The 144,179-nt window shown below is 39.6% G+C and overlaps 3 protein-coding genes and 1 pseudogene across 3 annotated transcripts; 3 read left to right on the top strand and 1 right to left on the bottom strand.

Annotated features, from left to right (window-relative positions):
- Window positions 1-28,496: 28,496 nt before the first annotated feature.
- Window positions 28,497-37,297, bottom strand: NMBR (neuromedin B receptor). Its single transcript, XM_075553896.1, has 3 exons — window positions 36,879-37,297; window positions 32,899-33,247; window positions 28,497-28,895 (listed from the first exon to the last, which is right to left on the bottom strand). The coding sequence occupies exons 1-3, from the start codon at window positions 37,295-37,297 to the stop codon at window positions 28,497-28,499; spliced, it is 1,167 nt and encodes a 388-aa protein (XP_075410011.1).
- A 49,936-nt stretch (window positions 37,298-87,233) lies between these two features.
- On the top strand, window positions 87,234-89,243 carry GJE1 (gap junction protein epsilon 1). The gene is made up of 3 exons (XM_075553895.1): window positions 87,234-87,272; window positions 87,970-88,152; window positions 88,848-89,243. The coding sequence occupies exons 1-3, from the start codon at window positions 87,234-87,236 to the stop codon at window positions 89,241-89,243; spliced, it is 618 nt and encodes a 205-aa protein (XP_075410010.1).
- A 1,624-nt stretch (window positions 89,244-90,867) lies between these two features.
- Window positions 90,868-138,200, top strand: VTA1 (vesicle trafficking 1). Its single transcript, XM_075554459.1, has 8 exons — window positions 90,868-91,015; window positions 104,396-104,490; window positions 108,924-109,051; window positions 111,536-111,611; window positions 117,407-117,515; window positions 121,223-121,399; window positions 128,134-128,214; window positions 137,111-138,200. Exons 1-8 carry the CDS (start codon window positions 90,904-90,906, stop codon window positions 137,254-137,256), a joined length of 924 nt encoding a protein of 307 aa, XP_075410574.1. The 5' UTR covers window positions 90,868-90,903; the 3' UTR covers window positions 137,257-138,200.
- On the top strand, window positions 122,068-123,179 carry LOC142453073 (glutamate-rich protein 2-like; annotated as a pseudogene).
- Window positions 138,201-144,179: the final 5,979 nt, after the last annotated feature.

The raw sequence follows: 144,179 nt of genomic DNA, 5'->3' as shown, positions 1-144,179 counted from the left end.
CCTAATTGCATCTGGCCAGTTAATGTTACATGACTATGCCTATTTCTCTGTAAAGGTAAAAGCTGTGAGTGTGTGTGTGTGTGTGTGTGTGTGCATGTCTGTGTTTTGTACTCTATAGACTTCAAGATCTCTACCTGACATTTTAGTCTCAGTCAGAGTGGCCTTGATGTTTTTGTGGACCAAGTAATTCATTATTCCAGTAAATTTTATATACAGGCAATTATTCAAATAAAGAACTAGTATCTAGTACAAATCTATACATCCTATTGAATAGTGCATGCTTAATGTATCTCTATCTCTTAGATATATCTCTCTATTTGGACACTCAACAAAATAGGGCCACATCATTTTTATTCTCATTGTTTCAGGAAATAACCTCCAAATTGTTTACCTGACAATTTTGCTCCTGTGAAAATCGTTCCACCTATTGCTTTCAGATTAGTCACTGGAAAAAAACAATTCAAATTTAGTTGCCCGCTGGCTCAAACTCAACCTACACTATGAAATCCAATCTTACCAGGTCTTTCAAACTTTCACAGACTGGCACCAATGTCTCTCCCTAATCCTTGCTCCCATAAATCCATTTGTCAAGTGTAAGCACCAATGAATAGAGGGTCATCATAATTCCCAAGACTTCTCAATCATACACTCCTCCTTCTACAGGATTCTACCACTTCTTATCCCACTTATCAAAATCATAACTATACCCCAAGTCCCTCCTTAAAAACTAAGCTCTTAAGGTATCTTCTCACATCTCTGCATCACGGATTTTCAATCCCTGAACTTCCATATATGTGATGGTTTTGGATTCATTTTCACAAAGTATTGTAGTTATCTGTGCTTATCTTTATTTCCACTCACAAGTAGATGAATTCCTGGGACAAGAGAATTTTTCACTCACACTTTTATTTCCGAATTCAATAAACACTTATGGATGACCTACTAAATTTTAAATCCCGTGACAGGAACGGAGGATAGAGCTATGGTCAGATAATCTCTGGCCACATAGAACTCACATTCCAGTAAAAACACAATATACCAAGGCCCAAGTGTCGACCAATGGAGATCCCCTCATAGAGGGGTTTAGGAGAGGAGATGGGTTAATTAGGGTGTGAGGTAGTATCGATGAAGAACACAGCTTTCCCCCGGATCCTGGATGCTTCCTCCCCCCAACTACCATGATCCGAATTCTACCTTGCAGGGCTGGATAGGACAGAGGCTGTACACTGGTGCATATGAGGGTTTGAGGTACAGGGAATCCAGGGTAGATGATACCTTCAGGACCAAGGGTGTGAGGGACGATGCTGGGAGAGTGGAGGGTGAGTGGGTTGGAAAGGGGGAACTGATTACAAGGATCCACATGTGACCTCTTCCCTGGGAGAGGGACAGCAGAGAAGGGGGGAAGGGAGACTCCGGATAGGGCAAGATATGACAAAATAACGATGTATAAATTACCAAGGGCATATGAGGGAGAGGGGAATGGGGAGAGAGGGGGAAAAAAAAGAGGACCTGATGCAAGGGGCTTAAGTGGAGAGCAAATGCCTTGAGAATGATTGGGGCAGGGAATGTATGGATGTGCTTTATACAATTGATGTATGTATATGTATGGATTGTGGTAAGAGTTGTATGAGTCCCTAATAAAATGTAAAAGAAGAAAAGAGAAAAAAATGATTAGGGCAAAGACTGTACAGATGTGCTTTATACAATTGATGTATGTATATGTATGAACTGTGAAAAGAATTGTATGAGCCCCAATAAATTGTTAAAATAAAATAAAATAAAAACAATATACAAGAAAATAAATCAGTAAACAAGCAAGCTAGATATTGGAACAGATTCTTTAAAGGAAATGCATATAGCATGTAAATGGGTATCAAAAAAAGGAAAAGAACACAAATGGTCTGCACTCAAATATTAATCCAAAATTTGGCCTTTGGACCTGTGCTAGTTACATAATCTGGTGTCAATTTGAGAAGATTCTGAGTGAAGGGGTGGAATCTGGCATGTCGATCAAGACATATCCAATGTGGCCACTGTGTGGGCATGGCTTTCTCCTAAGAATTCTGGGAACTCTGGTATTTTCTCTTTGGAGGTAGGAGACACTCTTTCTCTGCTGAATACCTGACAGGCCCTCTACCGACAAGCCACATGGCATTAGATGCTGATAGACCCTGTGCCCTGGGAACTGGAGGAGTCACGTGGAGATGCTTATAATGCCACTGGATCCACAAGACTTTGCACACACTGGCCTGTGATCTTTCTGCATTCGGCATCATTGCATGTGCTTCATGAGTCTGAAGGGGACTTTATGGATTGGTATGGGACATATGGGCTAATATCAGACTATTGGATTTGATATGGACTGGGCTGGGATGTTTTCTCAATATTCAATTACTCTTGTATATAAACCTCTTTCTTATACACATATTTGAGTGCCTCTGGATTTGTTTCTCAAGTCAACCCAGACTAACACAGGATGGAACCAGTAACATTACACACAAAAAAAAACCTGACGATCTGCTTCCATGAAAATTACAGCCAAGAAAGTTCTGTGAAGTGTCCTGAGGCTATCCTGAGAAGGAATCACCTTGATAGGAGTAGAATCAAGGGAAACTACACTAAAATAATGACATTTAAATGGAGACCTGAAAATAAGATGGAGATCGAGTATAAAGCATTGAGGATGGGCATTCCAGGTGAGGAAGATGCAAGATAAAAGTCCCACATGTTAGAAAAAGTTTGGAGAACTTTTGTAACGTTCAGGTATAAGATGAAGTTGGAGGGTTTGTAAGATCATACTAGATCTGAAAGCTACAATAAAGATCATGAATAACTTGGAAGAAATTATAATGCAGTGACATCTCTTCGGGATATCATCTGTTCATTCATTCAACATTTATCAAATGTCCCCTTTGTGTAAGAAATAATACTAGTTACTGAAACGTATACTAGTTGAATAATGCATATTCCCTTCCTCCAAAGACAGACAGACTTTGAAGTGCAGCCCACAGCGTATTATTCAAGCTTAGATGGTTTCTTTTTTTAATCATATAAAAAGGAGCGACAACTTCACAAATCCTGCCCTGCACATTGTTCAGCCTACTTCCAAATGGAAGAAGAATACTTACATTACTTGTAGCTTCAAACTGCCTTCGTGGACAGAAGATAGTCACAAGTAAGTGATTTCTTTTCAGTGCCACAGCAATTTTGTTTGTTTGTTTACCAGCATAGAACTACAGAAAATTTGGGATAAGATTATAAATAGCCAAAGTCATAGAAAGTCAAATTGATGGCTAAAGTGACACATTATGTCTTCTTCATTCATCAAGGAATTGTGTCCGGTTTTGTGTTACAGTGAAGCCAGCTAATGTGTGTAGAGCATGACAAGTGACATGATATTGCATGCGAGTTGAAGTGATCATCACACTTGACGTAGAAGTGATCACTTGGCTGTAATGTTCTATCATTGTTGTCTTTGGCATCAGTCCCTGAAAGGAGATAGCGAGAGAGGCAGAGGTAGGGTGGTATGAAGTTTATAGGTTACTACTAACTCTTCTATTTGAATGATGGTTTTGTTGTTTGTCATTGTTTGTTTTGTTTTATTAATGATTAAAATATTGATATCTCTGACCACCACCCAAAGGCAAAGGTGAACAAAGCTTGAGTTAAACTAGTTGGGCTTTTACTTTTTGCAGTGAGGGAGAAGAACACACATTGTGAACACCTGTGGGGCATCTCAGCAAGGGAATGTGGCATAGGAAATTGTAGAGGACTCAGATTTAGCAGATAATTTTGAGGGTGAATTTTTTAATCATTTTATTGAGGGATCATACAACTCTTACCACAATCCATAAATACATCAATTGTGTAAAGCACATTTGTGCATTTTTACCCTCATCATTCTCAAAACATTTGCTCTCCACATAAGCCCCTGGCATCAGCTCCTCATTTTCTCCCTCCCTCCCTGGTCCCCCCTTCCTCATGAACCGTTGACAACTTATAAATTATTATTTTGTCATATCATACACTGTCCCGTGTCTCCCTTCACCCACTTTTCTGTTGTCTGTCCCCCAAGGAGGAGGTCACATGTAGATCCCTGTAATCTGTTCCCCCTCTCTACCTCACCCTCCTTCCACCCTCCCAGTATCACCACTCACCACTGGTCCTGATGGGATCATCCACCCTAGATTCACTGTGTTTCCAGTTCCTATCTGTACCACTGTACATCCTCTGGTCTATCCAGATTTCTAAGGTAGATTTTGGATCATGATAGTAGGGGGGGCGGGCAGGGAGCATTTAGGAACTAGAGGAAAGTTGTGTGTTTCATCATTGCTACACTGCACCCTGACTGGCTCATCTCCTCTCTGCAACCCTTCGGTAAGGGGATGTCCAGATGGGCTTTGGGTCCCCAATCCACAATCACACTCATTCATAATGATATAATTTTTTTGTTCTTTGATGCCTGACACCTCATCCCTTCGGCATGTCATGGTCACACAGGTTGATGTGCTTCTTCCATGTGGACTTTGTTGCTTCCGAGCTAGATGACCACTTGTTTACCTTCAAGCCTTTAAGACTCCAGACACTATATCTTTAGATAGCTGGGCACCATTTGCTTTCTTTACCACATTTGCTTATGCACACATTTGTCAAGGAATGGGTCTTAGCCCTTTATTGGAAACTATAAGAATGTATATATGATTCTATAATTTAGTATCATAATAAATCTTATCTGAAAATAGAAATTAGACAGGAGCTAAGACATAGTCTTAAAAAATAGCAATTGTTTGTATCAAACAGAATAGGGAACTTTTTGGTAAGTTTTATGGCCTAGAAAACGTGGATGCTTTGTCTGTTTTCAGATATGATTAGCTTGTGGTATAGTAAATTTTCTTCCACATTTCTACTTACATAACCACTGCTGAGTCCTTAGACATAAGTATATAAATTAAGCTTTAGATTGGATCATTGATCATTGCTTCACAAGACACTTAAGAAGAGCTTATCAGACTCTGGGTCAGAGGCTCCATTTGTGAACTAATTTTGTTCTTAGGTACCATCGAGTTGGTTTCGAATCACAGTGACCATATATACAACTAAAGGAAACTCTGTCGGGCCCTGAGCTGTGCTCACCATTGCCATTGTTAGCTCCTTGTTGAACAGTGTTGCAGACACTGTCCAATTCATTTCCGTGAAGGTCTTAGTCTTATGACTGACTCTGCCAAGTAAAAAAACAATGTCTTTTGCCAGGGGCTGCTCTCTCTCGACACCAAATCCAAAGTATATGAGCAGGTTCTCATCCTCACTCCGAAGGAGCATTAACTGTACTTCCTCTGAGACAGATGCGATTGCTCTTTTGTCAGGCTGTGGTATGTTCAGTATTCTTTGCCAGCACCATAATTCAAATACATCAGTTTTCCCACAATCATCCTTATTCATTGTACAATTTTCATATGCAGAAGACACAAGTAAGCATACTATGACTTGGGCCAGATGCATCTTACTCCTCAGAGTGACATCTTGCCACCTTAACACTGTCAGTAGATCTTGTGCAGCATATTTGCACAAAGAAATACCCCATTTGATTTCTTTTTTAAAAAACATTTTATTAGGGGCTCATACAACTCTTATCACAATCCATACATATACATACATCAATTGTATAAATCACATCTGTACATTCTTTGCCCTCATCATTTTCAAAATATTTGCTCTCCACTTAAGCCCTCTGCATCAGATCCTCTTTTTTTCCCCTCCTTCCCCGCTCCCCGCTCCCTCATGAGCCCTTGATAATTTATAAATTATTATTTTGTCATATCTTGCCCTATCCGGTGTCTCCCTTCACCCCCTTCTCTGTTGTCCGTCCCCCAGGGAGGAGGTCACATGTAGATTCTTGTAATCAGTTCCCCCTTTCCAAACCACTCACCCTCCACTCTCCCAGCATCGCCCCTCACACCCCTGGTCCTGAAGGTATCATCCACCCTGGATTCCCTGTGCCTCCAGCTCCTATCTGCACCAGTGTACAACCTCTGCTCTGTCCAGACTTGCAAGGTAGAATTCGGATCATGGTAGTTTGGGGGGAGGAAGCATCCAGGATCTGGGGGAAAGCTGTATTCTTCATCAGTGCTACATCACACCCTGACTGACTCATCTTCTCCCCTAGACCCCTCTTTGAGGAGATCTCCAGTGGCTGACAACCCATTTGATTTCTTAACTCTTTCTTAACTGTTTCTTCATAAGCCTTGACAGTGGATTTGGGTGAAGACATAGATATGTAATAACTCTGGTGGTGTTTACATGAGACTTTTTGAGATCATGCCTCCAGACAGTATGGATTAAATTGTGTCTTCTAAAAATATATGCTGAACTCATAGACTCTGGTACCCATAATGTGACCATTTTTTAGAAATAGCACCTATAAATTTTTCTCAGTTAAAATACTGTAAGGTCATACAGGAGAGCGGTGGGGCTTGACCCTTTATTAAACCAAACGAAATCCACTCAAAATGAGTTCATATCAACTCACAGTGACCCTGCGGTACAGAGCAGAATGGCTCCATACAAGAGTTAGGTATAAGAATAGGATTATAACATACAATTATACCCAAAATGACAATTCCTGGTTATCCTGAGGTGGCATACATCACATTTATCCCAGTGCTGACAATGTCTGATCTGGGTAATTTTCTTCCTTCCTTTTTCTTTTAGTCTTAAGCCTAAGAGGATAAAATTTAAAATGAAGAATGAGAGATGTTTATCTTGACCTAAAATTTCCATCGGCTCTCTGGATGGAAAAATAAATCTAGTACTCAGGTGGGAAAAGATAAGAATTACAATTCTATCCTTTCTCAGTGCGTTTAGTGTAAGAGACCATAGTTTTTATACCTATTACAGGGGATTAAAAATATGTTTTGAGGTCAATAATCACACAAAGGTATGCATTTTTTTCAAAAAGTATAACTGTAGGTAATAAACAAATATTTATAATAGCCAATTGCAAAAACTGACCAAAATATTTGGCCCTGTTATTCTGATTAGCCAACTATGTCCAGCCATAAATAGTTAATTGGGATATTTTTGACATGTGTTTTTATAAATTATAAATATTACTTACAAAATTTATTTACCAGTAGTTTCCACAATTTATAGTCCTTTTCACCCATCTGTGAGTTTTTCATACTGTCGTGGCTTTTATGTTAATGTGATGCTAGAAACTATACCTCTGATGTTTCAAATACTATCACGGTTTTAGACGAGGAAGAAACTTCAGGATGGTAAACTCTGTAAATTGGAAAGCACTCACAATACAACTGGAGAAATGGATAAAGCAATACTTAAGGAGTCATCATAATTATGGTAGACCATATATCAAGATGATAAGAAACAGCAACAAACACCCACGAATCATTAGATTCTGAAATGTACACAGTATGGATTTAGGACAATGGGAAGTCATCCAAAAATGAAGCAGAACACATAAATATAACTGCTGTTAGTATTGGTAAGCTTAAATGATCTAGTAGTGGTCATTTTGAACTTGATAACTATATAGCTTACCATAACAGCAATGACAAGTTGAAAAGGAATGACATCACACTATTATAAAAAATAACATTCGAAAAACAACGGGACCGACAGTTCTGGGGGGACTTGGGGTGGGGGGGTAGGGGGGGTAAGGAAGTGGTGTTAACAAACCCAGGGACAAGGGAAAAATATGGGACCCCAAATGGTAGAGAAGGGGGAGTGGCAGACCTGGTGGGAAATGATCAAGCGTAAGGTTGCTTAGAGAAGAGGTATACTCTAGCCCAGGTGGCGATGAAGCATGGTAGTAGGGCAGGAGGAAAGTCAAGGGAGATGGAGGAAAGAGCTAGGAGTCAAAGGGCATTCATGGAGGTCTAGACAAAGACATGTACATGCAAATATATATAGGAGGATGGGGAAATAGATCTATGTGTCTATATTTATAGGTCAAGTATTAAGGTGGCGGAAGGACCTTGGGCCTCTACTCCAACACTCCCTCTATGCATGAATACCTTCTTTTATTAAATTGGAACTCTATGATTCTCACTCTCCCGACACAACGGCTGGAGCCAAAGTGTGTGAACAAGTAAATGTGGTGAAGAAAGCTGATGGTGCCCGGCTATCAAAAGAGATAGTGACTGGGGTCTTAAAGGCTTGAAGATAAACAAGCGGCCATCTAGCTCAGAAGCAACAAAGTCCACATGGAAGAACACACCAGCCTGTGTGATCGAGTGGTCCCAAAGGGATCAGTTACCAGGCATCAAAGAACAAAAAATCATATCATTGACTGCTCACCTCCATGATAGGATCGCTGAAGACAAATGGGTACATAAGCAAATGTGGTGAAGAAAGCTGATGGTGCCCGGCTATCAAAAGAGATAGTATCTGGGGTCTTAAAGGCTTGAAGGTGAACAAGCGGCCATCTAGCTCAGAAGCAAATAAGTCCACATGGAAGAAGCACACCGGCCAGTGCGATCACGAGGTGCCCAAGGGACCAGGTATAAGGCATCATGCAAAAAAAAAAAAAGATATAAGTGTGTGTATGTATGTGTATATATGTGTATCTGTATATATGTATGTATACATATGTATATATATATATCATATTAAATGAAGGGGGAAGTGCAGAGTGGAGACCCAAGGCCCAAGTGTCGACCAATGGAGATCCCCTCATAGAGGGGTTTAGGAGAGGAGATGGGTTAATTAGGGTGTGAGGTAGTATCGATGAAGAACACAGCTTTCCCCCAGATCCTGGATGCTTCCTCCCCCCAACTACCATGATCCGAATTCTACCTTGCAGGGCTGGATAGGACAGAGGCTGTACATTGGTGCATATGAGGGTTGGAGGCACAGGGAATCCAGGGTGGATGATACCTTCAGGACCAAGGGTGTGAGGGATGATGCTGGGAGAGTGGAGGGTGAGTGGGTTGGAAAGGGGGAACTGATTACAAGGATCCACATGTGACCTCTTCCCTGGGAGAGGAACAGCAGAGAAGGGGGGAAGGGAGACTCCGGATAGGGCAAGATATGACAAAACAACGATGTATAAATTACCAAGGGCACATGAGGGAGGGGGGAATGGGGAGGGAGGGGGAAAAAAAAGAGGACCTGATGCAAGGGGCTTAAGTGGAGAGCAAATGCCTTGAGAATGATTGGGGCAGGGAATGTATGAATGTGCTTTATACAATTGATGTATATATATGTATGGATTGTGGTAAGAGTTGTATGAGTCCGTAATAAAATGTAAAAGAAGAAAAGAGAAAAAAATGATTAGGGCAAAGACTGTACAGATGTGCTTTATACAATTGATGTATGTATATGTATGAACTGTGAAAAGAATTGTATGAGCCCCAATAAATTGTTAAAATAAATTAAAAAATAATAATAATAACATTTGAAGAACTGTCTTGAAATACCCCTGTAAGGAAGACAAGGTAATACTTTCACTATTTCAACATGCACACCAACCACTAATGATGTGGAAACAATAATCCTACCAACTTATTCAGCCTTAAATTGATCAACGATGCAGTCAAAATACACTTGATAATTACTGGTGAATAGAATGGGAAAGTTAGTAACAAGAGGAAAGATCAGTAGTGGGCACATGCATTCTTGGAAATAGAAATGAAACTGAAGACTTCCTGATAGAATTTTATAAGATCAATGACACAGTCACTTAAAATGTTTTTGTGAACAAAACATGTAGACATCACCAAATGGAATCCAATAGACTACCTGTATAGAAAGAAACGGTGGAGAAGCTCAGTATCAGCAGAAAAGAAAAGGCTAGGATCAATCTGTGGGCTAGGCTATCAATTACTCATATGCAAGTTAAGCTGAAGAAAATTAAAACACGTCCAGGAAGGCAAAATACAAACTTGAGTCTATCCCATCTGAATCTAGAGATCACCTGAAGAACAGAGCTGACTCTTTGCACACTAATGACAAAAGACCAGAAGAGTTGTCAGATAATATCGACATTATGCATGAAGAAAACAGAGGTTCGTTACAAGGTCAAGAAGGAAAAAGAAGTACTAAAGTGGATGATATTAGACACTTGTTCTTGAACATAGAGTTGCTGTTGTTGCTGTTAAGTGCCATCAAGTTGGCTCCAACCCACAGAGACTCTACATATACACAGAACACTGCTCAGGCCGGCATCATCCTCACAAATGTGCCTCTGCCTGGGTCCATCGATGCAGCCACTGCGTCCGTCCATCCCAGTGAGGGCCTTCTTCTTTTTCACACTCCCGCTACTACACCAAAATGATGTCCTTCTCCAGGGACTGGCATCTCCTGACAGGCTGTCAACGTATAGGAGATGAAACCTTGCCACCCTTGCCTCTAAGAGCATTCTGACCCACAATTCAAATGCACCATTTTTTTTGGTCTTCCTTATTTGATGTCCAAATTTCACATGCACGTGAGGCAATGGAAAGTACCATGGATTGGGTCAGGCCCACCTTAGTTTGTAAAGCAACATCCTGGCTTTTCAATACGCTAAAGAGGTCTTGTGTAGCAGACCGACCTCACACAAAGGTCTTTTCATCACTTGACTGCTGCTTCCATGAGCGTTGATTGTGGATCCGAGAAAGGAAAACTTCTTGACAACTTCAAACGTTTCTCCATTCATATGTTATCTATTGGTCCGATTCTGAGGATTTTGGTCTTCTTTACATTGAACTATAATCCATACTGAAGGTTACAACCCTTGATCTTCATTAGCAAGTGCTTCAAGTCCTCCTCACTTTAAGCAATCAAGTATGTAAAAATCTGCATACTTCAGGTTTTTAATAAGTCTTGCTCCAATCTTGATGCTTTATTCTTCTTCATACAATCCAGCTTCTTTGATGATTTGTTCGGCATACAGATTGAACAAGTACAATGACAACATACATCCCTGATACACACTTTTCCTGATTTTGAACTCCGCTTTTGCCCTTCTTCTGTTCTCCGTGATCCATGTACAACTTCCACATGAGCATAACGAGGGGTTCTGCAATTCCCATACTTCTCAAGGTGATCCAGTTCATCATGGCCCGTGCATTACTTTGCATAATCGATGACACACAAGTAAACATCTTTCTGGTGTTCTCTGCGTTGAGGCACGATCCATCTGACATCAGCAATGATATTCCTTGTTATAAGTCCTCTTCTGAATCAGGCCTGAACTTTCGGCAGGTTCCGTCAGTGCACTGCTACTGGATGATCGTAAGCAAGATTTTACTTCTGTGCAGTCACAATGATATCGTTCTATCGTTTGAACATCCTGCTGGGTCACCTTGCTTTGGTGAATAGGCACAAATATGGATATCTTCCAATCAGTTAGCCAAAATCCCTGCCATACAAGTACATGCTTCTAGCACTTTTTCAGCGTTTTGAAACTTCTCAGCGGCTATTCTGGCAATTCTTTGAGCCTTGTTTTCTGGCTTACGCATTCAGTGCAGTCTGACCTTCCTTCAGCATCATTGGTTCTTGCGCATAGGCTACCTCCTGGAAAGGCAGTCTGCCTGCTAGTGCTTTTGGTACAAAACATAGAGAAGCTCCCTCTAGTAGGATATTATCTGCCCCTTTCACCCAGGCGATCATTGCTCTGCCCTCTAGCCTATTACTTCCCCATCCCAAACTCCCCTCTGCAAGGTCAGCAGTTCGAAAGCACCAGCCTAGTCACGGGAGAAAGATAAGGCTTTCTACTCTCACACATCGTTGCAGTCTCTGAAACCCACAGCAGCATTTCCACTCATCCTTTAGGGTGCCTATGAGCCAAAATGGGCTCGTCGTAGTGAGTTTGCAGTGTTTTATGGTATTGTTTGAGGAGGTGCCACACCACCCTCTGCAGTGGCTGTACTCGGTTACAGTGCCACCAGCAGTGTGTGAGTATTCCAAACTCTCTGCATGCTTTCCAGGGATTTTTGCTTTCTGTTTTGTTTATTTGTTTGTCTTTAACTTTGCTGTCAAAGCTGGGGTTTTATGGTATCCCATCACTGTTTTGATTTACATCTATTCAATGGCTAGTCATCATGAGCATTTCAAGTTTGTTGACCACCTGAATGTCTTCTTTAGTGGCCTGTCCATGTCCTCTGCCTGTATTTTAATTGCAATATTTGTCTTTTCAGGTTGACGTGGTGGTGTTTGCTAAAAATTATAGAGATTAGTTCCTTGTCTGATATATAATTGCCTATTTCCCCCCATGGTTTCTTTTCACTCTTTTGATACAGCCTTTTGATGCACATAGCATTTCATTGTAGGGAGTCCTGGTTATTCACTGTGTGATCTGCTCTGTGTGTGTGTGTATGTGTGTGTGTGTTTGTTGTTACTGTTGCTGTTTGATTGTTAGTGCCATGTAAGGGTCCCTAAATTTGTTCCTATTTTTTCATTGCTACCCTTTATAGTTTTAGGGTTTACATTTAGGCCTTTAATCCATCTTGAGTGAATTTTTGTATACAGCATGAGATATGGATCCTGTTTAATTCTTCTGCAAGTGAAAATCCAATTTTGCCAGCACCGTTTGTTGCAGACACTATCACATCTTTAGCTAACATATTTCTGCCTTTAGTCAAAGATCCATTGTCTGGAGGTGGAAGAATCTATTTCTGGTTCTCTATTCTTTTGTATCTATCACTGTACCAGTACCAGGCTATTCAGACACATAACTGTGTAAGTGATTTTGAGGTCAGGAAGTGAGAAGCCTCCTATTTGTTCCTCTTCAGTAGTGCTTTGCTTATCCTGGGTCTCTTTACTTTCTCTCTCTCTCTCTCTCTCTCTCTCTCTCTCTCTCTCTCTCTCTCTCTCTCTCTCTCTCTTTCGGCATTCAAACCACTATTTAGATCTGAGGAATAAGGAATCTGGAGGAGCTATTTTTTAAAGAAACAGTTTCTTTAAACATCTTAATAAATGAAGTTATCAACAATATCCTGCTAAGACCTCCTTCTACTTTTTTCATTTCCTCCCACATATTTCCCTTTTCCCTCTTCTTCTCCCAGTCCCTGGCTTCCTCATAATCAATCATCAGTCTCATCTATCAGTGTATAAGCCAAATTTCTTCTTTGTTTTTCCTTATAACAGTGGTGATATTAAATATTTATCTTTATAAGATTGACTGTGTTTGCTAAGCATAATGTTCTCTAGTTTTCTCCATGCCTTGCAATGTTTAAGAGAGTTATCATTGGTTTTTTTTATTGACAAATAAAATTTCATATTATAAATGTATCAGAGCTTGTTTATCCATCCATCTGTTGTTGGCTCTTTGGGTTGTTTCCATGTTTTTGCTATTGTGGAAATTGCTGCAATAAACATAGTTGTAAACGTGTCTGTTCATGCTATATTCTTAATGTCTTTGCGCCTCATCTATGTAGTAGAGAAATTGCTGGATCCTAAAGCACTTATATTTGTATTTGCCATACTGGTTTCCATAGTGTCTGTACAATTCTGCAGCCTCATCAACAATGTAAAATTGTACTTCTATATCCTTTCCAGCACTTATTATTTTCTGTGTTAATTAATTTAACCAAAGGTGTTGGTGCAAGGTGATACTTCATTGCTGTTTTAACTTGTATTTCTCTGATGGCTAATGTCTCGAGCATTTCTTCATGTGGCTGTGGGCTGCTTGTATGTCTTCTTTGGTAAACTGCCTTTTCTTGTCCTGTGCCCATTTCTTTGGATTGGGCTATTTGTATTTTTTCTTGTTGAGAGGTTGTCATTTTCTATAGATTTCAGAGATTAACCCTTTATCTGATGTACTCTTAATGAATATTTCCCCAATCAGTGGACTCCTGTTGACTTTTTTGATGAAGTTTTTTATGTACATAAATGTCAGATGTTTAGTAAGTCCCAGTCCTTTATTTTGTCTTCCATAGTGTAGAGATTGTCCATTATGTTCAGTAGAGTGTTTGTACCTTGTTTTAAGGTCCTTAAATTTGCTCCCATTTTTCATTGATGATCTTATAAGCTTGAGCTTTATAGTTAGGTCTTTGAGCCATCTTGAATTTCTTCTTGTACAAGTTGTAAGATATAGGTCTTGTTTCATTCCTTTGCAGGTGAACATCCAGTTTTTCCAAGATCATTTGTTGAAAAGGCTATTTCTTGCCCACTTAATATGTTTTAGAATTTATCAAAAATTAGGTGTCTTGATTGTATTTCTGGATTTTCTGTTCTAATCCATTGGTCTTCATTTCTATGATTGTACCATTGCCAGGCTGCTTTGATTGCCTTGACTATAGATTTTTAAAGTCTAGGAATAAAAGGCCTCCTACTGCATTTTAATTTATCCTAGGTTTCTTTCCTTCCCATATAAAGTTGATGATTCATTTTTTTTCCTTTTTTGAAAAATCGTGACCTTTCAGAAGCAGAACTGGATGAGTTTGAACTGTGAACCTCTCAGTTAGTAGTCAAGCACTTTTACACTACCAATGGAACTCCACATTTCAAGTCCTGTTTATAATCCTGGAGTCATAGTAAAGATTGCGATATGCAGTGTCATGCTTTATTACACAAGGAAATAAAGAAACAAAATAAGAAATGTAAAAAAGTAAGTCAGGACAAGGTTTTGTTATAGAATTATTTGAATTGAACATGATAGATTGCTCGATTGTGGATGGCCTCGAGTAAGAACGACTTAGCTATGTAAAATATTTGAAAGAGAGTTCTTTTCTCCTTGAAATTCAATGGCACATTGAAATAAATGGAAACATGTTTGTGAAGGGAGAGGAAGAGGGGCAGGAGGCTGAAGTTCAGTGAAATGACTGCAAATAAATGTGAAAAGGTGGTCAGAAGCCAAATTACGTAGATCAAGTGAGTAGTTTTGTTGATATTTATTTTGTTTTATTTCATTGTCTGTGTGTTAGAAAGTAAGTTTGTGACAAGATCTGGTCTAGGTTAATAATGATTTCTTTTGCAGTTTAGAGTTTCAGTTTATTTGGAATTAGATTAAAAACAGAAGGACTAATGAAGATTTTATTTCCGTAACCAGGCAAAGGAAAACAGTAGCTTGGAGTGTGTGGTAACAGTGGGAATAGAGAGCGATGGAAATATCGAGATAAACTTTGTAGAAGAAGGGACAACAGGACTTGCTGATGGAGTGGGTGTGAGGATGCAGAGATACAGGAATTAAGGATGACAGAACTGATCATATATCCTTTTAATAAAGAATGGAAAGCATGACATTTACCAAAGATAAAGAAAATGTGGATTGGGTTTGGCACTATGAGTATACTGCATCTATATGAACGCTCTGAGGCATTGAAGTATTCAGAGCCAATGTCTACGTAGTGGGACATTCTCGTGTGAACCATTGCTGCTGCCCAAGAGGTGATGCTGTGTGCTGCTCTCCAATGTGCTGCTCAGCACTGCGTCTCTGAGCTTCTAAGACAAATCAACCTGTGAGCCTGAACTTGAACACGAGTACTAAAATAACTTACAACCCCATCCACATTTTTCCTCGTTGATTTTCTCACTCATTAGTGGAAAATGTTCAACCTTGCCTTAATCCTCACCTACTCAGCTCTTCAGCTTAGAACATAAAAGTACATTGCAGTTTCTCTTTAGAACTAGAAAAGAGTGTTTGAACCTAAACATACTCACTCTACAAACAAAGGAGCGATATTTTCCACCCAACCTCCTTTCCTTTATACAACACTTTAACCAACGCTACATTGTAGACTATCACGTGGATTAGATTCAGAGCAACCCTATTAGACAGAATCAAATTGCCCACAGTTTTCCAAGGCTATAAATTTTACCAGAACAGACTGTCATACCTCTGTCCCATGGAGTCACTGCTATGGTTCAACCAATGACTTTTAAGACAGCAGCCAAGTACTTCACCACAGTGCCTCCAGAGCTCCCGAACCAAACGCAAACCCATGTCCAGTGCAGTGGGCTAATTTCACTGGAGTTTCTTTTCAAAATCAGCACTGCAAATAAAACAGCAACTACTGTTCTGTAGACTTTGCTTACATACAGTGAGGCATATAATGGGATCATTAATGGACTACAATGACAAAGGATAATTTTTTAATTTGTCTAGAACCTATTGGCTAATAAATCAACCCCAAAATTGAACTCACTAACCATAGTATATGCCAACTCATAGTGACCCTATAGGACAGGATATAAGTGTCACTGTGAGTTTCTGAAATGCTAACTCAGTAAGGGAGTAAAAAAGCTCTGTCTCAGAGCAGCTGGTGGTTTCAAACTGCTGACCTTGCAGTTAACAGCCTAATGCATAACCACTGAGCCTCCAGGGCTCCTTGAAAGTGACATCTATTTCGCAGCACTATATTTGAAATACGTAAAAACAGTCATACTCATATGTAACAACTTGATAGTGGTCCCTTGTTTTAAAAATCAACAAAAGAAACTCATTTATAATAGTCTTTAATAAAGTTTACTCTTTGAATTATGCTACCTTTAAAATGAGGGAGGAAAGGACAATTGCTGTCTGAAAAGGATAATTTTCATGAGAAGTTATAGCAAAGGAGGAAATTCCTTGGCCAAACCTGTCATCGCTACTGTCTCCTATCTTCCCTATTTACCAGTGCACACAAGGGCTTCACAAGACTTTCACCAAGCATTATTTGCAATTTTTCTTTCTATGTATAAGAACTCAAGACATAATTCTCACTTGTTTAAGTAAAGATGTGATTTTTTTAGTTTTGTTCTTTAATTGTAATTCTAGAGTTGGCAGAAATATTAAGAAAGGTTTTGTTTTGTATTCCTTTTCTTGTCAGGTACCATAAGTCAGTTCTGAATCTTAGCAATCCTATGTCCGACACGTCATTCTCACAGTCATTGCTATGTGTGAACCCACTGCTGCAACCTCTACTATTCGGAGAACTGGTCTCCCCTGATAGCATGGCCCAACGTGCATAAGATGGAGTCTCCCCATCCTAATTTCTAAGGAAAACTATGGCCATATTTCTCCTGAGACATATTTGTTTGTTCTTCTAGTAGCCAATGGTGTTTTCAATATACTTTGCCAGTACCATAATTCAAATGCATGGGTTTTTCTTCAGTCTTTCTTATTCAGTGCCCACTTTCATATGCACATGAGACAATTGAAAATTCCATGACTTGGGTCAGGTGTACCTTCATCTTCAAAGTGACATCTTTGTTTTTCACCACTTTTAATAGGTCTTTTTCAGCAGATTCACCCAGTGTTTGATCTCTTGACTCTTCCTTCCAAGAGTATTGATTATGGATCAAAGTAAAATGAAATATTTGACTTCAATTATTTTGATATTATCTATTGGGTCAGTTGCGAGAATTTTTGTTTTCTTTACATTGGTTTTCAGTCTATACTGAAGGCTGCAGTCCTTGATTTTTATCAGCCAGAGTTTGAGGTCCTCAGCCTCAGCAAGCAATGTTGTGTCATCTGCACATCACAGGTTGTTAACAAGTCTTCCACCAATCTTGATGCTGCAATCTTCTTCATATGGTCAGGCTTCTCGGATTATTTGTTCAGCAGACAGATTGAACATCAATCAGCAAAGGATATAACACTGACACACATGCTTCCAGATGGTAAGCTATGCAGTATTGATTTCATATATTTTGAGAAAATTGACTCAAAATTTAAGAAAAATTTAAGAAACCTATACTAATGAAATACCTATTTGTCGTTAAGTTAGCAACTAGGATCTTGTACAGCCATTTAAACTGTATCAACACTAAATACCAGGATCAGATGAAAGATTCACATACTTATGTAGTTATTTCATCCATACACCAAATAATAAGCAACAAACGTTTGCGCAAATGCTTTCAAACCAGATATTTGACAGCCTGTCAAAATGCCACTGACTTTACATCTCTAGAAGAGTACAGTGCTATTCACCAGAAAGTATGTGCAAATGGGATTGAAAATATTGTTAAAGACCAAGTAAGTGCAACACTTTTACTTAAAAATTTCAGACTCATCTCTCACTGATCGCAATTTCCTTAAGAAAAATTTAAATTTAACCATTTCTTTTTTTCCTTGTTTATCTCAGATATCCCCAAAATAAAATTCCACACATTCATGTGAATATAACAAGAAAGCTAAAGCTATTTATAAAATTAATGAATTATGAAAATTAGTCATACATGCTGGAAAGGAGTTAAATAATCATAGTCAATGACCTCTGAATACTGTACCAATCAGCAGTCACTCACTAGTCTGAAACAATATTCAAAATAAATCCAAGAACATTTATTCAACAATGTTACAGTGTATGAGATTAAGAAGGAAAAAAAATAACAATGAAAAATCAGCATCACATTGGCATTTACCCTACTTTTGTTTGAATTAAATCATTATCTCTTTGAATTAAATGGGATAAGTGATACTAGCAAGTGGAATTATTAAATCCCCAATTCTGCATCTGCACAATCTGCAAGTTTTCAAATGATAATTCATGTGTTTAAGGTAATCTGGTATCAAATCCCTTCTACATAACACTACTTCTCTTCAAATGATTAATAGGCTGTATCTTAATTAAGAATGAAAGAGAACATTTGTAGCAGGTAGGTTTTAAAATTTGGACAACTGTACTATGGGTTGCGTATTAAACAAAAACAACAAAGAAAAGAATAGCTGCTTCTTAGAGCAACTTCATTGAGAAATATTTCTAAAAAAATAAAATAAGCAATTGAGAAATTTAAATGACAGAATTTGATTGATACAATCACAAGAGTAGTCTAAATAATTCTAGACTAGGAGGAAAATGACCAAATTAAAATACGCACAATTTTGAAATTTTCAAAGTCTTCATTGTTTTTCCAATAAAAGAAAAAAAATCTTGAATCAAAAACAAGTCAGAGTTTTAAAAATATGGGAGTTGTATTCTTGAGGTTAGTGAGGTTGAATTGTTATTGCTGAGATGAGATAAACTATTCCTTAAAAGTATTTAGCAGGATTCTAGTTTTCATTAAAACTTATATAATTATCCTAACAAGAAATTATATCCACAGAGATATTTACATTTTGAACTATTTGAGGAAATGTTACTTAAAGGAAAGGATATAATTTAAACAAAACTTTTCCTACTTAATCACAAAATTAATCATGACAGCAAGAGGACAGAGGCAACCTAAATGCCTATCACTGAAGGAATTGATAAGCAAATTCTGGCATGTACACACAATGGTATAGTACTCAAAGTTAAAGGATAAAGATGAATCCTGGATGAGGGAAATTAATCCATCAAAAAGAGAGATAACTATTGTATGAAAGACCAGTATTATTAAAAGTGAAGAAAAGGTATTCACACGAAATTACTGAAACACAAAATGACAAATATTGCATGGGACCACTCTTGTAAAAAAAAAAGTGAAGAAAAGCTTTCACATTAAAAGAAACAGTGCTTGGTTACCGGGCGGGGCAGGGGGAGAGGGAGAGGCAGTTATTCACTAGAGGGTAGTCACATGCAAACTTGGGAGAAAAAAAAAAAGAAGAAAAATTCCTGCTGCCATCCAGCCAGTTCTGATGCCTAGGGACTTCCTAGGACAGGGAAGCCTGCCTGTAGGTTCCTGACTCTCATCCTTTGGAGCAAACGGTGGTTTTAAATTGCTGACCTTGAGTTCAGCAACTCAATGAATAAGCCACAAAGCCACCAGGGCTGCTCAGAGAATAGGAAGGGAAATATGCAATGAGATGTCTGTCAAAAGAAAAAAGATGTTTCCAATGTAAGACATTGGGTGGAATGCAAGAGTTATAGGCAACAGAGGTAAATGCTGTTGATACACAATCCTGCCACAGTGGGACTCTATGACTAGATGCATATAAAGCAGGCAGACTACGAGTATGTAGGAGGGAGCGATAGAGCATATCTGCAAATGCATATGTTTGACAGGGATCTTTGCACATGTGTATTTACTTTGCTGCAAACATCGGCATGTACGTGGTGTAGTACACAGGAGGGCTACATTTTGAAAACTTCTGAGATATAACCAAAGACCTTAAGGAAATGAGTCATTGGCTTGGCAGCCCAGGGCCATAATCAGTTGGCATAACCCAAACAAAGGCTCTGGTTTACATTCTGCTTGGACACGTCGTGACAAGTGTCTTAGCTTGTGAGAAGCCATCTAAGGTGCAGCTATTGGCCTCTCCCTGCCCAAAGGAAGGAATGATGAAAACTGAAGATGGGTGGAAACAATTAGTCCAATATCCTATGAACCGCTGGATCAACACTCTCCACATCCGTCGTATCATAAGAACAACATATTACCCTGTCACCACTACCAAGTGCTTTGAGTAGGAAAATAATGTGAAAGAAAATCCCAAATCATAAAATTGAACAGGTTACTGGTCCAACAGAGACTTGTGGAACCCCCAAGACTATGACTCTTAATCATTTTTAAGATGTGGAAGTCAATCCAACTGGCTGTTTTCAGCCCAAAAATAGGTCTAGGAGGGGAACAATAATACTAGTGAGGCATGTCCTCCTTAGAAAAATTAAACACTATGGAAGTACAAAGGCAGCATTCACTCAAGGACAAATTCCAGAAGGGTTAGGAAGAAGGAAAACAGGAAACTCAGGGAAGAAGTGGGAAACAGATTAAATGAAATGTGTATGAATTGCCAAATGTAAAACTGATTATCTGCTTGGTAAACCTTCACCCAATTGACAAAAAATTTAAAACAAAATTATAACTGGAAAAAAACAAAAGGAAAAAGAGAAAACAGCCTAGTCTGATTGCTCTGCCTGCCATCAGGCTGACCTTGGAGGTGGCTTAGAATACAGTCTTCAGCAGCCTGGGTGTTATCACCCAGGACTTCAAATAACAAAGGCTTCCTCCTGGATGGCACCCTGAACCAAATGACTGAGAAGAAAAGAAAAAAACCATATATATATATATATATATATATATATATATATATATATATATATATATATTTGCAGAAAATGCCAAAACTTGATGCCAGAACTTTGTGATTTTTGTCTTCAAATGTGCAACGTTCCCACTCTGATTTTATTAAGCAACATTTTATTAATTAAAAAGGAGTCAATGTAGTATTATAAAATTCAAGTTAATATAAAAACTCTAAAGATGTTCAAACATTTGTCTTTGTTTTCTCTCTCTTGATGCCATCTTCTCATAATAAATTCCCTGAAATAAATGTATCTTCCTGTCCTGAGCAGTGAGCTATGCCAAATTGTTTCATTCGAATAGTGTTACATTTCATTAATATGCTTCTTGGCAAACTGCCTGGAAGGGAGAAACAAGTTGAAATTTTTAAATACTTTGGACAGTTTATTATGGCTTAGACTGAACTACGAAAAAAAGCAGGCAAATTAAGCAAACCTGAGATGTAGCATGTACTCATGTATCCCATTACCATTGTTTCCAACTCACGGCAGCCCCATGTGTTACAGGGTAGAATTATTCCATAAGATTCCTTGGTGATCCTTACAGTAGTCCTCATGGCAGCAGATTTCAGGTCTCTCTTCCATAACACTTCCGGGTGAATTTGAACCACCAGACATTAGGTCAAGTGTTCAGCACAAACCAATTATACCCCTCCTAGGTACTCTACAGACACCCACAGGTACACTCCCATGGTCCTCATTAATTCCAAACAACTTATTTGACTAAAAATGTACACAACATTAGCACCGATTTTGGAAATTTGCTATTAAGACCAAGGTATGTTTTTATATAAGTTAGAAGTGCACACAAACTTCCATTCGCAATTGAATGTTTTTGTCTATAAAATACTCAACGGCTATTTTGTCATCTTCTTCCCACTTTGTCATGGAGAAACTTGACCCATTGACAAGCTTAAGATGATGAGTATAAATCTAATGGGAACAACAGAGTCATCTGAGCATGATGTGTAGGGTGTTATTTGCCCTCCTATTTCTTTACTCCCATGTTGCTGCTGTTGCTGGGGCGGGTAGAGCGGATACTGACTCGTAATGACCCCGTAAGCGAGTGTATAATGGTTTCATAAGGTTACTGAGAGGGTCATCTTTATGGGCGAAGATCATAAGGTCATTTCTCCCAAAGAATCTCTGATGGATTCAAATGACCAGCCTTTCAGTTAACAGCTGAGTGCTTAACCATTGTGCCAGCAGGGCTTCTTGGTTCATACCGACTTAGTCATTAAGTATAGAAATCAACTTAACGGTATCTAACAGCACATAAATGTGTGTGGGGCTATATGTATTCATGAATGTGCGATATAGATATATAACAAAAAGTTGCCTCGAGCCAATTCTGACTCAGTGAAACATCACGTAGATCAGAGTAAATCTGTGTTACAAAGAGTTTTCAATAATGGACTTTTCAGAAGGAAATCACTAGGCTTTTCTTGCGATAGGACTCTGGGTATAGTCAACCACGGAAGCATTTGATCAACAATGGTCTATATATAAAACACTCGGTGACTCCACCTCTTTACATAGGCAAAAACATACAAGCATGTTAAAAATGGTCGAAGATGGGTCATAGGGCCAAATCTCATGCTTTTTGACTGGAAGAATACAAGAGTACCATGGATTGGGAAAAAAAATAGATTTCTAACGTTCACCTGAAAGTAGAATTCTTAAGCGTAGATTCATGTGTCAAGTTAAATATCCCTAATATATGTAAATATCAATTTGCACATTCCACTACCTGATTGTCAGATCTGGTTATCTACAATGCCAACGTAATACAAATAATTACAGGTTTCACATTTGAAAGTTCTTTTAAATTCCATTAAATATTTGTAAAATATTTTTGACAGACAGAAGATAGCTAGATGTACGTGGTATATATGCATAAAGCTATATATATATATATAGATACACAATATGTGTGTACGTGTGTGTGTGTGCACTCAGAGAGTCTATTCTAACTCATAGGGACCCTACACAGGGTGTCTGCAGGTATAAATCAGGAGAGGAGACGAAAGCCTCATTTTTCTACTCCTATGCAGTTGGTGGATTGGAACCACTGACCTTTCACCAGGGCTCCATTTTAGATGCCTACGTGGACTTAATGTATGTTATTCCTCTACTCTATGAATAATGGATAATTCTTATCTGTTTATTGCCCAAGAGGAGGGTTTATTCTGAGATAGGAGACCATGGCTAATTTTTCCGGTATATCACCTCAAGCACAAATTACCCGCCACAGGTTAAAGTCTGACGAGCTCTTTAAAAAAATGCCCCGCTTGAAACTTGGGTGAGACATGACATATGGGAAGAAATAAAACACTTGGAACAAATGGCAAAATAATTAACAAAATGGAATGGTGTAAAACACAGTGACCACAACATGTAAATGTTTTCTCCAATGATCCTGAAAGATGCAGCTATGACCACCCTTTTCCCACATTCTTTTGTCTGTTTCCAAAACACACTGTTCTCTAACATCACTGACCGCATCTACTGACATCTAGTGCTTTTTCTAAATGTCTAGGCACAAGCCATGCACAAATATGCATTTATTTGAAGTTGAAATTCATATGCTTGTTCTAAGAGAAGGCTGAGATTTGAAACATTTCTCAGAAATGTAATGGTAACATTTCCTGAGTGAGTAATGAAATCTGTAGTAAAATAATAGTAAATGGAACAATTATGGCTTGTTCAAAATCCATGAAATATTTTATGACTCCATGCCATCAGAGTTCCTAAGAATCTGTTGGGCTCATTTAATACCCGTTCTAACAAATTGTCAAATAAAATCAATATTTTCATATCTAAAAATTGTTGATTGTTAATTTTTCTGTTCCCATATTTTACTAACATGCACAAAATGCTGGAGGATTTTGGGGGCATAAAGCATCAATTCTCTGGTGCCCTGGTGGTGGTGTGGTTACGCATTGGGGCTGCGATGCTCATGGTCGGCAGTTGAAAAACCACCAGCAGCTTTGCAGGATGAAGACTGGATTCTAGTCTCATAAACACTTACAGTCTCAGAAGCCCACAAGGTGTCGCGATGAGTCAGCATTGACTCAATGGCAGTGAATGCATAAAGGCATACCTATAAGTAGCCCAGAAATGTAAATTTAAGTCATTATCTTTATTCTAGGAACCAGAAGGAATAACTCAGAAAACTCCTGGGTATTTTTTTGGTTTTAATTTGTTTTGTTGTTTGATCCTCAAGTCCTTTCTACATTCGGGGAGAAAAATGTTTACAATCTTATTTCTATCTTCCAGTGAATTTTCTCTGTCCCTCGTCTCTTGCAATATTGACTAGAGATTAAGTACATAAATTTAAGGTGAGGGGTGCAGGGGAGAAAAGGAGAAGCTGATACCAAGGGCTCAAGTAGAAAGAAATTGTTTTGAAAATGATGATGGCAACAAATGTATAAATGTGCTTGACACAATGGATGGATGGGTTGTAGTGATCTGTAGGAGGCCCCAATAAAATATTTTAAAAATAAATTAAATAAATAAATAAACTTCTGACTTTCCCATTGAGAATACTCCAAAGAGTGGGAATATCATCACATCTGGCTCCGAGCTCAGGCCCCCCTGTTGCCAGCCCTGACTCCAGACCCTGTGGGATAATGAAATAAAAGATCAGGGCTTGAAAATATATATATTTTTAAGGTCAACAACAAAGTCCTCCATCATGAACTCAACTGCTTACGAACCTCCAATTTGCTCATCCATAGAATGGAAACCAGAACACCTGCCTCAGCAGCTGTTAGCTGGCGCTTATGTAAAGAAGATGGAGCAGAATCCCCTCAGAGCTGTAAGCAGAGTTTTCCTGTGAAACTTTTGATAAGGCAAAATGGCTTAAAGCAAAGATGCAATTAACATTAATTCATATTGTAACCTTTTCTGTTTGTTGATCCAAAAATGGCCTACCAAATCATGCCAGAAAATTCACAAATCCTAAAGTAGCATGTACATGCAGAGTTCACAGATGCCGTTTGACGTAGTGGCGCCCGGGTGCTGACATACTGGGTGTTCCACAAGGCTGCGAAAGAATTTGACCAAGCGCTCTTGTTGCTCTGCCTTGGTGTGTGCTGCCTCTTGATGAGACTGTGGCAAGGTAAGTGCTGAACACTATGTCGCTTATGTCCTCTTTCTTATCGGGAAAATCCTTTCAGATATCTTTCCATTAGCAAAAATAGGTACTGGATGAAAGTAGATGTTTCATAAAAAGCAAAATGGCACAAATCAAACTTTCAAAAAGTGAGGGAAAACCTCTATGGGAAAACTTACACCCAAACTCACTGCCATCAGTGGATTCGACCCAGAGAGACCGCATTGGGCAGGGTCGAACTTCCCCTTTGGATTTCCAAGAGTAACTCGTTATAAGAGTCAACAGTCTCATCTTTCTCCCGTGGAGAAGGCTGATGGGTTCGAACTGGGGACCTTGCAGTTCGCCAGCTCAAAGCATATCCAACTACATCACCATGGCTCCTTTGGATAATGGATGTAATTTATTTTTATCTTATTTTGTGAGAAAATTTACTTTAAAGTATGATTATATTGAAATTTTATTTTACTGAACACTGCGTAGTTACTTGCATTACTTATTTTTACCCTCACTGTGCTGATACTCCATTTTACAGATTCTCTGGGCCAGGTTTCCCAGAATCCCACTTTTTTGTATATATTTTAGGCTATTCCTGTATTGAAGAGATATTTCATGTAAGAAAATAATCCTATAACCACATTAAAAATAATAATTTGCTTGCAAAGTATGGTGGCAACAAATGTACAAGTGTGCTTGACACAATGGATAGATGGATTGTTGTAAGAGCTGTATGGTAAACGGAGCTCTTTTAAATTAGAAAAAAAGAAAATGGTGATGGCAACATATGTACAAATATGCTTGATACAATTGATGTATGGAATGTTATAAGAATTGTAAGAGCCCCCAATAAAATGATAAGTAAATAAATAAAATAACAAGAAAAATAATACTTTGGTAAATTTTCTCTTTTCTATGGCAGATATTATCACATTAGGTGGAATGTTTCCCTGAAATATTTTCTTGCTTTAAGAAACTGCTAGCCAGAACTATGTAAATCAGGAAAGTGATTATCTTCAGGATCCATGGAGTTCTGTGTTTCTCTTTAAACTGATTTTGTAGTTAGAAGTTTTGTATTTATGGCAAACATGCATCATTCTTCTGTCACTTCTGTAAGGTGATTTTAAAAATGGATTTGGGATTATTTGTTTTGACTTTGTTCTTTGAAAGTAAGAATAATTAAAATTTTCAAATTCCTAGAAATTAATATAAATAGCAATCAAAATAAATTATCTTAATCCAGAACATAGAGGTTAAACATATTTGAATCCAATACAAGCCAGAACTCAATATCTAATTTTAGTCTGACATGAGCCCAATTTCACATATGTGTGTTTGAAGTTTGAAGTTCATATATACATGTGTGTAAGGCATGAAGATTTGTTTGACTTGGAAGGTGTATGATAAAAGCAAGTATTGAATAATTTCTTCCAAATATTATATCTAGTATGACCATATTCCATAGTATGTATACTAATACAGTAACTCAGGTGTCTATTCCAAACAAAGGGATCATTTGAAAGCATAGTGCAATAGCTCAGAGCTGGCAGAGTAAATGAATTATGACGATTAGTAGAAAACAACAACCAAACTCAATAAATAACCCTTGGGAACTTGTAAATCTAACTAGAAGTATTAAGAAGTTACAGGTTTCAACATTAAGAGAACTGCTGACTTTCAATATTAACATAAAAGTGTTCAAAAGAAAATAAAAATAATATAACAGAAGGCACATTCTAATGATCAGTCTTACCAATACATATGCAGCTATTGTTAAAAATTATCTTTTCAAGTAATAAACCTGTAATTTCTGGCACCATTAGTGTTCAAATTCATTTCATAACACAGAACATTTTTCTACAGCATGTGCAAATGAAATTTTTCTATATGTTAAATGAATAAATGTTTTCATTCTTGAAAAACTAATTAGATATCATATGATCTCATTCATTCACTGCCATTAAGTGATCTCCTGCTCACAGTTACATTGTCGGACTAGAAAGAGCTGTCCTGGGGGTTTCAGAAAAATGTAACTCTTCACAGGAGCAGAAAGCCTCATCTTTGACCACGGAGCAGCTGGTGGTTTTAAACTGCTGACCTTATGATTAGCAGCCCAACACACAACCACTAAGCCATAACAATGTTAGTTGTCTCAATTTTAAATTAGCAGGAATATATATTTTAGATACGTACATATGATTTTAATTTTATATGTACATATATAGTCTTATAATCATATACTTATAGTAAGCTTTTACACATAGGTAGATCGATAGATATTTCTACTATACCATCTCTTGTTCTTTAAGGGTTATATTAAGCATTAAAGGAGAAAATATATTTAAAACTTTTTAATTATGCCTAAAACATGGGAAAAACTTTATAGATGTTAATTATTATCATTATCAACTATCATAGGAAAATTTGGTGATATTTATTTTTCTCTACTATAAATTAATGAAAGTTTCATATCTTAAGTAGTATAGGTTAGGTGTGTTTAAGAAAGATCTCACTCACCCAATTTTCAATTTACTTCTCACCAACTTTGAAAAAAAAGTATGAGATACATTGATTTCAATATTAGATTTATTAACGCATGCCTAAATGTGAATAGCTTTTAGAATTTAATCAAGACCATGTTTGTAGTTGAGCGAGGAAATCCAAGACACTGATTCAGAGAACACTGTGATATCATGCAGATTAAAATTTCCTAAAGGATATACCACACACTGTCAGGTGGCTATTACAAAAGAGGGTGAGTAAATGGCTTCAACAGAATTACACAAGTGTTACACAAATATCTTATTCATGCAGAATCATCCAAAGAGTCAGAAACTTAATAGAGAGTAAAAAGATATCCAAGGTATTCTATAGGAGACCCAAGACATCTATTTTGCATTCAGATAATCTTCTTTTTAACTATCCAATATACAAATATTACATATTTTAATCACATATTTAAAATTTACAGATATTAACTGTTTTTACCAATTATGATTAATAATACAAAGGAACTCAATATATTAATAGTTTTTAATTATGGTCTATTTTTGAAATAACTATCATTTTATTAAAATGACCAAAACGTACATATGAATTAGCAATCAGTGACATTAATCATGAAAGTACGATTTGTATTTCAAATAAAAAGAGTCTGAGTGACCCTCACTGAACAGCTAAGCCAATATTAGAATTTATTTCATGCCTCAAGATAAAACAAATTGAAGATAATTGCACCACAATTGACTCTAGTAATGGCCTAAATCCTGAAACAATATTGATTTATACATCTTTCACATGGCTTTTTTGAATCGTGTTTTATTTTAATGTGAGCAATAATGAAATGTAAAGACCTACTCAGAGAATACATGCTTTTTTCTGAGTAATCATGAAGTCAGTCTAATAAAGTGGCTAAGCAATAGTAAGAAGGGGGAAATTGTCTCGTACTGCTCTGCTCGATACGCGTAGAAAAAAATGGGTGAGTTCTTTCCTAGTCATGAGATAAATGGCCCCAATCAAAGTGCTATTTCCTGCTTCAGACTGTGTCCATTTAGCAAAACAGAATTGGTCCCCACGTTCTTAGCATTGCTTTTCAGCGATGTCATCCGCACTGCTGAACTGAGTACGTAGCTGGCTGATCTCTCTGGATAGGACGTGTTACCACAGCAGAGCTGGCTGTTGAAATGCCGCCTGAAGCTTTCACTAAGCAGGTAAAGAGCAAATGGATTTACGCACGAATTGCAAAAGCTCAGAACCCGGGCTACCAAGGTGACGATCATGTGACCGAGAGATGGGTCGATCTCCTTGTAGTTGAAGGAACGATACAGGTAGAGGACGTGGTTTGGTAACCAACAAAAGACGAAGCAGCCCACAAAGACCAGCACGATTTTAGCCAGGCGTCTCCGGGTCTCCATCTGATGAAATAAAGAAATGTTTGAATTGGTTATGAGGCAAACAGCCATTCACATCCAACACTCATGGAAGGACTAACACTTTTCAGATCATGCAGAGTCATCAAAAACCAAAAGTATACAGACTATGTAGTTTCTTCATCAAAGGGGTCATTTAACAGTTCAAAAAACCTATTTGGGCAGCAATACTATTTCCTTTTTAAAATATTTGCCATCTCATATAAGATTTGATGACATGAACAAGGTTACTATCAAGTCCAAGTTCCGAACCAAGTTCCGTCCAAGCAGGTGTAACATACATAGCAGATTTGTTCTATAGATTATCATGACTGTGTTCTTCATGAAAACAGATAATCAGGACTTTCTTCCCTATGACCTCTGGATAAGTTGAAAAGATCAGACTTTGGTTAACAGTCAAGCACAAATCATTTGTGCCCCTTACATATCATCATTAATATATTATTAATATAAATACATTAATCAATTCATTAAAGCCATGATCTTAAAAAAATGACTCCTACCTACAGGTGGGCTTTGGGTCTCCACTCCCCCTCATTTACAATGATATGAATTTTTGTTCTTTGATGCCTGATACCTGATTCCTTTGACACCTCGTGGTCACAAAGGTTGGTGTGCTTCTTCCATGTGGGCTTTGTTGCTTCTGAGTAGTTTATCTTCAAGCCTTTAGAACCCCAGACACTATATCTTTTGATAGCTGGGCACCATCAGCTTTCTTCACATTTGCTTATGCACACATTTGTCTTCAGCAATCGTGTCAAGAAGTTGTGTATCATAGAATGCCAATTTAATAGAACAAAGTGTTCTTGCATTGAGGAAGTACTTGAGTGGAGGTGCAATGTCCATCTGCTGCCTTAATACTAAGCCTATAAATATATGCACATAGATCTATTCCCCATCATCCTATATAAATATATTCACATATGTACATGCCTGTACTTAGACCTCTATAAATGCCCTTTGCCTCCTAGTTCTTTCCTCTATTTCCTTTTACTTTCCTCCTGTCCCACTATCATGCTCAGCCTTCATTTGGGTTTCAGTAATTTCTCTCGGTTACATTGCCCTTGATCAATCCCTACCAGACCTCTCACACCCTCCTTGCCACTAATTTTGGGTCACATGTTGTTTCCTTGTCCCTGGGTTGGTCAATACCACCTCCTTTCCTCCACCTTCCCCTCTCCCGGTCCCATTCAAGAAGGGTTACAGAAGGGTTGCAGAGAAGAGATGAGCCAGTCAGCGTGTAATGTAGCAACAATGAAACATACAACTTTCCTCCAATTCTTAAATGCTTCCTCCATCAGAGGATGTACACTAGTACAGATGAGAACCAGAAACACAGGGAATCCAGGACAGATGATCCCTTCAGGACCAGTGGTGAGGGTGGAGATACCAGGAGGGTGGAGGGAAGGTGAGGTAGAAAGGGGGAACCGATTATAAGGATGGACAACAGAAAAGTGGGTGAAGGAAGACATCAGACAGTGTAAGAAATGACAAAATAATAATAATTTATAAAGTATCAAGAGTTCATGAGGGAGGGGGAGCAAAGAGGGAGAGGGGAAAATGAGGAGCTGATACAAGGACTTAAGTGGAGAGCAAATATTTTGAGAATGATGAGGGCAACGAATGTACAAATGTGCTTGACACAATTGATGTATGTTTGGATTATGATGAGTTGCATGAACCCCCATTAAAATGATTTTTAACCCCCCAGCTATCATGATCCAAACTCTACCTTGCAAGTCTGGATAGAGCAGAGGATGTACACCAGTGCAGATAGGAGCTGGAGGCACAGGGAATCCAAGGTGGATGATACCTTCAGGACCAGAGGTGTGAGGGGCGGTACTGGGAGGGTAGAGGGTGAGTGGGTTGGAAAGAGGGAGCCGATTACAAGGATCTACATGTGTCCTCCTCCCTGGGGGATGGACAACAGAAAAGGGGGTGAAGGGAGACGTCGGACAGGGAAAGATATGATAAAATAATAATTTATAAATTATCAAGGGCTCAGGAGGGAGGGGGAGCAGGGAGGGAGGGGAAAAAAGGAGGCCCTGATGCAAAGGGCTTAAGTGGAGAGCAAATGCCTTGAAAATGATTAGGACAAAGAATGTACAGATGTGCTTTACACAATTGATGTATGTATGGATTGTGATGAGTTATATGAGTCCCTAATAAAATGTTTAAATAAATAAATAAATAAAATGATTTTTTAAATGACTCTTCTTAGTTTTTTAACTGTTACTTTTAAAAGAAAATCTTTCTGTGTTCACTATAACCACAGATAATATCTATTTTCATTATTCCAATTGCAAACATAGATTTTATTTTTAATCAGAGTTTTATCTAGGAAAAAGAAGATCTATTGAAATTAAGTATGACCTTTAGAAGTCTGATTCCACAAAAACAACGAACCTTGCGATTTATGCTCCTGACTCATATAAAGCAAAAGGATCTTCTGTAACATTCAATCATGTAAATACTATGGTATATGATCACTTTTAATAGTAAAAACACTTTTGTTTTTCCATAAAATTTGCATACTGTTTTCACTGATTATAAAGAGGTCTTCGGGAATGTTACATAAATTGAACATTATTTTTTTCATCTAAAAGTCACTTACTAACAGAAGAGTGTAATATTTAGCTCTTATGCATCTAAAACATTTCAAGACTTAAATAAGGCAATATAAACATGAAAATGCAATTTGTCAAAGGACCGTGATAGCAGGACTGGCGGTGATTTCTGAGCTTTAACGTCCCACAGTCAAATCGAATGGACCTGGAAGACTGCAAAGGACTCAGGTTAGAACCGATTTGACACAGAAGAGTAGTGGAGAGTGGAGGCTGGGAAAGGTAAACCAAGGTACAAGTGAAGAGGGTTTAGTTCCACAGACAGAACATGGGACCCCAAATGTATCCCTGCAGCATGCTTAGCAACTAGAATATTAAGGCACTCACACATAAACTGTCTCCTACTAAGCTGTGTCCTCTCTGGCAGGTGGAACCTGAAAAGTCAAGAAGCCAAACTCATGGCCATCGAGTCAATTCCTACACATTGCAACCATATAGGACAGGATAGAGCTGTCTGTCATGTGAGTCCCAGAGACTAACTTTACAGGAGTAGAAAGCCACATCTTTCTTCCAGGGAGCAGCTGATAGATTTGAACTGCTGACCTTTTGGTTCTAAACCCAACCCAGAACTCATTACCCAACCAGGGCTCGCTCCTAGGTGGGGCCTAGTAAGTATTGCATTGCAATCTGTACAGGCGTGCTACTGGCACTAGAATAGAGTGGAGTGGGGGGTGGGGCGGGGGGGAGAATGTGGTGCGGGGGTGAAGCCCAACTTAAAAAGCAAATCAAAATCAAAAATACCCAAAGTAGAATACATACTTTGTCACAGGTCTCCAAGTGGAAGAACTGAATGCCAAGTATAAAGCAGAGTGGCTACACAGAAGGTTGCCGTGTGTTGGAAGCAATTCAACAGCAATAGGTGTGTTTGGATTTGCATTTTGGTTTTTAGCGAGTATATGCTCTGATGGTTGCCTCCCATGATGTCACATATTTAGATAATAAATTATCAATTTACCTAACAATTAGTTTAATGGTTTGCTGTTTTCATTAAGCCTCTAAGCATATGTGGATAGCTAACATAGATGGACTTCAAAATTCTGATTTATTGTATTCCTTGTAGACATAGTTGCACTTCCATAGTTAAACTTCCATAGTTAAACTTCCAATGATGTCAATTTCTAATGGAGGAATTCAAGGATGTGTCAAAGGGTCAGGCTGGACCCAAATGTTTACATGAAATACAGTACTGCCACACACCAGCGATTTTCCAACATAGCCTCTACTTAAGGTCAGGGCAGGCCACAAGGAAATCCCCGATGCTACTCTGATCCTCTGCTATACTAAGAGCTAGTGAAGTAGAACAAAAAGTAGCAATAATTAAACTGGACCAGTGTATTACACACACACATACCTACCAAGCTTACCTGTTTTTTAGTATGTTCATTGTATTCTCCAGGAAGATTATGCACACTTTTAATTAAGGTTTTTGCAATATGATAATAATAAACACTAATGATAACAAGTGGTATAAGGAAATAGACCAAGAAGATGAGCACTGAATGAATCTTTGGGTGTAACTCATCCGTCTGAGGGTAAGGTATGCAGGCTGTGAAGCTTCCATTTTCTAGGTTGTCTATACGAGTCACTTCAGAAAACACCGCTTCGGGAACTGCCATCATCACGGAGACGACCCAGATAGCCACGACTTTCATGTAGGTCCACCTCACTGCCCCTGAGGTCTGTATATCCATGGGGTTCACGATGGCTCTGTACCTGGGAACAAACGTTTCCGATTACTCTGTGAGACAGAAAGGAAAGTCTTCCCTGCGCTCTTCTATATCGAGCGCTCCTGTAACAGAAACGCCACAAGCTGGTATCTCCAACAAAAAGAAACTTATTTTCTCACAGTTTAGGAGACCAGAAGTGTTTCCCAAAAGGGGCGCTAGAATGATCCAGTGGGGTTGGAGGGGGGCGAGCTGCAAAAGCAGCTACCTACTACCTATGCAGGGTTATGGGCTATAGATAAAATTTCATGGCCAGGGGACATCACATAATTTTATTTTATGAAAAGGGGGCATTAAGTCAAATAAGTCTCTAGAAAGCTTCTCTCTTCTTTCCTCAGCTTTTAGCTTCTAGTGCTTGGTGGTCATGGTGGTCTACAATCATAAAAACTAATTCGGCCATCTCCGTTTTATTGCCGTTTTCTTAATCTGCTCTCTGATAGCTCAAAAAGATGGACGTAAGATATGCTCGACATGAGCACTGCCTCGTTGTTGTAACAAAGACAGCCCTGTTCCCAAGTGAAATCATAACCACAGGTAGAGTGGGATTTACAACACATATTGGGGAGGGGAGGGGACATAATCGAATCTATAACACGAATTAAGAGAGAGGTGGAGTCAACAAGCAACTAGTTACCATTTAGTTGATTCTGACTCAAAATTACCTCCGGTGCATCAGACTAGAACTGAGCTCCATAAAGTACCCAATGGCTGATTATTCTGAAGTAAAACACCAGGCCTTTCTGCCAAAGCACTTCTGGGTTGACTTAAATCTTCAGCCTTTTGGTAGTTAGCACTTGAGTGCAATCGCCTTTTCAAATATTCCATTATCTTCTGACTCGCTTGTATTAATAATGGAAGACCTAAGAGCCCCTGCTTCATTCTGTCTACAAGTCATTATAGCTATAAGCACAGTGAGCAAGAAGGGAAAAGAACGTGTTTAAATTGATACAGATGCAACAGAAAACATAGAAATATCTTAACATGGCTATTTAATTTAAATAAGCAAAAAGGATGAACTTTTAAAATAGTAACAAGAATCTCTAAAGATAAAAGCAAACCAAAAACTAAAGTGTTACTGTCACCATTCCAGATCAGGTACTGTCTGGAATGTCTCCAGTCACGTTCATTGAAATCGACTTTCACAGTCAACAGTGTAAGTCGGAGTACACACATGTGCTTCTCCTAAGGATATATTACTTGAAAGTCATTAAAGAGTTTGAAGAACTAGAAATTAATAGTCACATGGCATCTTTTTATAATATGAAACAAAGTGATGTAGGCCTCGAGGTAAATTTATAATGATTTTATTTCTTTGCTCACTCTTAGGTGCTTTGTTTGAATTGTTTTTATCATTTTATTAGGGGCTCATACAACTCTTATCACAATCCATACATACATCAATTTTGTCAAGCATATTTGTACGTATGTTGCCATCATCATTCTCAAAACACCTGCTTTCTACTTGAACCCTTGGTATCAGCTCATCATTTTTCCCCTCCCTCTCCACTCCTCCCTCCTCCCTGAAACAGTGATAATTACTATGAAAGACCATTTGTAATTTTCTATTCTGGGGAAAGTAGTGGTCTGCTTAATGGTGTAAGGGGAAGTCTTAGAACTGTATTCAAATCCTAGCTCCAGTATTTACTACCAGTGAAATCATGAAAAGTATGCTTACTCTTAAGCCTTGGGGTTTTCATTCAAAGAGGTAATAATAATAATAATCTGAGAAAAACAGTATTCTCACACAAAAATCAGCACAATGATAAATGCAATACATCTTGTAAACATTCAAAACTAACAAGAAATCGTAACATTTAGTAAGATAAAATAAAAAGAGATCAAGTATTTGATTACTAGCCTCTGGAATTAAAAACAGGAATGAATTATTTGAATATTCGAATCATGTAATTTAGTCACCAATGACTCAGATTTGTCAACTTAAATTTCCAAAACACACTGATAGACAAGTGTGGCCAGGCAGACCAGGAGAAAAAGCCAACCCACCTTTCTCTATTATTATTAAGTATCTGTGCTATTTCACATACTACACATATAAATTGAGAAACTTGGTCACCATATGAAAATCCACATTTTCTCTGACCTTGGTGAGAACAATTTTGCCAGTGTTTTTCCATCACAATATGTGGAGAAAATTTGTGTGAAACAAACTCAAGCCCAAGGTCTCGCTACTGACACTTTTTTTTTAAAAAAAGGAACATATAATGACTGTAATCTTAACTATTGTGGTGATAGCTATTCATTTAGCTTAATTCTAATTATTAAGCAAAAGGGTCTTAACTCTATTTTTTAAAATAGGCTCCCTACAAAAGACAGCTAAACGAAAAAGTTACATTTTAGTTCAGAGATTCAAAGAAAAAATAAGTGATAGAAACAGTGCCATCCAAATCAAATGAGGTTCATAATAGAAGAGGTGCCCAGTTTTACAGGGATGTGGGAGTCTACAGCAGAGACTTCACCTTGACAGTGTTCGGTTACAAAAGTTACTAGCTCTCAACTCCCCTTTGAGTATCCCTTTTGCCAATGCAAATCAATTCTTCAATGTCAAAATAATGTAAGGGTATTATTGCAAATGACAGGAAAGTCAGACTCATTTTTCATTAATAACCTAGGACATAAATTAAAGAGGAAGAGAGTAATTGGCACTTTAATCACCCTAGTTACATCATTTCTCTGTTTTATGTTAAGTTAAGCCCCACGCAATGGTGCCCAATTTGACATTGTGAACCCATCTGTACTCTAGAGCTTCTCTCCTTTTTAAATGCCCTAAAGCATGATTGTAACTTAGAGTAGTGGCAGAGAATCAAAAGGCTTGGATTCTTCTCCGAGTTCTACCAGTGAGACCTACATACCCTAAGCCTCTATCTCCTTGCCTGAAGATGACACACTTAAACTAACTGACCTGCAAATCAGATTTACTCTCAAGGATCTAGATATTTTTATAGCATCGTTTTTAAGATATTTAAATTCGGTGGCTACCTGTTTATAAAATAGAGTATCATTTCGAAGCACATATTAAGAATGCGTAGTTACTTGTCTGAAGATAATGTATTTTGATAAATGCCTTTTTTCAAAAATAATCTTATATCATTAATAATTATGGCATACCATTAATATAATATTGTCATATTATATTAATATGATCAACAATATCATTATTCTGGTAAAAGCCTTTCCCTAATATTAAAACAGACATTTTACCTATTCGATTATCATCCCACTAAGTACACTTGTAAGGTTTTAGGCACATATAAAGTGGGGGAAGGAGTTCTACATGAAATCTGCACACTATACAGTTTTCCTCCAACTTTTGTGTGCAACAAGGTAAAGGTGTTAATAAAGATCCCCAAAATGGGGCTTGGAAGGGCCCACTAGATTATGCAAATTATAAAGCTACCTTCAAACCAATCTTTTTTGTTTTTGAGAATGCTTTTCTACCATCAATTTGACTAGCTTCACATTCCAGTCTGTTTTAATTCAGTTTACTCTGACTCCTGTGTTCTTCCTCTCTCCGCCCTCCCAGTCTCTCACCTCCCTTTCCTCCTCCTCTCTGGTCCAGGTACACCCTCTCCCCGCCCTTCACCACCCTGCTGCGTGCTTACCTGTCGGCGCTGAGGGCGGTGAGAGTGAACACGGACACGCCCACGGAGGTGAGCTGGATGACTGGGATCAGTTTACAGCCCACCTTCCCAAAAATCCATTCATCAAAAAAGTAGCGCGAGGCGTCCACCGGGACGCAGGTGAGCAGCAGCAGCACGTCCCCGGCGGCCAGGTTGGAGATGAAGATGTTGGGGACGCTCCGGATGGCGCTGTTGGTAATGAAGATCTTCACCAACACGATGTTGCCCAGCAAGCCCACCAGGATGATGAACAGGTACAGGGAAGGGATAACACAACGGATCACCAACTCTGCGGTGGTCCCGTCTGGGACGGTCAAGAGGTCCCTTTCGAACCCGCCCAGAACCGGACCACTGAGATTGCTGCCCTCGAGCAGCGAGAGGTTGGCAGATGTGCGAGGCATGGTCTCCATTCCAGGGGAGTCCCCTGCAGTTTTCAGGAGCCCAGGTGCCCTGGAAGTGCACAGCGCAGGACTTGGACTTAATGGATTTCTCTCGGATGCTGGTAAGTTTACTGCCCTGGGGACCAGGGGCCCAAGAGGACCTAACCTGAGGAGCCGTCAGTCTGAGCGCTCAGGTGCTTCGGGTCTGCCAGGGGCGCGTTGGTGCCCGCTGGCGACGAGTTTACAAGAGGAAAGGGAGAAAGTCAGAGCGGCTGCGTCTTTGTTCCGTCAGCGATGTTTGCGCTGGTTCTCACCGGAAAACAGTCTTTTGGTGAGCACTGACCTTGCCCTGCACAGACTTCACGGAGCCGGAGCCGTCCTGGAGCTGTCCAGCGCGCCGCGGCTGAACGCGGGCCACTCGCTTGGGGCTGCTGGGTTTGGGCCGCTTTCCCCTTATTTCTGCCTTCTCTGGTGCGTTGTGTGGAACTGGAGGTGGGATGGAGCTTCCTTATATTCCTCTGCCCTTACCCGCCTCCAAGCGGGAGGAGCCGGAGGCAAGAAGTTTGTGAACCTCCGGGGGCTTGGGGGGCTGAGCTGGCAAGTCCTCGATGTAGAAACACTCAATATAGGAAACAGTACAAGTGACACAAAATGAAATAAATGAATGCCCTTCCCTACACACACACACACACAGAGTTTCCTATGATCCACTTTCCTCACTCTGAATATGGAAACTCTACAAGTGGGATATTATTTCTAACACACATTACAGAAATATAACCTAAAAGAAAAAGATATATAACCTGCAAAAAAGTGCACAGTAGTTGAGGGTGTAATTAACTCTACCCGCCACCCAAACCAATAATTTTGCCATGATCGCTGAAAGTAACTAACCTACCTTTTTATCAGGTAAGCTTGCCTGCAAAACCTCAAAAAGGGCTCATGTCAGTAGATGTTCAGTTTGCAGTCTTGTGTTCAGCTTCATCGATTCATTCAATATTACATTTTAGAGATCCACCCATGTTTCTGCGTATCTTTATGTAGTATTCCATTACATAAATATTCTGCTGCCGATCTATCAATTCTGTCAATTCCATTTCAACTAGTGTGAATAATGCTTCCACGAACATTCTTCTCCAAGTCTGCTGCTGTACAGTTGGCTGAATACCTAAATGTGAATTCGAAAGGTCACAAGGATTTACTATGTTCAGATTTTTTGCAAAAACTGATGTTATACAGAGTGAATTACCAACTTGTTAAAATTACTTTTGGAAACTTACTTGACAGGATTTAGTGAAGCTGACAATAGGTATACTTATGAGTGAGTAATGCTACCCCTAGAGGCCATGGCCAATAAATATTTCACATTTAATGGATATTCTTAAGAGCAAAGTAACTTCCCAGGTAAGCACCATCTGAGTCAAATATAAACTGCTCAGAAATGGTGGTTTGATTCTGCGGTTAACCACATAATACTCTGCATTTGGAAAAATAATTTAGCAAGTTCTTGGTTGCCAAAAGATGAAATTGATTGATCCAAACCCAAAGCAAACTCACTGCTATCAGCTTTGTTGAGCAATGTAGAACTGCCATGTTAAGCTTCTGCAGCAATAAATCTTTACGGGAGCAGAAAGCCTTATCGTTCTCCCTCAGAAGGGCTTTTGGGTTCAAACAGCGGACCTTGGGTGAGCAGTCCAGCATAACCCACTATGCCACCAAGTTTGCTTTATTAGTTCATGACAATACAGAATGAGCTGGCCATAACTGATAAAATAGTTACCAGAAAAAACCCATTTGCAAAATTTAAGCTTTTGTCCCAAAAATCTTTAATCAAGATTAGCATTACATTCTCTTAGTGGAGTGGAGTTAGACAAACTAAGCATTTAAGTTGGAATAAATGTTTTTCAATTTGAGATTTTATAACTCGTACTGTTAATGTAGTGTTAATCAATCGCACTATTTCAAATGAACTGTTATTACATGAGGGTTGGCTCTATAGGGGCTCATATGCACATATTTAATCAAGGGAGAGAATAAAACCAATTAATATTATGATGATAAGTTGAGAAATGACTCCAGGAGATTTGTCTTTAAAGATATTAAGTGTTTCTCTTTTAATATCTAACTCATTATGTAAAGCAAGAGAACTATTAAAGCAAACATCTAAATTATGGAGTAGCTCAAAGTTTAAATTTACAACAATCTCATTTTAATATGTTTTATATGAAAATATAATGAAGCTTAATTTAGTCTATGAATTTTTATATTCTCTTCCAATTAAAAGATGAAAGTGCTTGATCCAAACTAAAATCAAACTCACTGTCATGATCTTGAAGGGCAAAGTAGGACTGCCCCTTTGGGCTTCTGGTGCCATAAATCTTTATAAGAGTAGAAAAAACGCATCTTTCTGGTCCCTGTGATGCCAGAAACTTAGTGGTAAAAATTTGAATCCAAAAATGGCATTTTACAAATATCCAATTATAGAAAGAAGAAATCAAACTTTTGGATTTTTTCCCATTTCAAGTGAGTTTGCTCAGAGATTTTGATTCATGGTAGTAAAACGTATAATATTGTCATAATGATAAATTTACTTACATTTTACCAAATTTTTAATTACAGTTATTATAATTGAATACATATAGCTTAACTACATCACAGCATTAAATAGAAGTACATGATTATTGTTTCATTTTATAGAATCAATAAAAATTATTAGTAAACATCTACCAAAGGGACATGCATTTTTATTGTAAGTGAAGTGCCGAGCACCATGCTAAGTTCCTTGGAGTAGATATCATTAAATGTTTAGAACCATCCTGTGAGGGCAATTGTTGAGTCTTAATATTACAGATGAGATGATTAATGCTCATAGAGGTAATATAACTTGATTCATTTAATACACACCTCAATAAAACCTCATTTTGAGGCATATTATAGTTGACATTGAAGACGACTTTATCAAATTTCCTGAAAAAATGAAGTCTTCATATAAGTAAAGCATAGACTTTAATCCTTAGATTTTGGTGAACCCCACATCAGACACTTTATTTTTCCAGTATAGAAGGAATTAAGAACTAAATATAAATATTTTTGCTGTTTCAAAGTCACCAATACGACTATTGGTTGTTGTGCAAGTTTACAAAAAAATTGACATACAAGCTTATTTCATAATGGCTTATCTGCCCAAATGTATCAATCATGTAAAGTATGATGAAAAGAAAATCAAATATTATACAAAACTCTTATAGGAATTTCCTTTCCGTTTGTAAGCAGGACACGGATAACTGCTATTCTTATCACTATGTAACACAGCCCAAGATCTTCTAGCCAATGCAATAATGAAGTAAATTGACATCGAAAGTGAGATGTAGTCAATTAATATTATCCTTCTAGCCATTATTCCTTATGTAATATTTTATAATTCTGAACCTCTATGTTTGTAGCTGTAATCCCATTTGGGGGAATCCTGTGCTATATTGATCGACAGGATTAAGGTGGGATTATGCCTATCTCTAATTTATTAGAATGTGTGAACCAAATCACACCCTTTATTACCTTGGGCTTCTGTCTAAGATGAGCCTTTAAGAGCTCTGTTCAACAGTGAGCTAAAAACATTGGTTTTACTATAATATTTGATGATAAACTGTTAAGAAAAATAAAAGGCTATCAAAGTAGAAAACCCTCATTTGCCTGGTACACCTTAAAAGGTCTGTGTCAAACTCATTTCTCACCTAGCTTTTCTTAAACAAATTAACTTGAAGATTATTTAACAGACTGAAAAATGCAGTTTACAAGTGGGCTCATGGAATAGAGTCCCTATAATCCAGGCAGCCTATGTAAGGACATTTGCCACACACAGTGCTGTAGTTATCTGCCATGTAGTGAGACTCGGCTAACAGCAAACCTACGTGCACAGAATGAAATTCAACCCAGTTGTGCACCATCCTCACAACTGTATGATCTCAGTGCCACAGGCACTGTGCCAATAAATCGTGTAGGGGTCTACCTCTTTTAATGCTGCCCGTCGGCTCTAACAAGTGGGATGTCCTTCTCTAGGCACTAGTCTCTCTTGATAAAATAGGCAAGGGACAAAGGACAACGTCACCCTTCCCTGCCCTTAAGGAGCATTCTGGCTGTACTTCTTCCAAGACAGATCGGTTTGTTCTTTTGGTGGCCCGTGGTACTTTCAGTAGTACTTTCACCATAATTCAAAGACTTCCTTATTCAATGTCAAACTTTCACACGCATATGAGGCAATTAAAAATACCATAGCTTGAATCAGAAGCACCTTAATCCTCAAAGGCATCTTTTTTTTAAAATCCTTGCTTTTGATACTTTAAAGAGGTCATATGCAGTAGAATTACACAATGGCATATGTCATTAGCTCTCCTGACTGCCATTTACATGAGCATTGATTGGCAAGACAAAATCCTTGACAAATTCAATCTTTTCTTTCTCCATTCATCATGATGTTATGTATTGGTCCAGTAGTGAGAATCTAGTCTTCTTTAGATGGAATTGTAATCCAGACTAAGGCTATAACCCTTGATCTTCATCAGCAAGTGCTTCAAGTCCTGCTCACTTTCAAGCGAGGTTGTGTTATCTGCATATTGCAAGTTGTTAATAAGCCTTCCACCAATCCTGATACCACATTCCTCTTCATATCAACCCACTTCTCTAATCAGAGAAGCATACAAATCATCCAGCATACAAATTGAATAAGTGTAGTGAGAGTATAGAAACCTGACACACACCTTCTCTGATTTTAAACCACGCAGTATTTCCCTGTTCTGTGCATGCAACTGCCTTTTTAACTACATAAAGGTCCCACGTGAACCCAATGGAATGCTATGGAATTCTCTTTCTTCTTAAGTCTATCGTTGTTGTTGTTAGATGCCATCAGGTCAGCTAGCACTCATAACAACTGCATGCACAAGAGAAGGAAACACAGCCTGGTCTTGAGCCATCTTCACAATTGTTCCTCAGCCTGAGCCCATTGTTGCAGCCATTGTGTCAATTCACCTCCTAGACGGCCTTCCTCTCTTGCTGTCCCTCTATGATAACAAGTATGATGACCTTTTCTAGGCACGAGTCTCTCCAAAGCACAAGAGACAAAGTCTCCCATCCTTGCCACTAAGGAATATGCTGGCTGTACTTCCAAGACAGAAATTAATTTGTTCTCTTAGCAGTCTATGATACTTTAAATATTCTTCTCCAGCACCACAATTCACATGCATCGATTTCTTCAGTCTTCCTTATTCAATGTCTAACTTTCACATGCATAGGAGGCAATAGAAAATATCATGGCTCGGGTCAGGTCCACCTCAGTCCTCAGAGTAACAACCTTGATCCCAATATTCCAAACAGGTCTTGTGCAGCAGATTTACCTAATGACACACTTCTTTTAATCTCTTGGCTGCTGCTATCTATAGGCGATCTGTAGCTTGTTTTTATCCACACAATTGAAGGTATTTATCTAGTAAAGAAAACACTCATAAGCATCTTCCTGGTGTTCTCCCCTTTAAGCCAAGATACATCTGACCCCAGCTGTTGTATCACTTGGTCTATGTCCTCTTTTGTGCCTCTAGTAACTCCTGTCAATGTACTGCTTCAACCATTGTTGAATGATCTTTTTAAAAAAATATTTGCATGCAATATCAATATATTGTTCCATAATTTGGGCATTTGATTGAATCACCTATTTTTGGAATGGGTACAAATATGAATCTCTTCAAGCCAGTAGCTTTATCCCAAAATGCTTGACAGAGGGTGAACACGTGCAATGCTTTATCACTTGAAACATTTCTATTGGAATTCTGTCAATTTCTATGGTATTGCTTTTGATTCATGCCGTCAAGATAACTTGAACTTCTTTCAGTACCATTGGCTGTGGATAGTCTACTCTCTCTTGAAGCAGTGGAATGTCGATTGTTCTTTTGGGCACAGTCACTCAGTATTCTTTCCATTGTCTCTTAAAGCTTCCTGCGTCATCCAATTGTTTGCCCATCGATTTTTTTCAATATTGAATCTCACGGCTTGAATTTTTCTTGAACACTTTTAGTTTCAGATATACTGGGCATGTTCTTCCTTTGGGGTTTTCTAACTCTAGATTTTTGCACATTTCATTATATTTTTAATTGTCTTCTCCATCTACCCTTGGCAATTTTCTGTTCAGCTCTTTGATTTCATCACTTCTTCTATTTGCTGTAGCTACTATGTGATTGATAACAAGTTTCAGATTCTCCTCTCATATCCACTGTCCTCTTTTCTTTCTTTCCTGTTTCAATTTATTATTAGTTGGGAGTTATTACATACATCATAGAATTCCATGGTTAATCACGTCAAGAAATATTGGACAATTGCTACCGCAATCAGATTCCAAACTTTCCTTTTTCTTCCTGGACTCCTTGACCACCATCACCACCACCATTCTACTTCCTCCACCCCCCAAAGACAAAACACCGTTATCATCATTGCTGTTTCTGTAGGTTCATCAACCCTGGGTTTCACATTCCAAAACACAGGTGTAGTCCAAAACACAGAGACCTATAACACAACTTCAAGAGGGTGACAGCCAATGACATGAAACCTCTGAGATAAACCCTAATATGAACAGCAAGAGAATATAGAAAGTGGTGAGGACCAGGTAATATGGCAGGGAGCAGACCAAATACAGGGATACATATGGTATACAACTAAAAAGAAGGTGGGGAAAGGGGAAAAATAATAATAAAGAAACGGGTAGTGGGGACACAGGGCACTAACCCACCCAAGAGCATGGTATTGTTTATATCTCCACAGGGAAAGAAGGAACAGACTTCAAACCAGTGCTCCAAGATGTGAATGAAACATGCAGGCATGGAGTAGAGAACCAGTGGAGAGGATTTGGGGGCTGGCCCCAATCCAAACTACTATGTGGACACCTACCCCTCCCCCAGAACAATTTATTTCAAAAGACGTCATTGAATCTGCAGCTCTGGGAGAGGGACATATCTGGTCAGAGCACATGGGAGCAGATGAAGGGGGAGGAGGAGAGAGTGGAGCATATCCTGTCCCACCAGGCCTTGAGGACGATGACCCCAATTAGAGCAGCCAGTCCCCAGAGAGGACCACATGGCCAGCCCCACTATGAGACATGACGCCCCTCACTTACCCATAGCCCTACAGGGAACAACACCAGAGACACAGGGTGGGAATTGCGCCCAATCTGATCCCACCACACCGAGGCAAAACACTAACGGGGTGCAACAGAACAGCAAGGGAATGGAGCACCGAGGTCCCCAGGGAATGCTGAAGGTGAACTTTGGGGTCAAGGCATGGCGCCCCAACAGACTGGACTGGAAAACACTCCTAAAAGCCAAAAAACAGTCCTTGAACTAACAATAGTCTTTTCTTTCTTGTTGTGTTTTGTTTTGTTGTATATTGTTGCTTGGTTTTGCTCTGTCTTGTTTTTGTGCATGTTATTATCTCTGCAGGTCTGTCTAAATAAAATAGGCTGGATGACCAATCTGGAGGAAAAAAACAATGGGACCAACAGTTCCAGGGGGACATGGACGAGGGGGAGGTGGGGGGAAAGGAAGTGGTGTTAACAAACCCAGGGACAAGAGAACAAGTGATCCAAATCGGTGGTGGGAAGGGTGTAAGAGGCCTGGTATGGTGTGATCAGGGGTAATGTAACAAAAAGGAATTACTGAAACCCAAATGAAGACTGAGCATGATAGTGAGACAAGAGGAAGGTAAAAGGAAATAGAGGGAAAAGATAGGAGCCAAAGGGCATGTATAGAAGTCTAAATAAAGACATGTACATACACAAACATATTTATATATAAGGATGGGTAAATAGATCTATGCCTATATTTATAGGTTTGGTATTAAGGTAGCAGAAGGACACTGGACCTCCACCCAAGTACTCCTTCAATGCAAGAACACTTTCTTGTATTAAATTGGTATTCTATGATGATCACCTTCTCGACACAACTGCTGAAGACAAAGTGGGTGGATAAGCAAATGTGGTGAAGAAATCTGATGGTACCTGACTATCAAAATATATAGCGTCTGGGGTCTTAAAGTCTTGAAGGTAAACAAGCGACCATCTAGCTCAGAAGCAACAAAGTTCACATGGAAGAAGCACACCAGCCTGTGCAATCACGAGATATTGAAGGTATCAGGCATCATCAGAACAAAATATCTTATCATAGTGAATGAGGGGGGGAGTGAGAAGTGGAGAACCAAAGCCTATTTGTCGGCCACTGGAGATCCCCTTACAAAAGAGTCTCAGGGAGGAGACGAGCCAGTCAGGATGCGATGTAGCAAAGATGAAACATACAGCTTTCCTCTAGTTCCTAAATGCTTCCTCCTCCCCCACTATTATGATCACCATTCTACTTTACAAATCTGGCTAGACCAGAGGATGTACACTGGTAAAGATAGGAACTGGAAACACAGGGAATCCAGGGCAGATGATCCCTTCAGGACCAGTGGTGTGAGTGGCGATACTAGGAGTGTAGAGGGAGGGTGGTTTGGAAATGGGGAACCGATTACAACGATCTACATATAACCTCCTCCCTGGGGACAGACAACAGAAAAGTGGGTGAAGAGAGACGGCGAACAGTGCAAGATATGACAAAGTAATAATTTATCAGCTTTTATAAGCTAGAGGAAAACCAGAAATAAAGGAACCCTTGGATTGGCAAAGCATAGACGACCTTCTGACTGAACTGGCTGGTTTACGAACCCAGAATGGTACTCCTCCTGAAAATTTTTATTTCCAACAACTGCTGTGATATATATCAAACAAGTACATGGCACCTTCCCCTGTTAAGACAAATCTGAACATGGATTAACCAATTTTACAAACATAAGTCCCCTTTCCATCTTCTTTGAACTATCTCTCAAATATTTTGACAGCAGGAACACGCATTGGCGGGCGCGCAGCTCATCGGCACAATCTGTGGCGACAGCCATGCTGCCCACTAGCTCCGGCAAACTAGGATCTCGCCGGAGAAGCTGCGAAGCTCGGCCGTCTGGCTCCGGACGGGGTCTGCCAATGTATGATATTCTTGATGTCCTCCCACAGCTTATCAAGTCTTCTGTCATTAGAGTTCAATGTGTCAAATCTGTTCTTGAGATGTTCTCCAAATTCAGGCGGGATAGACTCAAGGTCATAGTTTGCTCTGGTAGACTTGTTTACATTTTCTTAAGCTTGCATGAGAGAAATTGATGCTCTGTTCCACCGTTAGACCCGGCCTGCTTTCAGCTACTGAGATGGAGCTTCTCCGTTGTCTCTTCGGTTCAAAAACGTTTTGGGCATGAATAGGTCATTCATTGGCCTTGCAAAATGCTGTCATGTGATCCTCCGTTTTGTTTCTATCACCAAGACCTTAATTTCCAACTACTATTGTTTCCTTTTTATGTTTCCAAATTTTGCCTTCCAACTGCCAATCATTATCAATGCATCCGGATTTCATGCTTGATCAATTTTAAGCTGAAGATGTTTGTAGAATTCTTCAATTTTTGCATCACTAATGTAGGGAGTGGTGCATAAATTTGAGTGATAGTTATATTAACTCAATTTCCTTGTATATTGATAGATATAATTCCTATCACATTGTACTTCAAGATACATCTGGAAATACCCTTTTTACAATGAATGTGAGCCAGGCGCCTTGGCTTTCTCATTCCCAGAACACTAGTCTGCTTCAACTCACTGATGCCTAGAATGTTGACCTTTATACTTCCATTTCATTTTTGAGAACTTCTCATTTCCCTAGTTTCATGCTTCATACACTCCAATTTCCAATAAATAATTAAAGTTTGCAGAAATTTCTTCTCATTTTAACTCATGCCTCAACAGCAAATGAAGGTCCAGAAGGCTGCACTCACTGGAAGAGTTTACTCAATTCAGGTCACTATGGTCGACTCTATTTTGAGAAGGCAGCTCTTCCTCAGTCATATTTTGAGTGGTGTCTGACCTGAAGGGCTCCTCTCCAGGCACTATTATTCCAGTGTGCTGCTTCTTCTCTTCATTAGTAACAGACAATATTCTATGCTTCCTATAAGGTTTTCAGTGGCTAATCCCTCTGAGGTGGACAGCCTATTTCTTCTCTGTAGTCTGTTCATGGTCTGGAAGCTCTGCTGAAATCCGCTTTTTTTGAGTGACCCTGTTGGTCTTTGTAATATAGTGGCTTAGCTTCCAGCATCACAGCAACACACAAGCTACCACAGGATAACAAACGGACAGACAAATGGTGTCGCCAAGCAATAGTTACTCCTAAATGTCAAGGAATCGGCTGCCATGCTTGGAGGAAATAGCCACTGGGGAAAAAAAACATATTCATATCATGAAATTCCTGGAAGTTACTGAAGCCCCATTGAATGAAAGCAGAACATTGGCAGAGAGAGAGCGGGAGGATGGGCCTGTGGGCTTGCACAGCACAGGAAATGTGCTGATGAGAAACTGCCGTCTCAGAGTCCAGTCAACCACGATGACATGAGTGACATGAACGGTGAAGTCAATCGAGTAGAATCTGTGGGAGTGGAGACTTTCCATCTTTATTTTGAAGCCACAATTTTCCAGCCGCAACTCATAGTAAGGAACAGCTGCAAACTGTTCTAATAATTAGAACTTAGAACATACAAAGTACTTTGGAATGTAAATTGGAAGTCATCAAAAATGGAATGCAGAAAGATTGATAGCCTAGGCATTAGTGAGCAGAAATAGATGGTATTGGCTTCTTGAGTTAGAAAATCCTATGGTTTGCTCTGCCGGAAATAACACAATCAAGATGAATGACATGGTATTTGTTTTCAGAAAGGACATTTCAAAATCTGTTCTGAAGTACAATGCTATGATTGAATTATATCTATTCGCCTTCAAAGAAATCCAACCAATATAACTATTATTCAAATGTATATACAAATAACAAGAGCCACGAAAGACGACATTGAAGAATTTTACCAATGACTTCAGTTGGAAATTAATCAAACATGCAATTAAAATACATGGATAATTATTGGTAATTAGAATACAAAAGTTGGAAATAAAGAGGAAGCAGCAGTTGTTGGAAAATATAGTCTTGGTGACAGAAAAGAAACTGGAGATAACATGATAGATGTTTGCAAGACCAGCAACTTATTCATGACAAATACCTGTTTTCAACAACACAAACAGTGACTATACACATGGCATCCTCTAGGTAGACCACAAAGCAACAATAGTGGCTACATCTGTGCGGGAAACAATGGAAAAGCGCAAAATAAGCAGCTAAAACCAGGCCAGGGGCTGACTGTAGACTAGACCACCAACTGCCCTCATGTATGTTCAGGAGAAAGCTGAAGAAAATTAAAACAAAGCAACTACATTCAAAATATGACCTTGAATCTATTGCATTTGAATTTCAAGAACATCTCAAGAAAAGATTGGAAGCATTGAACAATAACGACAGAGACGTGATGAACTATGGGGGGACAACAAGAACATCATTGATAAAGAAAGCAAATGGCCTTTCCTTAAAAAAGGAAAGAAAGAAATGATCAAAGGGAATGTGCAAACAGATTCTCAAATTTGCTGTTAATCACAGAGTAATTAAGGCAAATTTTAAGAGGAGTTGAATAGAAAATTTCAAAAGATAACTCAAGAAGACAAAGACAAATATTATAATGAAATTTTTCAGAGATCTAGAGTTTTTTTAAAAAAGAACAAATCCAGCATCTATAAAACTGAAAGTACTGAAGCAAACTTTCAAACCTTGAGTTGAAGAATTGAAGAAAATCTATGGGAAAAATATTTAATGATGTGGGAGGCATCAAATGAAGATGGCAAGAATACAGAGAGTCACTGTACCAAAAAAGAGCAATTTCATATTCCACCACACAGCAAGTAGCATATAAGCAAGAACCAACAGTGCTGAAGTGTAAGAATAATCGAAACCAGCCATTATCTTTTGAATTGAGTGGGTTCAAGAGGGGCACAATCTGCTATGAGAAACATCATAGATAAAAGAAAAGATAAGCTATAGCTGAGGTGTGAGGGACTGCTAAAGCAACAGAAATTCTAGGGCCCAGAACCTTATTCAAATCAGGTTTATGTACACTCGCTGTCATCTAGCCTGCACCTCGTGACTGGTTTCCACACATAAGAGTTGACAACATCTGACAAAGCAACATTAATTCAATAGCCAATCTGTTCACAGGCAGAGGGGAGGATAAAGTTGAGAACAGAGAGTAACTGATATTTTTCTGACTGCTGTGTTTCAGCAACTTTGCCAGGGAACAGGAAGGAAAGTGTCCAGTTTATCTCAGGTGATATGCACACCAGCCTGTGTATCACCAGCTCCCATGGTTAAGCGGTCAGCATTCCCACGAACCTGGCCTGCACTATGGAAGGTGCTGGTCCTGTCCTATTTGAGCAAGGAGCAAACAACATTGCCCCTACACTAAAGGGAGGAGTCAAGAAGTGCTGACAGTATTAGCCACAAACAAGGCTCCAGGGACTAGAAGAAAAATGGAAATGCTTCAACAAGCTGATGAAGCGCTGGAAGAATTTACTCACTTATGACAACATTTGGAAGGCAGGTACATGGCCTACTGCAGGGAAAAGATCCATATTTGTACCCATTCAAAAGAAAAGTGACCCAACAGAATGCTTATATTATAGAACAACATCATCGATATCACATGCAAGTAGTTTTGTTTTTTTTTCTGAAAATCATCCAACAATGGTTGCAGCAATACATTGACAGGGAGCTTCCAGAGCTTCAGGCCAGATTCAAAAGAGGCTGTGAAACATGGGATATCATCGCTGATGTTAAATGGATCTTGACTGAAAGCAGAGGATTCCAGAAAAAAAATGTTTACTTGTTATTTATTGACTATGCAAGACATTAGACTCTGTGGATCAGAACAAACTATGTATAGCTTTAAGAAGACTTCACTTCCCCCCTCCCTCCCCACTCCCTCTCCCTCATGAACCCTTGATAATTTATAAATTATTATTTTGTCATCTCTTACACTGTCCGAATTCTCCCTTCACCCACTTTTCTGTTGTCCGTCCCCCAGGGAAGAGATTATATGTAGATCCTTGTCATCGGTTCCCCCTCTCTACCCCACTTTCCCTCAACTTTCCCCATATCACACTCTCACCACTGGCCCTGAAGGGATCATCTGCCCTGGATTCCCTGTGTTTTCAGTTCCTATCTGTACCAGTGTACATCATCTGGTCTAGCCAGATTTGTAAGGTAGACGGGATCATGACAGTGTGGGGTGGGGGGGGGATGTATTTAGGAATTAGAGGAGAGTTGTATATTTCATCATTGCTACACTGCACCCTGACTGGCTCTTCTCCTCTCCACGACCGTTCCATAAGCAGGTGTCCAGTAGCCTACAGATGGGCTTTGGGTCCCCACTCCACACTCCCCCTCATTCACAATGATATGATATGATTTTTGTTCTCTGATGCCTGATACCTGATCCCTTTGACACCTTGTGATCACACAAGCTGGTATGCTTCTTCCATGTGGGCTCTGTTGTTTCTGAGCTAGATGGCCACTTGTTTACCTTCAAGTCTTTAAGACCCTAGATGCCATATCTTTTGATATCCAGGTTCTATCAGCTTTCTTCACCACATTTCCTTATGCACTCACTTTGTCTTCAGCAGTTGTCAGGAAAGTGAACATTATGGAATGCCAGGTTAATAGAACAAGGTATTCTTACATTGAGGGAGTACTTGAGTGGAAGCCCAATGTACATCTACTACCTTAAACTAAGCCCATAAATTTATGCACATAAATATATTTCCCCATCCTCATATATAAATATATTTACACATGTACATGACTTTATTTAGACCTCTATAAATGCACTTTGCCTCCTAGCTCTTTCCCCTATTTCCTTTTACTTTTCTCTTGTCCCACTATCATGTTCAGTCTTCATTTGGGTTTCAGTAATCCCTCTTGGTTACATTACCCTGATCATGCCCTACCAGGCCTCCTACACCCTCCTCACCACTGATTTGGATCATTTGTTGTTCCTTTGTCCCTGGGTTTGTTAACACCACTACCTTCCCCCCCACCTCCCCCTCTCCCATGTCCCCCCAGAACTGTCGGTCCTGTTGTTTTCTCCTCTGGATTATTCTTTCAGCCTATCTTTAGACAGAGCGGTGGAGATAATAATATGCACACAAACAAGACAGAACAAAACCAAGCAACAAAAGAAAGCAAAACAACAGCAACAAAAAGACAATGACCAAAACAAAACCACAACACAACTACAAAAAAAAAAAAAAGCTTGTAGTTAGTAAAAGGACTGTTTGTTGGCCTTTAGGAGTGTTTTCTGGTTGAGTCTGATGGGGTGCCAAGCCTGGCCCCAAAGTCTATTTTTGGTATTCCCTGGGGACTTTGTTGCTCTGTTCCCCTTGCTGTTCTATTGCACACCTTTAGTGGCTTGCCTCTATGTTGTGGAATCAGATCGGGTGGAATTCCCACACTGTGTCTCCAGTGTTATCCCCAGTAGGGATATGGGTCGTATCTCACAGTGGGGCCAGCCATATGATCTTCGCTGTGGATTGGCTGCTCTGAGCGGGAATATTGTCGTCAAGGCTTGGTGGGCCAGGATGTGCTCCACTCTCTCTTCCTTCCCCTTCATTTGCTCCCATGTTCTCTGATCAGACATGTCCCTCCCCCGAGGTGAAGCTTCAGTGCTGTCCTCTGAAATGATTTCTTCTGTGGGGAGAGGCAGGTGTCCACATAGTTGGGATTGGGGCCGACCCCTCAGACCTCTCCATTGGTTCCCTGCTTCATGCTGGCATGTTGCATTCACATCTAGGAGCACCAAGTTAAAGTCTGGTCCCTCTTTCCCAGTGGAGTTATAAACAATACTTTGCTCTGGTTCTTTAATGCTTCCTCCCTCCTACTATCATGACCCCAATTCTACCACAAATCCTGATAGATTTGAGTATGTACATTGGTACAAATGAAGGCTTTTGACACACAGAATCCAGGACAGATAAACCGCTCAGAAACAGTAATGGGGACAGTGATACCATGAGGGTAAATGGAAAATGGTAAGGAGGTAATGAAAGAGGGCACTATAGCAGTGATAGAGGTATAACCCCCTCAAGGGAAACGAAAACAGAAGATGGTATAATATATGAAAAAAACACAACGATACATAATTTATCAAGATTCAGGAGAGTGGGAGAGTGGGTGACAGAAGGATCAAAGAGGAGCTCAAGTAGAAAGATGATGTTTTTAAAATACCAGTGGCAATGTAAGTGCAAGTATGCTTGATGTAATTGATTTATGGTGTTATATTATTTGTATGAGCCACAAATAAGATGATTTTTAAAGAGGCAGTTATGTGAACAGAACAAGAGAATGTGCTACATGGTTTAAAATTAGGAAAGGTGTGCATCAGAGTTGTGTCTTGTCACCGTACTTACGTGATCTGTGTGCTGAGCAAATATTCAGCAAAGCTGGATTATATGAAGAATGTGGCATCGGGATTGGAGGAAGGTTTATAAATAACCTTCTATATTCAGGACACAACCTTGCTTGCTGTAAGCAAGGAGGACTAGGAGCACGTGCTGATGAAGATCAGGGATTGCAGTCTTCAGAATAGAATACAACTCAATATCAAGAAGACTGAAATTCTCACAACTGGACCAATCGATAATATAATACATGGGGAAAGATGGAAGTTGTCAAGGATTTAGTCATGTTTGGTTCCACAATCAATGTTCATGGAAGCAGCAGTCGAGAGATCAACATGCCTATTGCATTAGGCAAAACTGCTGCACAAGACCTCTTTAGAATAATGAGCAAGGATATTACTTAGAGCACTAAAGTGTCCCTATCCCAAGTCAGGATATTTTCAATTGCTTCATATGTGTTTGAAATTTGGACATTAAATAAGGAAAACTGAAGAAGAAGCAATGCCCTTAGGTTATGGTCTAGAGAAGAATATTGAAAGTACCATGAACTTCCAAAAGGACAAATAAATCTGTCTTGGAAAAGGTCTGGCCAGAGTGCTCCTGGAGGCAACGATGGTGACACATACTCATACCGACTTTGGATATACTGTCAGGAGAGACCAGTGCGTGGAGAAGGACCCCATGTGGGACAGCAAAAGACAAAGGCTTTCAAGGAGATGGTTCACACAATAGACTCAAACTTAGGAACGGTCATGAGGACGGTGCAAGAAGGGTGTTGTTCATTCAGTTGTACATACTGACACAATGGGTCAGGAATGACACCATGGCACCAAACAACAACAAGAACGAATGTCAAGTTCTATTGAGAAATGGCAACTGCTCTTCCTACCAGGAACTCTGATGGTGCAGCATGCAAACACCCCGCTGCTCACCAAGAAGATGGTGATTTGAACATGTATAGCAACTCAGTGGTAGAAAACCATGGACATCTGCTTCTCTGAAGATTATAACCAAGAAAACTCTAGGAGTGAAAGATGCTCTGTCCCAGAGGGTTGCTAAGAAACAGAAATCAACTCTAAAGCACTGCACAAGAACTACTCAGAGAAACATTTTTGTGTGCTAAATAAGTTTTCCAGTTGCGCTCTGGCAATTAGCACATAGTGACTAAAACATCATTATTAGACAAAACTACAGTGAACCAACAAATCCAAAGTAATTTAGGGGAAATAGGACCAGGCATAGACAAATTAGGACGAGAAGAATTTGTTTTTCAAAAGACCTTACTGGAAAAATATGATGTCACCAGGTAATTCAATCCCAGGAAGACAGCAAATGATAGAAAGTTCCTCAGCTTTAACTAAATGAGCTTTACAGTTGTGTGCGTGTTGGGGGAGGGGGGCAGACATTAAGACTATGCCTGAACAAAATGGCATGAAGACACTTATGCTCTAAATCTTTCAGAGATTTTGCGTATGCAATAACAAATAACTACCGGCTGCTCCACCAGAGAAAGACGAGGCTTTCTACTCCCCTAACAGTGACAGTCTCGGAACCTCACAGGGTAATTCTAGCCTGGCCTACAGGGTCACTGTGAGTTAGGACAGACTGTGACAGTGACTGAGGGAGAGTAACAAATTGAGGAAATGTAGCACAAATTGAAAAGACAGCTCCTGGCAAGGCAGCAGGAAAAGCTCTACAAACATTCCCCCCAATGAAACAATTACAATCAATAAAAATGATATATCTTCAAGTGTCATTTAATGTTTCCAGGTTCCTGAGCAAACTAAGAAGCTCTGGATGTTGCTATCTACTAAAACTCTGTAAAACTCTGCACATTCAAGAAATTGCACATTTTCTATCTCCTCCGTACTTCCAGCTTAGTATAACAAAGTTCCTTTCAATGTGGATGCAGCCAAGAATACAGGCCGGCTGCTCAAGAGACAAGTGGGCAGATCTTCTCATTTTCCACTGTTTCATGTTAGATTCCAGGCAAGATCAGCTGAGAGGGTCAGGGTTATCTATCTTCTTCCATCCAACCCTCAGTAACAAGGCAGCCCAAACATGCTGAGACAGAGGCCAGTCCCTTTCACCCAGTGTCCTTTGTAGTGAAAAGGTTCCACGCTGAGAGAAAAGAAAAAGGATACAGAGTCTGTTTCCCTGCTGTGTTCCCTTATTGTAAAGCATGGGAGTTACTCAGAGGGGGGGGGGGAAGACCTGGACCCCAGAGCCAGAACAGTAACTCAGAGCTGTTTACCAGACAAGATGTGGGCTGTAAACACAGAGTTTCAAAGTTTTCCACAAGGAAAGTGATTTTATTTGAAACAGAATTTGGGGAAGTTTAAGTTGAAGGTCACTGGAGAAATGGCATGGGGGCCACGTCTGACCCACTCTGGCGTCACAAAGGAGAACCCAATTCCATATCTACCCAACTATGATTCCTATGAGGCAGAGGTCATACACACAGCAACTTTCCATCATGCGATATCTTATGCTGATGCCTCTTGCCCCTTCCACAATACTCTACGTCTCTGTTCAGTCACATAATTCTCAGATATGAATTATAGACTCATATCAACAGACTGTACTCAAAATTAGGGGGTTTCAAAGGAAAGTTAATGAGTTGTGCTGTACAAGACCTTTTTTCCATATTGAAAAGCAAGAATGTTACTTTGAGAACTAAGGTGTTCCTCAGCCAAGTCAGGGCATTGTCAATCACCCCACGTGCATGTGAAAGTTGGACACTGGGCATGGAAGACTGGGGACTCGTTGCATTTGAATTATGGTGCAAATAATATGGTGGACTGTCGAAAGAATAAACAAATCTGTCTTGGGAAGAGCACAGGCAGAATCCTCCCTAGGGGCAAGGATGGGAGACTTGGTCTCTCACATACTTTGGACATGTTATCAGGAGAGGCCAGTCCCTGAAAAAGGATATCACGCTTGGTTAAGTTAACGGCAGTGGGGGGAGGGGGGATGGAAGACCCTTGACAAGATGGATTGACCCAGTGGCTGCAACATGGATTTAAACATAAGGACAACTGTAAGAACGGCATAGAGCTCCATCGGCTTGTGGAAAATATTCAAATCCATCTGTATGCTGAGCAAATTATCACACGAGGAAGAATGGGGCAACAGGATTGGAGACAGGCTTATTAATAACCTGTGGTATTCCAATTGCACAAGCTTGCTGGCTGAAAGTGAGGAGGACTTGAAGCACTTGCAGATGACCATCAACGACTGCAGCCTTCAGTATTGCTTGCAACTCAATGATAAAGAAAAGCAGCTCCCACATGTGGACCAATAGGGAACATTATGCTAAAGAGAGAAAATACTAAATTTGTCAAGGAGTTGCTCTTACTTAGCTCCTTGATCAATGCTCATGGAAGCAGCAGTAAAAGATCAAAGGACACACTGCACAGGAGGATCTGCTGTGCATTTTGAACGTTTGGGGTGGCCCAGTGTCACTGGTCGAGGGGAAGGAATATTCGACCACATGTAATGTGGTTCTTAGTGTTGTATTCCACAAACACAAAGGGAGCGAATAAGGGAGAACATGGTAGTAAAAGAGAGAGCAAGAGAAGAGGGCCGTAGCCTTTAAATAAATAAATAAAATGTTTAAACCCTCCAGATTCCTTACCCCTCAGACCTAAACACTGGTCTGAATAGTTAAAAAGGGAGGGAAAGGAAAAGCAAACAGAATTAAAGTATTTGGTGACACACAAGTTGGTTTTGAGAGAGAGAAACAATCCAACAGCGCATTGCCCTGAGTATATCTGCCGCCCAAGGTTTCGGTCCTGCTTTGAAAAGCAAGGATGTTACTTTGAGGACTGAAGTGCACCTAACCCCAAGGCATAGTATTTTCAATTGCCTCCTATGCATGTGCAGGTTGGACATTGAATATAGGAGATTGAGAACGAATTGATGTGTTTGCATTGCTGTGCTGAAGAAGATTGAAAGTACCATCGACTGCCCAAAGAACAGACAAATCTGTCGTGTAGGAAATGGAGCCAGAGTGCTCCTTAGAAGCAAGAATGCAAAACTTCTTCTCACATACTTTGGACATGTTGTCAGGAGAGACTAGTCCCAGAGAAGGATACTATGCTTGGCAAAGTAGAGTGGGGGAAAGGCAATTCTTCACCAAGATGGATTGACACAATTGCTCCAGCAAGGGGATCAAACATAAGAACAATTGTGAGGATACACCGGACTGAGCAGTGTTTCATTCTGTTGTACGTTGGGTTGCTGCTAGCTGAAACTGACTTGAGGCCACCAAACAACAATAATCTTTTCCCTAAATAATTAAAAATGCAAGCAATAGCGGCAAATGTGGAGATAGGGTTTATCAACAAACAACATCAATCCATTAACTAAACTGCCCACTTTAATGCAATGAAATAAGAGTGACCCATGACAGAAGAAAAGAAGCAGACACCATCAACTGTTTTTGAGAGTGCCCAAATGTTATAAAACGAAAAGGAAAATATCAGAAGCAATTCCATTATACAAATAATAACATAAAATTAAAATGGATTATGCAGTTTAATCAAAAGAGGAATTTTTACATGAAGAAAGTCAACTTTCAGGAGAGACTTTTTTTGAGTCAAAGATAAAAGCAGTCTCCAAAAAGTTCATGGAAAATGGAATGAAAATATAAACTGAATTTTCAAGGTCAAGATAAACTCTATCAAGGTCAGGACAAATTGTGAAGATAACATCTAGTCCATCCCTAAAGAGCTGAGGGCCCTGTGAATTTAATCACATCGCTGCCATCTTTCTTACATTACTAACTGAAAAAAATAGGTGGCTTTTGTTTTGTTTTTAAGGCTAGCAAACAAAATGAAGTTACAGAAAACAAATAAAGACTTTAAGTTGGATACTTTAGTGATTTTACATTAAAACTCTCACAAAATGATCCAGGCTTGATGAAGGGAATGTAAAAGTGTATTATCATGGTCAAAAGGATATGAAATGAAACTTTTCTGGGAATTTTTCTACTGAAGCTTTGGCTAACTTTCTCAAAACATTTTCATAATAAGCAGAAGTTATTGTCCTTTGGATTTCCCCAAAGTAAACAAGTAGAATGCCTTCAGTATCCCAGAAGATTGTTATCATGAGCACTGCTCTTGATCGCTTTGCACCTGGCCCCACTCTTCCTTGGACTGCACCACTTCCACCACTTGCCGGCCTTTGCTTTGATTGTGCGTTGCCTGTGACAAAGCTTTGTTTTGTGAAAGTCATATTTCATCTATTAGAATTTGTCCAATAAATGCTTCCAGATACTGATCCCATTTATTTTAAATTGTTATTGAAAGCTCTGCTCTTGTTGCAGCCAGTAGGGACACAAAAATTTTGGCATCATTGAGAAGAAAAACAACCTTCCATCAAGAAAGCACCAATCCAGTCTCACTCGAGTTCATAGATGTAGAGTTAGCTGGGGCCCTTTTCAGATTCATGTCTCTGCAGGTGGATGCTGATGAAAGGTTAAGCAGCAAGCAGGTGGATCGCAGGCTCGTGAGTGCATAGACGCTTGGAGACAGGGTTGGTGGAAATATGGCAGGGGCACCAATAGCTGGCATAGGTTGGTGGCCCACATGGGGCTACCCCGAGGGGAGGATACAGAGTCCCAGTGAAGAGCAAGTTGGAGTGGCAAAGACAGATTTATACTGTCATGCTTTTATTAAAATTAAAAAAAAGGCTTTTGACATGAAGGAGATATCAATCTGGCTGCAACTTGATTGACATGTTTGACCCTCCCCTAACCAGGAATGTCTAGTTGACATAGTTCCTGGAAATCATATCCCCATAAGATTTTCATAAATTATCCGCGATTTTGCCATTCTCCTACCCAAGCTTCAGCGTAAACTTGGTATTTGTGCTTGCTTCAGTTTTTAAAGGATTCACGTTGCCCTGGCAGGGTTTCTTTTTAAATTAACATCATATCCTTCTTAGTGTTTCAAATTAGATTCTATTCATATGTGTTACAAGGGGTCAGTACAAGTTCATTTTGATGGAAAACGATTTTGTAATACATATGTTTAATAATATATATTCCTAGGAACTTTTAAAATATTCTCCTATAGGTCAAAGTCAAAGATGGAGTAAACACTCGTACAAACAGGAAGGCTAAGAAAACTCTAACTGGGGTATTCGTTTGCTGTTGGAAGGTGCCATCTCGTAGGCTCCACTGCGTAACAGAATCAAACACCACACAATTCTGTGCCATCTTCACTGCTGTTCTCCACATGAGCCCAGTGAGACAGACTCTGTGCCATTCCAGTTCATTGAGGCCTTCCTCTTTTCAGCTCCCCCTCCACTTTACCAAAATGATGTCCTCACAGGGCTGACCTCAGTCCTATAGCGGGTTTTTAATGAGCCTTCCTCCAACCCTGATGCTGCACTTGTCTACGTTTATACAGCTTCTTTGATGATGTGCTCAGCACACAGATTGAACAGCCTGGTGAGAGGATACAACCCTGACACAGACCATTCCTGATTTTAAACCATGCCGTTTTCTTTTCTTTATGCACACAACAGCCTCATGATCCATGTACAAGTTCCACATGAACACAATGAAGGGTTCTGGAATTCCCATTGTTCCCACAGTTATCCATAATTTATTATGATCTACACAGTCAAATGCCTTTGCATAGTCAATGAAACACTGGCAAACGTGTTTGTACTATTCGTTACTTTGAGAAAAGATCCATCTGACATCAACAATGTAAACCCTTGTTCCATTTCCTCTTCTAAATCCAACCTGAACTTCTGGTAGTCACCTGCCAATGTACTGCTGCAACCATTGTTAGATGACAGTAAGCTAATTTTACTTTTGTGTCAGATCAATGATATTGTTCTATAGTTTCAACATTCTGTTGGGTCACCTTTCTTTGCAATGGGCACAAATATGGATTTTTCCCTAGTCAATGGGCCAAGTAGCTGTCTTCCAGGTATCCTGGCAAAGATGAGTGAGTGGTTCCAGTACTTCTTCAGCTGTCTGAAATATTTCAATTGATATTCTGTCAGTTCTGGGAGCGTTGTTTTTGGCTAATGCATTCAGTGCAGTTTGAACTTCTTCCTTTAGCTCCATTGGTCCTGGCTCGTGTGCTGTCTGCTGAAATGGTGGAATGTCATCCAGTTCTTTTTGGTAGAGTGGCTCTGTGTGCTCTTTTTATTTTCCCTTTGTCCTTTCTACATTATTCAATATCTTGCCCAGAGAATTTTTCCAGATTGCAACTTGTGGTAGTTACATAAAATCTTGTCCACTTCAGGATAGTAAGTGTGAAGGGGTGGAGCCTATCCTGTCAATCAGGACACAGCCTGATGATGTCTCCTTGTTAGTGTGGTTTTTGCATGAGAATTCTGGGAACTTACTCTCTTTTTCTCTGGAGGAGGACCATACTCTTTCTGTTGAAAAACCACATGGAGCCACGTTGATGGCAGCCAGAGCCCTGGGAGTGGGTCCAATGCCATTGGATGCACAAGACTTTGCAGCCAACACACTGATCTTCCTGCACTCTGCATCATTGCATGTAACTGTGTGAGTCTGAAAAGTAACTTATGGACTAGTATTGGACTTATGGGCTAATATGTGACTTATGGACTGGGCTGGGACGTTTTCTTAATATGAAATTACTCTTTGATATAAAGCTCTCTCTTACATATATATGAGTATCTCTGGATTTGTTTCTCTAGTCATCCCAGACTAACATACAACTCAAGGCTTGACTAATTGCAATTTAAATCTGTATAAAATAAGCTTTAAAACAAAGTCACCAAAGATAAAGAGGAACACTTTTTTCAAATGAAACATCAATTCAGCAACATAATCTATAATTTGTTAACATAGATAGTTATAAACTTAATTCTGACCATCCAAACTGTGTGATAGAATCTTAACCCCTATGCCAGGGCATGCGTGAAGAGTAAATAGAGTCACTGCATTAAGAAAAGTCCATATTTAACCTTTTCAGATGAAGTGTCATATGATCAAAAATGAATGATAGGTAAGTAAGAACTGCAAGCAGTAATGAATGTACAAAAAAAAGACTCTGGGAATTAATAGAATACCAATTTATATATGTCAATAAAGAGATGCAATGCTGGAAACACTTACCTGACAAGGCTCAGAAATTTGAAAGACAACTACTTGACCACTTGATTAGAAGAGATCCATATTTATGCACATTCCAAAGAAAGGTGATCCAATGGAATATGGAAACTACCAAACAATATGTTTAATATCACATGTCACTGAAATTATGCTGAAAATTGTCATAGTTAGACTTTGTGTGAATGTTGGCTCCTCCGTGGTTTCACATTTATGACTTCTAACAGCATAATTAACTCTATAATGGGATCTGCTACAGATAGCAGAACAATTGTAAGAGAACTATGGAAAAATTCAACTTTCTTACTCAGGTCACCGCCTTGATATCGGTGAAGAAAAGTTTCCTCAGGGCATCTGCCTTGCTTCTATTTAAGTACATTCTATGCCATAGAGTCTATGGGAAGGCTTTTCTCTCATTGCTGGTCTGGATCTTGCATCTGTCTCACAGCCCTCCATCTCTGGACTTGAGTCAATGGCCCACCATAATGCCTGCCAACCCTGGGAGCTATCAATGGAAACATGCAACTCAGCATCCATAAGCCTGACTTGCTGATGTATCTACATCTGCCTCCAACAGCCTGTGGTCTTCCTGATTCTTATTTTGGTAGCCCTGACAGCTCTATGAGTCATGGATATCCCCCAGCTTAACAGCAGACACATGGACTTGAATCAAAGAAGAGTTACTTGCTTCTAAATTATGGGAGCTACTTTTTTGACATAAAAATAGATAGGTATAGAGATAGCAATATATATCTCAATAGCACTAGTTTTACTTCTCTAGAAAACCCAGACTAACATAAAGGTAATTCATAGTTGCAACAAAATATCAACAGGGAGTTGCCAGTAATTCAAAAAAGTATTGAGATAAAAGGGCATGGAGCACTAAATATCATTGCTGTTGTCAGATGATTCTTGGCTGAAAAATGAAAATACCAGAATGATGTTTATCTGTGTTTTATTGACAATCAAATAATTTATTCTTTGTGTAGCATAGAAAATTATGGATGCCATTACAAAGAGTGGAAATTCCAGAACACTTCATTGAGCCCTTGCAGAACCTACCCATTAACTAAAAGACAGTCCTTTGAACAGAACAAGGGGATCTTATGTGATTTAAATAAGAAAGGCTTGAATCCAGGTTTGATCCTCTCACCAGACTTCCTCGATTGGTGTGCTGAGAAGCTGGATGATTTGAAGGACACAGCATCAAGACTGGAAGAAGAAGGATCATTAACAACCTACTGAAGTTAGCACCTTCTTGCTTGCTAACAATGAGGAGAACTTGAAGCATTTACTGATGAAAATCAAACACAGAAAGAAAAAAATCAGTCCTTATAGTCAACCAATAAAGATCATGACAAATGGAGGAAAGATTAAGGTTGTCAGTATTTCATTTTACTTGGGTCCATAACCAGTATCCACAAAAGCAGAAATCAAAAAAAATCAAAAGGCATATTACAATGGACAAATCTTCTATAAAAAATCCTCATTAAAATGTTAAAAATCAACGAAATCATCATAAGGGCTATGAAGTGCATGACCCTTGGCTCATCACATCTTTGTGATGAGAAAATATCAAAGACATTTTCAATCAACTCATATGCATGTGGAAGTTTGACAATGAATAAGAAAGTTCAAAGAAAGAGTGATGACTTTGAAGCATGGTGTTGGCAAAGAATACTGAATATGCTATCAGATTCCAGGAAAAATTAATGAATATTTCTTGCAAGAAATATATCTAGAATATTCTTTTTCAAGTAAGAATGGGAAGACTTCAGTACTTTGGACATATTATTAAGAAGGACCAGTCCCTGGAAAAGGACATCATGCTTAGAAAATAGAGCATCAGTTGGATTTACAGAGTGAGTGCAAAATTGTATCAAAGATTGGAAGAATGTCACAGGTCCAAGCAGTGTGTCATTCTGTTATACATAGGGTTGCTACGAGTCAGAGCTGACGTGAAGGCACTGACCAGACTACAACAAACCTGTCCATGTAATTCAATTTGACATAGGAGTTTTCCTTTGTTATGTTAATAAGCCCTATTAATGTTGGTTGCTTCTTGAAACTAATCACTTGAAGTATAAAAAGATACAACGAAGCCCACATGGAAGAAGCACACCAGCCTGTGTGATCCCGAGGTGCCAAAGGTGCCAAAGGCATCATCAAAACAAAAAAAATCTTACCATAGTAAATGAAGGGGGAAGTGCAGAGTGGAGACCCAAAGCCCATTTGTCAGCCACTGGAGATCCCCTCACAGAAGGGTCTAGGGGAGGAGATGAGTCAGTCAGGGTGCGATGTAGCACCGATGAAGAATACAGCTTTCCCCCAGATCCTAAATGCTTCCTTCCCCCACCCCCACCCCCACTCCCCAACTACCAGGATCCGAATTCTACCTTGCAAGTCTGGATAGAGCAGAGGTTGTACACTGGTGCATATAGGAGCTGGTGAATGATACCTTCAGGACCAGGTGGATCCAAGGTGGATGATACCTTCAGGACCAGGGGTGTGAGGGGCGGTACTGGGAGAGTAGAGGGTGAGTGGATTGGAAAGGGGGAACCGATTACAAGGATCTACATGTGACCTCCTCTCTGGGGGACGGACAACAGAGAAGGGGATGAAGGGAGACGCCGGATAGGGCAAGATATGACAAACAGTAATCTATAAATTATCAAGGGCTCATGAGGGAGGGAGGAGCGGGGAGGGAGGGAAAAAAAAGAGGACCTGATGCAAAGGGCTTAAGTGGAGAGCAAATACTTTGAAAATGATTAGGGCAAAGATGTATGTATATGTATGGATTGTGATAAGAGTTGTATGAGCCCCTAATGAAATGTTTTTTTTTAAAAAAAGATACAAGTGACCACACCTGGAGGAAGTTGGAAGCATACATGAGACTCTCCTAGGAACTCAGGAACACCAGGAGACACCAAAGCTGAGGTTTCGTTCCCAAGAAAGGACAGAGAGGAGGCCTTCCCTTCAGTAACTAGAATCTAGTTGTTGCCCTAGTTTCTAGACTCCTACATTTCAAAAATCACGCAAAATTCTGTTCTTTAAACCACTCACACAGACATTTCTGTTCCAGTATTAAAAAAACTGAAATATGTACCTAATAACAGAGCACCAAAATCATAAATAAAACTTCCATAACCTGGAAAGATAGCATAATTGGAGAGTTTAAAATCCTGTTTTCAATAATGAATAGAATAATAACCAGTAAAATAATTTTTTAAAGCACCAAAGAACCATATCACTAAAACTATAAGCCAACCAGATATAATAGACACCAGTAGAACTATCCACCAAACAAAGCAGGATAATTATTCTTATTTTTTCAGGAGGTTATCAGTTCTTTATTTCTTGTTCTCACTTCTACTTGATATGCCAGAAAACAAAAACTAAGATGGAGCATTGAGCTAGCTTATGGAATTATGTGTTTTGAAAAGCATGTCCCGTTTGGGGAGTAGAAAATAATTTGCTTCTACACTAGGTATCACATTCAACTCACAGAAATGCTGGCATTCTTCAGTCAATACAATTGTGGAATAACAAAGAAATGGATTGAACACCAGCATTGTGCTCCGCGCTTTCATGTTTCTCAATATACCTGTACTGTGCACTATCTAATTCAATAAGATGATACTGAAACAGAGAAACCATGCAATTTGTTTTAAGTTACACTGTTAGGAGGCTGAGTTAGTGTTTAAACCCAATTGTCTTGATTTGAAAGATCATGCTCTTTGCTGCATTGTATTTTAGTTTTCAAAGTGATCTAACAATAACAAAAATAAATCAACTTTATGAACCTCTTGAGCAGTAAGTTGTTCTTCCTGGGTTCACTAAAAGCAGGGTCAATGGAAGTGCAATACTCTAACCCCCTTTCCTTCTCTCGAGTCAGCGGAAGAATGTGCGTTTACCTCTCGATGTGTAAGATAAGAATTGTCTTCCTACCTACTCGCAAGACAGGAAAGCTCTTTTGCACCTTCCTCTCCTCCCATTTTGTAGTTTCTTTTTGTTTTTGTTTGGAATTGAACTCTTCACAAGTGTAGAAGAGAACAACTTTTTGCAAATTTTTCTACAAGTCTACTGAAAAAATAACTCACTCATAGTTTGTGAGCAGAAAGGGATCTTCATATTCTATAGATTTTGTTCTTCTAAGCTGTTGTTGTTTTTTGTTTTGTTTTGTTTTGTTTTCTGGCAGCTCCCTGTTGCTGAACTGCTGCAACTGCAATGTTTGAATTATCTTTAGCAAAATTGTACTTACATAAAATATGAATGACAGTGTCCAATGATTTTGCATTCTGTTGGGTCACTGTCTTTGGGGTGGGGGCCAATATAGATCTCTTCCAATATATTGGCCAAGTAGCTGTTTTCCAAATTCCTTGGCATACATAAGTGAGTGTTTCTCATGCTTCATTAGCTTGTTGAAACATTTCAATTGTTAGTCCATCAATTCCTGAAGCCTTGTTTTGGCTAATGCCTAAAATCTAGCTTGAACTTCTTTTGGTATCATTGGTTCTTGATTGTGGTAAACTAAGGATTTGGTTCAAACAATTGACTTTATTTGTACACTTGCAACCATGGGCATGGAAAACTATCCCTATTTTGAGAGATATCTCCATTGTCCCGAGAAATAAATGATAACATGTAGAAAGGGATATGCAAATCATATCTCTGATAAGGAAGTTGTCCAATAAAGAGTTCAATAATAAAAGGAAATATAATCCAATTTAAATATGGGGAATATTGAGTAGACATTTCTCCCAAAATGATACAAAAATGGCCTATCAGCACAAGGAAAGATGCCATAACATAACACCAGAGAAATATAAATAAAAAATACCACTTCACATGCACCAGGATAGCTTTAATTTTTAAAAGGAGACAAAGCAAGTATTGGAGAAGATGTGGAGAAATTTAAATACTCATACACACATTCCAGCGGTGAGGTCCAGCAACTATAGCATGGGCCAAACCTAATCCAGGGATACATATGGGAGCCAACTAATACATGGGGGAAAGAAAGAGAATACATAATTAAATTTTTTTAAAGGCATGGGTATTGGGGAGAAGGGCACTAACTCACCCACGCGGAGGATATTGTTTATATTTTCAAAGGAGAGGGAGAGAGAGAGCAGGGTTCAACCCAATGCACCAAGACATAAATACAACATACAGGCATATACCAGGGAACCAATAGAGAATGTCTGCAGGACCAGCCCTAATCCCAACGATGTGGACAGCCCCTCTTCAGAAGAATGCACTTCTGAGAAGAGTACTGGGGCTATAGCTTGGGGAGAGGGGCGTGTCTGATTGGAGCACATGGAGAAACCCAAAGGGATGGGGATGGAGAGAAGCACATCCTGGCCCAGCATGCCCCGAGGATGATACACTGCTCAGACCAGACAGTGTACAGATAGGACCTTAGGGCAGGCTTCCACGCTAAACCATGGCGCTGTGGGGGACAGTACTGGGCACACATTGTGGTAATTGTGCACAATTTGACCCAATCATCCTGGGGTGAAACACTTAGAGCATGCAACAGAGCAGCAAGGGGATCAAAGCGATGAAATCCCTGGGGAAATACCAAAAATAGACTTTGGAGATAGACTGTGGCACCTCATCAGACTTTACTGGAAAACACTAGTAAAAGCCAATAAGCAGACCTTGAACTATGTATAGACATTTTCATTTTTGTCAGTGGCCTTCTTTTTATTGTTGTTGGCATTGTTTATTGATTTTGACTTCCTTTGTTGTCTTACTTGGCTTTACTGGGTTTTTGCACTTATGAATGTCTCTGCATGTCTATCTAGATAAGATAGGGGGATAAATAATTCGGAGATGAAAAGAACAGGACCAATGGTTCTGGGGGGATGCGGGAGAAGAAGAGGTGGCAGAGGAAGGGGGTGGGAGCCAACCCAGGGACAAGGGAACAAGTGAACTGAAACCAAAGGAGAGAAGGACATAGGGTGCTTAGTGGGGCTTAATCAAGGGCAATGTAGCAGCGAAGAATTACTAAACTCGACTGGAGGTCAAACATGATGGTGTGACAAGAAGAAAGCAAAAGGAAATAGAAGAAAGAACCAGGAAACAAAGGACATTTACAGAGGTCTAAATACAGACATTTACATATGTGTATATATATATAAATGAGAGATGAATATGACTATGTACTCATATCTACATGTTAAGAATTAAGGTTAGAGATAGACATTGGGCCTCGGCTCAAGTACTCCCTCAACACAAGAACATTTTGTTCTAACAATCGACATTCTGTGATACTCACCTTCCTGACATGATCGGTGAAGACAAAATGGGTGCATAAGTAAATGTGGTGAAGAAAGCTGATGGTCCCCAACTATCAAAAGATATATCGTCTGGGGTCTTAAAGGCTTGAAGATAAACAAGTGGCCATGTAGCTGAGAGCAACGAATCCCGCATGGAAGAAGCACACCAGCCTGTATGATCATGAGGTATAAATGGGATCAGGCAACAGGCATCTAAGATCCAGAACAAAGTGAACAAGGTGAATGGGGGTGGGTGATATGGAATGGAGACCCAATGCTTACCTGTAGCTAATTGGACATCCACCTAAAAAAGGGGTCACAGGGAATAAATGAGTCAGTCAGGGTGTAGTATAGCACTGATGAAACACACAACTTTCCTTTAGTACTTTGGTGCTTCCTTCCCCCCACTATCATGACCTCAAATCTATCTTACAAATTGGATCAAACCAGAACATGCACACTGCTATATACAAGAGCCTGCAACACAGGGAATTCAGGATAGATAAATCCCCCGGCGTCAACAATGAGAGTAAAGATACCAGGAGGATTAGGGGAGGGAGGGGGTAGAAAGGAGGAATCGATCACAAGGATCAACCTATAAACCCCTCTCAGGGGACCGAACAACAGAAAAGTGGGTGAGGGGCATGGCGGATGATGTAAGATATGAAAATAATAATCTATAACTTATCGGGTTCATGAGGGAGGGTGGGAAGAAATGGGGAATTGATAACAGGGACTCAAGTGGAACGAGAATGCTTTGAAAATGATGATGGCAGCATATGTGCAAATGTGCTTGACAATATTCTAAAGAGATGTTGTGCAGCAGATTTACCAAATGCACTGGGTCTTTTGATTTCTTGCCTGCTGCTTTCCATGACCACGATAAAATCCTTGACAATTTCAACCTCTTATCCACTGATCATGATGATACCTATTGGCGCAATTGTGAGGATTTTGATCTTCCTTCTATTGAATTGTAATTCATACCAAAGGCTGCAATTCTTGATCTTCAGCAGCAAGTGCTTAATGTCCTCTCTTACAGCAAGCAAGGTTGTGCCATCTGCTTATTAAACCAAGACCTAACTCACTGCCATCAGGTCCATGCTGACTCAAACCCACTGTGGGTTTCTGAGACTGTTTACGGGAGTAGGAAGCCCAGTCTTTCTCCCATGAAACTAACAGTGGATCCAATCTAATGCATAACCACTTCACATCATCTGCATATTTCAGGTTCTTAATAAGCCTTCCTCCAATCCTGACACCACATTCTCCTTCATATAAGCCAGCTGTGCTTATTATTTGTTCAGCATACAGATTGGACACGTATGGTGACAGGATAAAACTCTGGACACATTTCCTGATTTTAAACCACGCAGTATTACCTTGTTCTGTTCACACAACTGCCTCTTGATCCATGGAAAAGTTCCTCATGAGCACAATTAAATGTTCTGTAATTCCCATTCTTCTCAAGGTTATCCATAGTTTATTATGATCCACATAGTCAAAGGCTTTGGCATAGCCCATAAAACACAAGTAAACATTTTTCTAGAATTCTCTGACATCAGCAATGATATCCCTTGTTCCACATACTCTTCTGATTCTGACTTGAGCATCCAGCAGTCACCATGTCAAATGGACTGGTAATTCCATTGCTGAATGATCAACAATAAAAAAATTCAGTTGCATGTAACACCAGTGACACATTCTATCAGTTGAGTATTCTTTGGAATAGGCACAAATAAGGATGTCTTCCGGTCACTTGGTCAAGTAACTGTCCTCCAAACTTCCTGGTTCCAATTCTTCATCAACTTATAGAAGCATTTAAATTGATGTCGCATTGATTCATGGAGCCTTGTTTTTAGCTAATGCATTTGGTGCCGCTTGAACTTCCTCCTTCAGCACCATTTTTTCTTCTCATATGCTGGTTCCTAAAATGGCTGAAACCTTTATACATAGAAAATATAGACGTTTCTAAATGTAATTTACACCAGTCTCCTGTACAGTTTTGGCTCCATGTGAAAGACATGCTCAATTATGCAACTGGTGAGAATATAAAATGTATAAAATTGTATTCAGCTTATCTTCTGTGCAGATAATGAGTCCCACTGGGAATCCAGTTCAATCCTATGTGATGATGGGAGGTCTGTAGCTAGTCCCTCAATACATTTGCACCCTGAACCCACAGAGAGGGGACATTTGGTTGATACCTATGAACACACTAAAAAAACATGGCGTCTAGGAAAAGGCTATTTCTGTTGAGAAGTCAATGAGTACAGCAATTATAGATATTTTTATTTGTTGAAGTAAAAACCAAATAAGATTGACTATTATCTTAATGATAAATAACCTTGGTTATGCCATAATGTGATTTATGTTTGTTTTGCAATAATAAATGTCACTACTCATTAATTAGACAAGTAACTAGACTATCATTTGTGTATTAATCTCTCAGCCTTAGCCACAATAGAGGGAACATCTTTGAAGTAATTTCATCTACCCACTAGTTCACAGTAGGTTTATAAAAATGTAAAACAGATCATTATATTCACATTAAGATACAGAATTAAGGTGGCGTTGGCTTTGATTAGAGAAACTTTAACGGAGAAAAATTTAAGAAACCAGAAGGCCAATGCCAATACAATGTGCGTCAACATGTGACTTCAGAGAATTAAGATCCTTAGCCCACTCCTTTGAAACTCCTCTGAACCTAAAATGCAGCGCCTTCTTGTCTTGGCCAACTCTCTCAAATACTCTCCTCCTCGGGAGCCTGGGAGGCATTTCCTCACATGTTGGGCGGCTGGGGGTTGGGCATGTAATTTAGGTGGATTAATCCTGAAATTGGCGAGGTAAGCAAGCGTGTCCATCCTTTCTAACGAAACACAAGCATCTTCCTGTGCTGTGAAGTCCATTCCATTGCCACCGTGCATCCAGTTTTCATTCTGTGTTCAACTGAGCAAGAAAGAGAAAGACTAAATTTGCAACTTGGGACACTTGGCCTGAATGAAAAACTAGTAAATAACCTGCTAGGTGTCTCTCAAAGATAAGCAGGATTACAATTCCTTGGGAGTTTGTAGCTTCCAAGAATCTCATTTGCATTCCATATTTCTTGTTCAATGGAACCACCTCAATATGACCTAGCTTTTTCCTCTTGCAGCATACTACTAGAAAGCTATTTACTCAAGTAAGCACATAGGCTTAGTTTTCAGCAGATGAATATATGTTTTTTAAATATCATAAAGAATAAATATCATCTCCAAATCCTGTAGAAAGGAGTGATATAATATCACAAAGAACAGATCTATGTTACCACTGATATGGCATCGACACTTGCTCCCCAACTAGAAACATTGCTAACATTCTCTATTTCCCCCAACATTCTTATGCCTAAACTCTGCAGTTCAGTGTTTCTGACGCTAGGATCAGACAATTCAATATTGTATGTCTCACTAGCGCCATCTACCGTGTGCTTGCTTGTCACATTTCATTAACCGCACTAGCTAAATCAATGGTTATAAATAAACACAAAAGGAGTACAATAAGAACAACAAATCACCAAAAACTTAAAACAACACAACTATATTTCCGGAAGAGAACTTTATCTTAGTTCATGCTATGTACATTCAGTGAACAAATCAGTGAATGAGAGGAAGGAAATCCGTTTTGGATTGTATTTAAATTAATATAACTGGATTCAAGGAGGTTTTACCTGGACAACAGCACATATCACGACAGTCATACCTACCTTGCACACCTCACATATTCAAAATAATGTTAAGGAAAATGTTGTCCCAAGATTCTGTCGAATCAAATGAACTACGTCTATGGATAGAGGTGATGATGTTCAATATAATCAGTCAAAAGGTCAGGGGACTACTGCAGAGTAGATTATCAATTGCTCATCTGCAAGTTCAAGTTGAAGCTGAAGAAAAGTCAGAGAGATTAACAAAAGCCGAAACTCAACCTTGACTTTATCCAACCTGCCTTTAGAGATCAGCTCGAGAACAGACTTGAAGCATTGGACACTGAAGACTGAAAACCAGACAAGCTGCCAGACAGCATCAAGGGCCTAACAAAGGTCGTGTCGAAGACAAGAAAGGAAGTACATACAAAAATGCATGTCAGAAGAGCCTGGGAACCTTGCCTTTGAACATAGAGAAGCTAAAACAAATGGAGAAAATTATGAAACTTGAACAGAAGACTTCAAAGGGTAGTTACAGAAGACAAAGGATTATAATGAAATGTGCAGACTAGGAGCTAGACAGCCTAAAGGGATGAACACACTGGATTTCTCAAGCGGAAAGAACTGAAGAAAAATAATTATATATATAGTATATATATAATGCATGTGAAAGGGGGGCAGTTACCTATAAAGCACCAACATTTAAAAAATGTTTTGTACAATTCAACTCAAAATCAAATATGACAAGGCTGCTAGATTACATAGGTTCAATTGATCTGAGCATTTGGAAATGCAGTAATATGTAATCTCATTGAAAACAGGTTTCCTCCAAGTAGTTTAACATTTTTTTCTTATTTTCTTCTAATTTCTATAAATTTTTATATTCTAAAGCCATTTAACGTTCTGAGACTGGATTGAATTATACACACTGCACATGGCATATAAATGCTTGATTCAATGAAAGCAAAGTTGATGACTCAAGTTTTTCTGAATTTCCTGAACCTACTGAAAGGTTTCATAAAGTTTATGACAAATTTAATATGAAAAGTTATCAAGCTCATTGACATTTGAACTGGTAGTTAATCTTATAAAAGTTCCTATCATGCTACTTTTCTTTATGTCTCCTTTGTAATAGCAATTATAAATGTCCAGACAATATAACATTATAGTGATAATAAAATTTTTTATTTGAATCTTGATATTTAACTAAGTCCATTCATTGTACTCTTTTGTTTTTTCTTTGCTACCACACATATCATGCAAGCTGAACTCCAGGGTTGAAAGACCAGATGCTGTTCATATTGCATATTTTCCTATGCAGGGTACCAAATCATATACTGTTGAATCACATAAAAAGTCAAATGTGTAAGCATTTACCGCCAAAATCCAAATATCTGTAAACATTTAAATATTGGTAGTAAACATAAAAGATGACTTCCTGGAATGTTTCCCTCTCGTGTTAAGGGTAAACATGTTAAGGGTAAACATGACTGCAAGGATGAAATACATGGTGTTCTCCATATGTAAATATATTAAGACTTAACAGAAACCATCCTCTGGTCCAATTCCCCTGTACATTCACATCTTCATGGTTATCCTTCCAGGTCCCCCAGAGAGCTGCAGCATGAAGAGCCTGATTATGAACTAGGAAAAGCCCCATGCAAAGACGACGCATGCCGTCGCAAAGTGCTCTGGAGAGGTTAAAAGACCGATAGGAATTTGGTCCACTGCCTATAACCTGCGGCGGTATTGCCAGAGAAGACAAGAATTTGAATGAGTCTAGGTAGAAAAAATAAATTACCTCGTCACTTCTGAAGGCAATCTCCATGGGTCAGAGCTAAAGCCATATATATATATATATGTATATATATATATATAGTGTGTGTGTGTGTGTGTGTGTGTAGCATCATCTCGATTGCTTTCCCTCCTCCCCTGCCCCCTCACCCAGATAGCTAGGTGAACTTGACATTATTTGTGCCTAGTAATCTGATATCTTTTCACAATTTCTCTTTCAGAAAATGGAAAGTTTCCTCATTAATGGAATGGAGAGAACTGATTATACTAACAAATGTCTGTCTTAAAACCCATCATAATTTAAATCAAAGTCAGGCTATTAATAAGGCTATTTATTACCTTCCTCGTGTTTATTTTCTCTCTCGTTTCATCCTGTATGTGTCTGCCAAAGGTCAATATGAAAATAAAAATATGGTTCATGAAATACATGTTGCCAATATTTACTGCTAGGTACTTTCTTGGTAATAATGACCTGTAAACAGGTCACTGAAAAATTTAAAAGACTCCTTGTGGTCTACAAATATGTTTAGTTTCCATACCAGGAACATTAACTGAAGGAGAAAAATAGATAAACTCTGAGAGTAACGATGGTAACATAATATAACCATGGTTATAATGGTCAGCACAGTTTACTGATTAGAATATATGTGCTAAATGTCTGCTTGGCAGTGTACCTTCATAGCAATTTTGAAGGTCATATTGTTATTACGTTATAGGTGAGATAGCTAAGTCTAGTGAGGTAAAATAACAGGTTCTATATCACCTAGTCCAACCGTGACATAAAAATAGACTGAAGTCTAACTCAAATGTCATTCCCTGAACCCTATACCCTGGCAAGTAGCCCTATCTGTAAGGATTAAAAAGTATCTTTTTCTAATGCAGAGAAGTCTGGTGGTGCAGTGGGTTACACATTTAGAAACCACCAACGGCTTCATTAGGAAACATTTACAGTCTCAGAAGCTCATGGGTGGGCGGACAGTTCTACCCTGTCCAATAGGGTCTGGCTGAGTCAGAATTGACCTTGTTTTCTAATTCAGAAGATCTCTGGTGCTGGTCTGTTTTCAAAAGGGTGGTGGTCCTCACCCACCAGGCAGTGTCTTAGAAGAAAGGATTGGTGACCTGCTTCCCAGAAAGATTACAGCCCCCAAATCCCCAGGAAGCAAGTCTGTTCTGTTATTCATGAGGGCTCTATGATGCAGAAGCAGCTTGGTGGCAACTTGTTTGTTTTTGTTTAATTCACCCAGTGTCAAAGTGTGTTCGCCAAGTCAGCTCTCTGTGGCATTATTTGTTCCAGTGGAGTGATAACTTTCCTAATTTTTACAAAGGTTTACTAGTCAGGTGGACTAGAACTTATGAAAGCTTGCTTGTTGTTCAGTCTCTCAGGGATAGGATGGTAGTGATAAGAAATTTAAGTTGAGCTTCAGTAATGGGTAAGAATTTAATGAGGAGGGTGGGAAGTGTAGTGGGAAAGACCCACATGTAGGGGACAGGGGGATACAATTGAGGAACAGAAAAGATCTGAAAAGCTAAGTGATACAAGAATGGTTTGGCAGAGCATCTAAAAGATGTGTGATCAGACTGGGAGAAGCGGAAAGGCCGACTGGTGGCACACTGGGAATACTAAATCAAGGTCTGGGGCCCTTAAGCTTTGGGGAGCCAGAGAACTTATAAGCGAAGCAACTTATTATCTGGCAAGGGATGCAGATGTTGTTGAGAAGTTTATAAGACAATAAGAAGCAGATAATCCAGAAGTCATTGGGACCAAACGTGAACTCTTTTAGTGCAGAAACCATGAACTTGGGGATAAGAGGAAACAATCACTTGAAATACAGTGATCTTTCTCCCATTGCTTCTCTGTTCTTAAAGCTGGCATTTGTCCATCTGGACATGAAAACACCAGAATCGCTGGGAATGTGACAGAAAGTAGAACTGTCCCCTGTGGCTGCCCTGGCTACCATCTTTACAGAAGCACTGATGCATCTCTCACGCAGAGATGCTGAATGGGTCCAACCACTGATCATTTGGTTAACAGTTGAGTGCTTAATAAATGCACCACTAGGACTCATGACAGAGATGGTAATTGTGAAAAACAATGCCAAAGACTTTACATTGTGATTTTAGTAGAATTATTAAATTTAAAGAAGACTGTGAAGTTTGTTGTTCTTAGCCCTACAAAAAGAGAGACATCCATGCAAACACACATACCCACCACCTGTCCAAAAACCTTTCCAGCCCTCGGGGTGTGTGTTGAGTTATTAAAATCTATTTGGACACAGAGAAAGACCTTTCGGGAGCTCTATTTTCAGGGCCTTTTATGAAGGACTCGGGATAAATTGCTTGAGCTATACTTCCACTAAATAACAATTTTGAAATCCTACGAGGATGCTTTTGAGTTCTGACATATCTGGAATCAAGAGAAGGTTCCTATATCATATCCAGGATACCTTTCAAGTCCAAATTGCTCTGTCCATCATGCCAGCGGATTCATTCAAGCAGGATCTTATCTTTTTCACAAGATCTCACTGTCATTTGACAATGATAAGCAATCTTCAGGCAGGTTTTATTTAGACACATCATTTATATTTTCATAGCCATTCAAGGGCTACATTCATAACTCAAAGTAACATATTATTTTCTAACAGATCAATGGCAAATCATCTCCCAGCTTATTATTACTATAAATTTTATTCACTGCCAAATGATCCATCAATATCTTCATAATTAACATAATTTAAGCTGTGTATAATTAATATAGTTAAAATCAAATAAGTATGACTCATATTGCCATCTTACACAAATATTATTTTTGACAGATGAAAAGCTTTATTAGAAAATTGTTGCACATAATTTTGTGTTAAACTTACATGCATGCATAGATATCAGATATATAGATTTTTTCCATGTTGTAGTAGACCTCTGACTGATGCATATCTGTAATATATAAAGCTGAAAAATTATTTCTTCTAAAGCTCATAGAGAATATGTGATGGTTTTATTTCATATGACTCATAACTCAAGTAATTATAGACAGTAGCAGATTAATACAATCATCTCACATATGGTTTCATATTTTATCACCTTCAGTACATTTGCATCCTGAGATCTGTATTAATATTTTAAAGATAAATCAACACATCTTAGTGCATATTAAATAGGAATTTATAGAAAATTTGACATAAAATTTTCCTTATGAAAGAGAGCAAAGGTGATTTATAAATTAAGTGTTTATAACAGGAAAAGGCATTAATCGGGTCTCAAAAGCTAAATTTGTCTCAAACTCATTATTATTCAAGGCAATGAATTTTCCTTGGTAACATGTCACAAAAGAAATATGGAATGGAAGTTATAATGATGGCCCAGCAATACAGCATGATGTTTTCATTCAGTGATCCGGAGTTTATACACATGAAACGGATTACGTGTGCTAAAGTTCAATTCCACAAGCATTTCTTAGCTTAGAACAATGTTATGTATTTTAATAATGCAAAATATGATTCCGTAGAAACTGAAATTTAGAAGCAGTTAAAATATACTGATTTGCTAAACATAAAACTACCATTAATTTCCCCTACACTAAAACATGCAACAATGCATTTACAATTTCTCATTATGTCCAACATTAAAAAGCTATAGGAGATAAATGAATTAAAGAAATTATATTAGTAAAAATTAGGATGTGGTCAAGGAGGCTCCCAGACCAAGAAGAATACCAAGCATGGGCCTTCGGACTTTAATTCTACAGTAAATAATTTCATAAAAGCTTTTGACTAGCTAATATATGAAGGGGTACCCACCATCCACCCCCCAAAAAATGTATATTTTTTCAAAGCTATGCATTTTAATTATTTTACAAAACAATTTTATCGCCTTAAAAGTACTCTCTATTACACTTAATACATTTGTCAAATCTGCAATTCCATTCTTGGAAACATTTTTCAAACTCACCTGTTGGGATGGCTGACAGCAATTCCCTCATTTTTTTTCTTCATCTCTTCTACATCATCAAATCACTGTCCTATCATCTCCCTCTACATTCATGGAAACAAAAAGAAGGCACACAGAGCAAGGTCAGGTGAGTAAGGAGAGTGGAGCAAGAAAGGCATGGTGTTTCTGCCAGAAACCGACACACTGCGATGGCTGCATGAGCAGGTGCACTGTCGTGGTGGCAAAACCAGTCCCCCATCTGCCACAAACCAGTCCTTTTTTGTATCACACTATTAATGCAATCTTTTCAGAACCTCTAAATAGAAAACTTGCTTAACAGTCTGACCTGGTAAAAAGAAATCCAAATGATCCCCCTCATATCAAAAAAACAAACGAGCATTTTCTTGATCTTTGATTTCACTAGATGAGCTTTGTCTGGGCAAGGTGATGATGTTGTCTTCCACTGACATGATTTATGCTTGCTTTGGGGGTCATAGGAATAGCACCTTGTCTCATCACCAAGAATGACCTTGGGGGGGGGTGAGTCTGGGTCACTTTGGAGCTGTTCCTTCAAAGTATGGCATGTTTCCACTTGACGCCTTTTTGCTGGTCAGTCAGAACCCAAGGCATACCTTCTGCAACAACTTTTCTCATTTCCAATCTTCTGTTAAAATTCACTGAGCCAAGCTCCAAAATAGTCCAAATAACACCCCCATCTCTTCAATGGCCCATCATCAGTCTTCAAGCACAAGTACACGAATGTCGTCAACATTTTCATCCATTTGGGAAATTGAAGGGCATCCAGAACGAGGTTTCTCATCAATTGACATTTTACCATTGTTTTAAATCATTTTCTTAGGGGATCTTAGAGCTCTCATCACAATCCATACATCCATCCATTGTGTCAGGTACAATTTTTCTTTCTACTTGATCCCTTGGTATCAGCTCATTTCTGCCCTCCCCCACCCTGCCTCCTTCATGAACCCTTGATAATTTATTTTTTAAATTGTTCGTGTCTTACACCAACTGCTTTCTCCCTTCACCAACGTTTCTGTTGTCTGCACCCCTTGGAGGGGGTCATAGGTCGGTTATTGTGATAGGTTCCTCCTTTCTCACCCCACCTCTCCCTTACCCTCCTGGTATTACTACTCTCATTATTGTTCCTGAGGGGTTTGTCTGTCCTGAATCCCCTGTGTTGTGAGTTCTTATTTGTACCAGTACACATGCTCTGGTCTTGCTGGGTTAGTAAGATCGAATTGGGGTCATGATAGTGGGGTAGAGGGAGGAAAGTTGTATGTTTCATAGGTACAGTACTGCAGCCTGACTGGTTCGTCTATTCCTCGTGACCCTTCTGTAAGGGGATGTTCAACTGTCTAGATTACCCCTCATTCACATTGATATGATTTTTTGTTCTGGATCTTTGATGCCTGATACCTGAAGCCATCGATACCTCATGATCACACAAGCTTGTGTGGTTCTTCCAATTGGCTTTGTTCCTTCTCAGCTAGAAGACCACTTGTTTATCTTCAAGCCTTTAAGACATCAGAAGCTATATCTTCTGATAGCCAGGCACCAGCAGTTTTCTTCACCACATTTGTTTATGCACCCACTTTGTGTTCAGTGATTGTGTCAGGGAAGGTCAGCAACACAAAATGCCAGGTTATTAGGACAAAGTGTTCTTTCGTTGAGGGAGTACTTGAGTAGAGACCTAATGTCTGTCTGCTGCCTTAATACTTAACATATAAATCTATGTACATAGATCTATCTCCCTATAATTTTATATAAATATGTTTACATATGCATGTGCCTATATTTAGACCTCCATTAATGTACTTTTTTAAAATGAGAAAAACACCCAGATGCTTGAGCTTGAGTTTACCCATAGCGCTGTCTTGAAATTTGTGTTCACAATCGTTTCTGCAGCATTTTTCCCAAGGAGGAAATAAAATTTCACAGTCACATCCTGGTCTCTTAAATCAGCCGTCACAAAAACAAAAAACAAAGCTTGACAAAAATGCTTTTATGAAAAATTCATTGTGGCCAAAGAGAAACTTCCCAGGAGATGCCACTGGCTGCACTAACTCAAGTGAGTTGCTAGATGCTTGCCTCACGGGAAAAATGTGTATTATGAAAGAAAGCTTTGCCCAGCAGACCTTTTTGTTTATTTTTTTTTGGGGGGGGGGGCTATCCCCTTGTTTACTCTTAACACATACTTCAAAATACCTGGGTAGTGCATATAGTGAGCACATTCATTGCTAACCAATAGGTTAGAAGTTCAGGTCAACCAAGAGGTTCCTCAGAAGAAGTACCAGGTGATCTACTTCAAAATTCAGCCATTGAAAGCCCTATGGAATGCAGCTCCACTCTGAAACACCGCAGGTTACCGAGAGTTCAAATGGACTCAATGAAAATTGGAGATTACAGACACTTGGTTTCCAGGGGAAAATAATACTAAAAGAAAAATGCCATGTAAATTTAAAAATTCAGCTTTTATCCCCCAAAAAGATGACTATCATCTATTAGCCAATAAATGAAAGATTCTAGTTATGGTATCATAACCTTCAGTAATTCCTGTGGTATTGATGAGACATGGTGTCGCATGAATGCTTGAGTGTGTTGTATACATTAAAATTCAATTTCTTGTATATTCATATTTGTGTTGTGTGATGGTTGGTGACTATGTCACCTAGAAACTCCTAGGTAAGGGTAAGAGTGGATCTCAACCTATCAATTGTGTCACAGCCTGATGACACCGGCTTGGTATCATAAGCCTTACCTCCATATCCTGTTGTGTCACCTGCTGATCCCAGTAGCCATCAGTGGAGGACATACCTAGGGTTCATTCTGCTGGTGGTTTCTAACTGCTGACCTTTCAGTTAGCATGAAACCATTATACCACCAGGTTCCCTAACTTTAGAAAAGAGTCTTGTAAAATCAAGCGTATCTACTGCTGGGTGACTCATAACAACTTAATTTTTCATTGAAGAATTACCCTAAGATCCCTTAATGCTTGTTTGGAAATCACTGTTAACAGACATGTCAATTTTGAAAGATCTTTTAAAACATGTGGCCAATTCAAAAAGTGTTTGAAGGTCTAGAAGTTTCTTTAAAGTTGATGTGAATCTGAAAAGCTAAGAACAATTCCATCTCTGGAACACCTGAAGGACAAACCTTGCATTTGGCTCTTACAGCTACCATGCTTTCTTAAGAATGAATCACACTAAGTGACCTATCTCTTCCCATTCTACCATTCTACACTTTACATATATGTTTCTTTCTGCCTTAAAGTATTAGGGAGCATTTATATCATAAAGACATTTGTGGGAGGGTGGGGTAGAGAGGGGGAACCAATGACAAGTATCTATATATAACCTCTTCCCTGGGGGACAGACAAGAGAAACGTGAGTGAAGGGAGATATACGACAGTGTAAGATATGACAAAATAATAATTTATAAATTATCAGGGGTTCACGAGGGAGGGGACAGTGGGGAGGGAGAGGGGGAAATGAGGAACTGATGCCAGGGCCTTACATGGAGAGCAAATGTTTTGAGAATGATGAGGGTAATGAATGTACAGATATGCCTATCCAATTGATGCATGTATGGATTGTGATAAGAGTTGTATGAGTCCCCAATAAAATTATTTTTAAGATATTTCTGTTTAAAAGCATAAAATATTCTCAGATTCACTTGGGTGACAGAAACCTATTAAGAAGCACAGAGAATGGAGCGATTCACATAGGAAACCATCTGAGCAGTTGTATAGTTCTTGATCTTAGTGCTTCTAGTTCTGTCTAGGGAAGAGTCAGAGCAATGGATTGTCCTCATTCAAAATGCAACATCCTCTCAAGTAATCTTCTCATTTGTGTACATCTTACATTCATGCTTCTGAAATCTCTTGGATGAAACAGACTGAGATATGTGCAGAAGGTTATAAAAGAGGGTTCTCAGGAAACTGCTCTTGTAGGAAAATGAAAAGGTCAGAAGTGAGCAGGAGAAGAAGCTGACTGACCTTCAATTTGGTTGCAAATGAAGACATAGACCATCGCCGATGGAGATGTTATTGACTTATTCCAAATTGAGAGTAAACTGTTTAGTGCTGCATCAGCCCGTTACTGTCACCTCAGAAAAACAGGGGTATCCTCAGTAAAATAAGAATGTGGTTGTGAAGTGACAGGAGCCAATACTCCCAGCAGTTGGAGGAGAGTGCACAGATAAAAAAGCATCAAACCATGTACCACACCAAGAAGGGAGATCTGATAGGGTAGCACCCTTTCTAAATAGGATCACATGATTAGATTTGGCCCAAGCATCAACTCTACCTCTTTTCTGGTCGCCTAAGATCTAGTCCCATCTCTCCTCTGTCGGTTTGTCATATTGTGGTGGCTGGTGTGTTGCTGTGACACTGAAAGCTATGACACAAGTATTTCAAATACCAGTAAGATCACCCACATTGGGGAAGTTTCTGCTGAGCTTCCAGACTAAGAACAGACTAGGAAGAAGGAACAGGTTGTACACTTCTGAAGCATTAGCCACTGAAGACATCATGAACAGAACCAGATTTAAATGAGCCTCTCTGTTTGGAAGACACAAAAATAGGACTGCTGCCTCAACGGGAAGTCAACATTAATGGCGTGGATGAAGAGAAATTTTCAGGACCATCATTTGGTGATGGGCACAACTCAAAATGAAAAGAAATCGCTACAAACATCCATGAATAATCTCAACATGAAAATGCATGATGTACAAATCTAGGAATATTTGCTCAAGTTGACAGATTATGCAACCGCCACCTGCCCCTCCAACTCCATACCCCCAAGAAACCCTTAATTCTAGCTATTATATCTATAGATTCACCCATCCTTGGTTTCATATACCCCAAACACAGAAAAATGTAAAAGGGTATCCAAAAAAAATTGGAATTGTGCTGGGCAGAGCTGAAGTTTCATAGTATGCATTTTTCTAACTAGGCGAGCATCAAGGAGCTTGCTGAACTAGTGCACCCTGTGGCATTTCCTGGGAAGTTTCTCTCTGGTCACAGTGAATTTTTTTGTAAAAGTAGTTTTGTTCAAACCTTATTTTTTGTGATGACAGATTTAAGACAACAGTAGGCAGCTATCAAATTTTGTTTCCTGCACAGGAAAAAATGGCTACCGAAAATGCTGTGACGTTGAACACAGCTTACAAGGACAGTGTTATGGGGGAAAGTGCACAAGTACTTTTCTCATTAAAAAAAAAGGTGAAATGTCAACTGATGACAAGCCTCATTCTGATGTCCATCACCTTCTCAAATGGAAGGAAATGTTGACAAAATTTGTGCACTTGATGATGAACCAGATGGGGACGTTATCTGGACTATCTGAACTATCTTGCTTCAGGGAATCTTAACAGAAGATTTGGGAATGACAAGGGTTGCTAGGAAATGTGTGTCTTGGGTTCTGACTGATCAACCAAAAAGCGTCACCTGGAAACATGCTGGGCTTTGAAAGAAGAGTTCCAAAGTGACCCATACTTTTTCCCCAGGATCATTACTGGTGATGAGACATGGTGCCTCAAAAGCAAACAAGAATCAAGCCTGTGGAAGACGCCATTGTCACTTTGCCTAAACAAAGTTCATCAGTGAAATCAAAGATAAAGATGCTCATTTGTGTTTTTTGTTGCTGTTTTTTATCATTTTAATGAGGGCCTGTACAACTCTTATCACAATCCATACAGCGATTGAATCAGGCATGTTTGTACAGATGTTGCCTTCATTCTTTTCTAGACATTTACTTTCTGTTGAGCCCTTGATATCAGCTCTTTTGTCCCCACTCCCCTGGCTCATGAGCCCTGATAGATTGCACATTGTTATTATTTTCATCTCTCGCACCGACCGCTGTCTCCCTTCCCCCATGTGTCCTGTTGTTCTTCCCCTGTAGTGGGGTGTATGGTTATGTGTTGATCAATGCGATTGGATTTCCCTTTCTCCCTTCCTCGTCCCCTCTTCCCCCTACTCTTCTGGTATCACTATTCCCACTCCTGTTCCTGCAGTCCGTGTTTTGAGCTCCCTTACTGGGGCACACTGCAGCAGAGGACATTTCTGGAGTCACATGGTGGGGAGGCAGTGGATCCGAACCCCAAAAGCAGAGGAACCAAGAAGGGAGCATACCAGACCAGCAGCTGGAGCAAGGCAGAGCTACAAAGCCCCTGAGCAGCCCCCAAGTGGGTGCTCCAGGCCAGGAGGGGCAGCTCCTAGACAGTCATTAAGGCCAGTGAACAAACTCAGGATTTTTGTATATTTTTTTCTTTTTTGTTTAATTTTAATTTTTTTCTTATTTATTTATTTATCAATTTGGGCTACCGTATGTCATAGTCGCTGCACCTACCTATGTAGGATAGGCACGGGAGGCATACCCAGCAGCCAGACCAACAGTCCCCCCCACCCCCCACCCCACCCCCGCCGGGAGACCTGGGAGGTGAGGGTTGTGGGGGAAGAAGGCCGTGAGCAGGCTTCACCATGGAGAGGGGAACAACTGGGGTGTTGGGGTCATGCGTGTTTTTGTGTGAGCGGGATAGGGCATTTGGAGTTCCTTTTACCAGGTCCAAGGATTAACCACGCTTCCTATTTAGAGGCTCTGAAAAAGATTTTGTTCACAGCGTGGGACAAAATAAGGCCTGGTTTGTGGCAGATGGGGGATTGGCTTTGCCACCAAGACAATGTACCTGCTAACACAGCCCTCTCCGTGTGCCAGTTTTTGGCAAACAACAGCGTGCCTTTCTTGCCCCACTCACCTGACCTCACTCCATGCGACTTATTTTTGTTTCTGAGAATGAAGAGGGACATGAAAGAACAACGATTTGACAAAGTAGAAGTGAAGAAAAAAATAAGAGAGGTACTATCAGCCATCCAAACAGATGAATTTGAAAAATGCTTCTAAGCATTGGAATCACAGATCAGACAAATGTATTAAGTGTAATGGAGAGTATTTCAAAGGTGATAAGGTTATTGTGTAAAAAATTTTTAATGCAGAGCTTTCAAAAATACTTACCAGTTTTTTGGGGGGGACCCCTTTATGCATTAACAGCGACTCAAGAAGGTGACCAACAATGACAAAATACAACAGAGATAAATCCTGTAGGTAATCCAGATCCAAAGGAGGGAATACTGTCAGAGGTTAAATTGTGAGAGTCTGGTGTGTAGGCAGCTGTGAATGACAGGAGAAGCCCAAAATACATGTGCAGGATCTACACGCACAAAATATAAGCACCGGTGATTTCCCTCTGACCATAACTGAGCGAAGGGAATAACCTGGTTAGCAAACAGAGCGTATGCAAGAGACTACAGCAGATTAAAATGATAAATCAAATGAAAATTTTTCAGGAACCACCCTACCATTTTCCACAATGGCTGTACCATTTGGCTTTCCAACAAGCAATGGATAAGTGTTCCAGTTGCCCTCCATCCTTGCCGACATTTGTTAGACTGTTGCTGTTGTTTTTGTCTTAGCTAACACAGAGTGAAATCGTGTCTCATTCTGGTTTCCATTTGGATCTCTTTAATGACTCTGAGCATCTTTTCATGTGCGTAATGGCCATTTGAATGTCCTCTTTGGTGAAACATGTACTTTTAAAATGCTAAATTTAGAGCAGATGGTGAGGATAACAATATCCATGGATTGATTTTCATAATTTAGATATTATGAACACTATTTTTCACACTTTCCTTTCATGCAACTATGTGGGCTTTGCACAAATCTATTAATTTAGTCCCTTTCTGGGTTAACCACACAGATGAAATCTATGAGTTTCCAAGACAAACTCTTTACTGGAGAAGAAAGCCCCGTCTTTTTCCTGCAGAGCAACTGGTGGTTTCAAACTGCTGGCCTTACAGTTTGCAACCTTGCTCGAAGCTTCTATACCACCAGGGCTCTATGTCAGCATTTGTTAGTAGTGGTTTGTTGTGGTGGTAATGTTGTTGTTGTTGTTAGTGGTGGTGGTGGTGGTGGTGGTGGTGGTGGTGGTGGTGGTTGTGGTGGTGGAAATAGTAGTGGTCACAGCAGTTGATCTGAGCTTCCTTCCACTCATCTCTTTGACATCAAATGCTTTAGAAAACATTGCACAAGCAAAGTGGTAGTGTTGATTTAAATCCCAGGTGTCTGCTTACTGGACAAAAAAATGGTGGCCATGCCCTGATCCATTTTTTGTTTGTTTGTTTGTTTAAACATTTAAGAAAACATATCTTTTCCAGTTTCACCTGTGAATACCTTGAAAGTCACCACTCTCATTCTCACAAAAAGAAATAAGAAGATGGAAATACTAACTGCCTTCTTAGATCCATCAGAGAACTGATGGATATACAAGGCAAACTACCACCCTGGAACTGGAGATACAGATACAGAAAATCACAGTGCACTCCAATCAGAAAAAAAAAAAATCACTGGATCCAGCATCAAACAGGAATACTTCAAAGATGGGCTGATTGAGAATGAGCATGGTCTAGTTGGAAGCTAAAAAAATCCTGAAGGCCAGATTTGGTGGTTAACTCTTTGGCCCACTCGAGGACGCTCAGGAAGCCCTAAATCGACCCTTTTATTGTTTGATCCAGTACACATTCTGCTCAATAAGGCCTTCACCATTGCCTGCTGCTTACAGTGGCCTATTTTATGCAGCAATATCTCCACTTACATAAAGGAAGCAGTTATGTTGTCTTGAGTTACAATCATCAACAGAATAGCAAGCAAGGAAATGAGAAAGGCAGGTGAAGGGAGAAAGTATGAGCCCCACTGCCTGTATGGCGTGAATGATGGGTTAACAAACAGCTGGCAGAGCTACCAGTCACTAAAAACAAACACAGCCACTGCCAGCTAGTTGATTTCATCCCCACCCCCACCCCCCAGGGTAGGGTTTCTGAGGCAATATGGGCATCTCTACAGGAGCAAATTGCCTCTTTCTCTCACAGGCCAACCGGTGGGTTTGGAGGACTGTCCAAAGCTTTACCTGAAAGTGTCACCTGTCTGTCCTGGTCATCCCGATTCATCCTCAATGCCCATTACAAAGTATAGCACTTAATGTATTTCGGGAAGGATAATATATAGGATAAAGGAGAGTTGTCAATATAATTTAGTCTAATTACAGTCTCTAACCACTTTTTCATAATTGAAGCCTAATTCATGATTTTCCCATGCCTGTCACAAGCATTCAGCAAAATGACAAAAGTAACGATACATTGATATTATCCAGTGATGAATAGTCATCGTAGTAGTGAAGGTTATCATTCCTTAGACTTGAGACACACCTAGACGGACACAAAATAAAAATAGGAAAGGACAGGGAAGATGGCATAGCTTAGCGGGTGCTGGGCTTCTGTTAAGGATGAGAGAAAAATCTGCAGATGAATAGTAGTTACACAGCTTGATGAAAATATTTGCTGTCACTGCATTGCATATGCAAAAAAATTGAAACGACCAATATGTGATACATAAACATACACAGGAGGACAATTCAAAAAGAACTGCTGCTTTTCTGTTTTTCAGCGAATTCCAGTTCACATGTGCATGGGTTGTTTTTTTTTCTTTTTTAAAGTGTTTAAAAATGATCTGTGGCCAGTGGATGGCTATTGGCTAGTTCTCTCAGTAATCTACTTATCTTAGTCTCATGGTGGTGATACCACCAGCATAGTGGCTTCCAGGGGGATCTGCTGGGCCAGTGAAATTCAAGGCAGAGGTTAGCTCCAAAGTTACGGCAGTGCTCCCTGGAATTCCCAAGGAGTAATATCGAGAGATTTTCTAAAGGACACAAGACAATAAAAGCCGTTTATTGGGAAGACGTTTTAATGGAATGGAAAACTGCATTGGTGAGGAAAAGACCGGGAAAACCATCCAAAAGGATTTTTTTTCTTTTCCTGTGATAACAATGCACTGTCCTTCTTCCAGGGTAACAAGGGCTGTCCTTTAAGAATCTTGTTGGGAAATCTTATTCCATCCATAATATAACCCTGGCCGTAACCCTTCAGATTTCCTTTTATTCCTGAACTTAAAGAGCATTTGAATGGCGCATGATTGGAGTCCCTCAAAGATGCTACAATGGCCCTTTTGATGTGGTGTGAATTGAAGAACACGGAATTCTTTTAGTAGTGGTTAGCGATGTGGAAACATTTACCTTCCGGACCGTATGCACCCAGCCGGAGGCTATGTCTAGTACCTGTAGCTTCTCTTTTTATATTTCTGTATAATAATGTTGTATAGCTCCGAAGCAATACTTTTTGGCTTGCCCTTAGATAAAAAACCTTTTTAAATTTAATAGATGGCTTGGATATTAGAGGGGAAAGTGTCAAGCGAAAGAGCCTACTGGTTTACACAGTTCTGAAACGAGCAATTCTCAGGCACTGGTGTAGAGATGTGGAAGGCTCAGAGCCTGTGTCCGGCCGCCCCGTGCTTTGCTAGCACTCTTGTGTGACTGCCTGTCTGCTGACCATGCTGACGGCGCATGCGGAGGGATTATTGGGCTTACTTCATGCTCTCTGCTTTTGTGTATTTGTTTTTGTTTTCTTTGAGGACAGAAATCAGAAAGTCGGTTGGGGCCCCAGAGGTTTGTGAAAGAAAAGACAGACAGACAAAGAGTAGGAGGGGAGAGAAATCTCCAGTGATTTGTGGTTTCTGCTGTAGGTGCCATGAGAGACTATAAGAGTAGGATTCCAGGGAGGGAACTGGCAACGGGAGGGGAGGAAGGAACCGCACCGATGCCAGAATACCGTCTCTTGAGGCATGTCTCTAAATTACATCAAGAACTTCTATGAAGGATGTGTAAGTTCTATGGGGTACCGGTGAAAAGTCAATGGTGTGAATCCTGTCTGAGTATGTTAGCCTGCACTGCATGAAACCCTCACGCGCTCCACACGTGTGGAGAATAATGTCAACCTCAACCATATACTCATCAAAACCTTCAAAACTTAGAGCCATAAAGAAGGGACTTCAGGAAGTGCTTTTAGCTGATGGTATTTAAAATAGCGTGCTCTCTCACTTCCATGGGGGGGGGGGAGGGGAAGACATAGAAATAAGCTGTCATGACAAGTAATGCTACCGAGATGTCACTGGGATTTTAAGGTGGCATATATGATAGTGAGCGCAACATGGGCTTTGTCATGTAAGTCTCTAAAAGAATTGCTAGGAAGTCTATGATTCCTTTGACTTTGTTTCCCCAAAAAAGTGACAGGGAATGTTAATCAAGTTAATGATTTGGGGCAAAATTCACCAATATCACTTTGTTGATAAGGCATCCGCGTCGGTTACATTTCCTATTTTAAGAGGGGGAAGAGGGATGAACAATGTGTTAGTGCGGGGATTACATTTGCTTTTTGAATCTCTTAGGGTCTCCCTTGCTTTCAGTTTCACGAATTCTAACTTTGAGAACGTGTTAGTGGACATTGGGTGCGAAACTGCCTTCTGACATTCTTATCTTCTTCCCCCACCCCCACCCGCGTCCCCACTAAAACTATTACAGGTAAAACCTCCAACGATCGTTGGTCAATTTCACACCCTTTTCTTTGGGTCAATCCGCATGTTTTTCCTTGGGGTGCTGGGGTTTGCGGTCTATGGGAATGAGGCTCTGCACTTCAGCTGTCATCCAGACAAGAGGGAAATCAATCTCTTCTGCTACAATCAGTTCAGGCCAATCACGCCACAAGTAAGTATTTCTGTACACACTTCACCTTTACATTAGGCACCCTTGTTTCTTCTTACAATATAAAAGAAAGTCATGATAGACAAGGAATGCCCTCCAAAAGACAACCAAACTCACTGCCATCTCACCCATTCTGACTCGTGGCAACCCCAGGGCACAGAGTAGAATTTTAAAGGAGCAGAAAGCCTCATCTTTATACCTGGGAGCAGTTGATGGGTTCAAACTACCAACCTTGCAGTTAGAGCAGCACAATGTGTAACACACTATGCCACCAGGTATTATTTCAAGAATTACGTATATTTTCCTCTACTTCGCTGTATATTCCAGGCGAATGAATCCAAGTTGATGCAAAGTTTCTCCCAACCCCAGCATCCGATGGTTTATTCATGTAAAAACGATATTCCAGGTCTGCATTTAGAATGTGAAAATTAAGTAGCTACTAAAATAAAGTGATTCATTGTAAGCCATTAATAGGAGAGGACCATAAAATATGGCTATATTTGCACAAATACTGTTTACAGGTTCAAAAAATATTAATGATGTCCAACATTACAACCTTCGTTATTAATTTTATCACTTTTTAAACTTAACCATTTTAGGTTAAGCACGATGAGAGTGAGGGACTTGCTCTTATGTTTAAATGCTTGTTCTGGTTACATGCTGATGCATTGGCCTAACTGGTGTCTGGCACACTTTAGGTGTTCTGGGCATTACAACTGGTGATCGTCCTGGTTCCGGGAGCTATTTTCCATCTTTATGCCGCGTGTAAAGGCATCGACCAAGAATGCATTCTTCAAAAGCCCATTTACACCGTGGCATACATCCTTTCTGTTTTGTTAAGAATTACTCTTGAGGTGATCGCATTTTGGCTGCAGATTCACCTCTTTGGCTTCCAAGTAATGCCTCTTTACCTGTGTGACACTAGCTCTCTGAAAGGAAAAACTAACATCACAACATGCATGGTGCCAGAGCACTTGGAAAAGACCATTTTTCTCACCGCCATGTATACGTTTACTGTAATTACAATAGTCTTATGTGTTGCCGAGATTGTTGAGATCATATTCAGAAGGCTATGCTTTCTCACTAGGCAATGACCAACCCAGCTGATTATCAGCTGTCATAGTCCCATTATCACCAATAATTTGTAGTTTCATCTTGTTCAGGAAGCATCTCGATTTCAAACTAAAACATCTACATTTTAAACTCACCTGTGTCTAAAATTTATCTATAATATTAAGTTCTAAAACAAATATAGATCATATAGTTCATTCATTCCGCAAATTTCAATGATATCATTAGACAATACACATGGAGCTAATGTTTTTAATAATCTCTCTACAATGTTCTTCCTTATGACATCATCCTTCATGGCCAAGTCCAGGAAAGCTTTTATTAGCTCTTTTTCACAGAGTGGAAAATTAAGCCTCATGGAGATTCATTTCTGTGCCCAAAGTCATACAACTAGAGCTCAAACTCAAAGCTCCTAACAATAAAACAGTTTCTATTTCCACTGCACCATGCAGCTTTAACCTTGTGGCTGTCATAATTTTGTATTCATCAAAATATCAGTGAAATACATTGGTTGCAAATTAATTATTAAAGTCATCCTGCACTCACTTGAAAAAGTAGAGCAATTATATTATTATTTTACTCATTTATACAGTTCCTCTGAGATGTTTAGTAGTGAATGATAAGAAAGGGTATGGCCGGATCAATAAATAATGTTATGGAAAATATGCATATGCCTTTTCTTGCTTCTTGTTGAAATAAAGTACTCATACATATTCCACGATTATAGCTTTTATGTTCAAGAATGATATAAAAGCTTACCATTATATTAAGATAGTCTTCCTCACTGCTCGGAAATTATTTCAGGCATTTATAGAAATCAAGGCATTACTTTTCAGCTTCCTGATGTACAATCGGTTAATTTGACATTATTTTCAATTGTCTTCTTTTGCCTTACTAGGACAATAAAGGCCTTCAAGAAAATACGAAGGTTTGGGTTTTTTGCATAAGCATTATTCTGCTTTATTTTGTATCATAACTTTCTGGATATATTATTGTGAAAACTACTGCTCATAGGAGGAAAATCTAACTGATAAACTGTTAATCACTCTACAGATAAAAGATCAATAGTTGTTCACTAAAATATAACTAGCCAGATCAGAGGAAACGTGCAATTTTCTTCATAGATAATATGCTTAGTGTTTAGGCTTAGAAAAGGATTGGTTAATTTATCCAAAGTGTCCCTATAGGAATTAGTCATTTAAAATTTTGAGCATGTCTTTCTCAACAAGAATTGAACATTTTAAGATCAAATAGGCATGTTTGGGCACTATTAATATCATCTGGAAAACTGTTTCTGAAGAATGTCAAAAGCAATTCATTTATCCAGTGATCCGACATCATTTTTTCTCTTACTGCTTTTCACATTTGACCCTTCATTGTGCCCCAAAGGGGCTGGGAAACAAGAGAAGGGAACCAATGTACTTGTCTTCCTTCTACCAGCAGAGGGCGCTGATGCCGCACATATACAGCATCACCGCCGGGGAGCCGGGCTTTCTCCGGGCTCCACACGCGGAAGCCGAGAAAACCGAGATTGTCCCTACTGGGAACCCGTAGTGGACTTTCAGTCGCCAGGCAACAAGAGAGGGCGGGATTTGCCGTGCGCGCTCCTGTGCTCGACGTCGCAGGCGGAAGCGGAAGTGTCGGTGGCGCGCGAGTAAGGAAGTGGTGCTTCTTGGTGTGGAGATGGCCGCGCTTGCTCCGCTCCCCCCCCTGCCCCCCCAGTTTAAGAGCATACAGCATCATCTGAGGACGGCGCAGGAGCATGACAAGAGGGACCCTGTCGTAGCCTATTACTGTGAGTCTTTCCGAGTCGCCGCGCCCCTCACCCAGTCGCACTCGGGCCCACACACCGCTCCTGGTCACGGGCAGGCCCCGCCCCCAGGTACCCCTGAGCTTGACCTCTGCCCCGCCCTGGGAGCGCCCTGGGTCCCCGCCCTGGACCCTCTCGCCTGCCCTTTGCATGTTTCCGGAAGGCAAAATTCCCAAAGCACCGCGGCGGCCGCTGCTTCTTAATAAGCTTGTGCTCATTCAGTGATTTCCTCAGCCGACTCCATGAACCCAAACATCTTGAAACAAACCCCTCCTGTTTTTCTCTCACGCTGTGTGAAACGGGAGCCTCCAAAGATGCTTCTTGATGTGGACGAAAGGAAGCCGATTCGAGAACATCTCGATAAGTAAAGTTAGGACCACTTGCAGGCCCGTTCAGAGACACAATGGAGGGGAACCGCTCCTAAGCCAGCAGTTGACATTGTCCGCTCGGCCCTCACACTGCTCTCTCCTGGCAATGCCACTTTTGTCATGACTCCTTTGAGTAAATAATATGTGGTGGTGGTAAGCCTTTGGTTCCTGCCGTCATTGACTGAGATACACAGAATCACCAGTTGACAAAAAACACTGATTAACCATGTCCAGAATTTTTCCCTTTGCAGTGAAGGAAGTAGTTCCAGTATTTCTATACAAACGATTTACCATACTGTTGTACACTGTATACTTCCTTTACTGCAGATAAAACAAGTGAAAGAACAACTGTAAATCTTCAAAAAGAAAATTTTTTTTGTGTTTAGAATTAAGAAACCCAATTAAAAGGGCCACCTGAGGCGGGCATTAAAAAGTTAGCTAAAATCTTCTTCATACCCACTTCAGTTTTATTCCTGTCATTTTCCACATGGGCCCCATTTTCATTTGTCAAAACCTTCTCAGATCTCCTCATTCTTTACTCTTTTGGAATATTTCTCTCTTCCACCACCTACCAAAAAAAAAAAAAATCAGACAATGTCCCTTTAACATCCAGTTCATTCTCACTTAGGGAGATCCTCCATAGGGTCCCAAGGCTTTGTAAATCTGTACAAGCAGACAGCATCATCCTTCTATTACTGAGTCTCCAGTGGGTTTGAACTGCCAACTTGGCAATTAGCAAGCTCACACTACTTACCCATCATTGCTCCTAGGCTCCTTAATTCAAGACTTAGCTCCAACATTTTCTCACTAAGTTCCCACTATTCATTTGTAATTTTGTTCGAAGCTAACAGTGTTATTTCCATTGTCCTTCGGGTTGCCCATATGAGGCCATTGTTTACTCACTCAGCACATATTGGGCTGCTGCAGTTACAGGCACAGAGGCACAGTTCCCGCATTCATGGAGCTTACACACTAAGAGACTTCATAAAATTTGTAGAAAAATTGAATTAAAAATTTTTTTCCATGAACTGCCCCTTAGTACAATATTAATGATCCCTGATGGTATGGACCGTTATGTGAAGGGCAGCAGTTCAGAATCACCAGGAGAGAAAGATTGACCAGGAGCGAAAGATAGGCTTTCCACTCTTGTAAAGTTATACAGTCTCAGAAACCCATTGGGGATGCCTCAGTTTTATTCTGCCCTGTAGGGTTGCCATGAGGCCGTATTGGTTCGATGTCAATAGTACATTAGGGATAACGTTAAACAATAATATATATATATATATATATATATATATATATATATATATATATATATATATATATATTTTTTTAATGTCCAGGAGAGAGCAATCCCTGCAGAAGAACAGCATGCTTGGTAAAGTAATGGGGCAGTGAAAGAGAGAAAGGCCCTCAAGGAGCTAGATTGACACCATCTCTACAAAAACAGGCTCCAGCATAGAGTAATTATGAGATGACACAGGACCTGGCTGTGTTTCCTTCTGTTGTGCATCGGATCACTGTGGGTCAGAACACACTCAATGGCACCTAACCACAAGAAAGCCCTATAGTGTGTATTTGTTAATATGAAGAACAGTAAAAGCAGAGAAAGGACTAGGAAGAACCAGAAGTAGAGGTAGTAGGGACAGCGGAGGGGGTTTCAGAGTCAATGGTAAGGACACCTCACTGAGATGACATTTGAACAAAGATTGGAAGGGCTGACAGACAGGCCTTCCTGTTCACCTGGGGAAGCGTAATCTAGCGGCTGTGCCTGGAACTTCTTTCCAGTACTTAAGAGGGGCAAGGAGGCTGTTGTCCCTGAGTGGCTAGAGCAATTAGGTGATGTATTAAAAAATAAACCATATAAAAGGAACATCTTTTCCTATGTACTAACTAATCCTTATTTATGAGGACTCTGTTGTATAGAAATGAGCTCTGATAACACTCTCTTCTGGACTGCTAACCAGGAAAATCCCTGGTTCAAATCCACTAGGCACACTGCAGGAGAGATATGAGGTCCTCTGCTTCAGTGAAGGTTTACAGTTTACAGCCTCTGAAATCCTAAACAGCATAGGTTCCCCAATTTATTTGGCCTACCACCCCTTTTCAGGGACAAAAAAATTACTCAGCACCCCCCTGGCAGTTAAAATCCATGGTATACTGTAACCCATAATCCAGGTATCTGTATTTGCAGCCCCTCTGGATCATTCCAGTGATTGCCCACTTTGAGAAACACTGTTCAACAGTGAGTGGCACTGATTTCCAAACCGCCAGATCAGTGGTTTAGACCCACCACTGCTCTCAGGGAGCAAGATGAAGCTTTCTGCTCCCATTGAGATTTATATAGAGAAATCCTCTACAGGGCTCTGTGCATCAGAAGCAACTAGATGGCAGTGCATGTGACTTGCTCACTACTCAGACATTTTTTTTATCATGTGTCCTCTTCCTTTAGCTGTTTCTTTCTAAATGTGCACCAGTGTTAATTTACTTTTAAAAAATGTTTAAGTTTCTCTAAAATACTGTCCTAAAAGTTGCAACCCATCTGCTGAACTCTAGAAAAGCTTGAGGTAGTTGTGTGTTGTCTGTACTTCCATGTTTCCTTAGACATCCCATGTCACTACATAGTCCTCAACAAACACTATCATTGCTTGATTCAATAGGCACTTGAAAAATGAATTTGTTTTCAACAACAAAACAATTCTTAAAAATATGTAGAGAGGGGCTTTTAAAAAAATTAAAATGAACTCTAATGTCCCTGCCACATTGGATATTATTTGACTTTAAAATTGTTTTCTTATCTATTCGTTATGAGATGGTGCCTCTCTGGAGTAAAATTTGCAATTCCTTGGATATCAATGAAGTTGCGCACCTTTTCATATGTTAGTTATCTATTTGTGCCTCACTTTTGAAATACATGTTTGTCTTTATTGCGCTGTTTGTCTTTGCTGCATAGTCTACTCTGTATGTTTTCAATGATTTCCAATCAGTGTGGTTTTTCACTCTGTCTTAAGATGATCAAATATTCTTAAACTCATTTGATTCTGAACCGTTCTTCAGTTCTGGAAAATTCTATTAACTTAATATATTTAATTTTATCTACTGAAATTTTGACTACATATGTACTGCACTTTGCCAAGCAACAAACCCCCCACCATGCAATCAATTCCAGTTTATAGTGAGCCTATAGGTCAGAGCAGGACTGCCCCTTTGAGTTTCTTAGACAAATAGCCTAACTCAAAACCCTATTGTCACCAGGACTCCCAAATTAATTTAATTTAGGATTCCCACGATGAGATGGTGGCTTGCTAAGAAGCGAAAGCTTGGTTTTGAATCAAAAGTAACCTGCATTAGGACTATAGCTTTTCATTTCTATAACTCTTCACTTTACTCTGAGAAAATGACAGGAAGTCATTGCAGAGAGTAAGTCTTAGTTGCTTAAGTGCTTGCTGCTTAGGAAGACTGGTCCAAGACAATTCGAAGAACAAATGCTTTATTAAAATAAACTCTAGAATTAGGCAGTTCTCCCCTGGTTCTTGAAAGGAGTGTCCTATGAATGGAGGCCAGAAGTACTAGATGAGTTCTTTGTAATGTCTTTAAAATCTGCTTTCTAAAAAAAGTCAATTTTGTAATCTTTTTAATTTGGGAGTTGAGATGAAACCAAGTAGAGCAAGAGAGGAATGCTAAAGTTCACAGTACCTTTATTAATCTGGGTAGACTAGAGGAACAAATCCAAGAGACTCGTGTATAAGAAAGAGCTTTATATAAAGAGTAATTTTACATTAAGAAAACATCCCAGTCCAGGTCAAGTCCATATGTCAGATATTAGCCCATATCATGTACTCATCAAAGTACTCATCAGACTCAACGAAACACATTAAATGACGCCGAATGCAGGAAAATCACAGGCCAATGGGTGGGAAGTCTTGTGGATTCAGTGGTGTTGTAAGCATCTCGGCGCTGGCGGAGTCTCCCACATGACTCCTCCTGCTCTGGGCACTAGTGTAACTCTAACAGGTCATCAAGCTGTGACCTGATTGAAAGGCTGAACACCCTTTCACTCATAAGTCACAAGTTGACAACAGATTATGTAACTACCACAGTACCATATGTCATCCAAGCAACAATGTTGTATATGACTGGCTTATTACGGTTTCAGAATTCAAATTTAGAAATTGAATGGGCAATGTGGCGAAATAGTTAAACACGTTTGTTTCATTGGATAATAAGTCAGACATTTCAGGATAAATTAAGGCTCGTGACGGATTGGTTTGGAATTTACAATTGGCTTTTCTAGTTACATCATATGGTAGACATTCTCCTTAAAACTGAGGGATCTAAAGCATTAATTCTGATGTGTTTTGTTTTCTTAGAAGTATATTTCAAACGACATTGAGAAGGATTTTTATAAAGTTTTTTTGTAAAATTTTGTTGCAATTAATATGTCACTTTCCCCATCCGTTCTCAGACTACCCCATCGTTTAGTCACTGTACTACCAGGACTCGTTAATAAACCAATCCCCCACCATAAAATTGCCATCGAATTCTGACTCATAGCAAGTCTCTGTAGGGTGCTTGAGACTAAATCATTACGGGAGCAGACCCCTCCCCTTTCTCCTTCAGAGTTCCTGGTGGCCATGAACTACCCTCCTTGGGATAGCCGCCCAACGCCTGACCCACAGCACTAAGAAGACTCCTTAGGAATGAAGAAGGAACTCCCAATGGAACAAAGAGATCGGTCTTAGGGTTTTTGTGTGCTTCATGACATTTGGGAAGATGAATACTTCTAATGATGGGGTAACAAATCCATTTGTAGTTTTTAAACAAATTTTGAAACAAGCCAAAGTTAGAGGACAACTGAAAGACCATTAAGAAGACTATTGGATAATGCTTTACCCTATAGGCAAAGGGAGTTAGAAAAGGCAAGCATTTAAAGAAGTCAAGCAAAACTCCTTTCTGTTCTTTTTGTGAATAAATTTCTCTTGTGTTAAATTCATAAAATGAAAGGAAAAGAATATATTGTATAAATGATCCTATATGCTACACTTTTTGTACTTTTTATATTTAATAGTTATTCAAATGTATGTCACTGATGGAGGGAACCCAAATTGTAGTGGCTACGAGTTGGATTGCGATCCGCATGGTTTGCAGTTTGAAGACACCAGCGGTTCTGAGGGAGAAAGACTGCTTTCTACTCCTGTAAGCAGTTACAGTCCTGGAAACTCACAGGGCAACTGGTCGCTGAGTCACCATTGACGCGATGGCAGTGAGATGTTTCTTATGATGACTTAACTCATTTCCAGAAGAAATATTTTAATAAGGAAGTTTTATATGAATCTTAATTTTTAGAAACTTTTTGTTACAGAGGGGTGTGATAGGATAAATGCCAAAATGTCGTGGAGGCCACATCTGACCTAAGGCTACATAAAGGGAGAGGGGAATCCAATTCCACCTATGTCCAAAGATGATTCCTATAAAGGAGAGCTCATACATACTTAAACTTTCCAACTCCCTTTGCCCTATTCTGGTACCAGTCATCCCTTCCACAAAACTCTGGCTTCTCTGCTGGCATGACCCCGTAGGACAGGAAGGAATTGCCCCTGTGGATTTCCAAGACTGCAATTCAGTACAGGAGTAGAAAACCTCATCTTTCTCTGTGAAGGAGCTGGTGGTTTTGAACTGTTAACTGGAAATTCATTCTGTAATTTCCATTTATCTCATTGCATAGTTTGTTATGATCTGGACTCAAATGCTTTTACATAGTCATAGTTCTTTCTTGTATACTTTTCTTTCAAAGGCAAGGTTTAACTGATACATCTGACATTTGCAGTGATAGCCCTTGTTTCATGTACTCTTCTGAATCCAGCTTGAATTTCTGGCAGCTCCCTGTCTGCACTTCTATAAATAGTTTTTAATTACCATCAGCAAAATTTTATTTGCATGTGATATTAATGGTGTTGGATAATTTCTACATTTTTAGCTCATCTTTCTTTGGAATATTACAAATATGGATCTCTTCCAGTCCATTGTCCAGGTAGTTGTCTTCAAAATTTTTTGGTATAGGTGAATGAGTGCTTCATCGGTTTGTGGAACCTTTTTGTTTGGTATTCTGTCAATTCTCTGGAACTTTTTTTATTTTTGCTACAGCCTTTAGTGCAGCTTAGGTTTCTTTAGTGTCATCAGTTCTTGATCCTAGGGTACCTCTTGAAATGGTGGTCTGCTGACTTGTTGTTTGGGTATGATGATGGTTCCCTCCATCTTCTTTCAGTGCTTCCTGCACCGTTCAGTATTGTGCCCATAGAATCTTTCAGTACTGCAACTTAAGGCTTGATTTCTTTCCTTCCATTCTTTCAGCTTTGAATAGATACGGAACATTTTCTTTTTTTTTTTTTTTTTGTACTCTAGGTCTTTGTGCATTTCATTATAATACTTTGTTTTCTTGAGATGCCCTTTGAAATACTCTGTTCAGCCCTTTTAACCTCCGTATGTTTTAGTGACTGGTCACGGACAAGTTTAAGAGACTCCTCTGCATCCACTTTGATCTTTTCATTCCTTCCTTTTTAATGACTTGCTGCCTTTATGAAAATGTTCTTGATATCATTCCACATCTTGTCAAGTGTAAAGTTATTAGTGTTCAGCACATCAAATACTCTTTATATTCATATGGTTATTTTCAAAATCACAATTTAGCTCTCTGGACTTGTTTTAATTGTCTTCAACTTAAATATGAGCAGTTGATGCTCTCTTCCACAGGAAAACCATGGCCTCATTGGGTAGTTGATATTAAGCTTCTCCATCGTCTCTTCCCACAGGTGTCAGCTTGATTGCTGTGCATTCCATGTAGAGAATTCACATGTGTAGTCGCAGTTAGTGCTATTGAGAAAAAGTTATGTGTGATAAAGTCTCCATTGGTCTTAGAAAATTCTGTCATGGATCTCCATCTTCATGATCTAACACCCAGGCCAGGCTTTCCAACTGCTATCCCTTCTTTTATGTTTCCAACTTTTGCACTCAAGTCACCGATGTTTGTCAATCTGTCTTGATTGCATGTTTGATCAATTTCAGACTGAAGATATGATAGAATCTTTCATTTCTTCATCACTAGCTTTTAGTGGTTGTTTCATAATTTTGAATAATTATATTGACTAGATTTCCTAATATGAGCAAAGATAATAACCTAGTTCAGACAGCATTGCACTTCAAGAAAGAACTTGAAATGTCCCCTTTTTTTGAATCAATAGCAAACCATTCCTCTTGAATTTGTAGCTCCTGCCATAGTAAACCATATGATTTATTCAAAATGGCCCATACCAGTCCATTTCAGCTCACTAACATCTATGATGCTATCTTTATGTTTCCTACTTCACTTTTGATGACTTGCAATCTCCAAGATTCATGTTTCACACATTGCAAGTTAGAATGATTCCTTGAGCCACATCATTATGATGGACTCTGAGAAGGCACCTCTTCCTCCTGTGGGGGTCATCTTCATGAGCTGCTCAGGATCTGACCGTATCCATGTGGTTTTCAAGGGCTAATTCCTCAGAAGTGGAAAGTCTGTTTCACAGTCTGATTTTCGTCTGGAAGCTCTTCTGAATCCTGTTCACCTTGGGTGACCCTGCTGGTATTGAACCGCTCATGACATACCTTCTGGAATTATAACCACCTACAAGCCACCACATTGTGGCAACCTAAGTGACAAGTGGTTATGGCAGTAGTATTTGATTGTGTAGAGGGGCAGCTTATCTGTAGCAGCATAGGGTTTAGATCATAGATTTCAAGAAACCTCTTGTAATTTACTACTCTCACCCACTGCTCATTGTATGGTAATGTTTGCATTTTTCTCTGGCCTGGAAAGATTGATTTCTTTGTTGATATTGATTTGGAGGATGGAGTGGGGCTTTGTTTGTATTAACCATGGTGCATTATTTTTTTGCTTTGGGAATCACTGTTGGCATCTTGGCAAGGCAAATCTTTGTTGTCAGGACTGTCGAGTCATTTCCACATATCATTGTTCTAAATGCCAATAGTGTCTCTAGAACTCTTTAAATAAAAAATAAAGCAACAACCACAGAAAACTAAAATAAAAGCCTCGATACTTTCCCAACTCCCTATGGGCCAGTATTGTTGTCTTCATTTGAAAAGCATGGTGTGAATAATACATACAAATAATACTAATTCATTCCAGCAAAGTTGTTAGTGAGGCACACAGTTTCTCAGTTTTAATCACCACTGTTAACATTGTGTCATATTCAGGGTGAACATTTTTTGTTGGGTGTCATTTTCTCAAAGTGATCAGAATTAATTTTTTTAAAGGTCCTTCTGTGTCTTCTGTTGTCAATTAGTTTCTTCTTTTGATGAAAATAAGACTAACAGAGGATTGTTAGAGGTGGATTGAAGAGGTGCATAGCAGATTGAAATCTTCTTAATGTAAGATGGTAAACCTACTTGCTGTGAGGAAAGGGCACGGGAGCCACGTCTGACCTCCTGTACTACACAGGCGAGGAGAATCCCATTCTGTAGTAGCACAAGAAAGCCATGAGGCAGAAGAGGATCTTGAGAAAATGAGGGGACGCCACCTCTGACCCCTCTGGCTACAAACAAGAGAAAGAGAATTCAACTTGACCCCAGTCCCAAGCTGATTTCCCCAGGCAGAGGTTGGACATATTTCCACTCTTGTTTATCCTATTTTGACACCAACCATCCCTCCCAAGGCACCAAACTTCTCTTCTGTATTCAGCAATCTCTTATTTACCACAGAAAACCTCATAGACAATACTCAGGATTATGGGGTTTATTGGGGAGGTTAACAGGTTAAAAATGTTAAGGGCGCATTTCTTTTGTTCTGCAGTCCTTGTCCATCCTGTTTATCTCTGATCTTTAGTCTCAGCCACAGGGTCCCTTGACCATTGCCTCATTGTGTGGCCCAGGAATCACTCCTGCCACTCTGCTCTGTCTCTTGGTGTCGGTGCTGCAGCCTCTGTCACTTCAGGCAGGAATCTAGAAAACACTTCACTGAAGGCTGTTGCTTCTTGATGGTCCTGAACTTGTGCCTGCTTCTGAGATGGCTTGCTTATGTACACAGTGGAATGGCACAACTGACCAGTCACCAGGTTGAGAGCCCTTTACTTATTTGGATGCTCCCACCTTGTCATTTAATGGGAGTTAAAATGCAGTGACTAGAAGGGCCCCACCAAGGTAATGTCACTTCACTTTGTCCATGCTACCATTTTGTGGATTACAGCTCATAATATCCTTCTACTGACCCCTGCTGTTTCATCCTGGCAACATAGATAATTAATAATCAAATGGCAAATGCTTCATGTCTGTTCCTTGCTATCACAAGGCTTTACATTTCCCCTTGCTTTGGCTAAAACTGGTAGCAGTAAGACTCCCTGATGACATGGTGGGTTGCTAATAAAAAAACTCCGAAATTCTAAACCACCAGCCAAATAGCAGGAAAAATGGGACTCCTGGAAACATTTACAGTTCTGCTCTGTCCTATGGGATCACTATGGCTCAGAAACATGTCAGTGGCACTGAGTGAGTGAGGGGATGAGGGAGGGAGGGAGTGAAAGAACGAACGTACATGGGTGTGGAGTACATGAACATTTTTTTCCCTTGGCATTGATGCATATTTAGTGTCTTGTAACTGAGTAACAACAACAAAAAGTCTGTGGAAATGCACTGAGAAAATGTTGAGCGATAAACTTATTAAAAGTATATATGAAGCCATGAAAAGCCTATACTAATGGAAGGGTGGGGTGGGGAGAATATTTTACAATGTAATTAAGATGTTTGTAACATGAAGATAAGAGAAGCAAAATGACTTTCCTATAGCCATGTGGTTATATTTTCTTGTACTTTTATTGTTTTGTTTGTTTTTCTTGCATCCCTACCACATTTTTAAAGTCTTTTAGGAAAAACTCACTGCCATCAAGTTGATTCAGACTCAGTACAACCCTAGAGAGCAGGGTAGAACTGCCCCATAGGGTTGCCAAGGCTATAAATCCTTAAGGAAACACTACCACATGGCCCTCCTTACACCCCAGTTGCCCAGCCTTTTAGTTGGCGGGCCAGTGCTTAATCACTGCACTGTCAGGAATTTTCTAGAAAGAAGGTACTTCATTCAACACAGCATACGTTTTTAAACCTATCTTCCTAACATTTTTACAAAACTGACTAGGTTGTGATCATTATATTTTGATTTATACGTTTATTTAACAAATGCTTAATGAATGCTGTCTGTGTGCTTAAGCTGTAATAAAAGCAAGCGTTTCCGGTCGTAAGAACTTGGCATTCAAAAATAATCTCTCAAGGATATGAAAGAGTGGGTTAGAAAGTTAATGCTAAGATTTTATGGAACTCTATATTACACATACCTTCAGGATTAATGAATGTTTGTTTCCTAAATGGCTTGCATCAAATTAAATTTGGTAGGAAAATATTTAATCCGTTTGCAAATATGCTTCATTGCTCATCGTCAGCTAATATTTATTCATGCAAATAAACACATTTATGTGATGAAATAAATATTTTTTGTACATGATTTTAGCTACAGGTTTATTTGTTCTCTCTTACCCGATATTTTTCCATGCTGAACATTAATTTTTCATCATACTTCTGCTTCTACAATGAATTGCTTGTCTTGAACAGAGTTCTATATGAAAGGAGTCCTTTTTTCCATCCTCTCTGACAAAAACACTTTTAATATACTATTCATTTTCTTAAGTGGATTTAAGGTCTTTCACTTTTATTAATATTAGATCATGTAACTAATACATTTTCTGTACCTACAAATTGCAAGCCATATAGATATTCAGAAATATAAAATCCAGGGTAATTTTGTCCCCAATCTTTACAATCCTGCTACAGTCCAGTTCCTCTTTTAAAGGTATCATAACTGCTAAAGTCCTTGTAACCTCAGGGATTGCATCCAATCCAACCACCATGAAAACAAATATATGTAGGTTGTGAAGGTGAGGCAAAAGCTCTACCTGACCTCTCTGACTTCTTTATTGCTCCGAGGCGGAGGCCAGACATGAGACTTACCACTCTCTATCTCTCGATCAAATTTGATACCATCTGTTCCACTCCTTTCCTTCTGGATTCCTTAATTAATTGCAGTAGCCTTGTAGAACTCAAAGACAAAACTCACAAGTAGGGGGGTTTATTACAGAAGTTAGCAGGTATACCACAAGTTAGGATACGTAAGCAGTAAGGATAATCATAGGTCCACAACAGCACCTTTTCTCAGCCAGCAGCCAACCCCTCTCTCTGCTCCTTCTGGCTCCATGGACTAGAATGTCAGCCTACCTCATACTCTCCTAGTCCCAGTGCTGTTCCTCTGTCCTGTCTCATGATTCTGGTCTTGGTGTCTGGCACTTGCAACAGAGATCTCGAATGGGTTCCACTGGTTACCCCTTTCCTGGGAATTCTCCCTGTCCCTCCAATAGGACTCTTATACAGAGAAATGGCCTTAATGGACATCTGGTTTTGTCTTTCAGCACACCATATCCCCAGAGAAACAGGGTGGTGACTTGGGTCACACCTTCTAAGTTGGAGACTTAGAATTTTATAAAATTTTTGAACTCACTGCCATTGAGTTGATCCCAATTCATAGCGGTGCAATAGCACAGTAATTGTACATTGAGCTGCTTATTGCAAGGTCAGCAGTTCAGAACCACCAGCCACTCTGGGGAGGAAATCCAGATTTTCCATTCTCATAAAAAGTTAAAGTCTCATAAAGCCACACACGCAATCGCTGTCCTAGTGGGTTACTATAAGACTCAAAATACTTCCCACCTTAATCTTGTAATGGAGGACTCCCTCCAAGATCGTACTCTAACCACAAGTATAGAGGCTAGAATTTGTAGATCATCACAAGTGGGATTACAGTTAGAAAGGGCCATATTAAATAATAGATAACATCTCATTGATCAAACCATAAAATTACATTATCATTTTCTATTTCAATTATAGACCATCTGTATTAAACTTAACTGTTTAAAAGATAAGACATTGATATTTGTTTATATTTATGATCTATGCACAACGCATTGTGCATAAGGTTGCTATGGGCCGGAACTGATTCAACGGCGCCCAACAGCAGCAGCTATTTGAGGGAGTGTGATGATGCATGGTAATAGCGGGAATGACTTAAAACGTTTTGCTTCAAAAGTGGAGTGAGCCATCAATTTTTATTGAAAACTAGTGTAGAAATCATGAAGAATAACACTCAGGAACTGAGAATTAAACTTTGGCATAGGACTAAATCGTTTTGGTACACTGACAAAGACGTCCTTAGTCTGCTGCATGTCTGCTGCGTGGTAAAGCTCTGAGACGCCTGTCGCTAGCAGGAAGGTGATTCTGGTCATCAAGACCATTGCCTCACCATTTGGCCTGTGAGCTCTGCTACTGTTTAGAGCTCGTAGAAGTGTCCAAGTTTAGAACTGATAGGACCCACATACACACACCCCAGATAGCAATGTGCAGTTAAAAGAAAAAAGGCTTAGACCTCTGTTTTTTAAAAACAACATTGAAAAATTAAGAGTGGGGCAAATATTTGGAGCTGGTATGCTTGTTATAAAAGAGTTGGTGTGATGTACCTTAAAAAGGAATGTAGCACAAACCCTCCAAGAGCACGTCTGTACAATCAAAGCAAAAGTGAATTGGAGTGGGAGGGACCAATGTTAGTGTTCAGAAAAACAAGAAACTCAAACAGGCACAAAACCTGGACAAATCCAAAAGTTGATGACTTGATGAAAACTGGGGAGGGTGATTAAAGCAGGCTTTGAAAACCAAGGGTACATAATAGAGTGGCCGCGTGGGGAAAGGACCTGCACAATTTGCAAAGTCTGTAAAAAAGAAAGAACTGTTGGTCACCTTGTAATGAACCCACTACTATCAAGTGGATTCCAATGCGTAGTGAGCTTGTAAGCCAGCATTGAAAATGATATTAAAATGAAATTGTTTAAATCAACTTTTTTTTTCTTTATAGGTCGTTTATATGCAATGCAGACTGGGATGAAGATTGATAGTAAAACACCAGAATGTCGTAAATTTTTATCAAAACTAATGGATCAGTTAGAAGCTGTAAGCTAAGCCTAGATGATTTATTTTCTGATTAATTTATTTTCTGTTTAAAATGTCATTACATTTCATGTGCTTGTTAGTGTGTGTGTTGGGCTTGATGGAAATCTGCAGTATAAGTTTAGCCGTGGAAAAAAACGCATGTACAGTGTTGTATTTTAATGTTAGTTAACCTGATGGCACTGTGGGTTACTCATGTGCTCTAACCACCCTATTGCTTATTTAAACCTCTCACTTGCTCTGCAGGAGAAAGATGATGGTCCCTACTCCTGTAAAGACTTACAGTCTCAGAAACCCTATATAGGGTTGTTAGGAGTCAGATTTTAATTTGAAGAGTAGTGGTCTGGTTTGGGGGTAACTAGGGAAATGGTAAGCATAAACTAGGTAGGTTAAAGTATTTTTATACCCTATGTCATAGTCCTTATTACTCTTAAGTCAGTGGTTCTGAACCTTCCTAATGCCAGGATCCTTTAATGCAGTTCCTCATGTTGTGGTGACACCCAACCATAAAATTACTTTCGTGCTTGCGGCAACCCCTGTGAAAGAAACGTTCAGCGCCCAAAGGGGTTGCAACCCACAGGTTGAGAATTGCTGCTCTAAGTGGCTCTTGAGTCACCCCTTTGAAAAGTGAGTAATCTTTTTAACCTTCCCTTAGGCAGTCACATGGACGACTGTTTGAAGAGTTCCTTAGAGCTCCTAATAAAGACTTATTTATTCAGTAAAGTGACAAATAATTATGGGATGGTATACCATTTGTTCCTCCCACTCTTGATCCCCGTTAGATACTCTCCCTGCAGGAGCATGGTGGTAAACAACTAATGCAGTCGCTGTCTTGAACGGTGATGCACAGGGCACTGCAGAGGTATCCTTCCGGGGACATTGAGAGGACGGGCTGGTCTCACAGTGTCAACCAGAGTAGTTGCATGCAGTGATCTTGTGCTGCCAGTTCCCATTCTTCCCATTTTTCTGTTAACAACATTTGAGTGTAACCCTTACTCCACTCCCATCAAGTTGATTTCAACTTACAGTGACCCTCTAGGATGGAGCCCATCTGCCCCTTTGGGTATCCAAGACTAAACTAAATCTTTGTGGACCCAATCTGCTTCATCTTTCCTCTGCCAAGCTACTGCTGGATTCAAGCCATGATTCTTTGGTTAGCTGTCAAGTACTTAACTGCTGCATCACCAGGGCTCTCAAGTTCATGTCTACTACTCATTACTTCATATCCTCCATGGCTATTAGGTTAATCGCTGTGGCTTACTTTACTTGCTTGTTTAATTATGTGACCTGACCAGGAGAGTGAGAAACCTGAGTGTTTATTGGCTCTGTTACATTCTCCTGCTTAGCGACGCAACATTTAGACAGGCTAAAAATTAAAACATTTGTACTGTGCATCTTGGAGGTTTTATAAATGTTGAGAAATGACTTATTCCGATTGTATCAAGCAGCCATAGGCTGTCATCTTTTCTCTAACTTGGTGTAGAGCCCTTTTATCTGTTAATAATAACCATCCAAAGTGAACTTGGTGGCACTCCAGGCAGACTGAAACGTGTCTAACCTTCCCCATCTAACACTACTAAGGACACGGGGTAAATTTGATGACTCATTTATGGGAGGTGGAAATGGAAGAAAGAAAGAGACTGTGCATCACCAAAGACAGTGTGCTTATCAAATCCCAGTGCTTGTGCAGTTCATATGTTATCTCTTCATTAGTTGCACAGTGATGACAGTTTTCAATAAAACAATAGGCAACTTATTTTTTATAATGGAGCGAAAAGTCCCTTACATACAGAGGATTTACCAGGACCCTCTTGCGTGGTAAAGTTACAAGGTCAACAAAAATGAGCAAGACCTTCAGTGAGATTGAATGGCACAGTGGCTGTAGCAGTGTGCTCAAACATAGAAAAGACTGAGGATGACGCAAGGTTGGGCAGTGTTTCATCCCATGGTACCCAGGATCTCTGTGAGTGAGACCAACAGCACAACAAAATAAAAAGATGAGAATAGAGTATATGTGCTGAATTTCAAATAAATTGTTGCCAGCTGTTGCATGTTCAATATGAGGTTGCATATACCCACTTAAAAAGTTCTAGAATTTAATCTGCATTTTATCTGAGGGTTTTGTTGGTTGATTGGTTTTTGCTTTTTCTTTAGGATAAGCATAGCCAAAATTTCCTTAAATTCTAACATTAAGTCCTTCTGGACCTTAAATTATTCTTTTGTAATTCTGAGGCCATCTCAAGAAGAGATTCAATGCACTGAACATGAATGACTTTAGATCAGATGAATGTGAAATTACATCAAGGACATCTTGAGCCTGAAGAAACAGAAAGGTCATTTACAAGAAAGAAAGAACAAAAGGAAAATCAGAGGAGGCTCTGAAACATGTTCAGGAACCGAAACTAACGCACCTGGGAGAGATGATGAACTGAAAGAATTGACTAGAAGACTTCAAAGGTCAACCCAAGAATTCAAAGTATGTATTTTAATTAAATGTGCGAGACTTGGAGTTAGACACCCAAAAGGAAAAAATGACATCTGAAGCTGAAAACACTGAAGGTAAGTCAAGCTTCAAATTGTAATTTTGAAACATTCTGTGGACAAGATAATGAGCAACTGCAGGAAGCACCCAAGAAATGCACGAGAAATACACTAAGTCACTATACCAACAAGAATTAGTCAACGTTTTCAGCCATTTGAGGTATAACCTATGTGACAGAACCAAAGGGATTTCTTAAAGGGAGTCTAAGCTGCTGCACTGAAGGCATTGGTGAGAAAGAAGGGTCCAGGAATTAATGGAATATTATTCGAGATGTTTCAACAAACAAATGCAGCAGAGGACGTACTTAAATGGCTAACCTGGCCAATTGATTGGAAGAGATCCCTATTCAGACCTATTCCAACAAAAGTTACCAAACCATGTATGTACATTGACGATATCATTAATACCACATGCAAGTAAAATTTTACTGAAGATAATTCTGAAGTGGTTACAGCAGTGCAGAGGGAGAGAACTGCCAGAAAGTGAAGTCTGAATAAGATGAAACAAAGGACATTATTGCTGCCATTAGGAAGATCTTGGCTAAAAGAAGACAATACCAGGAAGATACATACCTGTGGTTTATTGGCTGTTGAAGGCATTTGACTATGTGGATCCTAAAAAATTAAGGATGACATTAGAAAGAATGAGATTGCAGAGGACATAATAATGTTCAGGAAAACCTGTACATAGACCAAGAGGCAGTCGTTCAAAATAACAAAGGGGCACTATAAAAACAAGTTGTGTGTCAGGATTGTACCCTTTCACCATATTTATTCATTCTATAAATTGAGTAAATTATCTTGAGTTGCTAGACTACCTAAAGAATAATGGGGCAGATTCCACTAAGATTCATTAGACCTGTGATATCCAGATGAAACTTCACCTGCTAAAAACAGAAAACTTAAGTGATGAAGATCAAAGGCTACAGCCTTCAGTATGCATTACACCTCAATGTAAAACAAAGCCTCACAACAGGGCCACCAAACAATGTCACAATAAACTGATTAAAGATGGACTTTGTCAGGGATTTCATTCTATGTTGATTCACAATCAGCACCCTCGGAAGAGGAAATCAAACAACATATTCCATTAGGCAAATCAAAAGATCTCTATAAAGTGCTAACAAGAAAAGATGTCGTTTTGAGAACTACAAAAGTTGGATAATGAAAACAAAAGAGAATTATGGCTTTGAATTATGGTGTTAGCAAAGAGGATTAAATGTACTTAAAACCGAAGAACGGACAATTCTGTTATGGAATAGGTACAGCCAGAATGCTCCTTAGAAACAAGAATGTCAAGACATTGCATGTGTTAACAGAAGGGTATATCACGAGAAGGGCATCATGCTTAGAAAAGAGAGAACGTGGGAAAGAGTAAGACCCTCAACCAGATGGAGTTGCACAGTGCATGCAGCATACTGTGCACGGAGAGATGCCCTATTAGGACGCCATGGTCCGCCAAGCCTTTTTTTTTTTTTAATGCATAATTTAGAAGACATTGAAAGGTGGGACTAAACTGAAAGTTGTAATTGTGTTTGCCCAAGAAGGATTTTATAATTTCAATTATACTTGTACTCTTATTTCAAAACACTTATCTGATGTGTCATCACGTGAATGTTGAAGAACAGTTATCCTTGATTATTTTTAATCTTTAGAGCTAAATTATACTTTCATGTTACTTTATTGTGTTTCTAAAATGTTTTTTAAACATTGAGTTTTGTTTAAAATATATTGAACTGAAGCAGAGCAACTTTCTTTCTGCCAGATGTCAGTGATACATCATCTGCTGAAATGAATGTAAAATAATTTACTTAAAATGAATGCTATGATTTTTTGTGCTTATTCAGATATGTGTGAGTCCAAAACTGTAAAGCCTGTATCTGATTTCATTTTAGCTTAAGAAGCAGTTGGGTGATAATGAAGCTATCACTCAAGAAATCGTTGGCTGTGCCCATTTGGAAAACTATGCCTTGAAAATGTTTTTGTATGCAGACAATGAAGATCGTGCTGGGCGATTTCACAAGTAAGTAAAGAGAGGAAAGTTAACGTTATTTTATAAGTTTAGGTACTCAACTACAAATTACACTTGTTAGCATAAAGTTGATTCCGATTCATAAGGACCATATCTGACAGATTAGAACTGCCCATGTGCATTTATAGAGGTCTAGATTAAGACATGTACGTATGCAAATATATATAAGGATGCGGAAATAGATCCATGTGCCTATATTTATAGGTTTAGTATTAAGGTAGCAGAAGGACATTGGGCCTCCACTCAAGTACTCTCTCAACGCAAGAATGCTTCTATTAAATTGGCATTCTATGATGCTCACCTTCCTGACACAACCACTGAAGACAAAGCGGATGAATAAGCAAATGTGGCGAAGAAAGCTGATGGTGCCCGGCTATCAAAAGATGTAGCATCTGGGGTCTTAAAAGCTGATGGTGCCCGGTTATCAAAAGATGTAGCATCTGGGGTCTTAAAAGCTTGAGGGTGAACAAGAAGCCATCTAGCTCAGAAGCAACAGAGCTCACATGGAAGAACACACGAGCCTGTGTGATCACGAGGTGCCGAAGGGATCAGTTATCAGGCATCAAAGAACAAAAAATCATATCATTGGGTGCACACCTCCATGACGCTGAAGACAAATGGGTGCATAAGCAAATGTGGCGAAGAAAATTGATGGTGCTCGGCTGTCAAAAGGTATAGTGTCTGGGATCTTAAAGGCTTGAAGGTAAACAAGCGGCCCTCTAGCTCAGAAGCAACAAAACCCACGTGGAGGAAGCACACCAGCCTGTGCACAATCACAAGGTGTCAAAGGGATCAGGTATAAGGCATCATCAGAACAAAAAAATCTTACCATAGTAAATGAAGGAGGGAGTGCAGAGTGGAGACTTAAAGCCCATTTGTAGACCACTAGAGATCCCTTTGCAGAGGGGTCTAGGGGAGGAGACAAGCCAGGCAAGGTACGATGTAGCAACGATGAAAAGTACAACTTTCCTCTAGTTCCTAAATGCTTTCTCCCTCCTCCCCTCCCCCACCCCACACTATCATGATCCCAATCCTACCTTGCAAGTCTGGCTGGACCAGAGGATGCACACTGGTACAGATAGAAACTGGAAACACAGGGAATCCAGGGTGGATGATCCTTCAGGACCAGTGGTGTGAGTGACGATACTGGGAGGGTAGGTTGGAAAGGGGGAACCGATTACAAGGATATACATGTGACCTCCTCCCTCGGAGACGGACAACAGAAAAGTGGATGAAGGGAGATGTCGGACAGGGCAAGATATGACAAAATAATAATTTATAAATTATCAAGGATTCATGAGGGAGGTGGGAGTGGGGAGGGTGGGGAAAAATGAGCTGATGCCAGGGGCTTGAGTGGAGAGCAAATGTTTTGAGAGTGATGAGGGCACTGAATGTATAGATGTGCTTTACACAATTGATGTATGTATGGATTGTGATGAGTTGTATGAGCCCCTAATAAAACAATTTTTTAAAAAAAGAACTGCCCATGTGAGTTTCTACTCTACAGGGAGTACTCAGAAAGCCCACCCTGTCTTTCTCCCACTGAGGCTGGTATTTTCAAACGGTTGACTTTGCAGTTAGCAGCCCAGTGTGTAACTATGATGCTGCCTGGGCTCCTCATTTGCATACTAGATGATCAAAATCTTTACTCAGTTGTCTATAAAATACTTTTTTAATTTCCTGATTAAAATTTCATTGTATTTCTTTAATAAAATGTTGGGCATCAGAGTGATGTTGGATTACCAGTATGATTGTTCCATCTTAGGGAAAATAGTTGAAAGGAAAAAAATTACCTGAGGTGGATGTATTTTCCAAGTAAGTATATGCTAGCATTCTTTTACATTAGTGAATTGTTTTAGTTGTTAACTTTTGTCGGAATCACAGGCTTGTTCCATTGATGGTTACTTTAAAATACTCTTCTCCACCAATTCAATTGATTTTAGATCAAAATAATAATAAAGTACAAAATAAAACGTTATGACTTGACATAGATATTATAATTACATTTTCTAAATTTAAAAAAACCATTGCCATCAAGTCAATGCTGACTCATGGCGACCATGCAGAACAGAACTGCCCCTGTGATTTTCCAAGACTGTTACTGTTAAAGGACTGGAAAGCCCCATCTTTTTCCTGAGGAACAGCTGGTGGTTTTGAACTGCTGACCTTTCAGATCACAGTCCAATGTGTAACCACTGTGCAACCAGGGATCTGGGGTCTAAACTCAAAAGCATAAAATAAACACTTGCTGTACTATATTTGGAGCCCTACTGGCATAGTTGGTTACTTGTTTGATTGCTAACCGCAGTGTTAGCAGTTCAAAACCACCAGTCGTTTTGCAGGAAAAAGAGTTTCAGTCTTAGAACCCTGTGAGTCAGAATTGACTTGATTGCAGTGATTTTGTTTGTTTTAATGACTGATTCAACATGTTAATCTTGTGCATTTAAAACAGACCGGCTCTCTTTTCTCTTCCAGAAACATGATCAAGTCCTTCTATACTGCAAGCCTTTTAATAGATGCCATCACAGTGTTTGGGGAGCTCACGGAGGAAGTGAGTGGGATTCTTTATTGTCTCATTAGCTAAAGAGAGTAATGCTGCTGTTTGCCAGTTTTTCACTGCAGTGTTTACTTAGAGCAGCATGTTTGTTAGAACTATAAAACAAGTCGCAAATGTAATTAAAACTGCCTTTATGATTTCTATATTATTATACGACATAGATCATTTATAACATATTTCATATCCATTTTATCCGTTGAATTCTCGTAACTTCATCAGGGTAACACATCTTCATTTTAAGTTTGAAGATTTGAGACTAAAGGGAAAACTTACTGCTATGGGTTGTGTTGTTTTCACTGTAGAAAGTTTCCATAAAGAATATAGCCAGAGAGCCCAGTGGGGCAGTTCAGCTTCCTGGCGTGGGGTGTCCAGGAGCTGAAAATGGCATGGTGGTACCTGCAACAGTCACTGTTGTGGAAAATGTTGTTTTCTGAGACAGCGGAGGTTAATGGAGAGAGATAGAAACTATTGCAGATGTATTGTAGTGGTGATTCCGATACCATAAGGAGCAGCGCTTTCTATGGTATGATTTTTTTTTTTGCACAATGGCGGCAGATCATAGGAAAGTTCCAGATAAAATGATGTACCATCTTTGTATAAGGTATTTGTGGTCCTGTAAAACAGTGCATCTCAAAACTGGAAAAAAGTTCTTTATGTTTTTATATTAAATGAAGTAATGTCCTAGACTTGACGATTATAACTAAGTGTCTTCACCAGCATGAAACTTGGGTAGAATGAGGGACAGGATTTCTTATGTGTGACTGACCCTTTATTTCAGGGTACCACGTGCAAGCACACCTTTTATTGCCGTTCACTATACCGCGCTTCCTCCGGACACTGTTTTTCACAAATTGAATGTTTGTGGCAATCCTGCGTCTATGAAGTCTATTAGCACCATTTTTTTTTTTCAATAGCATGTACTCACTTCATGTCTTTTTGTCACATTTTAGTAGTTTGCCCATGTCTGGAAAGTTAATGGTATGGCACACTTAATAGGTTACAGTATTGTGTAAACTTAACTTTCATGTGCACTAGAAAAACACATATTTCATGTGATTCATTTTGCTGCAGTATTTGCTTTAATTGCAGTGGGCTGGCACTGAGCTAACAGTATCTCCAAGGTGTGCTTGTACCTCGTCCTTGCACACACACAGCCTTTAACATTCGGAATCATTGAGATAGCCCTGGATTCTTCAGGAGCTTACAGTCTTAAGCATAGGAATATCGCACTGAGTATGCTAAGGTGCCTTTCTGTATTTGATTTTGGATTAAATTGTACTTCAAATCCCTACAGGTAGAGATTTGTTTTGTTCTAGTCTTCTATCATCTTGGGCATTAAGTACAGATTGGCACCGCAAGTGACATCGTAGCCTGAAAAACGTGGCTCGTTAGTTCATATTTCCAAAGTTTCTGTAGTTAGCTTTTCATCTGTCTGTTCATGACCTTGTTGTTCAGGCTCTTTAAACAGAACTCCTTTCATAGCCCATCTGAAAGGGACTAGATCTCACTGACTCACAGCATTTTTCCTGGTCACTTGCCGGATCTCTTGCTTTAATTTCATGTCATTACTCATAGTGGTACAAAACCAAATAAAGTCTCAATTTTCTTTGGTCTTCAAATGATTTGGAAAATATGTTATCTGCCACAATCCCTCATTTCAGTTTCCAATCTCTATTTAGATAGGTGTGTTTATCTTTGTTAAGTGTCCTTTGCCAGTGCGTTCTCAATACTTCATTAGATTTGCTATGTAAACATCTAGCCTTCCCGTAACTTACAATAAGTATTCCAGTTTTCTATATGGAGGCACCAGAATATAAAAGACTTTAAACATAAAATATATTTCTATTCCCATAGAGTTACAGACTCGGAAACCCACAAGGGCAATCCTACCCTGTCCTATAGGGTCTCTGTGAGTCAGAGTCGACTCAATGGCGGTGAGTTTGGTTTTGAGTGCTTGTACCCTCTAATCAGAGCTGATATTTTTATAGACATTCTTTAATAAATTTTAGTTAATATCACTATTAGCAGTGTTTGAAGAGAAAAAGATAATAAAGGTATTAATATACATTTTCTTCAGTTTTCAGTGATCCAAAGAAAATTTAGAAAGTTTTTTTTTAATCATTTTATTAGGGACTCAATACAACTCTTATCACAATCCATACATACATCAATTGTGTAAAGCCATCTGTACATTTATTGCCCTCATCATTCTCAAAACTTTTGCTCTCCACTTAAGCCCCTGGCATCAGGTCCTTATTTTGCCCCCTCCCTCCCCGCTCCCACCTCCCTCATGAATCCTTGATAATTTATAAATTATTATTTTGTCATATCTTGCCCTGTCCGACATCTCCCTTCACCCACTTTTCTGTTGTCCGTCCCCAAGGGAGGAGGTCACATGTATATCCTTGTAATCGGTTCCCTCTTTCCAACCCACCCTCCTTCTACCCTCCCAGTATCGCCACTCACACCACTGGTCCTGAAGGGATCATCCGCCCTGGATTCTGGTTCCTGTCTGTATCAGTGTCCTTCCTTTGGTCTAGCCAGACTTGCAAGGTAGAATTGGGATCATGATAGGGGGGGTCGGGGAAGCATTTAGGAACTAGAGGAAAGTTGTATTTCTCGTTGTTGCTACATCGCACCCTGTCTGGCTTGTCTCCTCCTGGAGACCCCTCTGCAAGGGGATCTCCAGTGGCCTACAAATGGGCTTTGAGTCTCCACTCCATGTGCCCCCATCATTCACTATGGTAAGATTTTTTGTTGATGATGCCTTATACGTGATCCCTTCGACACCTCGTGATCACACAGGCTTGTGTGCTTATTTCATGTGGGCTTTGTTGCTTCTGAGCTAGATGGTTGCTTGTTTACCTTCAAGCCTTTAAGACCCCAGACGCTATATCTTTTGATAGCCAGGCACCATCAGCTTTCTTCGCCACATTTACTTATGCACCCATTTGTCTTCAGCAATTGTATCATGGAGTTGTGCACCCAATGATATGATGTTTTGTTCTTTGATGCCCGATAACTGATCCCTTCGGTACCTCGTGATCATACAGGCTGGTGTGCTTCTTCCATGTGAGCTTTGTTGCTTCTTAGCTAGGTGGCCGCTTGTTTACCTTCAAGCCTTTAAGACTCCGAAAATTTAGAAATAGAAGCAGAATAAACTACAATAATATGTGGTATATTAATATTCAGTTATAAGGAAGAGATTCACTTGTAGTTCCTATTATTTATTTGATACTGTGATTGTGTACTTTAGATATACTTCGTTTCTCCATTCAGAATTCTGAATTATAGTTGCAAAAATATAAGTACCTTTCCCTAGCTGATAGTTTAGAACATTGTTTCTTATCATCTCTGTGGTAAAGGTTCAGCTTTTGGACTTTTGCATACTGATCATTTTGTAAAATACAAGTAAAAATAAATTACTTGAGAAATGGCTCTTAAAAAATACATGTAAGATACACGCTTAATTTGTTTCAACTCTTCTAAATTCTGTCCAGTTCTAAATATCTGGTAATGAACGCTTTGTAGGTCAGCACTGGTTTTAGAACACACTTGGGCAGTTATTTAGACCCTACCCTGAAACGGTTCCTGCTTAAGAAACAGGGCTCTAAAATCACTGTTATAAGGATGCACCTGAACAGTTGGCAGCAAAGGCAGTAATCTGGTTAAGGTTATCTGTTTGTTCCATAGGATTCTGAATTAAGTAACATCCAAAGATGCTGTTACTCCAAGTATTGGCTATAGGGACCAAGATTTACTGTAGTGCTAGCCAAGTAACCTGTACTGTAGATTGCAAACCTGTAATATAGAGCATCTCATTACAAAAACATGATCGCTGCTTACATCATTGCTTATGCTTGCAGGCTCTCTACCCTGAGGACCCCTCAGGGCATAGCAGTTACATTTTGGACTGCTAACTGCTAGGTCAGCAGTTCAAAACCACTAGCTGCTCTGCAGGAGAATAATGAAGCATTCTACTCCCATAAAAAATTACAGCCTCAGAACCCATAGGGCCAGTTCTACTCTGTCATATAGGGTCACTATGAGTTGGAATTGACTTGATGGCAGTGAGAAAGTCTGGATTACTACCCTTAACATCTCATGTGTGGCACTAATTACATTAGTGACTCAATAAATGCGAGACTCGCTTCTCTGACATAGTGTAGAAAGCCTTGGTCTCTTCAGCCGCCATGAACAAAGTACTGTGAACTGAGTGTCTAGAGCTTTCCCTGTGGAATCCAACGTGCTCGTGGAGCTGAGGGAAGATCCCTCCGATGTCTAGCTTCTGGTCCCCCAAGCAGTCTTTGACGGGGCCGGCACAGTCTTTCCGCGGCTGTCCTCCCTCTTGTCTCAAGATCTTCTTTTCTTACAAGAATATCAGTCATTTGGATTTGGACCCACCCTACTTAACTTTACTAATTGCATGCACAAAGATACTATTTCCAAAAATATTCAGTTGTTGTGGTCAGTACTTGAACATATTGTGGGGGGCCTCACCAATCAACCTTGCTTTTTTTACATCACATTATTGCCAAGAATAGTTCCTTGACCATAAGAATCATTCCACCTTGGAGTATTTCAGGTGATGCCCTGGCCATGTGTATTATTAAAATGCGCTGCCATCCAGTAGATTCCATCTCACAGTGACCTGATAGGACAGGGTAGAATTGCCCCCTGTGAGTTTCTGAGACTAATTCATTATGGGATTGGATAGTCCCATCTTTTCCCTGCAGAGCTGCTGGTAGTTTCAAGCTGCTGACCTTATGGTTGGCTGCCCAACAGGGAACCACTACATCACCGGGCTCTCCTGAATATTAAAACAATCAATTAAAAGTATAAATTAAAAATTTTTGCCTCTCCAGATTCTAAGAGATTGTTCCTCTTGTATTTGTGAAAGTAACATTTTGTCTTATAGTATATATCAGACATTTACCAGTAAGTTCTTCAGTGACAATTCTCTGTGCAGTAACCCAATGAGGGTAGTTTCAAAGTTAATAAGGAACATAAAACCAAAAACCAAGCCCACCGCCATTGAGTAATTTCCAACTCAGAGCGACTCTTCGTAAGGTTTCCGAGTCTATAAGTGTTTACGGGCGTAGATAGCCTCATCTTTCCTCCACATAGTGGCTGGTCGTTTTTGAGCCCTCGCCCTCTGTAATTAGCAGTTCACCGCTTAGCCTACGGCACCATCAGAGCTTCACGGGCTACCTGGCTATTAAGCTAGTGTGTGTTTGGTTGTACCACTACCCTGGCTTCTTTAGATACCATGGAATTGAGTTAGTTCTGACTAAATGACATGGTATACAACAGGACAAAACACTGCCCAGCCCTATGCCATCCTCACAATTTAAAAAGACATTATCTTAATTTTCCTTTCAGGTGCACATAAATACATATGTGAACAGATTATTTGCTTTTTACTAAAAATCGTTCATTTAAAAATCATTTTATTATCTTTTTAGTTTAATTTTAGAGTTTCATTTGGTATAGTAATTCTCACTGAGGCATACGAGTTGTTCATTGTTTTAGACAGACACTCCCATGGTTCTGTTCTTGAAAAACAAAGAAAATCGGGCATCAGTTTTTAGTAAGCTGGGTTTTCACTGAAGTCTGTAGCTTGAAGCCTGTGATGGAATCCAGGGATGGGTGGAGTAAGTACCAGATTTATTCAGAGTTCCACCATACAAAACTAAAATTTTATCTCACAAATAAGACAGCACATCATAAATTTATGTTTTCATTTGCCTATCACTGATCAATGTTTAAATACCTGACTTTCTTTTTAGAATGTGAAACACAGGAAGTATGCTCGATGGAAGGCAACATACATACATAACTGTTTAAAGAATGGTGAAACCCCTCAAGCAGGACCTGTTGGAATTGATGAAGATAATGGTATGCACTTACCTGTTCTTAGTTAAACAATTCAGTAGATTCATAGCTTTACTGTATAGTCTTACTCAATTCATGGGAAGGAAAATTCAAGTGTTTCCCCCATCACGTCCAGAACCCATGAAAACTAGATATAAATTAGAAATTTAGGGATAAGAAATGCGATAATTTATAGTACCAGCCTGGCCGATAAACACAAGTAGGATTAATTGAAGGGCAGAGGGATAAATGGCTCAGTGAGCCTCGCCTTGCTTGTCTCTCGTTTTTTAATCATTGGACCTGCGTGCGGCTGCCTTGCTTGTTCTGTGCCTCAATTTAAAGGGGTACACTACCTGTGGGATGCCTAGCCTGTGACTGTGTCGCTGTAAGTTAAGGTCCCTTTAAGCCCTAACGATTGGAATGTTCGTCTCTAGAGCTGGGGACGGACAGTTGGTGGCAGTTGGTGACCTGCCTTGCTGTTTGCTGCCTGGGTATATAAAGCCCAGCTCTCTCTACAGAAAGGCACTGGCAACTGGCGGCTCTCAAGCCTTAAAAGACTGCTAGTGTCTCACTGCTTTATAATTTAACTGTTAATTTCTTGTATTATCTATCTGTATATAATTTAACAGTTCATTTCTTGTATTATAGATCTATCTTTATAAATATATTTATATGTAATTACTAGCAATCCGGTTTGTCTCTCTAGAGAACCCTGTCCAACACAAGAGATTAAAGCCAAACTATCATATCTATCCTTATTAATGAAGCACCTTAGGTATCTGCTACTTTTAATCGGTTTTCATTCCTCCATAGAAAGATAATTCATTTATTCTTTGTAAAATATCTCCTAAATTCAAGGACACTGTACGCCTCACAATTATTTCGCTGTCTTGCACTTGCATTTATGCCATTAGAAAAACAACTGTTTTGCACATTGAGGACCTTTATCTGGCAATATCAAACGTCTAGGTGCTAGGCAAGAGTTACATTGGCTGTGATGGGTAAGGTTATGTGTCATTTTGGCTGGGCCATGAATGGCAGAGATTTGGCAGTATGTAGTACTGTAGTCATCCTTCACTTTGTGATCTGATGTTCTCATCCTCTACTTTTACATCATACCAATTTTTCTATAAAGATTTGGTCTTTGGAACTTAATTGTGTCAATGAGTGAGAAGTGGGTGTACATCTATTTGAAGTACTGTAATTTGGTCTTTTTGTTGGTGTGTTCGGAGTAATGCCTTCTCATGGCTCAACAATTATGGAAGATCTAAAAGTATGAGGTGAGATTATCATTTCTACCACATCTTTCCAGCTTTTTCCAACATCTAAGTACTGTTTTAAGTTTTTTCTATACTCTTTCAGAAATTAATTTTTGTGAACTTAGAAGTAAATAAAAATGTTAAACTTAGCATTTCGACACCATTATTTACGCGGTGTTCTTTTTCTTCCCTTGATGAAAAAAAAGGAAAAACTATGATCATATAAATGGGTTTTACAAAATTTAATCATGGAAAAATAAGGGACATGTTATTTCTCTTGGCCTTTCAGTTAGTAAGTGAGGGAAAAGGAAGAGGAAACCATTCCCACTTACTTTCTTTGGTGCTGTCTGCTTCTCCCCATCTTACAGGTTGTTTCCCTGCTTGCTTTATGGCCTGGGACATATTTGTCAGAGTTATTTTGATGTTCTTTTCTGCTTATTTCAATACCTAGGTTAACTTGGGGTCTTTTTCTGTTGACTTTCTTCTTTGTTACTATTTTTCTTTTTCCCACATATTTCTAGTGAATTTATTGTTGACTGCATTTTGTAGAGACTTCATCCTTTCATCATCCTCTGCAAACCTTTGCTTAGTAATTCAAGTAGACTGTTAGCTTGTCTGAACTCACACTGCCTCTCATGATTTCTGCCACTAACGCTGTTGCTTTCTGCAGTGCCCCTGGAGGCTGAGATTTTGTGGATGGCTCAGGCACAGTACATACGTAAACTTACAATGCCTGGGTCTCTGTAGTTCTTTCTTTTCCAGAATCACCTCTCCTCTTAATATTCTTGCTTCTTGGCATCCCTGGACTACTTCTGATTCCTCACATAAAGAAAATGGTAGCATTCTGCTTGAGTTTGAGCTACCCGGTACTGCAGTTTGTTGAGTGCACTCTAAAAGTAACAAACGCGATCTTTATCGTTAACACTGCTGAGGCTTATGGCCCAGCCATTGAAATGTCTTTTTGCAGTGACCTTCTTCAGTGTAGTTCTTTCTACTGTTTTCCAGTGTCTCTACGTAGGGGTTTGTTTGCTTTTCTCCTTTTAGCTGATGTAGGAGAAAATAGTGGTAGGTATTTTACATTAGGTATTTTACTGTGTAACCTTCTGCATATACTTACCTTTTTCATAAACATCTCAAGAGTAATAGGTAGAGGATTTTTAAAAAATGGTATTGGAGCTCTTACAAATATTATAACAATTCATCATTCAATTAAATCAAGCATAATTGCACACTTGCTGCCACCATCACGGTCAAAATTTTTTTTCTTTTTGAACTCCTTGATATCTGCTCCCCTTTATCACCTCCCTCCCCAGCCACACCCCCCAGGAGCCCTTATTATTATATTATTATTTTTAATCAATTCTTTAACCATATCTGACATCATACAATGTAAATGCATCCATTCCCCTCACGTGGGGTTATACAGTCATCATTGCTGCCAGTCCCCCCTCCCCTCTCCCCAATGTCTCATACCTTCAGGGAATCATTACTTCCATTACTATTTCTGAAGGGTTATCTATCTTGGATTTCACGCATCGAATGATCTTAATTACACAAATGGACCTACTCAAGTCTAACAAAGAACTATACGCTAATTATGTATTTCATTAGGAGAAGATCTTTCTTAATGTTTATTTAAACATGGCTACTTTAAACATGTACTTTTTTGTATTCAGGGAAAATGTTATTTAAAAATCTGATGGAAAAAATAAAATGGATCCTGTAGTAAGAAATATGTAACTTTAACTACTTTGGAAATTAGCTACTTTGGAAATATGTAACTAACTACTTTAACTACTTTACTTTAGCTACTTTAACTACTTTGGAAATATGTAACTTTAGCTACTTTGGAAATTTAAAATACACTTTATTTTAAATTTCCAAAGTAGCTAATTAGACAATTTTAAATAGACTGTCAAGGCACAATTTGCTCAAAGTAGTTTACACATTCTGGGAAGGATACAGTGTATTTTAATAGTCAAGATTTCAAGATCATTAGAACAAAATCCTTTTCAATTCTTTATACAAGGTAGCTGAATATGCAGTAATACTTATTTGTTGTTAAGCAACAAACACAGTAATTATTTATTAAGCTAGTAAACAATAAATAAGGAAGTAAAGGCAGCTTTTAGAAAAAAATTGTGTTCTTCCCAGATAGCGTGCATACTATATTGGCTTTAAAATGTCTTGTTTTTCAAACATGTTCAGAGAGTATATTTTAAGTAAAATATATTGTACACAGTTAATTTATTGAATTGGTAAGTTATTATCTAAAAGAAATGATAATCTTATGAACAATTAATATTTTTAATTAAAAATCTAGAACAGTTATTTTAAGAGAAAGGATGTACTTATTAAGTAGAGTTACATTTGAAGGTTCTGGTTTTTATATTTACAATATGTTTAGCAGAATAGAAATATTTTATTATTATTTCAAAATGCTTAGTTTTAAATTGTGTTTTTATTGAGTAGTAGATGATGAAGAAAATGAAGATGCTGGAGCCACGTCTCTGCCCACACCACCACCTCAGCCCTCATCTTCAGCTTATGACCCAAGCAACATGCCGTCAAGCAGCTATACTGGGGTACAGATTCCGCCCGGTGCACACGCTCCAGCCAATACACCAGCAGAGGTGCCGCACAGCACAGGTAGGAAATGAAAAGCTTTGAACTTCCCTTTCAGGAATACGAGCGAGAACTGCACTGTTTATCTTATGTGCCCACATAATGAAACAGTAAGATCCTTAGTTCCATTTGAATCCGCATAAAAGCATGAAATGTAAGTGTGACTAAAGTATATATTTATGAAGTATGTGTACATAATATATAACGATATTTGAGCCACACATATATAACTTTTAGTCATACATATTTAACTTTTAATGCAATTCAACTTATGTGGGATGTAAAATGGTTGGGGTAAAATGATATTGATCGTTTTGAATAAATTAGTGCTGTACTTATGTTTTCATCGATAAGTCTTGCAGATCTAGACTCCAGTAATAAGTAAATGTCAGTAGATTAAATACACGTTCACAGATTTGCGCATACTCTTTCCTATATTTCTGACTAAAAGCTCCAAACTCCCTGCCATCCAGTCAGTTGACTGTTGGCGACCCTGTAAGACAGCACACAGCAGCCTCTGGGGTTTTAGAGTGCAAGGCCACAAAGTAGAAAGCGTCTTCTCTCTCCCTGGGAGCAGCTGGGGTCCCAGCGCATGGCCTCTGCCCCCCAGGGCTATCTGTCTGGATAGGACATTTTAAAACCATGGTTTACGTTTTAGGTTTAATTTTTTATGGTCCCCGTCCCGTCTGCCCATGCCCCACCATGCCCCAAGAAATAGTCTTAAATCTCCTAGGTCCCACTCCTTCAGCGTCGTGCCAGGATTCACCTGCCCTCACCCTGCCTCTCCAGGCTTGCTGTCTGTGTGTGCCCTTCGGAGGGGTGTGAAAGAGGTTCAAACGGGTACAAAAATTAGACAGCATGACAAATTGTTAGTGGTTGATCCAAAGGAGAAAGAAAGATTGAATCACATGCCATGATGTCAGGGAGGGATGTCTCTTCAGTGAATAATGAGAAGAAAGTCTCTTTAAAAAATACTGACAATAGAGTATCTTGGAAGAGTACTGGAAATAAAGACACATTATCACCTTCATTCTTAAAAGAAGGCACAGGTACAGTGGGGTTTGCAAACATTGCAAACCAGGTGAAAATAACAAATATTGCCCTCAGGACACTAAGGACAAATTGTCAGAATTAACAGATGATGGTTGTGAAGATGACACCAATGAAGAGCATGATGAGACCAGGAACCCTAATAAGGTGATTCATGCCCCGTTAGAATCTGTGACAATTTTTGAAAGCCGAAACAAACCAAGACTACTATCTGGCAAGTCAGGTGATTCTAATCTATGAACCAGAAAATCCTAGGGCCAAGGAGCTTTTCTCACTTACTGACGAAATGTTGCTGATGGAGAAAGCTAAGAGTCCTGCGGAAGACGGGGAAGGCATTGGAGAAGAAGAAGTGCTGAGAGCGGAGGGGAAGCAGTGAGGGGCCGCGTGAAGAGAGCTCTGACCCGCGTGAAGATGGGTGGTGGAGGCCATTGCTGGGGTTGAAGCGTGTGGTGCTCTTTGTGGGTGTAGACAGCAGAATTCTCTGTACTGTACCTTGGCAGTAGAAAGACAGCTGCATCTTGTTTGAAAAAAGAAATAGTCTTAATTTTTACTTTTATTCCAGCATAAAGGTGGTCCCCTGATGCTAAGCTGCATAAGCATTTCATAGTACTTAAATGGTGTGATGGTCACTCCCTGAATGTTATATACTTCATTTGAGCTCATTGTGAATGTCAGAAGACAATGTACCCTGTTATTTCATGGATTTTCATTGGCCAATATCATTTTCTATGACCATACACTACATTTTAGATGAGTTAACTAGCATGAAAAGTTCTGTATTTTTACGATTTAGCAGTAAAAATAATTGGTCTCATGCATTCTGTTTTAAAACTTTTCACCTTGCATTATCTATAAATAATGATAATAAGTCGTACTCTCTGATATCATTGATAAAAATGACCACTGGTCTCTTTTGTGTCATCATTCTGTACATTTACACAGACTTTTCCATGCCCTTTGGTCTATCATTGATATTAATAAACCAATTTGAATATGTTTTGTAAGTAAAATTTCCACAGAACACTTTTAAATATTTTCTTATCTTACAAGTGTATTCAGTATTTCCATTCTGGAATAATGTAAGCTACTTATGTATATTTATTTGCCTTAGAAATAACATCTACTTTTGCAGTTAAATAATAATAATTATTAGTTTTTGCCCTTTGCTAGCTCATCAACTAGCAAATAATTCAACTTCACTCAACCTGGGTTTTGCTATTTGTGACATGAAATTTATAATCTTACTACTCATTTCTCCATTTTTAATAGGGGAGAAGTCTGAGAGTTGACTAGTCCTATGCCTTACACAAAATGTGTCTTGTTAAGTATATTAATTTCCTTTTCCCCCCTCTTCCTTCCTATTCCTATGCCAAAGAAAGATAGGGCATTTAATTGCAAATTAATGAAAACTTACAGTATTTTTGTGAATCAAAGAAGGCAGGATGCTAGCCTTCAGGAAGGCTGCTTTGAATGATAAGTCTTGAAGTAGGGTTGTGATACAGATACATACTTGTTGATCATACCAGGTATATACATGGACATACCAGGTGTATACATGGGAGAGGGAGAACAGACTTCTCATAGGGCTGAATCAAATTGCCCTATATTAAATTGTCATTTGTAAGCAAAAATGACAAGTGATTGGTAATTCGATAGGCTTGAAGCAAATAAAAATCATCCCCTTGACATTGAAATGAGTCTTCCAGAGATTTTCTGACATGAGCAGATCATTCTGATCCAGTTGAGTGTGTGGTCGTCACCTGTTCTCTTCTTTGAGCTAAGATTTTAAACCTTAGGACATTCCGGATAAGGTCCTACCTTGTTTATACACCCTTTAGACTTAGTGACTTCATAGTATCCTGGCTGCTTTACATGCATACTGCTTGCAGCAACTATATGGATGTGTTGCATAATTTACAGTCTCTAAAGAGGTTAAGCTATTAGCATCTGAAGAAAAGAAACATGCAAATATACCTAGTATGTAACAAACCCAGAATATGAGCCCAAAATCTCTAACTTGTGTTTTTGCCACTTCTCTTCTACGTGCCTTCCTCAAGGAACAAAAGTCTATAGAATCAAAACCTACTCTTTTGTATTTCTCAAGATTGGGTTAGTTGGCATTATTAGTTCCTCCTCCTCTTGGCTGCCAAAATTATTTCTATTATATTTACAACTGCTTTAAAAAAATTCTTTAAGAAAACAGTTCACAGTTCCTTAGAAAATGAAATAACACTTTTAATTTATAAATATAGCAGATGTTTCCCCTCTTACTTACTTTAAAAATGATTTACTTTCTCTCATATAAAGGTGCAGGATGCAGTGTTATCAAAGGGAAATCCTTAAGATAGCTGAGAAGAATAGAATGTACTAATACACAGTTTTTACTTCTTCCCCCCAAAATGCAAAGGAGGTAGGGATGGTGATTGTTTAGGCAAAAGACTGTTTGCCTCGTATGCTTTAACCACAGGGCCCTGATGAGGTACTTTAAGAATTTCCTGGAAAACTAGAATGCTTTTCCTGAACTTTTTAGAATCCTGTTTTATTTTTCTTATGAAGCATACTTTTCATAGTAAAAAATACTAATGAAAGATATCAGCAGCTATTATTCAAAACATATTAAAAACAGAATTTGTTGTCATTAATATTAAGTTTCTTTTGTCAATGCAATCCCACCTCATCTATAAGTTGGAGGCTTACCTGTTTGTCGATGGTGTTTTAGTTAGTGTCAGAAGTATTGTGTTTGAGTTGTCTAAGGCTTTTAAACCTGGTGATATTCTGACCAAACCATTTCTACCAATGCCACCCATGTTCCATGACTATCTGACGGTTTCGGTTTATGCAGTCTTACCTTTGATGATACTAACCCTCCGTGATAAGGCGTCTTTCCCCTTTTTTCTCTGCCAGTTCATTTTCAGGGTCCTGTTAAATTATAGCTGTTGGATAAGTTTTCTAACCAGCACCTATTTCCCACTCTCCTGAGTTCCCACGCAATTTAGTCAATTGGACAACTTTGTAATTAACAAGAAATCTCTTCCGGTTTAATTCTTCAGTGTGTGTTAATTATGTCCAGTATGCTATTGAAAACATAAGGCAGTCATTACTTATGAGCACTTTTCCCCCCACTCAATAATAGAATTTCCCCACATAGCTTTGCTTTCCGCAGGAGTGCTATGATTATACTACTAAAACAATATTTATGAAGGGCCTGCAACCCATTTGCAAACTGACAGATGAGACCTGTCCAAATCAAGAAACACAGAGAAATAAGTAGACAGTTCATCACAAAAATTAGGTAACACCTTCTTTATTCACAGAACAAGTAGGTATTGAGCTGCTGTTGAGCTGGTGGACTAGGTCCTGGTGGGAGCCTGCTCATGAGAGCTGCCCAGCAATTGGTCCTTTTCAAAGACTGAGCAGCTGCATCCTTTGACAGTAGTGCTGCTGGAGGCACGTTGAGCAGCCTATGCTCCCTGCTCACGTGGTCAGTTAAATAACCGACCGCAAATACTTCAGAAGGTGCACCCATGTGTCTGTGTGGGTCTCAAATCAGATTTCACTACATAATTAGTTCCTCCCCCTGTGTATTCTACTTTTAGGTCTTGTTAATATTGTCCATGTAATTAACCGCATGGACATTTAGAAATAAGCATATAAATGTTAATATAGGGTGCTTGCCAAAATAGTACACCCTCTCCATAGAGAAAAAAGGCTGGTCTGGAAGATTTTATTTGGGCAGAAACACAGATAACAAGGAACAGCTTTGATGAATACAGACTAGACCAGCCTCATATTCATGTATAAAGTGATGATAATTACCCACAATTCCATGAGAGCAGGAATGAGAAACATTTTTCACCTTTTATTTTTTTTCGTACTTTGCTATTTGTATTAATTTAACTTTGAATTAAAAGGGGTAATATTTTTGGTTTTCAAAACTACTATATATACTCATGTATAAGCTGAGCCTTTCAGCACATTTTTAATGCAATTTTTGTGGTAAAATTGGTTACCTCAGCTGATATTCGGGTTGGCTTATCCTGGAGTATATATGGTAGTTTGCCCTAAAACAAAAGCAGATTTGATAAAAATCAGCTATATTTAAACTGTTCACTTGGGTTGATCTGGGAAGGTCTGTTGCATTAAAAATGGCATATGCCCTAGAAGTGTATTTTGGATCTTCAGCCAGCCTTTGTGAAATGATCGTTCTAGACTCCCATTGACCATGTATGTCTCCTGGCCTTGGAATTGGCCCACGTGCTTCCTTTCCTCTGTTCCCTTGTTATTCTTTCATGGGCTTTCCCTCTGTCTTTACTACAAATTTACTATTCAAATGTAATCTAATAACATGGAGCAAGTGAACCCTCTCTTGAGAGACCATTAGACTGAATTGATTTGGAATAAGCAGCTGTTCTTCATATCCTTTTTTTTTTTTTTGGTAATTGAATCATTACTTTTCTATGAGGAAGTATCAATTATCCTTTTTTTGTACATTTTTAAGACCACTAATAATTCTTATATATTTGTTAGCATTAGCCAAGAGTGCTAGATATTCATTAAATAGGATAGTAATGACAAGTTCTAGCAAGAAGTCAAAACTAATTCTTTAACTGACATATAAAAATATTGTCTTAAAAATTTATAATCTGTTAAATTTGAATATACAATTTATAATTGCATGCAAGTGATAAAATGGTACCTCAAAAATTAAACTATACTTATATCCCACCTTGTCCCCATTAGTATTTAATTGGCTAAGAAGTTACACCAGCACCAGTTTACCAGTGTTGTACTGTTAATGGCTTGCATGTTACTTTGATGCTGGAAGCTATATCGTCAATATTGAAACACTGTTGCGGACAAGCCACCCATCAGGAACAGTTTTTAAGGGCGCTACAAGCCTAAGACAAACTAAAAAGAAAGACCTGGTGATCTCCTTCCAAAGATTAGCCAGTCACCTTTTATGACTCACAACTGAACATTGCCTGACTTGCTTGCTTTGGGGCATGTCATTAGAAAGAATCCGTCACTGGTGGCAAAGGGGCATGGAGTTTGCTCAAGGAGAGGGCAGAGGGGTAAGGGAGGCCTCCAGTTACGTGGGCTGCAACGACGGACTCAGACGTGCTGCTGCCTATGAGGGAGATCTGCTGTGGGTGCGGTCAGGGTGGTGGAGTCCACCGGGTGGTGTCTCTGAAAGCAGTGGTTCTCCACCTTCCTAATGCACGACCCTTTCAGACAGGTCCTCCTGTGGTGGGGACCCCCAACCATCACAGTATTGTCCTTGCTACTTTATCGCTGTCATTTTGCTACTGTTATGAATCAGGGGACCCCTATGAAAGGGTCGTTCCACCCCCAAAAGGGTTGAGACCCACAGGTTGAGAACTGGTATCTTAAAGAGTCAAAGGACCTGTAGGAAGTCTGTTGTTTTTTACAGATGTTTAGTAAGCTTTCATTTAGAAGCTAGTTGGATTACTAGCCAACAAAATAGAAAATGTATAGCCAGTTTTACATGTATGAAAACCCTCAAAATTAACTTTCCTGCCTATTTTCTGTATAATCTCCAATATCAAATAAGTATATAAAATTAGAATCCATTATGTTTTCAAGAAAATCATTAAATGAAGTAATGAAATTCCTCCATCAGCCTTCATGTGTTCTCTTGCTATCATAAATAACACTTTCCTACCTATTCATGGTTTTCTGCTTTGCAGGTGTAACAAGTAATTCTATCCAACCCACTCCACAGACTCTTCCAGCGATTGACCCTGCACTCTTCAGTACAGTTTCCCAGGGTAAGTCAACTGGCTGTTTCATGAGATGTCGTATCTCTTGTTTTGGAATGTTTTTTTGTAATATTAACTTAGGAACGCCATCAGTGTACATTTAAATGTTGTTATTTAAATTTGAATATTTAGGTAATTTGTAAGACATTTCCTTAAATGCCTTTGTTTACTTGATTCTCAAATGGAACAAGATAATCAGCTGACCAAAGCTCAAAGGCATTCCTTCCCCTGCCCTCCTCTTCCTTCTTCCTTTTGTAAAGAGCTCTGGTGGCAGAGTGGATTACAAATTGGGGTACTCACCTCAAAAGTGAACAGTTCAAGCCCACCAGGCATTCCATAGGAGAAAGATGAGGCTTTCGCTTTGTCACTATGAATCAGAATTAACTCACAAGCAGTGAGTTTGAGTTTGTTTTGCTTTTTGTTTCTATTAGTGTATATAAGGGCAGAGACATGAAGCCAAAGCTCTCAAGGAAGCTTATGCCAGAAGATTAGCTCAGAAGTTCAAAATAGCTGTGTGCTCTGATAATGATATTTTTCAGCCGCACTGTTACTCAGTTAGCTGCACACAGAGTACTAACCATTGTTGAAGATAGAGAGATCAGACAATAATTATTTTCTTTGTATCACAGATGAGGTGATTGGTTTGTTGATTTTAATGCTTCCCACTTTTCTGGCTTATCTCTTACCTCCTCCCTGCCACTTGTGTTTTTCTCATTCAAAATATTTAGTTCATATGTCCTATTAGAATTAGTCTTTTCATATTTAGAACAGAATACTTGGTAATTTTAATACCTGATGAGTTTTCTTTGGAAGAAAGTGTGTTATGTCGGCAAATTTGGTTCCCATTTGATTTTTCCGTCTCTGAGTAAGAAGGAACTCACATCTGTCTAGGGCTCAGCGGTTTTCAACCTGTGGGTCACAACCCCTTTGGGGGTCGAACGACCCTTTCACAGGGGTCGCCCGATTCATAACAGTAGCAAAATTACAGTTATGAAATAGCAAAGGAAATAATTTTATCGTGGGGGGTGTGGCAGTCACCACAACATGAGGAACTGTATCAGCGAGTCACGGCATTAGGAAGGTTGAGAACCACTGGTCCAGGCAATTTGTTCCAGTTTCAGAGGTGCCCTCCTTATTTGTCTAGGCGTAAACTTGGTAGATAAGAAGGTGTTGAGTAGGAAAGCTGGTAGTAAACAAAGCTGTGAAAAATAGTGCATTGCTTTCCTTTGACTCAATGAAGACCACCACCACTATCTTCCTCTCTCTCCAGGGCTCTGCTGAGTGGATAAGCTTCACGGCTACCCTTGCCTACAGAGACTTAAAATGTCATCCATCTGTGTTGTCTAGCAGCATACTTCTTTTCAGTGTTGTGGAAATTTCTTTAAGTCTCAACTCATGATTCTCCTTCATTGACAGTTTTTCAATCTTTCGGTTCTTTTCTGTTTCATCTATGTGCATATATGGCTTTATTCAAATATGGTTGCAAGATAAAGCGTAATCAATCAAATGATTGCCTGCAATCTAGAACCAGAACCCAACCAAACTCAAAGTCAGACAGGAGACAAAAAGACTGAAGAAAGTGTGCCTTCTACATACCATTTTAAGGAAATTAAAGTTATATTTCACCAAGATGAGACAACTAAGACAAAGAGAAAGTATAAAAAATGGTGACATTCACCTAGGTAGTCTAAAGAGGGAAAGGTGTTTATTGACAGCTTTCCACCAGCTTATGAGCAACAACAACCGCTCTGAAATTAGAACGGGAAATCAGAGAGCTCCACCCCTTAAGAAAACTGGATCCTATGCAGTACGCATATGAGAAGCTGTAGAATATGAAGACATAATTAAGAAAACAGAAGTCTTAAAAGATCAAAGAAAAATAAAAATTATACAAGGAATTTCAAATAAATAAATTTTCTTCTTTTAACATTTTACCAGGTGCTCTTAAAGATATTGTTTCAATTCATAGTTCCATTAGTTCAAGCATAGTAGTCAAAGAGTTTTGAATTGTAGCGGAAGGATTTTCCTTTGACTTGAACACAAAAACATTCTCCTTCAAATGGCATGTGACTTATCAAGGAGCACTGATAATTTGAAGGCAGGATATAAATAACGGGGGGCTTCACATTGCCAAATAGAATGAAATGAAATGATAATGGAACTGTTGTATCACACATGCCATTCTCTGTTCGTTTAGGTTTTAGTATTTCGTTGCAATGGCCACAAAGAACTCACCGGCTAGTCGTGATGAAACATTTGTTTTAAGGAAGTTGATAGGTTTTAATACATGGTGAGCAATGTTCCTTGTATAGTTGTTCAGCTAGGGTATGTTAGAAAGTCTTTTCAGGCCTGCTAATAAACGCCTAAAGGGCATACCACTCCACTATGACCCTCAACTTGAAGACACCTAGCTCCCACACTCCATCCACCTAGACACCCCGCTCCACAATTTGGCCTCCTGCCCTAACGTGCTCAGCTTACTTGTTCTGTGGGCTGGGAAGTCCACCACCTGTCTCATGGTCCGGCTCCTGATTCTGTTGCTGCCCCTCTGCCACTCCTCTGATTTCAACGCTGCCTACTTCAAGGAGATTTTCTCCCCCCGCGGGGACTGCAGGATCCAGCGAATACGCTCCTCTCTGAGCTTTTGATGGCAGTGAGATCCCTCCCCATCTGACTTGTGAAAGGGCTAATTTTACTCCAGCCTGATGGCACTCATGATGAATCCTGTTAACAAGCACTCACAACTGACCCCTATCACCTTCTCTCCCTTCACCTTCTCTTTCCCAGACCCAGCAGCACCAGTGAGGTCATTTGATGGGGACTACAGAGACCGTGACTAGGAGAGTTACATTAAATAATTCACTGCCCTGCAAACATTGTTCCACATACTTTTTGAATCCCTCCTCATACTGTCAACCCGCAAAGTGAAAGTAGAGATATTTATTCCAAAACTTGGAATGTAAAATGAATGACAGAAAATTGTCAGGAGGAAGGCTTAGAAGTGAAATGTCAAGATTCTTTGGTTTTTGTTTTTTTTTCCTGAAGTTGATAGAAAAAGAAACAAGTTAAAAAGGCATTATTTAACCTGTATGGTAATACTAACTAACTAAGGAATCTAAAAGAACAAATACTGGAGATTGGTCAAGAAAGGAGGGAAGAGTGTTATGTAATTTAGCCGAAACTTTATTTTTCATAGTGTGATGTCAGTGGAGAACGTCTGAAAATTGACATGCTAAGAACCAGTAATATGCGGTTATCAATTAGGCTTCGAGAAGTAACCTTAGAGAGGACAAAATATAAAAATAGTTTAAAGTGGTGTGAGAAGATGCAGGGCAGATGACTACTTACAGTGTAAGCCCATACGTTTATCCAAATTTGTTTACTTATGAATCCTGGTCCAAGTAAGTGATTCCTAATAGGAAGGTCAGCAGTTAGAACCACCAGCTGCTCGGCTAGAGAAAAATGTGGCAGTCTGCTTCTGTACCGAAGGTCACAGAAGCCTTGCGAGCCAGTTCTACTCCATCCTGCCAGGTTGCTAAGTCACATCCACTCCACAGCAATGGGACGAGAGCAAGACGCAATACTACCCTAAGTGGACTAGACTGCCCAACATGATTCTTTCTTGTGGATCAAGTGATGTAATTTTGAATGTATAAGAAAGATTATTTATGGTGTTATTTTAATTCAGATTCCATTGTATTCACCGGACACTGCAAGATTTATCTGTAGTTAGTTCCTAATCTAAAATCAATTTGTAATGATGAGGTGTGGCCAGATGTGCAGCTGGAAGCAGAGCCCAGCAGACTGATTTCTGCTGATGAGATGTTGTCCCCAAGCACTCAGGATATGTTGGTTTTTCTGTTTCACTGTAGTTTGATTTACCTGTGGAACCCTGGTGCCATTGGCAGATCCACAAGGTCAGCAGTTTAAACCCAAACATCTAGCTGCCCCTCCAGAGAAAGTTGAGGGCTACCTAGACTCAGAAACATGTACAGTCTTGGAAACCCTGTACAGGGTCACTCTGTGTCAGAATCAACTAGGTGGCAGTGGGTTTCATCTTTATAGTCTTTACTTACTTTCCCCGTTTTACCTAAAGAGAAGTAGCTGGTAAGTTCACGATCAAGAGCTAGAAGGACATTGGAACCCAAAAGGCTTGGGGGGGGCGGGGAGAGGGGGGAGGGCAGAGTACTCACTTGAGTAAAAAGAAGATATAATAAGTTCTGGTGGCGAATTACCCAAGCAAGAATAAAATGGATATTATTTCTCAGTTAGTGGACAGACAGATACATTAAACTTGGTTTCCAGATACCCTTCCGTAGTCCCACCCACCCATAAAAGCTCTGCCAATAATTTGTTTTGAAAATAGCTGAGAGAAAGTAGATGAATAGATCATAGACACATAAATCCAGGTGTTGCACCATGTAGTATGGGAATTAAATGATAGACCAAGGTGACAATTGGATCCATATGTTTTTTCAGAAGGGATGTTAGAACAATAGACTATTAAGAAAAAAAATTACACTAGATAGTTATGTCACAATTCTTGAGTCTCATTTGGTTAAGTCTTAACAGGTTAACAGATGAAAAGTAGTAAATTTATACAACAAAAGAACCAACCCCCTAACTTCACCCCCACTACATTAATAAAATGTAGACTGGAATAAAGTATTGTTACTTTAAAAACAAAGTTTAATGTACAGAAAGCTTCTATAAATCAATGAGTAAAATTCAACCCAAGAGGAAAGCAGGAGAGAATTTAAAAAGCTACTGCAAATTGTCTAGTGGTCATAGTCCGACAGGACAAATAAGTGGAATTAAGAATTAAAGTGTTTAAATTTAGAGCGGGGGGGGGGGGGGAGGGGAACTCAAGTACCATTGAGTTGATTCTGGCTGACAGCAACCCTATAGAACAAGGTTGATTTGCCCTTGTGGGTTTCCAAGACCAACTCTTGACAATAGAAGGCATCTTTCTCCCATTTTTAGGAGAGTAGATGCAAAAATATCCCTGCTGCCTCCAAGGTTGATGTAATCTAGTGGCACAGTCTTTAGAGACATTTTTTTCTATAATTTGAATACATAGGTCAAGGACCTTTAGAGAAACCTGATTTGGGTCTCAGAATCTCGGAAACAGATGCGTATGTCACCTCAGCATGTGGCTCCGTAATAAAGATAGGCTGTCCCCAGCCTATGCTGGAACTTAGAAGCACAAAATTCCAAAAAAGAGATTATAGACAACCTTTCTAAGCCTTTAAACAACTTCTAGGTCCACCTTATGCTTTTTTTGCTTCTAATTTAGCGTTCAGTAAAAATAAATTTCCATGTATGGAAAAGTATTTTGATTATGATACATTAAGCCTGGATTACTTTATGTATTTTCTACATTGTCTATTGAATTTTTACTGCTAATTCAAAAGGATCAAAATTAAATGACAAGTTTAGTTTTATTCAGGTTAAAATGGTATTGTTGCTATAACTTATCCACTGTCTTTCTTTAAATGGAGGCGAAAGCCTTCTGGGTGACTAACAGCAAAGATTTGTCATAGGTTTTTAGAAAGTCTTTGTATAATTTTAGTAAATCTCATATTTCTATATGTCCACAATTACATTTTCTAAATGTCTAACTTTGTTATCTCATTATTATCTAACAGCTATTACTGTGTTCAAAGTGTCCCTAAGCTGTGTGTCTATCACTGCCATCAAGTCAGTTCTGACTCCAAGAGGCCCAACAGGACGGGGTAACTGCCCCGGTGGGCTCGAGGATGTACTTTTATTTTTATAATGAATCCACAAATAAATTTTATTAGAAAAAAGAAAAATAAATAAATAGAAATAGTGACAGGCCGCAGCTTAGCTCCATTAGCCAAACGTGACAGAACGACTGTGAAATGGCTCTTTTCATTTCCTGTGGTTCTGAGTAAAAGACTAGTTTTGCCTCCCAAACTTGCCACAGTTCTATTGCTTGGAAGATCAAAGGCCATAGGTGTTTCATCCATATTCCCACTATCTCCCAGGTCATAGTTTTGGATTCCTCTTTGTTTTATGATGAATTAATGGGATGACATCACTTTTTCATCAAGGTCTTTTGGCAACTTCTGTGAAATCTTTGTTCTTTGCCACAAACAGGGCAAACCTGTTCATGAAGCGGGTACACCATCCTGCTGACGCAACAAAATCTTCAATGCCTGGTGCTTTTAATTTGTCATCTTTAGCTATTTGAAGAGCATGTAAGCGAATTCCCATGCATGTTATGCAGTAACCATTTTGACGACATTCCATAACCCATTTATGCAATTCGGTCTCTAGAGCCCCATATGAACTCGTTAAGCCACGTTGAGCTTTTTTTGCCTTTGGAATCTTTTCCAAATCAGCTTTCATTTTCTGCCACTCCCTCACTTGTTTTTCGTTTGAAACCAGCTTCGTATGACCTGCGTCTTTGTTTGGGTTCAGGATTAGAAGTATTGGGGTCCATTTCTTCGCGGAGCGCTCACCGAGGATGTACATTTTTACAGAGCGGAAAAGCTTATGTTTCTCAATGCAGAGTGACTGGTGGACTTGAACTTCTGGCCCACTACACTGTTAGGGCTCATACACACACACAGTTAGATTTTTCTATTAAAATATTTTCATATCCATTTTTTACGTACTGAAATAATTTTCTGTTAGAATACATAGTTCTGTTTTAAATAGTTTTATCATTAGTGGATAAGTTTAACTTATAAAGAGTAAAATAGTCACAGAGTTCTTGCCATGATAACTTTAATAAGTAGTGTGTCATGCAAAACAGTACTAAAGCTAATGCTGTAAAAATAAGATTAAGATCTTGTTCTTTAAGGCTTTCTTCCAGCAGGTCCGGTAAATCCTGGCCTAGTGCCATACTATATGAGTTCGGAGGAGAAAAACTTAACGCACACAATTAAGCTACCATGATTTTTAAAGGTGTCTTACCCACCCAGATGAGGGTGTGTGTGTGTGTGTGTGTGTGTGTGTGTGTGTGTGTGTGTGTGTGTGTGCGTGTGTGTGTGTGTAGAACTTCTTAAAATATTTTGAATAACACTTGAAATAACTTGGCAAGTATTTTTAAGAGGGTTAGGGGCGGTAAAAAAAACCCAAGCCAAAGCATGCCTAAGCTGTCCTCAGAGCTTCAGCTAGTTGTTTATGTTTTATGAGGAACAAACGCTAAGCCACCAAAATCTGAAAAGTCCAACTGTGAAGAAACTTAGGTTTTATATTTGTTTGTTTGTTTAATACAGTTACTTTTAATTAGTTTATTGATTTTCCTTGCTTTTTAAAAGGAAGAAAACAATCAAATCTAAATACTTCCTCATAAAATTGGGCTGGATAATGTCTGCTACACAACAGCAAGGAAGGATATCGAAAGGCATTTAGTCTTCGGTAATAATAATTTAGCAAACATTTCAAGAGTTTTATTTTGAACATACTGCACTTTTCAGAAGGAGCCCCCGCTCACTGTGAGTGAGGCGTTGGGCTGCTAACGTCAAGTTGCCCTTGAAGCCGCCGGCCGGCAGCACTCCCTCTCTGACAGGGTAGGCTGAGGCTGTCTGCCCATAAAAATTCACGAGCACTGGGTCGGGTTGCTGTCAGAATGCACTCAGCAGCGGTGTGTTGGTGGGTTTGGGTACTTGTTACTATATACAGATAGACGAATGCATCATTATTGCAATCTGAAGTGCAATTAATGTCTAATTACAAGGGAATTTATTTTAAGATAGGGCAATAGTTTAAGGCCCAGGCAGCTTTTTCAAACTCATTCAGTAAAATGATTCTGCTCCTGCAGAAGGCCTGACCCTGCACTAGATATTTAGGATACAGTAGGTCTTTTCAAAATTTTTAGAAAATACTCATTTGGATTATAATTTATTATAATACCAGGTGTCGCTACCAGTTTTTCAGCCCGTACATAACTGATTTCAGAGTGTTCATTTCATGCTCTCTGTCTATGCTATTCGTCTGAGCAGTTAAGCAGACCTTTGTTTACAAGCACAGGCCTTCGGAATCAAAGTGCCACACTATCTGTTCATTATACGTTACACCCCAAACTTCAGGTCAGTTCTTCTGATAATCATCAGTTAAAAATCTCCGAAGGAGTTTTTATTGCCAACCAAAAAACTCCACAGGCAGTTCATCTTTAGAAATACACATCTAAGTCTTCAAATCTTAAATGAGCTGTTTTTAGAGTAGTTTTGTTCTTTGGGGGGAGTTTTTTTGACTCAGATTAATCAGTACATGAGAGCCAGATGTTTAACTCGAAAACTAAACCTCATCTTGGAGAAATAATCTGCAAAAAAACATAATTTGCATGTTTAATTTTTCATTTTAGTTCTGAAATCTTAGTAATAAACCTTTAGGTTATTTAATCCAGACTACGCACAAATGTGTAGAATATCTTCATGCAGTGAAGAAAATGATAAAATGGCTGTACCACTTTTTAAATAAAGTTCATTATTCCTCCTGTTGGTGAGTGATGTCTGTGTGCTGGTTCAAACCGGAGGGACCGGCTGCGTCTGCGCTGTCCCACGGAGAGAAGTGCTAGCAGTGCGGGCATGAACGCCAAGTGGCTGCCTGGCCACAGAGACTGGCGGATGTCTGTAATGTGCTCACTCATGGCGTCCAGTTGATTTCTGCTGTAAGGGAAATGTCTCTTGTATAAGTTATGTATGGGCATGTCTGTGGTTTATATTAGTGGTTACAAGAAATTGAAAGGCAAGAAGAAAATTAGCTTGATACAACTGAAAGTAAAAAAAAAAAAACAACAAAGCGAAAAACTTCGTAATATATTAACATAACCTAAATTACTCTCCTAACTCTTGCGTGGAAACATTCACCTGCGCTCACAGCACTCTTCCTGTGCTTTTCTGTAAATGTACTGACGAGCCTTCTCTTCCAGGGGACATGCGTCTGACACCAGAGGACTTTGCTAGAGCTCAGAAATACTGCAAATATGCCGGCAGCGCTTTGCAGTATGAAGATGTCAGCACCGCCGTGCAGAATCTACAGAAGGCTCTCAAGTTACTGACAACAGGCAGGGAATGAAGACAGACGGCTTTGTACAACACATCCATGTATTGGGGGCCTACAGAACTAACAATCCGTTGCTCTCTCGGCAGCCTCTCAGGAGCACAGTTGTAAGGAAGACTTCCATTCCATGGACCCTGGCAGTGAACTCTGTGTCTGTGTCAGATTCTTTTTGAAGCATTTATCAGCAGCCTCACCCAGTTCTCCTTGACCGTTTCGTGGATCCAGTATTCGCGGGTACATAGGGCTGATGCTAACAAGACCCTAAAAATACCCGCAGACCCTACTTGAAAAAGGGAAAGCACATCTATAACATGTATGGGTTTTATATCTTAATTTACATACACTAAGGGAATCTGTTTCATGTTGTTTTTAGTCCATTCTTGCATTGCTGTAAAATTCTAAATGTAACTTTTAACAAATCATTGTGAGAAAAACTCTAGAGATCATGTTTTTGTTTTTCTCAGGACATCTAAAATAGATGCATCCTAAATTGTTAACTGAATCTGTATGAAATTATGTTCAAAACTCAAATTTACATTCATGTTAACTAAGACTGCACTGAAGGTTAAAAAATTCACAAAGGGAATGGAACAAAGTAAAGAGGTAGAATTACCACTTTAGGCTTCAGAATAATGCTGTTTTGCCAACTGCTGGGCCGCACATTGAAGCTTAGGGTGAATTGGTATATGCTTCATAGGCAGGTTGGTTGCATGCATTAGAGAGTGAAAAAGAGACATTTGTAATAATGCCTGGAAACTTGGTGCTGTGAGTTAAGCTTCTCCTCTGCTGCTAATGGATTCCTTAGAGTGTAGTTAAGAATGATGCAGAAGATTATAAGAATTTAGATCCTTAGTTGTTAACTTTCTAAGTTTTGAGGGGAATTATGGATTTACTCTGTCACCTGCATTTGTGCTGTATAAAAAATAAACACAACCATTCTTTTAACTAGTTCAACTTACCAGGTGACGGGTTTTTTTTTGTTTGTTTGTTTTGTGTTTTTTTTTATGTTTTCAGTGAAAGGTTATTCAGCAGTTTGGGTTCCCATTTTCTTCTCTTTTTTTTAACATTTTATTAGGGACTCATACAACTGTTACCACAATCCATACATACTTCAATTGTCTAAAGCACATCTATACATGCTTTGCCCTAATCATTTTCAAAGCATTTGCTCTCCACTTAAGCCCTTTGCATCAAGTCCTCTTTTTCCCCCTCCCTCCCCACTCTCTCTCCCTTATGAGCCCTTGATAATTTATAAATTATTATTTTGTCATAGCTTGCCCTATCCAATGTGTCCCTTCACCCCCTTTTCTGTTGTCCGTCCCCCGGGGAGGAGGTCACATGTAGATCCTTGTAATCGATTCCCTCTTTCCAACCCACTCACCCTCTACCCTCCCAGTATCACCCCTCACAGCCCTGGTCCTGAAGGGATCATCCACCCTGGATTCCCTGTGCCTCCAGATCCTATCTGCACCAATGTACAACCTCTGCTCTATCCAGACTTGCAAGGTACAATTCGGATCATGGTAGTGGGTGGGGAAGAAGCATTTAGGAACTGGAGGAAAGCTGTATTCTTCATCGGTGCTACATCGCACCTAACTGACTCATCTCCTCCTCTAGATCCCTCTGTGAGGGGATCTCCAGTGGCCGACAAATGAGCTTTGGGTCTCCACTCTGCACTCGGGTGACAGTTTTGACTATTAGAATTGTCTTTTTTAAGTCAGGCTGCTAACCTCAAGATCAGCACTTTGAAGACACCTGTCCCTCCAGCTTACTACTCCTGTAAAGAGTTAAAGTCTCAGAACCTCACAGGGCGACCTCTGCTCTCAGTCCGGATCGACTTGATGACACTGTGTGTAGATGTTCCAATAAGAGGGAGGAGAAGCCCTGGTGGCCCTTGTCAGGTAAGCATTGGACCAGTAACCACAAGGTCAACAACTCACACCCACCAGCCACTCCTCAGGAGAAAAATGAGGCTGCTTGCTGTCAGAAAGAGCTACAGCCTCAGGAAGCCTATACAGAGTCACTATAAGTCAGAAGTGTTGGGTTTGGGTGTGATAAGAGATAAACAACTAAAAAAAATAAGGTAAATTTAACAGATTTACCCAAAATTGTTCAAGCTCATCTCATTCATTCCAGTAATTGTGTTTACATGGAGAGCAACAGCTATGGCCCATGGTTATGCAAATAAAATTGTACAGGAACACAACCACACCCGTTGATGTTTGTCTGATTTCAATGGCAGTAGAATTCTATGGCCCCCAGATGTAAAACAGATCATAGACAAATCTTACCCTTGAATAAAGTGTGTGGAGTCCTAACGATGTAGTTAAAGGAATCAAGTCAGAATGTGTGTTTATGTTTTCAAATTTTCTTTGCTTAAATGTAATGCTATTTTAGAGGGCTTAATTACATACTCAGTTAACTACTCTATATAAAAGGGGGGAAATGCTTCCTTATAATCATTTTCAAAGACTCACAACTAAATTCTTATTTGTGTATTTGTAGGGTTCAGCATTCACATCTAGAAATCCACTGACCTGGAACTTCATATGAAAATGGCTACAGTGATGTTTATGGTAAACAGAGTTCAGGCTCCTAGTTGGGAAAGGACCCAGAGGGAAGAAGATCAGGTAGAAACCCCAGACTCCGCAAGTGAAGTTGGCTGCTGGCTGTAACAGAGCCCTTCTCGAAAATAACAGTAACACCTCAGAGCTTGTGATGAGAATGGAATGAGATAATGCACATGGTGCTTTGTCAGTAAACCAAACCCATGTCATGGAGTCAATTTTGACTTACAGAAAACCCCATAGGACAGGCTCGAACTAGCCTGTGGGTTTTAAAACTATGGGAATAGAAAGCCTCATCTCCTTCCTATGAAGCCTCTGATAGTTTCAAACTGCTAACCTTGGGGTTAGCAGCCCAACACATAAGGACTATGCTATCGGGGTCCCTCCAATCAGAAAGCAGAGTGCCTCATCTTCCTCCCTCCTAGCACTGGTGGGTTTGAACCACTGACCTTATTAAGAGTCCAGTGCTTCCCCAGTGGTTTCCACCAGGGCTCCTCTTGCCTTAGAACGCGTACATTCTCATGGAGGAAAATAAAATACTGTAAAGCATATATTTTACTCTGTCGTAGGCAAATCTCCATTCCTATCCCAGACCTACCAGCCGCTCTGTGGGGGAAAATAGTGGCAGTCTTTCTGCAATGATTACAGGTATGGGTATCCCAAGGAGCAAACAGTTCTATCCTGTAGGGCAGGGGTCCTCAAACTTTTTAAACGGGGGGCCAGTTCACTGTCCCTCAGATCCGTTGGAGGGCCAGACTATAGTTTAAAAAAAAACTATGAACAAATTCCTATGCACACTGCACATATCTTATTTTGAAGTAAAAAAACCAACGGGGCAAAAACAACCGGCGGGCCGGATAAGGCCAAAGTTTGAGGACCCCTGCTGTAGGGTCACTGAGAATCAATTCTACTAGATAGTAAAGAGGTTTGGTTTTCTGTTTTATTTTACAGTAAGAATGTAAAAATTTCACAATATTAGGAAATTGATTTTTTGTGTACAATTCTTAAATCTTGAACTGTAACTTAATAACTGTAGTTTTCATATAAAGTTTAAAGTTAGAAGAAAATATTCACAATTCTAGGATAAGCAATTTTCATTTATTTGTTCAACATATATTTATTGACTACATGCCTGGCATTCTCCTTTGCACGGAATACAATGAAAACAAGAAATATACCCCCCCATTCACCACGGGCATTGAGTCCATTCCAGCTCCTAGTGACTCTTCTCGGGGCTTCAGAGCTTTGCATCTTTACAGGAGCAGTGGTGAGCCTGAGCCACTGACCTTTTGGTGCAGGCTTATCTGACAGTGCCACCAGGCCTCCGTTTGCCTTATCAAGTTTACATTATAATGGAGGAAAACAAGCAAACTTAATAGACAGCTTATGACATATTTCACTCTGTCATTGGTATAGAGATACGACTAGAAAGACTTGAGGAAGAAGCGAGGGAACAGGTACCCAGGTTCTGATGTGAGAGGAGCCCATTCCTGTCAGCAAATAAACAAACCCGAGAGGGTCAGTGGGCTGGATGACTGCTGGTCATGGAGCAAGAAGTCTGAGACCCTTAATTGAGTGTTTGGTGAAGGACTTCGCTATTACTGTGAATGAAATGGGAAGTTGCTATAGGATTTTGAGCATAGGAGTGAGAGGGCTTGACTTGTACAATGATCGTAGCGGCCACTTGGTTGTGAGCAAGCCATTGGGTGCAAAGGGAGAAGCTCGACTAGCCAAAAGTATTGCAGCCATCAAGGTGACGTGATGGCTTCGACCCAGGGTTCCTGGGAAGCAATAAGATCAATAGTATGGTAATGTTGTGTTGTTTGGTACCATAGGGTTGGTTCCAACACAAAATGGCCCTGTACACAGCAGAGCCAAACACTGGCCAGTCCTGCACCATCCCCACAATGGCTCCTAGGCTTGAACCCATTTCGTCGACATGGTGTCAATCCATCTTCTTGAGCGGTTTCCACATTTTCACTGCTCTTCTACTAAATAGAATGACTTTCTCTAGGGACTGGTGTCTCATGACAACATGTCCAAAGTATGTAAGAGGAAGTTTCTCCATCCTTGCCTCAAATTAGCACTCAGACTGTTTTTCCAAGAAAGATTTATTTGTCCTTTTGGGGAGTACATGGTACTTTTTAATATTCTTCTCCAGCACCCCAATTCAATTACATTGATTCTTCTTCATTCTTCCTTATTCAATGTCCAACTTAGTCTTCAAAGTAACCTCCCTACTTTTCAACATTCTTGATGTCTTGTGCAACAGATTTACCCAGTGCGATGTGTCATTTGATCTCTTGACTGCTGCTTCCATGAGCATTGATCGTGGATCCAAGCAAGACAAACCCCTTGACTTGAGTCTAACCACAAGGTCACCAATTGAAAACTACCAGCTGTTCCTCCCTAAGAAAGATGAGGTTTTCTACTCCCATAAAGTTTCAGAAACCCACGGGGACAGTTCTTACCCTGTCCACAAGGGTCGCTAGAAATCAGAATTGACTGGATGACAGTGAATGTGTAAGTCTGGGTACTTTAAAGAAACAAGTCCACAGAAACTCATGTATAAGACAGTTTTATAAAAAGGGTAAGTGCACATCAAGAAAACATCCCAACCCAGTGCTGCTCAAGCCCACAAATCCAACATTAACCCATATGTCCAACACCAATCCACAAAGTCCTCCATCTCACAAAACACACTGACGCCACTTGCAGGAGGAAAGCCGAATCAGTGAATGTATAAGCATCTCAGTGCTGGCAGGGGTCTGCACACGGGTGCTCCAGCACTGAGGGCTGCATTGGGGTAGGTCAGTGTGGCTTGTCCTCAGGGATGTCTTGCAGGAAGTGAGCGTTGCCAGCTGAAGCAGGAACTGGCAAAGGCAGCTGCACCCTGATCTGACCATCACAAAGCAAGAGACCAACCTCAGAACTCAAAAGGTGAGGCTCACTGAGCCATTTATCCCTCCACCCTTCAATTAACCCCACATGTGTTTCTCGGCCAGGTTGGCACAATAACTAACTCAGTGAGCTAAAGGAATTGATCACTGGCTATTTTTTGAAAGGCAAGCCACGGGATTTCAGATAGACTGGATGTGGTTGAAGAATGAGAATAAAAGGAGCAATAGTTTGACACTGAGAAACCTAGAAGGAATAAGGAGGCATCCGTTGCTGGAGTAAAGCTGCAGAGTTCTGATGTTTTGCCTATACGTCCAGTGTTCTCAGATTCTTGTGACCATCCCAAGTAAAACTTCGTGTTTGTCAGTGCAAGTGGGGAAGGGAAAAATAAGAAACAGTGCTGTCTATGATGATGGCCAGAGATCGCTCACCAAGTCTGTGACAAGCCAAGAATAGTTTCCATCCTTCCCAGGCTCCAGAAGTGTACCGGCTTCAACATCGCACTAAGAAAACACTCCATTTAAGCTTGAAAATTAACGTCCTCCAAGGAAGTGAATCATGTCGGCGTCATCAGGTGCTGTCGCATTGTTCCTGAGTCATAGCCACCCCATATGCAACAGAGCAAACCCCTGCCAGGTCCTGCGCCAGCCTCACACTCGTTCTCAGGTTTGAACCCATGGTTGCAGTCACTGTGTCAGTCCATCTTGTCGAGGGTCTTCCTCTTTTTTCGCTGCCCCTCTACCAGGCATGATGCCCTCCAAGCACTGGTCTCCTGGCAGCATGTCCAAAGTACGTAAGATTCGCTTATATATAACTCGCCCCACCCGCGGCTCAAGAAAGACTAACTCCAAGTGAGAAACGTTTTAGCAGTAGCAAATACAATAGCTGACATTCGAATGTTTACCTAACGTCCGGCACTCTTCTGAACATGTTACGTGTTTTAATTCATTGAATCCTCACAAGACTCCTAAGAGGTTAGCCTATCAACATTTCCTTTACTGATGAGGCAACAGCCAAAAGTGTTCCTAAAATCAAATATAAGGTGCAGCACTACTCATTATTCATTCTGGAGGTTTCTAAGCTCAGACTGCCTGTTTCAGACCACAGAAAGTTTCATCCGTGCAGGTGAATCCCTGGTTAGCATCACTGTGAGTGCACCGTGATGTTTTCCATGAATTCTGCATTTGCATGGTTGCGGACAGTTCCTATTAACAAGTGTAACAGCTGGACCTGTCCCATTTTCTGGGCGGTATTGCCAACTGACTGGGTGCTAGACCGAGAACTCGGCATTGAAAATCTACTTGCACCCACAATCATCAGGACATACCTTGGAGTCTCTGCCTTAATAACAGTGGGGCCACCACTTTAGAGAGACAACCAGGGTGTGGCTCCCTGGGGCAGATAATTAAATATGTCCTCTTAGTGAGCAGATAGAACTTCAATATGGTCCTCAGTTGCCCAGACATGTCTTCT

Source organism: Tenrec ecaudatus, chromosome 7, assembly GCF_050624435.1.
Source record: "Tenrec ecaudatus isolate mTenEca1 chromosome 7, mTenEca1.hap1, whole genome shotgun sequence".
In the NCBI taxonomy this organism is placed as follows: Eukaryota; Metazoa; Chordata; class Mammalia; order Afrosoricida; family Tenrecidae; genus Tenrec; species Tenrec ecaudatus.
This window is presented reverse-complemented; position numbering and strand designations above follow the sequence as displayed.

Coding starts and splice junctions, on each gene's coding strand:
- NMBR (XM_075553896.1), bottom strand. CDS start 37,297: ATGCCTCGCACATCTGCCAACCTCTCGCTGCTCGAGGGCAGCAATCTC. Junction 33,248..36,878: donor ACCGCCCTCAGCGCCGACAG/GTAAGCACGCAG, acceptor GTTTGTTCCCAG/GTACAGAGCCATCGTGAACC. Junction 28,896..32,898: donor ATGAACATACTAAAAAACAG/GTAAGCTTGGTA, acceptor TTATTTCATCAG/ATGGAGACCCGGAGACGCCT.
- GJE1 (XM_075553895.1), top strand. CDS start 87,234: ATGTCTCTAAATTACATCAAGAACTTCTATGAAGGATGT. Junction 87,273..87,969: donor AGAACTTCTATGAAGGATGT/GTAAGTTCTATG, acceptor AAACTATTACAG/GTAAAACCTCCAACGATCGT. Junction 88,153..88,847: donor TCAGGCCAATCACGCCACAA/GTAAGTATTTCT, acceptor GGCACACTTTAG/GTGTTCTGGGCATTACAACT.
- VTA1 (XM_075554459.1), top strand. CDS start 90,904: ATGGCCGCGCTTGCTCCGCTCCCCCCCCTGCCCCCCCAGTTTAAGAGC. Junction 91,016..104,395: donor CCCTGTCGTAGCCTATTACT/GTGAGTCTTTCC, acceptor TTTTCTTTATAG/GTCGTTTATATGCAATGCAG. Junction 104,491..108,923: donor TAATGGATCAGTTAGAAGCT/GTAAGCTAAGCC, acceptor ATTTCATTTTAG/CTTAAGAAGCAGTTGGGTGA.